Source organism: Acomys minous (assembly GCF_964271855.1).
Source record: "Acomys minous genome assembly, chromosome: 8".
NCBI classification, from domain to species: Eukaryota; Metazoa; Chordata; class Mammalia; order Rodentia; family Muridae; genus Acomys; species Acomys minous.
In genome coordinates, this window is record NC_140489.1 from 88738382 (window position 1) to 88877702 (window position 139321).

The 139321-nt window shown below is 46.6% G+C and overlaps 1 protein-coding gene, 1 long non-coding RNA gene and 1 pseudogene across 3 annotated transcripts in view; 2 read left to right on the forward strand and 1 right to left on the reverse strand.

Moving 5' to 3' along the window:
• Nucleotides 1-4761, forward strand: part of LOC311604167 — an 8159-nt gene extending 3398 nt beyond the window's left edge. Inside the window, exons 2-3 of the long non-coding RNA XR_014781385.1 lie at nucleotides 3479-3644; nucleotides 4632-4761. This is a non-coding gene — a long non-coding RNA (uncharacterized lncRNA). The remainder of the gene's footprint in view (nucleotides 1-3478; nucleotides 3645-4631) is intronic.
• A 30024-nt stretch (nucleotides 4762-34785) lies between these two features.
• Nucleotides 34786-114996, reverse strand: NOL10 (nucleolar protein 10). The gene is made up of 21 exons (XM_084792736.1): nucleotides 114810-114996; nucleotides 112212-112257; nucleotides 111123-111221; nucleotides 107192-107269; nucleotides 106217-106254; nucleotides 104708-104844; nucleotides 103650-103715; nucleotides 101452-101512; nucleotides 99549-99634; nucleotides 96906-96984; nucleotides 95510-95659; nucleotides 91723-91789; nucleotides 86325-86377; nucleotides 63203-63329; nucleotides 61452-61531; nucleotides 61169-61267; nucleotides 59757-59846; nucleotides 49817-49990; nucleotides 48988-49235; nucleotides 39668-39770; nucleotides 34786-35612 (listed from the first exon to the last, which is right to left on the reverse strand). Exons 1-21 carry the CDS (start codon nucleotides 114873-114875, stop codon nucleotides 35493-35495), a joined length of 2067 nt encoding a protein of 688 aa, XP_084648862.1. The 5' UTR covers nucleotides 114876-114996; the 3' UTR covers nucleotides 34786-35492.
• On the forward strand, nucleotides 72427-73493 carry LOC311603688 (endoribonuclease LACTB2-like; annotated as a pseudogene). The gene has a single exon. The product of its transcript is annotated as an endoribonuclease LACTB2-like (transcript).
• Nucleotides 114997-139321: the final 24325 nt, after the last annotated feature.

Below are 139321 nucleotides of genomic sequence, written 5' to 3' on the forward strand. Positions count from 1 at the left end.
GTTAACAGCACTGATGAGCTGTCCTGGCACTTCCTCCCAGGTGCCTTTCTGCCCCCAGCTACACAAGGCACAGTTTTACTCCCTCCCACCTTGCAGTTCAGTCCCCTCTTGATGTTTAACAGAGAAAGATATTTTTTGCAGGATGTCTGATTTCCAGAAGACCAAAGAGCAAATCTGGATGGATGCTCTCTAGCCTTGCAGTGGATGAGGATCACCATGTGGGCTGCCCATCACCCTCTGAGGTTCTGTGGGAGGCCACAATGGCAGGTTTCACATCAGCTTGTCACTCAGAGTCACCTTTAAACCAGTTCAGATTTCTCCCCAGTACACACATGTATCCCATTCAAAAACAGGCTGAAGTCTTGACCTCTCAATACCTTGGGAAAGGCCCTTGTTTGTAAATGAGGTCATTACAGATTTAATTAAGGTGAGCGTTTCCTGTAACATCTCAGACCCCTAATCCAGTACAATGCATGTCCTTATAATAGGAAGTAAGGAGACCCAGCACAGAGGGAGAGGCCTGGAGTAAAGGAACAGAGGTCAGAGGGACACAGCAACACACTGAAAAACAACAATCCCTACTTCTGGCATGAACTGGAAGACACAGGAGAATCCTGACACACACCGATTTCCAAGGGAATATAGCCCTGCCCACACCTTGACTTGGGACAATGTAGTCTGTCATTTAAGTCATTAGACCATGGCACTTTTCTCTGGTAGCCCCCAGAGAGCTAATACACAAATGGCCATTGTGACTCTCTTTGGGATACAGAGCTAGGGAGTGTTAGCCACCTCCCCATTCAAATCACCTATGCCCTGAATACCTCGCTAGCCTGTGCACATCACCCCCCAGGGTGTAGCCATATCTAGAGCTCCCTTGTTCCCACTGAGTTCCCTGGGCTCCCCACAGCTGACACCCTTCTTTCAAATGGAAATAGGTATTCTCTGAAGAGCGCATGGCTTTTCTGTGGTCCTTCCTTTCATGGGAGGCTGGCCTTAGGCCTCCAGTGTTTTCTGGGTTAAAGTAGACATGGGTTAAAGACCACTGGCTTTGCTGGGCCACTGGACACCCAAACCTCAAGAGGGCTGCACCAGCAAGAAAGTCTGTTACTTCCCAGGTCAAAAAACTGAAAGCCTTTGGTTATGGGTGTTCAGGAAGCGAGACAAAATGGCCATAAGGAAATAGAAGCTGTGCTGTTTTTGAGGGGAACTGGCAGAGTCTGCTGTGCTCTCTCTAAGTAACAGCAGCTTTCAGGCTGTACTCAGTCTTGCCTGACATTACTCCTGTTCACAAAGCAACGGCAGTGACCCGAGTTATTCTGTTTAGAGGGCAAGTTTCAAGAAAGAATGACTCAACATCTTGTTTAATAAATCAATCACATCTGCCAGGTCCTAGGAGGCACCAGGTGATAATTGCTATCTATATCAGTAAATAATGGCACCTGAGAATCTATTACGCTGTGTCAGGAATGAATACCAGGCATATGAACTTGTCAATCACCAGGTGGACCTCTCGCCTAGAACATGGAGAGCACACAGTGCCTCTGGCAGGCTGAAAGCTTTTAACTTCGGAAAGCCTCAGACCCTCAATGTCCCTGACTTTCTCTTTCCCTCCTGTCTCTCACCCCCACCCCATTCTACCTTGAGGAAAGCCTTAGAAACTAGAACTCACCCCTGACAGAGGTGAGTCATAAAATCCAGTACTTTCCCCTACAGACAGACATGGCGTCTAGAAATAAGACTGGAAGTGTAAAGCAGTGGCAGACCACTTGCCTAGTATTTGTGTTGGCATATAAGCGGCCTGCTTCTAGGTTGCTTAGCAACCTCTGATGTCATCACCTGCCACCACTGCCAGGGGCTCAAGATAAAAAGGACACATCTCTTTTAACTCCTTTTCCCTCTCTCTAAGGGGATCCCCTTTTCCCTTTCTCTCTCTCTCTCTCTCTCTCTCTCTCTCTCTCTCTCTCTCTCTCTCTCTCCCCCCCCCCCCCCCGCTGTCTCTCTATCTCTGTCTCTCTACTCTCATGGCCCACTCAGGCCCTAACTCCTCTCTCCTTCTTTCCTCACGCTTCTATAATTAGTCTCTCCATAACAGATCTGTTATCTCATTCTATTTATTTAATGGTACCAGTTTTATCCCCAGCACTCAGGATATGACTGACACAGCCACAGGGGCCCTGCTGTCTGCACCCTGAAATTTGTGCATGTCATTGAACCAGCTGGTTCTAACTGGATTGGGCAAGGCAGGATTCTTACCGCATCCGGAACTGCCAGCAGAGCCCCATATGTCATCTAGTAGAACACAGAAGACTCCTGGAAAAGGATATCTGGAGGGCCAGAATCACCCTGAATGGGATGACTTGGTGTTCAAGGGCACTGAGAATCAGTGGAAAAGCCACTCAAAGCTCTGTTCCTAGAACAGGCAGTTCCATTTGTAGTTAAGGATACAGGTGGGCTATAGCTCAGTCTTTGAGAAACAGATTAATCATAAACGGGAATGAGCCTAATTTGCGGGGGATTATTTTTGTTGTTGTTTTTACTCTAAGATGGCTTTCAAGCCTAAGATGGAAGCAGACTGGTTCTTTACTTCCTGCCACCCAACCTCCTTTCCTTTGGCTTAGCTGGGATGATTGAGGTGTGTGCATTAGTTACTTTTCCACTGGTAAAACACCATGACCAAGACAGCTTATACAAGGAAGGGTTAACTTGGGCTTATGGGTCCAGAGGGTTGAGAGCCCATCACTGTTACAGCAGACAGGAAGTGTGGCAGCAGGCTGGGCATGGTGGCTGGAGCCGCTTAGAGCTCACATCTTAAACCATAAGCAGAAAGCAGTATGATCACACTGGGAATTGAATAAAAACGAGGACATGACCTGTCCTGGGTTACGGTTGAGGAGAAGGATTTTACTGGAGACATGAGGGAGACTATAGCCAGAGACATCTGGAAGAGTCCAGAGCCAGAAGAGAAAATAGTAGACTAGAAATGACCAGGAGAGTGAACTGGGCCATGGGTCAGGGGTGGGGGTCGGGGAGCAGGATACATGGAGAGAGGAGGAGAAGGAAACTGAGGTGAGAGAAGGCCAAGGGGATCAAGAGAGAGGCAAGGAAACCAAGAAATGGCAGGGAAGTCCCTGGGCTGGAGAGGTTTAGGGTAAGGGGGTCAGAAGAGATGTGACCCAGGTACTGAGTGAGCCGCTGTTCTCTGTAAGGGCTTCTCTGAGACTTGACAGAAATGGCAGAACCGGCAAAGCCTGCCCCAAGTGGCATACTTCTTTTAGCAAGGCCACCCTTCTCAAGCCTCCACAAACAGCGCCACCGACTGGGGACAATGTATTCAAATGCCGTAGCTATGACAGACATTTATCATTTAAACCAGGGTAATGAGGGTTGAGCCATCTGCCTACTCCCACAGGTGAGCAGACTGCGAGCCTGCTCGTAAACTTGTTTGCCTTTTTCTTGTTGATCTGTCTCTCATCAGATGAGTGGAGGAAGAAAAGTTTGTTTTCCCTGTGAATTTGTGCCTGAAAAGAAGAAGAAGAAGAAGAAGAAGAAGAAGAAGAAGAAGAAGAAGAAGAAGAAGAAGAAGAAGAAGAAGAAGAAGGACGAAGGGCAAAACCAAAGCTATCGCCTGAAGGATAGATAAAGTGAGGATAGATAAATGGCAGAGCCAGCCTGTTTCATAGTCAGGCAGGGAGTCTCAGGGCAATGTGAGCCTAGGACAGCACAGTTGATGGTTGCCTTTACTTACAGATACTGTCTCAGTTTGCTTTCTGCTCCTGTGACAAGACCGTGACCAAAATCAATTTGGGTAGAGAGGGTTTACTTGTGTAACACATCCTAATCATTGTCTGCCATTGAAGGCAGGATTCTGGAGGCAGGAGGTAATGCAGAGACTACAGAGGAATACTGCTTATTAGCTTGCTCAGCTTTCTTTTCTTTTTAAAAATTATTTATTTATTTATTTATTTATGTATTTATTTATTTATTACATATACAGTGTTCTACCTGCATATAACTCCTGCAGGCCAGAAGAGGACACCAGATCTCATTGTAGATGGTCATGAGCCATCATGTGGTTCCTGGGAATTGAACTCAGGACCTTTGGAAAAGGAGCCAGTGCTCTTAACCTCTGTTGTTCAACTTGCTTGCTTTTCTTTCTTTCTTTCTTTTTCTCATTCTTTCTTTCTCTTCCTTCCTTCCTTCCTTCCTTCCTTCATTTCTTTCTTTCTGAGACAGGGTTTTTCTGTGTAGCCCTGGCTGTCCTGGACTTGCTTAGTAGACCAGGCTGGCCTCAAACTCACAGCGATCCACCTGCCTCTGCCTCCCTGGGATTCAGCTTGTTTTCTTACACACTCCAGGACCATCTTCACAGTGGCTAGATCTTCCCATATCAGTCATTAATTTAAAAAAAAAAGCCCCACAGACTTGCCTACAGACTAATGTGATAGAGACATTTTCTCAGTTGACTTTCCTCTTGCCAGATGACCCTAGCTTGTGATAAGCATACAAAAGATGCTAACTAGGTAACAGACAGGGTGAGATCTTAGAGCCATGCTTTGTTCTAAGAGCCTGAGATCTAAGAAGACAGTGGGTTAAGCATCCTAAATATCCGTCTTTCATCTCATCTCCAGCCAGGACATTAAATATGGAGGAGGAGAGGACCAGTTCAAGAAAGTGGTTTTCTGATGTCCACGTGTACATAACGGCACTCACCCACATCCTGTAACCCCTCAATAATAATAAATAAAATTAAACTAGCCCTTCAATACAGCACACTTCTGTGTCCTGGGAGTCATTCTAAGGGATCATAGAAACATGGGGGAGTCTGTGGCGATCTTTGCAATTAGTAAGCTACACTAAAGTGAGGTGGCCTGAGACCCCTGAACTTGTAACTGGTGTATAAACGAGGCCATCACTGTGTGGATTGTGTCCTTAGTCCTGAGGCTGGCTGACTCCAGATAGCACCTCCTCTCTGGAGACCACATCTTCTTTGTCTCCATAGCAACATTGACCTCTCTGATTGGCCTCATGCCTCTTAGCTCTTCCTATTGTGAGAAGAAACTGTGCTAACACTTTAACAGAGTCTAGCACCCCTGGCTTCCCCTGAATAATGCCTGTTACCCTCTGGTAGAGTCAAAACTCCTTGCCCTGCACACGAAGACTGTACTGAGGCCTCCCTCTGACCTTCCTCTTCCTCCAGGCCAGCCTCAGAACTCTCCCCTTGACTTCGCTCTTCCCTGGTAGCTTCCTGAACCCTGTTGATACAACATAGGTCCGAGCTCCACTTTGACCTTCAAAATTTAGCAACAAGCTTGACTTCCTCCGGGAAGTTTATCTTTGACCCCTTCCCTATGACTCAGAACCAACTTAAAGCCACTTCCCCTGCCACAGCTTCTCCAACCCCCAACTATACTTGTATCCTGTGATGGAAGTTTTGGCTGGCCCTTTGATGACTGAACCGTGGCCTCTCAAGGGCAAGGGTGCTGTCATCCAACCTTGTGATTTCACTCTGGGCACATTCATGGCGTGGATGGACCCACGCATGAGTCATCCCTTCTTAAGGATCCTGCATGATTCAGTAAGATTTACAAATGTTTATCACATGGAGTATCGCCAGTACCCTCTCAGCCGTAGATCAAGTTAACATTGCACGAAGAGGACACAGACTCCCACCCACACCCCTTGTATGATCATGTGACATTTATCATCACATGACTCCAATAAAGAGGGTTCACTGTGGAGATGTTGGACAATATTACCTAATTTTATGGAGTCTTGTTGGTTTTTGAGACAGGGTTTCTCTGTGTATCCCTGGCTGTGCTGGACTTGTTTTGTACACCAGGCTGGCCTCGAACTCGAACCAGGCTGGCCACACCCAGCTATTATTACCTAATTTTTAACTAAAATAACTGAAATAGAGAAGTGGATGGGCCTCGCTGGAGCATTCGCTCAGTGGGTAAAGGTGTCTGTTGTCAAAACTGATGATTTGAGTTCAATCCCCAAGATGTGCATGGTTGAAGGAGAGAACCAACTCCCTTCACGTTGTCTTGTAACCTCTACAAAGATGTCATGCCATGGCACCTGATGCATATGGGCATCTACACACGCACAAAACATGTAAAATATTTCTAAAGGCCAGGCGTGGTGGCACACACCTTTAATCCCAGCACTCAGGAGGCAGAGGCAGGCGGATCTCTGTGAGTTTGAGGCCAGCCTGGTCTACTAAGTGAGTCCAGGACAGCCAAGGCTACACAGAAAGACCCTGTCTCGAAAAACGGAAAAAAAACTATTTCTAAAGATAAAGTAAGATGGTGAGTGGGTACATTTAAACTGTAAAAGATGGGGTTCATGGTCCTTTCAAGTTGCCTAACACATCCATGTGCCAGGGAAGATGTTCCAGTTCTGGGGACCCCCTCTGGCCTTGCTGATGAGACATCTCTTCTGGTTGGGCTCTGGCATCCTCTATGATAGAAGGTGACAGAAATCAGAGTGCTTCCCTGAGCCCTGAGAGCCCTTCAGTGAGTGATCCCACTGCAGCTGAGGGCTGGGGGCTGGAACTGTATGCGCCATACTCTGGCGAACCCATGGCTGGCTGGAAAGTGACCTGAGAGGGCAGTCTTCCCGGGACTGAGGCCTTCAATTTCCAAAGTCTGGGGTTAACTCCAGATAGTGTCAGGCTTGGATTAAATTGCCTGACATTGGCAATTTAATTACACTGGTGTTGGAAATTGACTGGTGGTGAGCACAAACCCAACTCAGCAAAACAGGTGAGCTGAGCTGTGAATCACAGACACAGTGCAAAGTGAATCACACAGGATGTCAGTTGCCTCTATGTCAGAGTGTGGCTTCAGAGCTGCTGAGCTTGCTGAGGAGCTGCCTGCCTCTCCGCAGGGGCTGTGCCCCTGATGAAAGCTCGTGGAGCCACTTCTGTGCTTGATCCAAGACAAACCTCAGCACGGCTGCTATTTCTGGAAGGACTGCTCAACCCAGCTCTTCACAAACCTTATGCGCTTAACAGAAACTGTGGGGAAATTCATTTGGGCTGTTTTCAACTTTGTTTTGCGTTAGTAGAATATGTCTAGGAGGTGATAACAGTGGGCAAGTACTTAACATGGACTAAAGAACTGGAAGGTAAAAAGGCTCAAACACTGTTGGGAGTATTCATGGGACAGCACTGAGGTTGAGGAGATGGCTCAGTGGCTAATGTGCTTGTTGTGTGTCTTAGTTAGGGTTTCTATTGCTGTGATGAAACACTACAACCAAAAAGCAAGCTGAGGAGGAAAGGGTTTATTTGGCTAGCACTTCCATATCACAGCTCATCATCAAAAGAAGTCAGGACAGGAACTCAAACAGGGCAGGAACCTGGAGGCAGGAGCTGATGCAGATGACTTTTCTCATGGCTTGCTCAGTCCGGTTTTGTTGTTGTTGTTTGTTTGTTTTTTGTTTTTTGTTTTTTAATAGAACCCAGTGCAAGGATGGTAGCACCTACAATGGGCTGGACCCTCCCCCACCAATCAATAATTAAGAAAAGGCCCTGTAGTCCTGTCTGTAGCCAGATCTTTTTTTTTTTTCCAAGACAGGGTTTCTCTGTGTAGCCTTGACTGTCCTGGACTCGCTTTGTAGACCAGGCTGGCCTCGAACTCACAGTGATCCACCTGCCTCTGCCTCCCAAGTGCTGGGATTAAAAGGCATCTGCCCGGCTTCTGTAGCCAGATCTTATAGAGGCATTTTCTTAATTGACGTTCCCTTCTCGCAGATGATTTTAGCCTATGTCAAGTTGACATGAAATTATCTAGCACACTCAAACATGAGGCCTGAGTTCAGATCCCCAGAACCTACCCAGGAGCAAGGCACAGTCGTATGAGTCTGTAGCCTCAGTGTTGAGGGACAGCTTCTGGTAGATCCAGGAGGCTGGATGGCTCACAAGTCTACCTGAAATGACAAGCTTCAGGGTCAACGAGCAACTCTGCCTCAAAGAATGCAGTGCAGAGCAATTGAGAACAACATGCCAATATCAACAGCTAGCCTGATACGTGTCTGTGTTGGTGAGTGTTCAGACACACATATACTATACACAGTACATTAAAATTTAATTAAAAACTAACAAATAAACTACTATTGACAGCTAGGATGCAGTTCAGTTGGTAAAGTACTTGCCTACTATGCACAAAGCCCTGAGTTTGGTCCCCAGAACCAAGTAAATTGGTTATAGGAGCATATACCTGTAACCCCTAAAACCTGGGAGACTTAGGCAGAAGGATCAGAAGTTCAAGGGTTATTCTTAGCTACACAGGGAGTTTGAGGTGAACCTGGACAACCCACTGCTCAAAAAAGGGGGAACAATCATGTGATCAGTCATCCGGTGGGAACGTCTCTGTGTGCTGGGTGCTGCAATTGGAGCTGACAAGGTTTGCTTTTGTTAAGAGGCACTGAGGACAGACAGGGAGACAAAGCACTTTCCCAACTGTAACTGACCTCTCTAGGTAAAAACAACGTGTTATTGAAATACTCAGAGACATTCAAGTGACATTTGATCTGGAATTTTAAAAGGAAAAAAAAATCAGGATCCAGTTACAGAGATAGGACAGGAATTCATAGCCTTGTCCCCAGGCAGGGGAAGGGAGGCCACATAGTCCACAGGGCTGCCTCTGTGATAAAAACAGGAACTTAAAGCAGACATGGGTTTTTCCAATGCTTTGAAATGGGGGAACGAGGGAATAAAATCTTTTGTTCCAAAGATTCACATATGATCAGGGGACAAAACATTAAAAAGATCCAGTGAGTTTAAAACAAATAAACCAAAGATTAACTTTGTGGATTCATTGACCTTTCCTCTGATGTCAGTTGGTGTGGATTCTGAAAACACACACACACACACACACACATGCATGCACCCACATGAGCATGTACACACACACACACACACACACACATGAACCCATGTGAGCATGTACACACATATACATTATACACACACAAACATACACATGTACAAAAACACATGCATACACATGGGCACATTCCTGCACACACTTGTGTGCACAAATACATGGGCATGTGCGTGCGCACGCACACACATATACAGACACATGCATACACACATATGTACATATATATACACACACACACACACACACACACAGGCACACAGAGATACCCTCGGGGAAAAGCGATGGGCTCATCCTCAGAAGGCAATCATTGGGCTGAGGATACAACTCAACCCTGGGTTCAATCTCCAGCACCGTGAACATTTTAAAGTAGAGAAAAGCAACTGCTCTATTTGTACAATTAAGCATATTGGAAAATACGTTAAGAAATATTACCGCACTGTGTAAACAATTAACAATCAGTGTTCAGTAAGAAAAATTCATATCTGCACACCTAAAAAAACCTGAGACCAACAATGACAACACGTTGGGAAGCACAAATTCTCTGACTTAGAAGCTATTCCAATGAAGAGAGCAGGTGGTTTTTCAACACAGCTGTTAAAAGTATAAACACTGAAGCTAGGCACGGCGGTGCATGCCCTTTATTGTAGTTCTTGGGAGGCAGAGGCAGAGGCAGAGGCAGAGGCAGAGGCAGAGGCAGAGGCAGAGGCAGAGGCAGAGGCAGAGGCAGAGGCAGAGGCAGAGGCAGAGGCAGAGGCAGGCAAGTCTCTGTGAATTTGGGGCCAGCCTGCTCTACAGACTGAGTCCCACAACAGCCAGGGCTACATAGAGAGACTCTGTTTCCAAATATATGAGGCAGGTGGAGTTAGTCAAACCTCCCTAGCTAATTTGCAAAAATAAAAGACTGATGATAGGGATGGTGGAACGTTAACTAGTCATGTTTTTAGAGGAAAAGAAGTGATGGATTTAAGGAATTCAACCTGGTAGACAACTGAGCACTTCCCTCTTCACCTGACTGTATCTGTGGCTGGGCAATTTTTCATCTACGAAGGCCATCTCACCCAAATCTGAAATAAATCAACAACTTAGAAGCCTATCTTCAGCTCAGTAAGCAAGCTACCAAAGAGGGTATCTAAGGAAGGGACTAGCCCCTGCCGTAGTGTTCCACCACCGACAGCCACTGTTGACGACTGAGAGTGAAGGTTTTGTGCTGTTAATGAAGACACACATTAGAATGATTAAAAGGCATTAGCACTCAGACTCCACTGTCAATCTCCATGTTAGTGTAAATTTGATAAACACACATGAGAACAATAACTCTTGTGCATAGTTTGCAATAAAAAAAACACACACAAACATGGCTCCAAGACATTCTTTTCTGTTCCATAATAATCTCCATCTCACCTACTTTTGTTTTAAATTAACTAATTAATCTAGTGAGTGTGTTTAAGTGTATATATTTACACATATACCTGAAGTGTCTATGGAGGTCAGAAGAGGAAATAGGATGCTCTGGGCCTAGAGTTCCAGGTAGTTGTGACCCATCATGTGGGTGCTGGGACCCCAACCCACGTCCTGTGAAAAAGCATCAAGTGATGTTAACATCTGGGCCATCTCTCCAACACCATATCTTTTTTTTTTTTCAAAGTGATTTGACCTCTCTCCTGTTCTCCTGTGTGGGGTGGGGGGGGGTAGCTTCTCACTTCACTTTGAACTTGAGCCTGTGTTGGGCAGTCGAATGCAATGCACTAATACGTGGTATTGACATCTGGCTCTGAGATATTCAATGTCTGTGTTACTCACTAGGGGAATTTATTCTTGGATCCATCCAACCAGTTAGCAGAGGCGGGTGCTTGTCTTCCATCCATCCCTGCAATCTGAGTTTCCATGAGTAGACCATCTTGGATGGCCCAGTCTACAAATGACAGCAAGCCAAGCTGTCTCAGTCGGGATACAGCTGCTATGATGAAACACCATGACCAAAGCAGCTAGCTCAGGGAAGAAAGGGTTTATTTAGTTTCTCCTGCCACCTCACAGTTAGTCATCAAAAGCAGTAAGGACAGGAAGTCAACAAAAGGCAGAAACCTGGAGACAGGAGCAGATGCAGAGGCCACAGAGGGCTGCTTCTTACTGGCTTGCTACCAATGGCTTGCTCAGCCTGTTTTCTTATAGAACCCAGGACCATCAGCCAAGGGGTGGCACCACCCACAATGGTCTGGGTCCTCCCCCCCATCAGTCACTAGTTAAGAAAATGTTTACGTGCAGCCGGATCTTTTTTTTTTTTTTCTTTCCCATACTGGCCTAAGGCACTGACTTTCAGCCCACATATTATGAACTCCTCAAAATCCAATGCAATTTAAGTTCCATTCTTTATTTTTTTTTAAGATTTATTTATTATTTATACAGTATGTGTGCCTACATGCTAGAAGAGGGCACCAGATCTCACTATAAATGGTTGTGAACCACCATGTGGTTGCTGGGAATTGAACTCAGGACCTTTGGAAGAACACTCAGTGCTCTTAACCTCTGAGCCATCTCTCCAGCCCCTACAGCCAGATCTTACAGAGGCATTTTCTCAACTGAGAATCACCCTCTTTGATTACTCTAGCTTGTATCAAGGCAAAGTGAACCTAGCCAGGACACAAGCCAACACTATATTGTACCACAGAATTTCCCTGCTGAGCCCTACCCAGATTCCCAGCCCTGCAGAGCTGTGGCCGATGAAACAGTAGCTATTGGGAGACATTAGGCTTTGAGGTGGTTTGCTGTGCAAACTCCTTAGTACGTAGCATTTAGCCTTTCAACACAAGCATGTATGTGCCACATGAAATTTATCGCTACAGGATCTCACTGCATAGCCTAGGCTGGCCTTGAACTCGTGGTCCCTGTGTTTCAACCTCCCAAACACAAAGATCGCAGCCTCCATCACCATTCCCCCCTCTGTGTATGAGTGTGCGGTTCATAAGTACTACATGCATTCAGGCTGTTGTGCAGTCATGGTCAACATCCATATCCAGACCTTTCTCATCCTGATGTCAGACTCTATCCCTATGCAGGACCACCTCCTCATCCTCCTACTACTAGCCCAGGACAGCTGCTGCTTAACTTCCTGACTTAGGCATCTGGCCACTCTAGGACCTCAGGTGCCTGTTTGTCCTTTTGTGTCCCCTTATTTCACCTTGCCTAACGTCCTCAAAGGGAAGCCACAGGGCATGCCCCAATCTCTATCTTTTTAAAAGCTAAATTGTATTTCATTTTGTGTCCCAAATATCTCCCTCCGGGCTGTGCCACAGCTTTGTTGCTCTGGCCAGGCTGCTCCATTGTTACACGTTCCCGCTTCCCCCAGCATGCCTTGCAAATGGCTGCCTCTGAGCCTTGCTTATCCCATCTCTCCCTTCTTGAATGTTCCTCCTCACCTTCTCAAGCCCTTCCTGTGTGTTTACAGCTCAGCTCCGCCCCAGTTTCCTACAGGAAGTATTCCCCCTGCCCCCCCACCCCCCGTGACAGCTGTGTCCCTGGAGTGGCTTTCTCTGTCCACATGTACATCTGCATCCTAGCCACATGCCAGCTCCTGGGAGGGAAACCTGGCGTCACTGTTCTCGTGCCTCAGCTGAGCTCACTATAGGCTTTGTACACAGCAAATGGCTGGCAAGTAACCCTGAAGTGTGAAAGTAGGCATGGCCTCAGTCTAACCGCCTGGTCAGTTCTGAGGTGCACAGTGTACCTGCCAACCCATTCAGCCAGCCAGACCGTGGCTGCCTGGAGTACATACCGTTCAGATCAGAGGACTAAGAGGCATAAATTCAAATTCCTTCTGGGCTATTCAGTGGCCATTTGGGCAGTGGATAGAGAGCAAGAAGGAAGGATCACGCACAGTATTTAGCTGTGAGAGGCTATGTTGGCTTAGGATAACAGCTAAATTTATGTGTCAACATGACTGGACTAAGGGGGATTTGGATAGCTGATTGAATATTATTTCTGGTGTGTCTTTGAAGAGCTGTCCAGAAAAAAGGCTAGCATTTAAATTAGTAGATGGAGTAATTAAATAAGACCTACCTTCAACGGCATGGATAGGCCCCAACCAACAGAGCAGACAAGCCAAGGAAGGGTAAACTTGCTCTCTGCTCAGCTGGGGCATTCTGGGATGTCGTCCTTGGATGTTGAAGCTGCAGGTTCCCAGGTCCTTAGTCAGACCAGACTCATGGCCTTGTAGATGGTGTTGGGACCTCTTGTCCTCTCTAACCACAAGCCAGCTTTTATGATAACCCTCTTTCTGGGTGTGGCCATTGGTCTTGTTTCCCTGGGGAACCTATTTGTGAAAGTCAGATCCTCAAGATGTATAGCATTGTAGAAGGCACACTTTCTTCCCGACCCAAACCTGGACGTAGGGCCCTCACCAGGAAGTAACCCCAGAGCTCTGAGGCAGCCGGATCTCCTTATGGGAACAATTTAGTAGCTATGAGAGAAACTTAGCAAAATAATTAAGGTAGTCTCTAGTCCCGCCCTCAGAACTGTCCATACTGATTCTCCCATGCTCTGCTCAGTCTTTGTGGACTGCCAGCTTCACCCAGCTCCCAGGCTCACACACCCCTACCACTAGATCAAGTTGTGACCTTGGCTCCTGGTCACATGACAAGGAGGGCATGCTGGGAGCTGGGACAGCCATCTGATGCCTGTTTGGTTTTTCTTTCTGTCTTTCTTTCTTTCTTTTTCTTTCTTTCTTTCTTTCTTTCTTTCTTTCTTTCTTTCTTTCTTTTTTTTTTTTTTTGAGACAGGATCTCTCTTTGTAGCCTTGGCAGTCCTAGACTTGCTTTATAGACCAGGCTGGCCTCGAACTCACAGCGATCCTCCTGCCTCTGCCTCCCGAGTGCTGGGAGTAAAGGCGTGCACCACCACACCCGGCCTGATGCCTGTTTTGATGTAAACATTTTGCTCCAATGGAAAGAGCTGAAGCAACTGGAGTTACTAATGTTTTTCTTACCAGTGACATTTTGTCTGATGAACCATGTGGTTGTCAAGTTCCCTTCTCAGGGTCTAGGAGTTGGATTTTACTTGTTACTGAAATGTCTCCTTTAAATGGTTCTAAGTGGTAGGAATAAGTGAATAAACTTTTAAAAAAAATATGGACAATAGTGATGTGCATATGGGAAAAAAACTGAAACCATCCCAACTTCCCCACCAGCATCCGGAGAAGGAAGGAGGCCCAAGCAGGGGAAGATTCTGTTCTCCAGTTATTCACTCCTAGATTAGCCCCAAAGAAAAGTGACCCTATGGCCCTCATAGATGGGGACCTGTTTATTCCTGTCACTGGAACAGCCTCGCGCAAGGGCAAGTGTCACGCCGCCCCAGGCATCCTTCAGCTTTCAGTGGCTAGCAGGACCTTACGCTGCGGCCATCCCCCGTGTGGAGGCCCTCGCTCCTGGGGCTGTGCTTCTGTTTTGACCTCAGCCCTTCCTTCCAGGAAGCCTTTCTTTGCTCCCTCTAGGGCCTGACGTGTGGCCTCACTCAAATGACCCTTTGACGTGTGCAGCCAGTGCTCCATGCAGCAGCCCTCGGGGCCTTCCTATCCGGAAGATTAGATCAAGAAGTGAGGTCATTTGGGTTTAGCATGAGCAGCAGCAGGGACTGGGTCAAAAATGAGCTCTGCATCCCTCAGAGCGAGCCTGTCGGGGACTGTCTGTCACAGGCTTTTTTTTTTTTTTAAAGGAAAAAGGAAGGATTGTTGGAGATAGCAGGAAGTCAGGCGAGTCATCGTCAGTCTTCAGATTTTAAAAGCACATCTCAAACCAAACCAAAGCGCTATGTGCTACCAGGAGTGTAAGAAAATATAAGGCACTGTGTCTCCAAGGAAAACCAGTCACAGTGCTTGTGTCTGGCAGTGTCTGGGCAGAAAATTCCGAAGTAGTCAAGGAGTGTAAGAAAATATAAGGCACTGTGTCACCAAGGAAAACCAGTCACAGTGCTTATGTTTGGCAGTGTCTAGGCAGAAAATTCCGAAGTAGTGTCATCTCATGTTCAAGAGATTAGGACTGAAGCCAGGTTCCATGGCGCTCACCTTCAATCCTAGCCTAGCATTCTGCAGGCAGAGGCAGATAGATCTCTGTGAGTTTGAGGCCAGCCTGGTCTACAAAGCGATTCCAGGATAACCAAGGCTACACAGAGAAACCCTGTCTTGGGAAACCAAAAGAGAAGAGAGAGAGAGAGAGAGAAAGAGAGAGAGAGAGAGAGAGAGAGAGAGAGAGAGAGAGAGAGAGATTAGGACTGGGGTAAAATACCATACATGAAGCTTAGTTTAACTCTCAAAACAAACAAACAAAAAAACCTTAAAGCTGGGCGTGGTGGCGCACGCCTTTACTTCCAGCACTTGGGAGGCAGAGGCAGGCAGTTTGCTGTGAGTTCAAGGCCAACCTGGTCTACAAAGCAAGTCCAGGATAGCCAGGGCTACACAGAGAAACCTTGTCTCGAAAAACAAACAAACAAACAAAAACCAAAACAACAACAACAACAAAACTGGGGAAAAAAAGCAGGCCTGGTGGTGGAAGACTGTGATTGCAGCTCTTGAGAGGTGGAGGCAGGAGAGTGAGAAGTTCAAGGTCATTCTCAAATATGTAGCAAGTCCAAATGCAGCCCAGAACCACAGGAAACCTTGTCTCAAAGGGAGGAGGAGGAGGAAGGGGAGGAGGAGGAGGGAGAGGAGGAGGTAGCTATTCAGTCTGAAGTCCCCCAGTGCTGACTCCGAGTACTCCTTCAGCCGTGCTCCTTCAGTTGTGCTCCTTCAGCCGTGCTCCTTCAGCTGTGCTCCTTCAGCTCTTGTCTTCCTGTCCCAGTGTAGCTGCTGGAACTTGATCCATGACCCTGAAGCTCCTGCTACTGGGGAGGAAGAAGCCATGGGAGAGGATTTCATGGGTGTTTTGCTTGCATGTATGTCTGTGGACCACATGAGTGCACGGTGCTCACAGAAGCCAGAAGGGCCTTAGGACTCCCTAGAGCTGGAGTTTCAGATGGTTGTGAGCTGCCGTGTAGGTAGCTCACATGTGTTTCTTTGTGTAGCCCTGTCTGCCCTGGAACTAGCTGTAGACCAGGCTAGCCACCTTGTTTCTGCCTCCTGAGTGCTGGGATTACAGGCGTGCACCACCACTGTCTGGCAGGATGTTCATACTTAAGGAATACCAGCGTCCAGATATGGCATGCCTCACTTTGGCTCAGATCAATCACCTTGTACACAGTAAAATGGCTGCCCCCACTTTCTGTTTGCTCAGGATGTGTTGGGAGAATGGGTGGAGGACTGGGGCGTAAGTGTTGAGAAGTAGGACACCCATACCACAGGACACACGAGGACACACGGGTGCATGGCAGTAGCCCTGGGCAGCTGGCATGGCTGCCTGTACTGGGGTCCATCCACAGAGGTGTAATGCGGGCTAGCCTGCGGAGCTCTATCTCAATGACTCTCAGGATCTCCACCCTCAAAGGCCTTTGTCCCCAAAGCTCCCGTTCAAGGACACCTGTGTTCAGGCTCTTGACACCTGCACTGCCCTGTCTTGTTAGTTCCTCGGCTTGAACTCCTGTGTGCTCTTAACACTCCTTTGTGGTGATGAGACACAGCCTGCTTTGTGCTGGGCAGGGAGGAGCTGGGGAGTGAAGAGGGATTTCCCATTCCAGTGTCACTTTAAGTCCAGTAGCCGAGGGATGGTGACAGGTGACAAATAAACCTTTGCCGTATCTGAGGTGTGTGCATGGGTTAGACCTTGAAAAACAGACCCTTCTGCAAAGTTGAGGGACAGAAACCCATAGGGAAGGTGAGGCTGTGAACGGGCAGAGGAACGGTAGCTGGTGCCAGCTAAGCGCTCGACTGCCAGGGTCACTGCTCTTAAACAGAGTCACGGGCCATTTCTCCACAGGGAGCTCCATTCTGCAGGTCCCCTCCCTTCCCGTCCCCTCCCCTGTCTATTCTACAATCCTCAAAACCTTAGGGGCTCATAAAAGCACACACTGCCACAGGTAGTGGGGAGCCACACATCCCAAATGACAACCTTCCCTTTGTCCCACCAGACCCCAAAGCTCTCTGGTTTCTCCTGCTGCACAGGTGGGATGTGAAAACCCTAATCTCACTGCTGTGAGGTGGCCCTCGGGTTTGGAGGGTTAGGGCCTGCCAGGACTGTGGCAGGGCGGTCAGACTCTCAGGAGGGCTACACCTTCAGGTGACCCGCTCAGGCTCTGCAGGCTTTTTCCATATTTACCAGTGAACTTTCCATTAAACAGTCAAGAGTACATATTCTCAGTGCCAGATGGCCAGGATACACGTGTCTGCAGCTTTTTCCAGGGAGGGAAGCCGCTAGGCCAGGGCTCTGGCCACAGGAAGGAAACCTAACCCTCGGCATCAAGGAAGTAATAATCCCACCTCACTTTCTGGAATGTCGAATGCAGCTCATCCTCCAGACCTTGAGAGAGGCTTGGCAGGAAGCAGGCCACGGTGGTCTGCAAACCCTCTCCGCGCACTAGTAAGCACACTCCTTGGGTGCTGCTGGAGCACTCCCAGCCCTCCTCCCCTGGCTGCCTGGGGGTGGCAGATAGGAGGGGGCTTTGGATTCCGTCTCTCTAGAACATTCAGCTTCACAGGACCAGTCCTTTCAGGGACTGAGAAGGAGCCATGAATGCTGCAGGGACCTGTAAGGGTGCCGACAGAATACAAACTTGACCATGGTCCCCTTGAATTAATCCAAGTGCTGTGATTAGGGCCTCCAGATCACTGGCTGGCTCCCTGTCACTGCAGTAATGAATCACTGGCAACTGATGGCTTAGACACCAGCCCATTATGGTGCTAGGAGGCCAATGGCCCTGATGTAGCAGGGCTTGCACTTTCTCAGACCAGGAGGCAGGGTCCGCCCCAGGTCTCTCCCAGCATGAGCACTTTGCCAGCCATCTTTGACACAATGACTCACCTTAATCCCGGAATCTTACTTTGATTGCCTCTGTGAAATTGGGATGTAATATTTGAGAGAAGAATTTTTTTTTAAATCGGATTGATAAGTAAGGTTATATATTTGGAGAGTCTCGGGGACCTGAATTTAATGTGTAAAACTGCCAGGGAAGGGTAGGATGGGACCCAGTTCAGAGCCTGGTTCATAGGTGGGGATCTCATGCAGTAATCGGAATGTAGCTCTAACTCAGGCTTGGTGGCGAGCACCTTCATGCCGTTCACAGAGCTCTGCCTGTGTGCCCTGTTCTCAGGAAAACATGTGTAGGTCACAGAAACCTGAGCACGGGACTGTCATATCAGTCCACCTTCAGGGTTGTGGATTTGAGTTTCATTTAAAAGGGGGTGGGGGGGGGGTGAAGAGATTGCTCAGAAAAGTTAAGAGCATTGGCTTTTCTTCCAGAAAACCCAGCCAGCTTCAATTCCCAGCACCCACATGAAAGTTTAAAAACAACAACAACAACAGCTCCTATAACTCCAGTTCCAGGGGATCCAACACCTTCACACACACATACATACAGGCAAAGCACCAATGCACATGAAATAAAAAGAAATGATTATGTACACACACACACACACACACACACACACACACACACACACACACACACACATTCAACTTGACTCTGGCCCAGAAGGAGGCCAGAAACATGAGGCCAAGGACACTGAGAAGGTGTTCATCATGCCTTCCCTTGCCATCAGGGAGGAATCACCTAGACCCAGCTGGACAATGAAGACCCTGGTGTTGGCACGTGCACTTTGGACACGCCATAGAAGTGTCATTCTGGGAGGAACATACCTGTGTGATGACTTTTAACCCCAAAGATGATGCCACCATACCAGGCCTCCTGCATCCGCCCCTGCTGCTCGTTACCAAGCACACACTGAGGTCTTTGGAGAAGACGAGGTTGGATTCAACCGTGTGTCTGGACCAGAGTTTGCAGAGAGTGATTCTGTCAACACTGTCATTCTTGATTTGAGTAAGAAACTCACCCACTCTATAAGATGTTAACCTGGGCAGACGCAGAGCGACCCCTCTGAGAGCAGCCACTGTTGTGCCACCGGAGGCCTGCTGGAGGTACTACCAGTGAGGGGAGCCTTGTTGAGGGGACATGCTACTCCTCAGCCAGGTATTTTCGCTGATCATGCTGAAAGCCTGGAACTTCTGGGTTTCTTATTTATGACTGTGGCATGCCGAGTAACACTAACACCTAGTAACACTGAGAACTGTTAAAGGTGTACAGAGTCCCATGAAGTCAGATCACAGCATCCTCCACTTGGTATTTTGAAAAGGAATTTAACATGGAAACTTTCATTTGTCCTCTACAATCAGGGAAAAGAGGGAGAAAATGTCATATCAGCACAACTGCCCTCTGGGGGGGGGGGGCATTGATGCTACTGTGGGTTCCAAGACTTGTTTTTCTTTTTTGTAAGTGTTTTTGCATGCATGTATGTCTATGCCCCACATGCATGTATGCCTGGTGCCTGTGGAGGCGAGAGGTGGGCTCCAGATTCCTCGGAGCTGAAGCGACAGGTGGTCCTGAGCTGCCATGTGGGCACTGGGGACTGAACCCATGTCATTCACAAGAAGAGCAAGCACTCTTAATTACTGAGCCATCTTTCCAGCTCCTATTTTGTTTAAGACAGAGTCTCGCAATGTAGCTCTGGCTAGCTTGGAACTTGATATACAGACCAGGCTGGCCTTCAACTAAGGGATATGCCTATTTTTGCCTCTTGAGTAGGTGGGTGTTACCATGCCTGGATCACTGATTGTTGTTTTAAATCTTATTTTGTGCAGGTAGCAAACACAGCAGATTCTTTTTATCTTATTAATTCAATTAAATTCACTGTAAGCAGCCAGGTGTGGCACACACCAATAATCCCGGCACTTGGGAGACAGAGGCAGGCGATCTCTGTGAGTTTGAGGCCAGCCTGGCCTACAAAGTGAGACCAGGAAAGCCAGTGCTACAAAGAGAAACCCTGTCTCAAAAAACCAAAGAAAAAGTGGGAGCAGGGCTGTAGAGGTGGCTCAGAGGTTAAGAGCACTGGCTGCTCTTCCAGATGGTCCTGAATTCAATTCCCAACAACCACATGGTGCCTCACTGCCATGAGGGAGAGGGAGAGATAGTTTAAAAGTACCCTACTCCTGAGAGGTACTTGGAGGCCAGGATTCCTTTCATCCCCGGCTTCTGCCACAGAGATGCTCTCATCTTCACAGCCCAAACTGGATCAGCACACTTTTGGTCCAGATCTCAGAGGAGAAAGAGGAAGAGTGGGCAAGCCACCGCTCTTCTATCTAGGCATGTGGACTCTGTTGGTGCAAACCTGCCACACCCAGATCTATTTATTTGTGCAGCTAGTCCTTTTATGGAATGAGAGAAGTTCCAGGCAGTTAGGTGTTAGACCACACCTGACAGCATTGGTCAGAGTCAATTGTGATCAGTCTCCACCACTGGCCATGCCATCAGCCTACTTCTGGTCATAACTACTGACAGTTTGGACAGGTAACTTATGAACTTTCACTCCTAAAGAATGAGGGAGCTGTCTGCTTCTGTCTCAAGGGCTACAGGAGGGGGTACCATATGTTCCTGGGATATTCTGGGTACACCACTGTGCCAGAAGTTAACAACTTTATTTATCCTCACAACCTTAAAAATGGCCATTCAGTCCAGATGGGTGAAGGTTTATTGGGTACACGTTAATATACAAATATGCAGGTACAGACTGGGCACATCCTTTGTCAACCTGAAGCAAGGCTCCTAAGATGACAGGACCCCTCCCACCCACCCACCCCCGCCCCTCCCTTAGGCACTCATTCACTACATTGGTCTTGGTTGAGGAGGTACAGAGCAGAGGCCTTTAGTCACAGAACTGACATTTGTCTCCTCCATGAGACACTACTACTTCCCAGGGCCAGCCTGGTGCCAGCTGGTACACACCCCAGGACAGGTCTCCCTACAGGGAGAGACTCACGGGTGCTTTGTCTTGGTAGCTTTGACCCTAAAATCTGAAAGGTCAGGTAACCTCTGCACTTGCCTGAGGGAATAGGACAGGGGCAGCCTGCTGTGCCTGGAGGGAGCCCGCCAGAGGCCAGGCTGGGAGAAGGAGCATGACAGTCATAGTGACCCTTTCCCGGGAGTCTGGATAGGGTTACTGGAAAAGCCCTGCAAGCAGTTCTCTTGGGTGATGTCAGGGCTGCCTGGGTTGGACAGCCCAAGGATCTGATGGCCTTGGTGGCTATGCTGTCACTTTTGGAAATTCATTGTGGAAGCTGGGAAGAAGCAGGTTCCAGGCGGGCCCTGTTAAGCTTACCTGTCTCCAAAGGCCCTGCCTTAGTTTAAGGTACTATTGCTGTGGTAAAACACCACGTTGAGGAGGAAAGGGGTTATTTGGCTTACACTTCCATCACCATTCATCATCAAAGAAGTCAGGGCTGGAACTCATGCAGGGCAGGAACCTGGAGGCAGGAGCTGAAACAGAGGCCATGAAGGGGTGATGATTACTCTGCCTTCTTTCTCTCTCTCTCTCTTTCTTTCTTTCTTTCTTTCTTTCTTTCTTTCTTTCTTTCTTTCTTTTTAAAGACTTATTTATTTATCATATATACAGTGTTCTGCTGCATGCCAGAAGAGGACAGCAGATCTCATTATAGATGGTTGTGAATCACCATGTGGTTGCTGGGAATTGAACTCAGGACCTTTGGGCTAACAGCCAGTGCTCTTAACCATTGAGCCATCTCTTCAGCCCCCTCTGCCTACTTTCTTATAGAACCCAGGACCACCACCCCAGGCATGGCCCCACCCACAATGGGCTGGGCCCTTCCCCACCACCAATCACTAATTAAGAAAATGCCTACAGCTGGATTTTTTATTTTTATTTTATTTATTTATTTGTTTGTTTGTTTATTTATTTTTGAGACAGGGTTTCTCTGTGTAGCCATGGCTGTCCTGGACTCACTTTGTAGACCAGGCTGGCCTCGAACTCACAGAGATCCACCTGCCTCTGCCTCCCAAGTGCTGGGATTAAAGGCATGTGCCACCATGCCCGGCTTACTGCTGGATCTTATGAAGAAGGTTTTCTCAATTGAAGTTCCCTCCTTTCAGGTGACTCTAGCTTGTGCTAAGTTGACATAAAACCAGCAAGGACAGATACTGCACAGACATGGCTCACCCAAGATGGAGAAGATTTGGGGGGCCTTGCCTCTGACATTGCCCTTCTATTCCCAGGTTAGTCTTTTAGCCACTCCGTTAATTGAGAACCCCTTCTTTTCCCTGTGAGCCAGAAAGAGAGAATCAGATACACGTGGCTATGAGTAATAAGAAGTTAACTCCAGGACCCCCAAACAACCTGCTGTTCAGACTGCCCTAGACCACCACAATGATTAAACACCTGACTCCAGCCAACAAAGAAAATCTATCGCCTACAACAGCCAAAGAGGGGTCCACCCTTCAGCCTCTGGACCCCAAACTGGGGCTCTCAAGTGATACATGCACTTCCTTTATGTAGACTGCATTCTATGATTCTGTACTCACCTCTAATAAATCTGTACTTCTGCTCTGACTCTGTTCTCACCGGACTGTTTGCATGAAATTAAAAGAACATGGACACTGACCATGGCCCGCCCTCTAGTGATGCTGGGAGCAGGAAGCGCCTAAGAAGCCTTCTAGTTCACTCCCCACAAATCTGACTTCTGTTGCAGCTATAAATGCATGGCATACACAGGTACAAATTAAATACCAGAACACAAGACAGTGTCCAGAGTATATAGAAAACTTCTACAGGGGCTGGGCGGTGGCGGCGCACGCCTATAATCCCAGCACTCGGGAGACAGAGGCAGGCAGATTGCTGTGAGTTCAAGGCTAGCCTCGTCTACCAAGGGAGCTCAGGACAGCCAAGGCTACACAGAGAAACCTTGTCTTGAAAAAAAAAAACAAACCACAAAACAAAACAAAACAAAAAACAAACTTCCATAAAGCAATAACAATAATAAAAATATGAACTACTGGGCAGTGATGGTATATACATGCCATTAATCTCAGCACTGGGGAGGCAGAGACAGGCGTATCTCTGAGTTTGAGGTCAGCCTGGTCTACAAAGTGAGTTCCAGGACAGCCAGGACTACATAGAGAGACCCTGTCTCAAAAACAAAACAAAACAAACACACAAATAAAATACATACATACATACATACATACATACATACACACATACATACATACATAAGACACAACTGGAAAATGGGTAAAGGGCTTGGACAGTGGCTTCTTCTTCTGGTAGTCCCTATGACCTGGAAAGATGCTGAACAGCAACAAGGAAATGCAAATCAGAGACATGGGAGGGGTCTATGAGATGGCTCCGTGGGTAAAGGTGCCTGCTGTCAAGCCTGACAACCGGAGTTCAATCCCCAGGACCCATATGGTGAAAAAAGCAAATCAACTCCTGCAAGGCATCTTCTGACCCAGATACAGACACAGAGACATGCACACTAAATAAATCTTTTTTTACAATGATGGAGGGGGGAAAAAAACCTTGGTAACTCCTCACAAGGCTGAGCGGTGTTCACAGCTGCACAGTGCATGCTAGCCAGGAGAGAGCGAGCCGGTGTCCCCAGGAACAGAGGGACAGATGGACAGAACGCAGTGTGCGTGCATACAACAGGGTTATTAGTCAGTCACAGAAAGGAGCGGCATGCCACAGGCTACCACAGAGATCAACTTTAAACCCGACATGGTTAGTGAAATGAGCTAGACACAAAATGTCAACACTGGATGACCCCATGACACAAGGCAACTGCACAGTTAGTAGGCAGAACAAAGGTCACCAGCTGCTGGGCAGATTAGGGGTCGAGGGGCACAGGGTGCCAGCGGGGCAGATAACACAGCTATGCAGGTGGATGGTGGGGATGCCACACAGCAGTGTGGACATACTTAGTGCCACTGAACGTCATGCTTAAACATGGTTAAAGTGGGAGCTGGAGACACAGCTCTGCAGTTGAAGGAGCTTGAGTTTCAGGAGGATCCGAGTTCAGTTCTTATCACCCACCCGGGACAACTCCCCATCATGTCACTCCAGCTCCCGGGGGATCCAGCACCTTTTTCTAGTCTCCACAGGCACCTACACACATGGCACACACACATATATATATATTGACACACATGCATACACACATTACAAACTTAAAGATCTTTAAAAAAAAATGGTTAAAAGGTCATTTTGGCACCTTTGGTGGTTAATTGCCAGCCTGACAGGATCTAGAATGTAGGAGACAAACGTGTGTGTGTGTGTGTGTGTGTGTGTGTGTGTGTGAGAGAGAGAGAGAGAGAGAGAGAGTGAGAGAGAGAGAGAGAGACAGAGAGAGAGAGAGACAGAGAGACAGAGAGACAGAGAGAGAAACAGAGACAGAGAGACAGACAGAGACAGAGACAGAGAGACACAGAGAGACAGAGAGAGAGACAGAGACAGAGAGACAGAGAGAGACAGAGACAGAGAGACAGAGACAGAGACAGAGAGAGACAGAGAGAGAGAGTTTCTAAATTGATTAATTGAGGTGGGAAGACCCACTCTAAGTGCAGGAGGCACCAGTCTCCCTGGCTGGGGTCCTGGACTGAATAAGGAGAAAGAGCTGAGCATCAGCATCCACCTCTCTGCTTGGCATTGCAGATGCCGTGTGCTCAGGTGCCTCATGGCCCTGCTGCCATGCCTTCCCCACCATGGCGGACCTATACCTTCCCCACCACAGCGGACTGTACTCCCGAACCGTGAGCCGTGAGGCAAATTAAACCCTTCCTTTCTCAAGTGGCTTTTGTCAGAGATGTTGTCACCATTCACAGTGTGAAGCTGCTGAGCTAGGTGGGCCTGCTTCCTAGGCACTGAATGCAGGGGGACTGGCATGGAGTGGAGGGCCGGCCGTGCTGCCTGGCTCTCCCTGGGCCTGCAGATGTGGCTCCTTCAAACACTGGCCTTTTGCATGGAAACCACTTAAGAGTCGGGAGGGAAATTCAAGTTGAGTCATTATTGTAGGATGTGCAAAAGTGGTGCAGGCCCCCCCTCCACCCCCAAACTTGGCATCCTTGGAGGAAATGATTTTGTTTTGCAGCCTCCCCTGTCACCTAGCTGCTCATCAGGGACAACTGTGTTTCCTATCTTAAGATGTTTCCAAATGGGGCGTGCTGGTGAGCACTTCTGCAAACACATCCGGGAGGAGCCTGTCGTGCTCCAGCTCTGGGGCCCGTGGCCTCCAGGGCTTCCACAGGAAAAGGCTGCAGCTGGCAGGAAGCCTGGGGTCTCCTAGGCTGCTTTCTGGAGTTGACCTAGGCTTTAAAAAACAAGTATCAGCTATCAAGTCTCATCTTGGTAGCATTGACAGCCTATGACCATATATATAGTGGGGGAGGAGGCCCCCCACCCCTGTCCTAGACCTTAGGGGAGGGGAATAGGGTGAAAGCAGGAGGGAGGAACGGGAGGATACAAGTGATTGGATAACAACTGAGTTGTAATCTGAATAAATTAATTAAATTATAAAAAACAAAACAAACAAACAAACAAAAGGCTACCCAGTCCCTGAAGGGTGCTCACTCTACCTTCTCCCAGTGAAACCGGAACACCAGGGGGTCCTGCCTGTGTTTGGATTTCAGCCTCCCCCCTTTTCTCTTCCGGGTGCCTAAACTCACAGATCTTCTCAGGAGATTCCCCTGCAAATGCCCTCTAGCACAGAAGGCCTATAACAGGAGCACCAGTCTCCGCCCCAAACCCTGTGGAGTCTCTTCACTGCTCCACTTCCTTATCTCCTTTCTCTTTTAGTATTTCCAGGACCACAGATGTCACCTGCCTGACCAGGGCCCTGGCAGGGAAGGAAGGATGAACACCCAGATGGACACCTCATCGCTCACCTCCAACATAACCTGCTGGTACCTTTGTTTCCCTCAGTTAAACGCAAACTCAGGTATCAAACCTGCTCCTATTCCTAGAACTGCGCACGTGTGTGTGTGTGTGTGTGTGTGTGTGTGTGTGTGTGTGTGTGTGTGTGTGTGTGTGTGTGTGTGTGTTCAGCATGGTCCTTGGGGTTCTGCGGGGGAGGGCACAGCACTAGGGTTACATAGTTGGTAGCACTCAACCCAGGCAGGTTGGTGGCTTTTCAGGACACTCAGCTCCCAGGAAGAAGACATAGTCTGCTCCCGACCTTGCCCATTATTGCTGGGGTCACCTATTATCACTTGGCCAGGAGTCAAGCACACAGAGCGCATCGTTCTTCCTGGAACCTGCCAGTGCTGGGCGTGGCTAATGTGACGGGATAAGTCAAGAGAGGAGGAAAGATTTTAAAGTAATATTAAAGGAGAGCGATGGGGAATGGGCCACTCTGGGGGTGCTGCCCTGTGCTTTGAACGTGGCCCTGAGAACTCCCAGCCTGAGGGGGTGGGCTGAGGTGGGGAGGACATGCAAGCCATAGCGGCCTCCCAGTGAAGAGTCCCGGCCCCCTCTCCTTGCCTCTTCACATGGAGCTCTGCTTGGTTACATTAAAAGCAATGACTCCACTTGTGAGGTCAAGCCCTGAGGGGGGAAAATCATTATTTTTCAGAGAAATGTCTTCAGTGACTCTTCAAAGAGTGTCTTGCTCTCTCTCTTTCCCTCCATGGATGAGAAACTCACAGTACTGGGGTAATAATCTACTCCAGGCTTGAGACTCTTCACCAGCTGGTGTTGAAATAAAGGAGGCTCTCCCCACATCTGGCCTCCACAGTGAGCCCCCCACTCCCCCCCCCACACACACACTGCTTCAGCCTCTGGTTCTTACCTCTGTCAGGGAGCCCCAGGGTTCTGCACTCCCCTCAGTTAGCTCTTTCCGAAGCAGGCCTTCTCTGTGGGTCCTAGCCACACAAGGACTTTACTGCCATTGTTTCATCCAGTTCCCAAGGACTTGTCAACGGCTTTCAAATCCCAGCTCTGCCTATCACCTGCCAATTATTTTTTTTGTCCCTCGTGGAACTCAGTTTCTTGGCACAGCCGCTTCATAGAGACTGTGCCGGGCAGCATCATGCCCACTGCCCAGCCAACTGGGCCCCAGCTTATCTAGTCTGTCCCTCTTTTATTTCTTTTTTCTTTTTAAACCTGTGAATCTATGACAATTTGTGACACCTAACATCTTCCCAAGGTATAGTGGGGACCTCTAACCACAGATCTGTGTCCCTAGGAGTGCTGCAGGTGTAGACATCCTGGGGTTCCCTTCCTCCTTCCAGTGAGCACAGTAGATGTGGCCAAGTTTCACATGCATGAGCCCAAGCCCCACGGCAGTTTGCACAATCCCATAGTTGGGGGCGAGCAGCCTGCAAACCTGCTTGTGGTGAATGCTCTGCTGGTGACTGCTCTCCTTGTGGCAAGTGCTCTTCTTGTGGTGAGTGCTCCACCTGTGGTGAGTTCTCCATCTGGGATGAGTGCTCTGCCTGTGGTGAGTGCCCCATCTGTGATGAGTGCTCTTTGTGGTGAGTGTTCTGCCTGTGAGTGCTCTCTTTGAGGTTAGTACTCCACCTGTAGTGAGTGCTCCATCTGTGGTGAGTGTTCTGCCTGTAGTAAGTGCTCCACTTGTGATGAGTGTTCTGCCTGTGGGAAGTACTCCACCTGTGATGAGTGCTCTGCCTGTTGTGAGTGCTCCACTAGTGATGAGTGCTCTCCTTGTGGTGAGTGCCCTGCTTGTGGTACTCTGCTTGTGATGAGTTCTTCCTACTGGCTTGTGATTATGGCTCTAGCTTTTGAGGCTTGGGAGGAATCTGTGTTGTCCCATTAAGTTCATGTACACAGAACATTCCATAGCAACATCAGGATCCGAGTGGGAATGGACACCGGCCCTTGCTTATCTCTGATCCTGACATTCCCCATTGTCCTTAATGTCACTAATTAAGAGAGATGTTCTCTAATCTGAAATTTCATTTCTAAAAACTAGTATTGAGTTTTCCATCCAGTTCCCAAGCCTTCACTGATGCATCCAAACACTGACAGAGCGCAGGTAGCTGTTGAAGCCAGTGGGCGGGCTCCTCTAGGTCCACGTGCCTGATCCACAGACTAGTTTAGTGAGCCTCAGCAGAGAGAACCCACCATCTGAAGCTCTCCCGAGTCAGCCCAGGACCTGAGGAAAGGCGGAGAAGGGGAATAGGCAGGCAGCAGGCTAGGTGCTCTGTGGTGTGGGGACTGTCACCTCATGTTTGATTTGAGGAAGCTGATGCTCAGAGAAGGTAAATGACATCCTGAGGGTTTTGTTTTTGTTTGTTTCTTCAGCTTCAACTATTTTTAGACTTGGCCTAGAACTGATGGGGGTAGTTTGGGAGGACTCTTAGGGATGGCTTGGGAGGACTCAGGATGACTCTTAACTGCTTCCCTTGGTGGTGGCTGAAGGGTTCCCTGTCTGAGTGCTGCCCACCAAACTCACAACAGCTGCCTTTGCCTGGCTTAGTTTTCACTGACTTCCTTCCTTCCTGTTTATTTTATGCTGTATCAGAGGTCAAAGTGAGGGTTGAGCCACACCTCTGGCCTCTGACTTCCACACTCCCCTGTTGGAGGAGGTTTTTGTGCACTGTGTATTCAAACGCTCAATGCTCATTTCTGTACCCAGGGATGTGTCTGCAGTTGGACTTTGGCACTGTCATTATTATGAAGCCTCTTCTGTCTTGGTATGTTGTAAGCATTGTTCTCCATCACCTTTCTGATTGGTCAAATAAGCTGCTGAACAGCCAATAGCTGGGCAGGAGAGGATAAGGCGGGGCTTCTGACTCAGGGAGAGACCAGAGAGTCACTATAAGAGTGGCCAGGGCAAGACTAAGATGCCAAGTAACAGGCCACATGGCTGGGAAGTAGGCCAGGCCATGATTGTCAGGTTAGCTGAATTCTGCCCAGCTACAGTGTCTGAAGCTTTTAATACAACAGGCCCCCATGTCATTATCCAGAACAAGGGTGGACACAGACAAGCCATACATTTATACCCCTGAATTCCATTAATAACAACGGTGGAGGCCACAGGGCCACCTCCTCAGCTCAGCCTTCCTCCGGGTGTGCCCCACCAGCTGGGTGCGCACTGCTCCTCCCTCCACGCCAGTCTCCTACCATAGTAGCACAGTGACAATAGGGCTGCTGCCGCAGTGTTTGAGAAGTCAAAGTTGCTCTGGCCTCAGTTGACCCAGGGTAGCAGGGTCACTAATGGCAGAGATGACCCTAGAGGGCTTTGGAGGGACTTGTGGATCTTGGTTAGGGGGGTAAGAGGGGGAGGAATGGGCCTTAGACAAGGGTCTGAAGCTCCTGTGACACACAAGGGTGGTGAGCTGGCTAGCTGTTGATGCCTTGAGTGACAACTCTGAGTACAAGTTCCTGGTTCCATCCCTTGGGTAAGGAGATGAAGGCCCAGACAGGCCTTTGCCTCGGGCCAATGAGCAGGTCAGTGAGCCCAATTCCAACCTGGCCGACATCAGATCAAACAGCATGGAAACCATTCAGCTCCAGGCCTGTCATGTCACTGGGTATGGCATACGTCAGTGTGCTCGGTCTATGTCAGCTTGACTGGGCCCCACCCATTCCCTGTCTAAAATGATGATGTGCCGGTCTCACCTAACCAAGGTCTGAGTGGAAGGGAAAGGCGTGTGTGGCTGACTGCCCCCAGCTGGGACACTCACTAGCCCTTTCTGTAGGCAGAGAGGGTCCGAACCGTCAGCTCTTCGTAGGCCTGCAACCTGTGGCCAGTGGACTTGCAGTTTTCTATCATTAGCTGCCCTGGATCTCCAGCTTGCAAACTGCAGACCATGGGGAGGCGTATCACCTCTCAGAATCCCATGTAACAACTTTCTAGCAAATTCCATTTCTCACAAAATTGGGACTGTGTCTCCTCCATGCAGCCAGCAGCCACCCTGAGTCTGTGGCAGGCCGGGCGCCATGGATTTACGGATTGAACAGCGTTCGTTAGGAAGCACCAGGCGCTCGGGAGGGGTAACATAGTTCCTGCCACTCAGCAGCAACAGTGGCTGTTACATGAACAGTCCGTAAGCGGCTGAGAGACTCTGCCCACCCCACCCCCTACCCCCTAGCTGTGAGATTCCAGACCCCACTGTGACAAAAAGCAAAATGAAATTCACTCCTTACTGCAGACTTTACGGTCCTGGAAAGTCAAGTTTTTAAAGCAAACCCATTGTCATGGCAACCCTCTTAAAACAAGATGTGGCCTGGCGCAGGCGAACATGCAGGGTAATTACAATAGTGCTTTGTATTTGGATCCGCCTTTCTTCTGAGGGGTTTAATGGACCTCACTCATTAAGCTCCACAAACACTCTCTGAAGTCTTCAGGGGACAGATACTATTAAACCCATTTTACAGATGCACACACCAAGGAACGGCAGGTTAAGTGGCTGTGCCACTAACTGGCAACTTTGCTGCGAGCAAGTCTAGACCAGACCCAGGTCTCCTCTTGTTTCCTCTGTTGTCTTCACTAACAGACTCCATGCTAGCTTTGGAAAGCCCTCCATCATTAAAGGATTAGTTTCTCACAGCCTGGGATCCCTGACTCTTCCGGCTGTGCACAAACACTGATGGGGTGCAGAGGGAAAAGGAGGAGCAGGGGCCATGGTCCTGGGGCCAGAGCAATGGGGAGATCTGCAGAGGGCACACCCACCCATGAGGGGTGACATGACCTAAGACTGTGGGGCATCATTCACTGTGATGTCCCAGGGGACACAAATCTGACATCAAGCCACAGCTGTTCTGGTCTGAGTCCTCTCTTCTGTTCCAGCCACAGTGGCCGAGGCGCCATCCGACCTGAGCACCATGGCAAAGCTCACCTGAGTCTCTACTGAAGCTCGGGGATTCCCCAGACCAACGCCAGACCACTTGACATTAGAAACATGTTTTCAGAGCCGGGCGTGGTGGCGCACGCCTTTAATCCCAGCGCCTGGGAGGCAGAGGCAGGCGGATCGCTGTGAGTTGGAGAGCAGCCTAGTTTACAAAGTGAGTTCAGGACAGCCAAGGCTACACAGAGAGACCCTGTCTTGAAAAACCATCAGCCAAATCAAAACAAGAAATGTGTTTTTAAAGCCCTAAGGCTTCAGAAAGAACTGTCTACAGTTTACAAGAGGTGGAGAGGTGGAGTGGGACTTTTGGTGCATGTTTCGGGGTTTAACTCTGATTTCATTCAGCCTTACTCTGCAGAATACTCACTGTAGTGCCTGTATTTTCTTTCTTTTTTTCTTTCTTTCTTTCTTCCTTCCTTCCTTTCTTTCTTTCTGCGTGCTGGGAGTGTGTGGGAACCTGTGACTGTAAAAGCAACAGGTGCTCTCAACCACTGAGCCATCTCACCAGTTCTAAAACTATTTTTTTTCTCTTATCCAGACAGTGTTTTTCTGTGTAGCCCTGGCTGTCCTGGAACTCACCTTGTAGAGCAGACTTGCCCAGAGCTCAGGGATACGCCTGTCTCTGCCTCCAGAGGGCGGGGACCATAGCACGGCTGTGTTGCCTGTGTTCCTGTGACTCTTCAGTCTCCTTGCTGCACAAGATCAGGGCCTCTGTTTGGTCATTTGCAAGGAGCGTCAATGAATCAACTGAACAAACCATGGTTCTGCTGTTGGGTGGATGGTGAACAGGAAGGAAGGACAGCACGGAGGGTGGGGGCGGTGGTAAGTTTTACTCTGAGTACTTTGAACTTGAGGGACCAGATGACCAGGAATTTGGTAGGTGGCTCTAGAACACTGAGAAGAGATGACAGACACTATGTAAGGAGAGGAACGGGCCCTGTCTGCTGTGTGAAAGGGAACTGCAGGGGCCAGGCAGGCCCCATTAGAAAGGAAGTCTCAGAAGGAAGCAATCACTGCCCAGGCAAGTGAAGCGTGGCAAGCCTGGAGGGACACAATGGGCCCCGAGAGAGAACAGCGTCACTGGAGTAAGGGTACAGAGCAGGAGTGGGGCCCCGGGGAGGAGAGTCCAAGGTTACGTTCATTCAGCAGAACCTGGGTAGGACTGTGCGAGCAGGAACTGGAGTGAGCTGAGGAGGGCTGGACAGGGAAATGCCACCGGGTGGGTGTTCCGGCTAGCTGGACTTGAAAACTCCTCAAATCCCAAGCCTAGGATTCATCGTTCTGTCCTATATCTGAAAGAAACTTAGAGCTACTTGAAGAATATAGCTGGACTCCTTACCACCTGTCAGCTCTGAAGTCCTATTTGGGTTGGGCTGGACAAAGAATAAATTCCTCTTCCATATGGTGTGTGTGTGTGTCGTGTGCACACAGTAGGTCTTCACCTTCCCGTAACTCCCACTCCAGGATGCCATGCCTCTATAGAAGCCCACTCACTGGCCATTGCTGGGCACTTTCTCAACTGAGGGTCCCTCTTTGAGAACGACTCTAGCTCATGTCTAGTTGATAGAAAACTAGCCAGCACACCATCCATTTATAGTCACTACCCTAGGAACTGACTCCCCCCGCCCTCTCTCCCCCTCCCTCTCCCTCTGTCTCTCCCTCCCCCTCTCTCTCTCTTTCTGACCCATCCTGGACTTGCTTTGTAGACCAGGCTGGCCTCAAACTCACAGCCTCTGTCTCCCAAGTGCTGGGATTAAAGGCGTGCACCACTCCGCCTGGCTGGAAGTGACATCTCTGTTATGTTTTCTCCTTTAGCTTTGCATGCACACATGCATGCATGCAGTGCACATCTCATGGGAGTCAATTCCTTCCTTCTACCATGTGGGTTTCAGAGTCCAAACTCATCTGTTCCCTTATATTACAATTTCTCCCAAAGGTTATTTCCAATTTCCTTTCCCCCTTTCTTCCTCCAACCTTCCTGCTTAATCCTTTTAAGTGTCCTATCTCTCCTGGAAGCTCCAGTGGGAATCACTCCTCAGGCATAAAGTTTAACTTCTGACACTAAGCACAAGGTTTAATGTTCAGGTCCATCCCACTCAGCCATTGTGACAGGACAAGGCAACACAGGGGTTCCTCCATTTTGTATTCTTGCTTAAGCCACTTTAGGTTTAATGGAATTTGATCTTGCTGGAGAATCCTGGGGAAAAGAATTACCTAACTCTAACAACCTGAGGTCAAGATGCTCCAGCTAATTTATCTTGGCTACTGTTAAGCTGCTTTCTTGTGCAAACCTCCCCCTGCAGCTGCCAAGTGAGATACCAGGATGTGGTTTTGCTTAAAAAAACAAAAACCAAACAAACAAAAAAAACCCACGAAAAAAACCCCTTACGCCAAACGCTTGGTGATGCACTTGGGTCCCAAATACCGGAGTGTCATCCCAGTTGGCTGGAATAAAGACTCTCAACTGGCTACAGACTACATTTGAGTGGTCTTCTCTAGTGGGCACCTCAAACAGCTTAAGTAAATATCCATGATGTGGCAGACGTTGTTCTACAAGTTAGATACATAGCCAGCCACAAACAACACGTACTAATTAAAACATGCTCCCCAGCCCTCACTGAGCTGACATTCTGGGAACAGGAGCCAAGACTGGACAAGATGATGAACAAGCTGCATGCTGCTGGGGCACGCTGGCTTGTTCAATGTTCTCCCTCTGCTTTTGTACGTACATTTTCTATAGAAAGGTTTTACATTTATTTATTTGTGTGTGCATGTGTAGGTCATGTGTAGTTGGTTTTCTTCTTCCACTCAGGAGGTCAGCTTGGTTTTTACACTGAACCATCCCTGTGGCCCCCACGGTGAGGTTTTAAAAGTGTATTTATATGGTGTATCATTTGTAATCTTGGCATGCTGGCACTGAGGTATGATCATTTAAATAGGGCAGAATTGGCCAGACAGGGGGAGAAAGTAACCCGAGAGGACTGGGGAAGCTGAGGGGATGGCATGCGTAAAGGCTGAGGGAATGCCTGGAATGTTTTACAAAGAGGAAGGTCAGTGTGGTGACAGCAAACAGAGGGAGTCTGTGCCAGGCAAGGGTCCTTCAGGGACTCCGGATGGTACTGAATGAGAAGAGAGCCACTGGAGGATTCTGAGAAAAGGAGGAACATGATCTGGACTTAATGTTCTTCCCAGAAGCCTTTCTTATGTCTTAGTCCCTCACCCCGGGCTTGCACTTTCGGCAAGCCGCCCCGTGTCGATCACGCACCTCTGAGCATGCCTCTGAAACTACTTGAAACAAAAGATGTAGGCACTGGGTCTGGGATATCGAAGCTTTGAGAGGGATCTGGAGCAGAAGAGGACCCATCACTCCGGAACCCCAGTCCCCAGGGCCCCGGTGCCCGGCTTCGGAGCTGCACTCCTCACTCTAGCGCGTAAGTGTTCACCTAGAAGGAAAGCTGCTGGCAGGCCTGGGCGGAACAACGGCTGGTGACCAACAGTGCCGTGTCAGGGATTGAATCAGAAACGTCTTGTCTTCCACAGGCCTCTAACTTGAACATCTGTCTCTAGATAATAGTTGGGAGGTGCATGGGGTGTTCTTGAAGGAGGGGGCTAGCTGGCAGAAGTCACAGGGTGCTCAGGAAATTCCATTTCCTGGCTTGCAATGATGTGAACAGCCTCTGCACATGAGTCAGCCTCTGAAACCAAGAGCCAAGGTGAATCCACCCTTATGTTGTCCATTGTCTGTATGTGTGTGTGTTTGTGTGTACACATCTCAGGCTCAAGAGACAAGGGGCCACACTGAAAGACGAAGACAGTGTGACCACATCCACACCCTGATAGGTGGTTCGGAGGCCATGTGACTTGACAATGCTAAATTAATGTGTCCTACCTGTAGACACACAACAGGCATAGTCCTACGAGCCTCCATTTCAGTTGTATACACAGCAAACTCCAAACCATGGAAGCCGGAAAATTAAAATTTCCACAGACAGACTTCCTCAGAGAAGCCATCCAAATGAAAGCGCGCCCCCTTTTATAAGCTTTGCTCCATCTCAGTATTTCATCAGAAAATAACTATGTAATTTTGTGACAAGTTAAAACAAATAGCCAATAGCATTCATTTATTATTTATTACCATTAATTTATACTCTTGGTACAAAAATAGTTTTAAAAGTATACCAAAGAAATACAAAAGCAAGCAAGTAAACCTGCCAACACAAACTCATGGACTTAAACAGGCCAATCAGCAGACACCAGGTAAATAGGGGTGTGGCTTCTGTGTGTCTCAGGCCTGAGGGGCAGACCACACTGGGAAAAAACATTCTGGCTAGGCAGTAGTGGTGCACTCCTTTAATTCCAGCACTCAGGAGGCAGAGGCAGGAGGATCTCTGTGAGTTCAAGGCCAGCCTGATGCACATAGGAAGTCCAGAACAGCCATGGCTACACAGAAAAACCTTGTCTCAAAAGACCAAACCAACCAAACAAAACCCCAACCAACCAACCATTCCTACCACATGATAATGCCTTGTTTTCAGCAGAAGATAAACTTCATTTCATATAGACCTTCCCAATATTAGACATGACGCCTGCTTCCCCTGATCATCTCCAGGGGAGAAGACAGTATTGTAGAGGGTAACAACTTAGAAAAAGCACTCAGGACTACCCAAGCTGGATGGGGCCAGGTCAGACCACCAGCACCATGCACACACATCTATGTGGAGGTTGAATTAGCATATTCCCTCGCCTGGGTATGATGCCCTTGTGAGAATCCACGGGAGACACGCTGTTTCCTAGCCGAGTACTGGCACATCTCTCTGGTCAGTGAAAGGACCGGCCTCTTCTGGGTCTGGACCTCAGGTGGCCGGCAGACCGACGCAGCTTTTTCCTCTCCTGGCGATGCAGTTTCTCAGCCTCCTGTTGCTTCTTTTGCTGTTCAGACTAAAAGGAAATGAGGCGAGTAGAGGAAAGAAAAGAAAAGGGTTTGCTATAACTTTCAGGATGTAGCAAAGGGCTGCCAGTCACAGAGTCCTGGGACCAACACTGCACAGCACAGCATTGTGTTCTGCTGGGTAACAGCCTGGTCTGGTGGTGGCACTTGGATAAAGGACAATTTTTGCTGTCAAATGGGATGTTCTGAATCCCTGGGCAAAAGGAGAGCCATCCACACACCAGCCTGACCACAAAGTAGGAGACTCCCGGGATGCTCAAATGGGATTCATGCCTACTTCAGCTTGCACACCAGAACTTTGAGTTCATTCACACAGACTTAAAAGCAAATAAGAAATACTATATTTTGGGGCTGGAGAGATGGCTCAGCGGTTGAGGGCACTGGCTGCTCTTTCAGAGGACCCAGGTTCAATTCCTAGGACCCACATGACAGCTCACAATTGTCTGTAACTAGTTTCAGGGGCTCTGAGACCCTCACACAGACATACATATAGGCAAAGCACCAATACACATTAAATTCATTAATTAAAAAAAGAAATACTGTATTTTATCAAATCAAACATATGTATTTTATCAACTACATATCAAAATGTGTTAGAACCTACACCTGATTAAATAACTCTCTCATAGGACTGACTCCAGAGAGCTTTTGGGTGCTAGGGAGGGCAGGTGGGAGGGAGGATGGATCGAGTCTCCCAGGAAAGAACAGACTTGCTATTAGTAAGCCCTGGAAGGCTTGGCAGATGGTTCGAGGTTCACAGCTCTGAGATGCACCGGGCTGGTGGAAGGCACGGAAGGCATGGCTTCCACATGACTTTTCCATCCTCATGGGCCTGCTTGAGAGGCAGGAATGCTCCCAGACTCCCCTTGCTCCCAGTGGCATCCCCATCTCAGCAGACAGAACCCATTGACTAGAGGAGCTATGGAGTCTGGAAACACCAATGCTTGGCAGCTAGGGGGAGGCTGTTGGGTGGCTGGACACCTGCTACACTCAGAGCTTTCGTAACACACTTTGATGAAATTCACCAGTGTTTCCCTTCTGAAGAAGAAATTGTCTGAGTTTAAAGAGTCAGGGTGGGGAGGTGAGGGAAGCCAGAAAGAGCCCATCTCTGCATTCTGGGAGCTTTCTGCACAGGTTTCTAAATACTAGTCCAGGATCAGTGTCTCCTGTGCATTTGTAGAGTAAACCCTTCCAGTTCAGTATGGAAGCCTTCCAGTGCTCTACCTCAGGGGGCCCCTTCCTCACTGGGATGGAAATGTAACCACATCTTCCTGGTTCACTCCTCTGGTTACAGTCAGTATGTGTTTTTAAAAATAAAAACATTATGTCAGGCTGGTGAGGTGGCTCAATAGGTGCACACACACTCACACACACAAAATAACATAAAAAATATAACAAATGTTGTATGTCAGCTTGGCCTCTGCTCCCTAAAACTGATTAGATTTCTTGCTATGGGCCCAGAGGCATCTCCTCCTCCAGAGTACTTACTTTGGGCTAATTCTGTAAATTGTGCCATTTGCCCTGTCTTTTCCTTAGCAGAGAGAACTGCAGGGAGACTCAGGGCTGAGCCTTGGGGTGGTTCAGAGTACTGTGTTGGCTTCCTGTGTTACAGGGAGACTCCAGAACCCGGCTGGGGGCTGCATCTGCCCTGCGGACCAAACTGCACATTGTCAAGATGCTCGCGGAGTTAGCACAGCTAATTCATTCTGATGAGCTCCGTTTGTCTGGGTTTGCTCCAGCGAGTATTTGGGGGGGGGGCAGGAGGAGAAGAGGGGGAGCATATCCTGCAGCCTCTCCGCCTTGAAACTGTCTGTGTAGCCTACACTAGCTTCACACTCATGATCTTCCTGCCTCAGCCCCAAGGGCCGGGATGAGGGTTACAGGCACGCACTACTATGTCTGGCTTATAAAATGCACTTCTTTAGATACTTTGGGGAATGAAATGCTGAATCCAGATAGGCAGGATGCTAGGAGCTGTGAGGCAAGGGCTTTCTGGAGTCTACACGTGCAAGCGTGGCCCTGTGTTACTCAGCAGGACTGCAAAGAGCAGCCAGGAGCTGGGAAGAGGCCACTATTGTTTTGCAGACAAAGCTCCCCACACACAAAGGGCTGTCATTAGCTTCTCTCCCCAAGGCTGCACTGGGAGACCATGCCACTGTGTCACCCACTCATCAAGATTTACAGGGCAATTAGCTCTTTTCCAAGTCAGCTTTTCCTCCTTCTCCTTGTTCCTGCCCCACTACTCAGCGGCAGCCTACAGCCCTCACAGAGCAGGAAAGAGGACACATGCTAGCTGCTAACTCAGAAGCAACAGCTCTGGTTTGAGCATCTGTGCAGACTGCCTCCCTGGGAATTCTATTGGCACTGCAGAAAGCACCTATGGACATATTGGGCAACTCCATGATCCTGCCTCAATATGTCACATACAAAAAACAGAATAAAAAGAAACTTCTATAAACAAACACACAAACATATCTCTAGACATATTTAACACTGATATACTTAATAATAATTAAGAGCATGCCAATCAAGTAATAAAACACATAAATCAAACATTAACTGACATAGCATATTTTCCCAGAGTTTCAAAGCCTCCATTTGATTCAGCTCTGACGTCACTTCAAGCAAGTCTCAGGGTATCCTCTCATCTTTTCATTTTACCACACAGTGACATTCAACTTGGTGCTTTCTGACCTAAAAGTTCAGTGGGGTGGGGATGAGTCTTCTCAGTGCCTATAGCCGGGGCCTCGAGACCAGCATCCTCCCACTGGGCTGTCTCCCCAGGCCCGAGACAGGGTTAGCGTGAACATACTAGAGAGCACTGATGGGCTTGCTGAGTGTGGGGATGGAGTGCAGCTGTAGGGTGTTACCTAGCAAGCGCAGGGACCTGGGGGACTGATATGAAGCACAAGAAAAAGAGTGAGGGGGTGGCATGAGTGCGCATGTTCTTTTCTGTCCTGTTTTCCAACTTCACTGATGGATTTAACCGGTTTACCACCTCAAAACCAGATTACCAGCCTGGCCGGCTCAGGGCTACTGCTTGTCTTACCCTGTGCTTTGGGGGTGGGGATGGGAGAGCTATGATTGCTCTAAGGAGCGGTGCTGCACTGCAAGTGGCCGGAAGAGCCACACAGAGAGACTGAGGGTCTGTTCTGACAGATTGTGTTTCAGGGCAAGATAAACTCGCCCCTTATAGAGTATAGACAATAAGCCCCGTGAAACAGGTCATACTGTGCTCATCTTATTTCAGAAAAAAAGGCTAGCATATCAAATAGTTTAAGCTTAACAATTCTGATATATTAAAAAAAAAAAAAATTCTGGCCAGTCGTGGTGGCACACGCCTTTAATCCCAGCATTCAGAACTCTCACTGTAGACCAGGCTGGCCTCAAACTCACAGAGATCCACAGGCCTCTGCCACTGCTGGGATTAAAGGTGTGTGCCACCACACCTAGCGCGCAGTTGCTTTTGCAGTCACCCTTTTTACCTGATGACTTTGTGGAGGAGCCTGACTGGGAATGAGAAAGGAGACTACAATGTTTTACTTATTAGCTAACAGTGGGAACTTAGGCATCTTAGTCCTCCCGCAATGTGCAGAAGGCATTATCCCTACAGCTACTTTAGGAAATGGATCTTCAAGACAATGTAAAACAGATCACCACGGCTGAGAAAGCACTCTAAGAATTGGCCATATTTGGGCAAGCTGGATGGGATCACAACAAAGCTAGTCACTTCCTAGTCTTTCCAGATAAGCACTGGGTATGTTTAATCCCCCTTCCCGGTCAGGGCTCCTGTGTAGCCAGGCTGCACAATGGGCCACAGAGACCCGGAGGACCCAGGACCGCAGGTTACTAGGCAGGCTGACTCGGCATAAGGCTGCCTTGCCCCACATCTTCACTGCCCCACTCTTCCTCCGCTGTCACCCAGCAGGGGCTCTGGCTATAGAGAAGCACTGGAGTGGTGAACAGAGCCTCTTCAGTGGGAGAAGCTTGGAAAGCCAGACACACACCAATAGCTTTCCTGTGTGAACATTATGAAGCTACTTACCCTTTTGAGAGTAAATGTCAACTGCTTGCTGCCAACAGTGGTGTCCGACACACTCAAAGTCCCGTGCTTTGCTTCAAGTTTCAAACGATCTTCAAGAGTTTTGCTGTAGGAGATTTAAAAGAATGACACATTAATTAACAGGCTTTGACTTACCATTTGGAATAAGATTTAATTAGGACTGATCAAATGAGAAAAGTCTTTCATGCACATGGTAAACAGTAACACTCATCTAACAGAAGCCAGAGAGAGACAGAGACACAGAGTCAGCTGCCCTCAAACTGTCATTCTCCATAAGCACACTGTAAAAACAATGGCTGACAAAAACACTAATTAATTCAACATTTAAGGAACTGGACCTCAATGGCTGCCACTCATTTTACTGAAGCTAAAATGCAAGGAGCAGTGTTTCTAGCCTGTGGTTTTCCATGGTGGTCTGCAGAGATGGTGATTCTCAGTCACTTTATTAAACAGTGCGGTGGGTGGACATGCGGGCCTCTCGTTCGCCTTCTACAAGGCACTGACTGGGTACAAACTGAGTTCCCAGCCAGACGGCTGCTGATACTTTTGGTTTTCCTCATCAGCCTTAGTCAACCCCTATCTTCTGCATGGACAACTGAACACAAATCCGTCTATTCATACTGACAGGGAACAAAAACAATTCTCACTTTGGATAAATTCTACCTGATTTCTGCCTAGACATCTGCTGGTATCTTAAGGTTTTGACACATTTTTATTGCAGAGTTGAATCTTAATTCATGTCTTGATCAGGTTTTCCAACCAATTCTCTTCTCTTTAATACAATGGGTATCTTTGCTACTGTTGGCTGATCTGTAATTAATTTTCTTCTTTATGACTAAAAATCCTTCAAATGATCTCTAGTGTGTGTGTGTGAAAGACTTTTATTCTGTAGTACAAGCTGGCCTTGAACTCTAGGTAATCTGGCTTTGGCCTGCTTAGTTCTGGGAATGCACCACCATGTCCAACTCTCCAGGAACAATATTATACTCAAATCCCAAAGCAGCAATGATCTGTAAAACTTACCTTCGCATTACTGAAATGCTTTATCATAAATCAGCATGCCGACCCCTCCCCATTACCTCGTGGTTTTGTAGTGGGAAACTGAGGTAGACCTAGATGTGTGCAGTGCGGTTTGGGCTGCTCCGAATGGCTGCAGCTCACACCCACCCCCCTGTCGAGACCAGGAGAAGAGGGAAGCAGAAAAGAATACTACTTTGTCCTCTTCAGAACAAGTGAATGCACAGCAAAAAACCAAGCCCAAGGACAACCTCTTTCCCTTCCCCTCCTCAAGGCAACCCACTGATAGGACGGAAAGCAGAGGCAACTCTGAGATGTCCTCTCCCCTGGGATGGTCTGCGACCAAGTATGGCGGGGAACCCTTTTCCTGCAGGAGCTGCTACCCAACCAAGTTCCTCTGAGACTTAGAGGCCGATGTTTGATGTTCATACCACGAGAAATTGATCTTGCTTTATAGCTACACGTAATGTGCTAAGCACACCTTCTACACAGTCTGAGGCCTAAGTGGTTAGCATAAATGTGGCGCTCTTTTCTAGGCGATAACGTTATTAAGAAGCACTTTTAAAGCACTTTTCATCTTCAAAGTTCTTTACAGACTAACTAATTAATCCTTTCAACATCCCTGAGACAGAAGTATTTATCCTTTATAGATGGCAAAAGGGAGGCAAATGTTAAATGACTTGCCCCAGGCCGTATGCGGATCAAGTCTAAAATCAGGGTTCCAGGAAGGAGTTTGCCTTTCAGGTGGGTGTCAGCTCACGGATTTACGGACATTTCTTCAGGAGACATGTCCATCAAGTGTTCTCGGTGACAAGCTTCCACATGACAAACTGGATGAAATTAAAATCCAGTTTCATCTTTTAAAAATAACTCAAAAATGAGGCACAAGCTGACTGCAGTGCAGCAAGCCATTCACCACGGCAGAGTCCTCAGCCTGCTCACGTTTGTTCTTTTTACAGCTTTAACGGTGAGCTTCAAAGCCAACAGGAACTCTGTACAACCATGGAGCCACTGAGACAAAGTGGGCCACAGAGAACCTTAATTTGGGAAGTAAAAGACTTTCAGTCAATTGTGGGAAATTACTACTCTTTCAAGAATGCCCTGACTTCCTCCACTAGGGCACATAACTGCTTTTCTCCCAATGTTCCCCTCTCCTGTGCCTGTAAAAACTTGTTCTGTCTAGGCTGCTCCGAGAGGGAAGCTGAGTTTTAGGACGGGCCATGGCAGAAGATCAGAGGCAGCCGGGGATAGTGTGCTGCAGACTTCTACATTAAAGCAAGCTTGGCGCCCTCCCTTTGAACGTCAGCTTGCTGAGTGTGGCTGCCACGCAGCAGGTCGGTCTCTGCTGCTGGAGGGTGACTGGTCAGAGAGAAGATGAGGGACAGACACAGCTGCAGCAGCACCTAGGACAGCACACCGAGAAGCACTGTGTGTAGGCGACAGGCTGGCTTCCTTTCTTGCCCCAGGCCCTTTTTAGTTGCCCCCATGCCAGGCTTCAGGTCTGGGGTGTGGGGGGTGCTAACACATGACACTTTCTAATTTGTACAATTATTGTATTTCAGGAAGAAGAAATGTAAGCAGGACAAGATAAGGAAAACTGTATTATGATGGTGATTGCAAAAAGAAGGCACAGGATTGCGATTAGGAGCTAAAACACCCAGCTTCCCAGGGTAGAGCATAAGGGCCGCTTGTGGGAAGAACTGAACCTAACTGACTGGCAAGGACACCTTAATATAAAAAGAAAACGGGCATGAACTACAAGGGGAAAAATCAAATGAGATATTTATTAGCTGCCCCAGGAAAGGAGAATGATTTACTTCTTTGAGGTTTAAAACATACACATACTTTATAATTTCTTTAATTAGCAACATTTAATTAAAAAAAAAATCCCTCCTCAACCAGGTTTTCAACCCCCTCTGCAGGGGAGGGCAGGTCGAATAGCAGAAGGCAATGTACCTTATTGCTCCTCAGCAGAGAATCCAGTTACATGGCAAATGGAATCCTAACACAAACAGTGCTTTAGTATGTAAAAACTTAAACTTTAGGTACTCCTAAATAACTAACTTTGGGGGCTCAGTGATTAAGACTGCAGAAGACCTGAGTCCAATTCCCAGCACCCACAACAACAGTCACATCTGCCCACAACTCCTGTTCCATGTGACCTGACACCTTCTAGCTCCCACGGGTGTCTACCTGCACATACATCGTGTACATAATCTCACCCAGCACATGTACTTACACACTAAGTAAATATTTTAATAACTGATAAATCTTTGCCTTTCCTATAAAGGTTCTTAATGTTCTCAATACTGCTAGTTTGAAAGTGGTGCTTCAAAGGCTACAGGGGGATCGATCCAAGCAGCCAAAAAATGGGATGCGTTACCTCTCAGCACACTTAGCACTCAACAGCCGCTGCAGCCATGGGGCAGCGGGCACTCTGCTAAGGACAGCCTGACAGGAGCCATATCATGTACAGCTTTTGATCCATCACATACATTCTGAACAAATACCTGAGGACACTTGTAGCTGTGAGAAATGGAAAAGCGCAAACAATCTAAAGACACATGCCAAGAGGAAAGGCTACATCAGAGCCACACCCCATCCTAATGACTATTTATGCCACCACAAAGCAGACTTAGGATACTCACAAGCAAAATTTCCAAGACTAGCTGTTAAGAGAACAAGCTAAGCAATACGGCTGACATGACCTGTGAGTGCTGAAGGAGGAAGCTACAACTCACGGGAGCAAAGAAGGCTGTTGTGTGTATACAGCAGCGCCCCCGACAGTGCATTCTTTGGAGTTACAGCCTATGTTCATGTGCAGTGTGCACACAGCAGTGCCACCTGACAGTGCATTCTCTGGAGTACAGCCTGTGTTCATGTATGACTGGCATATGCCATTACACTGTTCTTAAAATATGGGACTAGCTGGGCGCAGTGGCGCACGCCTGTAATCTCAGCACACAGCGAGGCAGAGGCAGGTGGATCTCTGGGAGTTCGAGGCCAGCCTGGTCTACAAAGTGAGTCCAGGACAGAGAAACCCTGTCTCAGAAAATAAAACAAAACCCAACAACAACAAAAAATATGGGACTAACGTTAAAACTGCAGTTCTGAAGTTGTACCTTGTAGAGCATGCCTGGAATTCTAGCACTTAGGAAACTGGAAAGAAAGAAAGAAAGAAAGAAAGAAAGAAAGAAAGAAAGAAAGCTAGCTAGCTCGCTCTAAATATTCTCAGTGTGGTCAGCTCTCCTTCACTATCAGTGCAGGAAGCTGGCTGAGGGTGATAATGTGGTCACCATAACGAGACTCAGTAAGAGCTACTAAACTACCTTTGCAGAATGGCTCCTCAAAAGCAGGAACTACTTCAGAAAATCTGTGAATTCCCCAAACCTACCCCAGAGCAGCAGTTCAAAGAACAAACAAACACACAGTTGACCAGACGAGCCACCTAAGGACCACTGGGCTTCTGTGCCTCTGTGCTGCGTCCTGCAGGTCTTGGCTGCCCCACACCCACAAAGGCCCACGTCCTAGACCCCAGCTGAGGCAAGCCAGCGTGGTTCCCGTCTCCTCCCCTGTCACTGCATGCTTCTTTACTGAAGCCACCGTCAATCAGCTCCCTGCTCTCACTTCTCTACCACCCAGTTCCTGAGGTGGAGTCCTCCCTGCCTGTAACACATACCCTCTCAAGTCTAAAGCCCTTCCCCATCAAGCTGTGGGCTCTTACCCTTCCCATCGCCAGATACTGGGATTAACTGCACTGTCTAAAATATGCTTAAGATCTCCTGGGCATCAACCAGTCTGCTCTAGTCAGGTATTTGGTTTGAGAAAGAGTCCCAGAGGGCAATCCACAGCACAACCCTATTCAACCTCTGCCCCGCAGCCTCCCTGCGGGCTCTCTCTAAGATGAGCTCCATTTCCCTCCTACCTCACCCCTGTTGCTCCACTGAATTGCAACCATAGGCCTTTATACAATTAGAAGGTGCCATCTCTAAATTCTATACATCACTTTGCATATATCTTGTTTTCTAAATAGATGTACAACTTTTATCAGACTCAACAAATCAATTTCCTTAGGATTCTACTCTTACCACACATTATCCTCAGCACAATACAGCCTTTCATGACACACAAAAAGAGCTAGTGTCTCTCAATCCAACACATGCTATGAGCCCACTGGACACCAAGAAGACACAGGTTCTTAAGAGTTCATATGCTGAAACCCAGCTCCATATTGAGTGTTAGATTTGCTTCACCTCACAGAGAACATGCTAGACGCTTCAACGCTACCCTCAACTGTTCCATTCTGCTTTTGGATTAAATCAGAGGCCAGTGTTGTAGTTGGTGCCCTTCCCCCACCCCCACTCTGGCCTTTTGTGCAGTAACCTGGCTCTGAGTCTGCTAGCTCTTCTTGTCTCTCAGCTTTGGCGCTCTCTCTTCTCAGACTCTCTGACAGTCTGAGGAGTTCCTTGGGAGTCAGTCTTTCCCGTACAGGGGCCTCTTCTGCTTCCGTGATGTACTGCTACCACAATATGCAGTGTTGCTGTATAAAGTGCTTCTGCTCTTGGGGGAGCGACTGATGAGGACGGGTCTGATGGTGTTAATCTGAGTTGGACAGTTAGTCCTCCACGGCTCTCCAGGGCCTGGTGGGACCTGCCCCTGCTCCACTGAGTGCTCAGCTTTACACCTTTCAAAAAAGCCAGTTCCAACATGACTCTCACAAAGACTGTGTTGAATTTCCCCCAAATCAAGCCCTTTCTTTCTTTCCTCTCTCTTTTGCAAATCTCTGACTCAGAGGCCATCTGCTAGGACAGGAACAACACAGACAAGTGTCCTTCCTTCCTGTCCCCAGGGTCTGGGGGAGGGGGTCTTAGCTCGTCCATACAAGGCACTACTTGGAGTCTGATGAATGGATAGTGGGTGGGGAAGCTGATAAGTGAGTAAAAACCTCACAAATACAGTTAGCAACATGCAAAGCATGACATTTGTGTTGATGGACATGTGTAGTTATCTAAAACCTGCCGACTATGGACTACATTTACTTTTTGTCTTACAAAAAATAATTTTCAAGCTGGCAAGTCTGAGTGAACATTTAAACACAACACACCCCCTTTGAATGCTGTCTTTTCTGGGCTGCCTCGTGGCGATTTGCAGACTACACATAAGGAGTCACTTCAGTTCTCTGGAGGGTAATGGTTTGATACTTTATTAAGCAGTATTAAGATTTGCTTTGGCCAATGCAAGCCGACTGCAGTAGGTTAGTCCTTTAAGCAGCAGGACTTTTCAGGAGAGCACAGGCACTGTGACTTCCCCAGCTCTTTTCAGGGTGACTGCTTTACCCACTAAGAGCTGAGGTAACTCCCTTGGCCTCGGCTTATTTTCTGTTTAAAAATAAAAAGTTTACTCTATTTTATTTATTTAGTGTGCAGAGAGGGAGTATGTGCGATGGCCAAGCAATATATTAGCTAGTTCTTTCACTCCACCGCATGGGACCTGGGGCCAAACTCAGGTCATCAGCAAGCGTCTTTACCCACAGGGCACCCCGCTAGGCCAGTGATTTATTCTTCAATTAAAAAAATTGTGTGTGCAGTCTGTGTGAGTGTGTGCTGTGTGCATGGTATCTACAGAGGCCAGAAGAGGGAGTGAGACTTCCCAGAAGCCGTAGTTACACGTGGTTGTGAGCCCCCTGACGTCAGCACTGTAAACTAACTCAGGTTCCTGAGAACAGCAAGCACCTTCCTTCAACCATGGGGCCATTCCTCCTGCTCCATTAAATAAAAACATTTAAAACCTTTAAGTTTTTCTTAGATGGCATTTTACATGTATGAGTGTTTCACCTTCATATATGTATGTGTACCATGTGCAGGCCCCACCCTGCAGAGATCAGAAGACAGCATCAGGTCCCCTAAAACTGGAGTTTCAGACAGTTGTGAATCACTTTGGTGCTAGGAACTAAACCCCACCCACCTTGCAAAAACAACATGTGTTCTTTTGTGTGTGTGTCTGTGTTTCTGAGAACGTGTGTTCTTAACAAGGCTTATCTCTTCAGCCCTAAATACAAAGTTTTAACCTGTTTTTTACACTGACATCCAGCTCTTGCCTACAAGAAGAATGTTAGCAAGTTCAGTCACACTCCTGCCCCCAAATGTGCCTGATTCCTATGCACTAGAACAACCACTGCACTTTCCTCTCAGCAGTTACCAGCAAAGCGAGGTGTTCTTGGGCAGACCACGAAGGGTGCCTGGCAGCCTATCTATGCAGCGCCTGTTCTGGTCCAAGCTCTAGTTGAGAAGACATAAAGGGAAAATCTAACCAACAGTGCACTCGGCAGAAGCTTCCACACACACAGCCTACGAGCGACATCTGGACAAACCCTCCCTGCAAAGCTGTTTAGCAGTTTCTCAAAAGGCTGAGCACAGAGTGGAAATAGGACTGCAATTCCATTCACACATAGCTGAAAACATATTCCAGCCTGATGGTTAAGTAGCTTGGGCTTTCTGTAGAGTGAGGCTCCATCTCTAAAAATGACAAAACCAAACAAACAGGAGCCCCCAGACTATGACTGTGTGTGGTATCACTAGCTTCCTTATAAAACAGCTTTGATTAATTAGAAGACACATGCACTCCTAGATTCTAAATGGAAGGAGCCACTCACCATCTGCTGTCCCAAGCCTGTGCTAGACCAGCTGTTGAAGTGTGGAGATGGGAAAGGCATGTCTGAAGCCCAGAAGCAACCATGGTGCCTTCCCCACCCCACCTGTCTCCTCTTGGACTTTCTCAAAACCACCTTTTCCTGGCTACTGGAAAAGCAGAGGGATAGGAGTGGTACTGGCTCTGCCTACGTACCCTAGGCCAGTCCTCTTTGGCCTTACAGCTTCTCCCAAGAGCTTCTCCTAGCTCTTCTCTCAAAGACCATCTAGAGCATCCGACGTTAGCTTACAGAGTCTCAAAGGGAAGATGCACCACTGATACTTGACATCTGTGTAACACAGAACCATGGGAACCATGTCAGGTGGGCAGCCTGGGAGCACTAAGCATATCACATTGCTGCACAGCACCATGAGCAGCAGCATCTCCAGGACATGCTGTCTTCCGCCCCACTAAACACGAACCTCTCATTCCTCTGTTGCCCAGGCCCTGGTGGCCACCTCTCTTTCTGTCTCTCTGCATTGGACTACTGTATTGATCTTTTCATATCTCCATTCAGTTGCAAAGGGCTTAAAATTTCTAGCAAATTTTTGAGTAATTTTCCAATAATCAGGTAATTGAGATAGGGTAAATATGATCAAGCTTCTTACATACGTTTGGTATTTTTGCCAAGGTGTGTGTGTAAGGGCACATACACGTGTACATATACATGTATCAGAAGCTGGTGGCCAAAGTTCAGTACTTTCTTCAATCACTCTCCACTTTACTTAATTAGTATATTATTTTTGAGACAAGGTCTCTCTATACAGCCCTGGCTGCCCTGGAACTTACTGTGAGCCCAAGTTAGCCTTGAACTTGTAATCCTGCTGCCTCTGCTTCCTGAGTGCTGGGAGACTAAAGCTGTGTGCTGCTACCTCCTGCTTCTACTGGTTTTTGAGATATGATCTCTTACTGAACTTGGTGTTTGCAGATTTGGCTAGACTGACTGGCTAGGCTGCAGGAATCAGTCTGTTCCCAGGCAAGAACAATTGCACCCAACTCTTTTGCATGTGTGCTGGGAATCAAATTCAGGCCCTCACATTGGGATAGCAAATACTTTACCAAGTGAGGAATCCCCCAGCCCTTGATCTGGTTGTGAAAAATAACTTCTGTTAACTTATAATCCCAAGACTCAAAAGTGAGGTGGAGGCAGGAGAATGGAAAGTTTGAGGCCATCCTGGGCTTCATAACAAAAATTTCTTAAAAAAAAAAAAATCAATTAAATTTTTGTTAAGAGGCCAAAACAAAAAACCTGTTGCCTCTGATCCTGCTGCCTGAACTGCTGGGCATGTGGAGTAAGGCAGGTGCAGCCCGAATGAAACCCAGGGACAGGAGTGTGGCCTTTAGAGGTTACAAGTGTTCCAACATGCTCACATATAAAAACTTCAAAAAGCTGCTTAACAAGCAGTGAGGGTCCAGTGGCTTTACCAGTTACTGCTGGGTTGCGGGGGGTGGGGGGGTGGGGCAGGGGGTGGACACGACACTCCCCTACCTCACACTCCCACACTCTTCTCTGGTACCCACCACCCAGAGAGGACAGGTGCCATCTCGGGGCGGTGTGAGAGGAGGAGAGCAGGGCTGGACTCCACAGTGGTACTCACTTCATCAGCCTCTGCTTGGTGGCGGACTCTTTGAAGCTTCTGAACTCTTCTCCTGCTTTGATCTCGTAGAACTGAGGCTTCAGGACCGTCTGCTGGTCCTCCCTCAGCTGCTGCTGCCGCTTCACTCTGTCCTCCTGCTGCAGCAGTCTGCGCTGCTTCCTGACTTCCTCAACCCAGTCTTTTTCATCATCTGAGCTCTCTGAACTTTCTGCATCGCTGGGTTTTCCTTCCGGTTCTTCCTCTTCTTCCTGAAATTAAAAATAGCAAGGAGAGCTCTTTCCCCAGCCAAATGCAGCCCATTAGAGGGATCAGCCCATCAGACTACGTGACAGCTGCTCCATCACACAGCAGAAGAAATGCCTTTAATTAACAAGATATACTCCAGGCTGAATGTCAAGCAATTAGTATGCAACTAATTACCTCTCATGTACAATCAAAGGCTTTGTAATTCACAGAAAAGTGTATGTTAAAGAAGCAGTAAACATACAATATCTGTCTTTGTGAAATGTCATGTTTTCCCTCTTTGAGGTTCTACACTTTATATAGAATATAGTTATGTGCACACACAATCACAACTGCACATATGACATGAGAGTAGAAGTGCAACTGCCTAGTGGAACAAACAGAGGGGAAGGAGTGAGGGGAAGGAGTGAGGGGAAGGAGTGAGGGGAAGGAGTGAGGGGAAGGAGTGAGGAAGAGAGCTGGAGGTATGAGGGAACCTGCTCAGGGTAAACTTGTGTCAACACAGGGACAAGCCTGGTACAGAACAAAAGGGCTTTAAAACAGGCAAAAAAGAAGAGGCGCCCAGCTAAGCCAAGGGCTCGCTTACATTTTTGGAAAGTTCCTGCTGCTCCAAGAGTCTCAGCTGCTTCTTCCTCTTCTCACTAATCCTCGAGACGAGTGGGTTGAGAAGCCTGAACTCTTCACTCTCCTCGTCCACCTGGAAGTCGGGGTTCTCAAACATAACTTTAAATCGATCGTCTGTGAGGATATTAGGGAGGCTCTGTGGGAGAGAAGGGACCAGTTTAAGTCAGTATCTGAATAAATAATCTCATCAGAAGATGGTTTTTCAAGGCTTACTCCGTAAGGTATAGACTAACATTATAAAATGTCCCAAATTTCTTTAGAACTGGTTTCTTGAACTTTCTAATTGATTCTAGGTTTTACTTCTCACAAACAAAACAAATTCTATTGACATATGCAACAGCTGATTGATAATTCTTCACCATTAAACACAATGACCTAAGAATGAAACTTTTGAGCTAATGTTATACTTGCTATATAGAAAAGAATTTTCTTTAACTGATGTTTTTAGTGCAAAACAAACACAATTCAATTAAAAAATACATAACATTTTAGGATATGGCTTTTGTTTGTTTGTTTGTGTGTTGAGTCAGGGTTTCTCTGGGTCGCCATGGCTATCCTTAAACTCACTCCATGGACCAGGCTGGCCTTGAACTCAGAGATCTGCCTGCTTCTACCTCCCAAGTGCTAGGATTAAAGGTGTGCGCCACCACTGCCAGGCTAAGATATGGCTTTTAAGTACAGCTACCATATTAAACTAAAATAAGAAAGCCTTCCAACACAGGGGAAGGAGTTTAAGCTGTCAGCTGGCATAGTGGTGTAGCTGACATGGTGGTGTAGCTGGCATGGTGGTGTAGCTGGCATGGTGGTGTAGCTGGCATGGTGGTGTAGCTGACATGGTGGTGTAGCTGGCATGGTGGTGTAGCTGACATGGTGGTGTAGCTGACATGGTGGTGTAGCTGGCATGGTGGTGTAGCTGGCATGGGGGTGTAGCTGACATGGTGGTGTAGCTGGCATGGGGGTGTAGCTGGCATGGGGGTGTAGCTGACATGGTGGTGTAGCTGACATGGTGGTGTAGCTGGCATGGTGGTGTAGCTGACATGGTGGTGTAGCTGACATGGTGGTGTAGCTGACATGGTGGTGTAGCTGGCATGGTGGTGTAGCTGGCATGGGGGTGTAGCTGACATGGTGGTGTAGCTGGCATGGGGGTGTAGCTGGCATGGTGGTGTAGCTGACATGGTGGTGTAGCTGGCATGGTGGTGTAGCTGGCATGGTGGTGTAGCTGGCATGGTGGTGTAGCTGGCATGGTGGTGTAGCTGACATGGTGGTGTAGCTGGCATGGTGGTGTAGCTGGCATGGTGGTGTAGCTGGCATGGTGGTGTAGCTGACATGGTGGTGTAGCTGGCATGGTGGTGTAGCTGGCATGGTGGTGTAGCTGACATGGTGGTGTAGCTGGCATGGTGGTGTAGCTGGCATGGGGGTGTAGCTGGCATGGGGGTGTAGCTGGCATGGTGGTGTAGCTGGCATGGGGGTGTAGCTGACATGGTGGTGTAGCTGGCATGGGGGTGTAGCTGGCATGGTGGTGTAGCTGGCATGGTGGTGTAGCTGGCATGGTGGTGTAGCTGGCATGGGGGTGTAGCTGGCATGGGGGTGTAGCTGGCATGGGGGTGTAGCTGGCATGGTGGTGTAGCTGGCATGGTGGTGTAGCTGGCATGGGGGTGTAGCTGGCATGGGGGTGTAGCTGGCATGGGGGTGTAGCTGGCATGGTGGTGTAGCTGGCATGGTGGTGTAGCTGGCATGGGGGTGTAGCTGGCATGGGGGTGTAGCTGACATGGGGGTGTAGCTGACATGGTGGTGTAGCTGACATGGTGGTGTAGCTGGCATGGTGGTGTAGCTGGCATGGGGGTGTAGCTGGCATGGGGGTGTAGCTGGCATGGGGGTGTAGCTGGCATGGTGGTGTAGCTGGCATGGTGGTGTAGCTGACATGGGGGTGTAGCTGGCATGGGGGTGTAGCTGGCATGGGGGTGTAGCTGGCATGGTGGTGTAGCTGGCATGGTGGTGTAGCTGGCATGGTGGTGTAGCTGGCATGGTGGTGTAGCTGACATGGGGGTGTAGCTGGCATGGTGGTGTAGCTGGCATGGGGGTGTAGCTGGCATGGGGGTGTAGCTGGCATGGGGGTGTAGCTGGCATGGGGGTGTAGCTGGCATGGGGGTGTAGCTGGCATGGGGGTGTAGCTGGCATGGGGGTGTAGCTGGCATGGGGGTGTAGCTGGCATGGGGGTGTAGCTGGCATGGGGGTGTAGCTGGCATGGGGGTGTAGCTGGCATGGGGGTATAGCTGGCATGGGGGTGTAGCTAGCAGTAGCAGTTTCTTGACTCCAACTAAGGAACTATGGAACTCCCAACTATGGAAGTTGGGACATGTCCACACGTTACAAAAATAACTCCATTAGTTTTCGCCCTTGGACCATGGATTATTCTCAAAGGACGCAGTACAGCTATACATAATAAAGCTTTGGCTATTCAGGATAATTGCCATAGTTCAGAACTGACATTAAATTCCTTTTTATTAACTGGGTGGTGGGCTTACACCTTAAATCCCAGCACTTGGGGGGCAGAGGCAGGCAGATCTCTGTGAGTTTGAGGCCAGCCTGTTCTAGTAAGCAAGTTCCAGGACAGCCAGGACTATACACAGAGAAACCCGTCTTGGGGGGGGGAGGAAGCAAAAAATTAAAATAAAAATTCCTTTTTATTTGCAGTGTTTTAAGTAGCACACTTCCTCACATGTATAATAAACACAACTGCTCACAGATAATGGTTGTCTCACACACAGGGCCTGGAAGCCAGTGGAAATCAGCTACCCAGGAAAGAGTCTAAGCCAGAGTGACAGCCTGGAACGGAGCTGGGAAGGGCCAGCTTGTTTGTGACAGCTCTCACTCACCAAGCAGACTTTATTTCACTGGCTGGTGCCCCTCCTCTGAACTAAATTTTGAATGCCACACCTTTCTGGCAGAGCTGTATAAAAACATGGCAAATCACAAGACATGGGGGAGTATGCCCTGCTTCCTACATGTATGAAGCTCTAAACAGATAATCCCTTAAGTAAAATCCCAACAGATACCAAGTTGAAAAAGTCTTCCTTGAGGAAATATCGTTTCTAAAATAGACCAAGGATAGAAAAGATTAAGTTTCGGGCCCCAACTGAAGAAGGAAGAAAAAACTGCAATGTGTTTGTTACATGAAAACATGTTCAAAAAAGCATGCTCAGAACGTATAAAGGGCATTCAGAGTGTATGAAGAAAGTTCCGGGGAATGAAGCATGTTCACGTGTGTGGAGGCTGTTCAGGCGTTGTAGGATGTGTGAAGGTATTCAGAGGGGAAAAGTAACCCAACAGAAGTCCAAGATGGTATCCTGGGGGCACGACCTGGAGGAGGAGACTGGAAGTCAAGCAGGTTTCAACACACAGAAATCTGAGGAGAGCACTGGATGACTGAGTGGTTAAGAGCGCTTGCTACTCTAGCGGAGGCTGTAGGTTCTGTTCCCAGCACCCACACTAGCCAGCTCACAGCTCTCTGTGACTGCAGTTCCAGAGGGTCTCTATGGGTGCGTGCATGCAAATGGTGAATATATAGATACACTCAAGCCCATACTCACAAACACGGTGTAACATTTTTTTAATTAAAAAAAAAAAAAGAATTATGAAGAGAGCATTTCAACTGACTGAGGAGTAATGAATCATCTGACAAGAACAAACCAGCAATTTGGAAAACATTCCTTAAAAAAAAATAAAAATAAACACAAACCAAGCCAGACTCTGAACACTCTCACTATGCCATGACTGCTTTTCTGAAGACCTGGGGGAGCCACTATTCAGAGAAAGGGCAGGAGAGAGGAAGACGTGGTGAGAAACCCAGGGTGCTTTAAGGACTTTGGTGCAGCAGGCAAGGTGAACTGAGCGCTAAGAGGTGGCAGCGACGTGGCACATGGCTAAGGAACAGACTAGAGCCATTAGAAGATTCAGAGGCACCCTAGGAAATGCTGGAGAGAGGCAGGGCCCGGATGAGGGTGACAGAAGTCAAAGGGTGGGACTGACACCAAGGCAGGGAACAGTCACCATGAAACCCATTTCTACAGAGGTGAAAGAAGCAGTGGCTGGATGAGATGAGAGCGCTGAGGACTGAACGTGGGGCTGGAAATGCTCTGAGCTGTTAGCTGAGTGGGCAGGCCTCTGCGAATGATGGGTTTGGGGCCATCATTACGGCATCAGGACAAAAGGTGTGGCTAGAGCAAAGAGCAAGAAATGATGTTCACTTAAGACTAAGTATGACACAGACGGCATCCACATTCTGACCAACACCATTAGGAGTCTTGGGAGCAGTAACTCACACAAGGACCCAGGACATGGGAGGGGCCACTAGGTAAATTTTGGAGTCACTTGGAAATGTGGGAAAGGTGATATTGGCAACCTACCAATATTTTAAGTCAAAAGCTATATGCCTACTTTTAGGTTAAAAAACAAAGAAGGAAAGCATTCTAATACCTTGCTGTACTTAGCAAAATTATTATATTTAAAATGAAACTGTTAAATAAAATATGTTGGTATTTTAAAAGTTTTTTCCCCCATAATTTACAACAAATAAATTATTCTGCCTAAAGACAAGCGTGCTTTAGATGAATGATTATAAAGTAAAAACTCCTTTGACCCATCTGTAAAGGTATTTCCCCTAGGGATTTTTGCTTGTCTAATTGCTTATTTTCACAGCTGTCTTAAAAGAAAAAAAGAATAAGACAGTGATGTTCTTGAAGTAGTTTACAAGAGTCTGGCTGGTGATCTGTCTTATAAACACACACATACACATGCTCAACACTTGCTTTAGCGTTTGGAAAACACGTGAATGTGGTGTTCAGCCCACCTCAAAGAATCACATTTACAGATCCAAGCAGACATTTTATTATTATCTTGTCCCAATATAGAAACACACAAATATCTGCTACTTAACACCCTGGCTCTCTAGCCCCACCTCTAGCCCAAAGAAAGTGTATGTGGGGGGGGGCAGCCTAGTGTGGGGGGGAAGCCTAGTGTGGGTGGGCAGCACGGTGAGAGGGAGGTAACAAGGAGAGGAAATGAAGGCTGGCACTCCAGGTGGAGGTGCTCCCCCAGCCTCGGGTGACAATCCTCAGGAGCTGATGCTAGGGGCTCACCTTCCAGCAGGATTACCTAGCTATAGACCTGAAGGTTGCTGATGTGAGTACTCCCCAAAATCCCTCAGCTAGTCCCCTCCTCTGAAATTTCTTATAGCTTTCTAGTCCCCCACCCCAATTATGAACAAATAACTAAGACTGTGGCAAAAATAATTTTCCCCCCAAGAGAATCCCCACCACCACCACTAAACACTAAGTTTCCAGGTTGAGTGGCTCAGCAAGCAGCCAGTAATCCATCTGGGCCAGACTGCAGCCTGGACGTGCACCTAGTATGGCATGGTGGCCACGAGAGCTTTGCCAGGATATTATTGCCTGTTCTATTTCAGGAATAACCCTCTCATCACTGCCTGGGGAGGGCCTAGGCCAATGGAGTGTGAAGCTGCTTCAAGAACTTGTGTCTCAGTGCCTCAGCGGGCACTGACTGTAAAGTATTCAGGTAGAACCGACATTCCTTCAGAAACCCAGGGTCCTTCCAATACTTTGTCCAAATAAAGGACGTGTACATGAAACTGTTCAGGGAGAGCCTAGGATTTGAAGGTGATCAGTCCAAAAAGACTTAGAAGTGTGCTCTTCAGGATTAATGTACAAACAAATATATCTGACCTACACAGACTCTTGCTGCCAGGTCCAGACTTGTGGTACAGAAGAAGGGGCTGGCTGATTGGTGATGCTGACACAGAACTTAAAAGGATTCCTAACACCAGGGGAAATCGAAGTCATGTAAGGTGACTTGGCTACAAATAGCATTTACATAGTTTCAACACTGTAAACACCAATATCGACTTAACCAAAATTACTATCTGGCATCAGTGGGAAGATAAAGTCCAGAAGAAAAGTCAGCAGCACAGGCAACAGAAGGAAAGAGGTTATTTTTATGCCAAAATAACCAGCTAAAGAGGTGGAGTATCCCCACGCAAGTGCAAGCAAGGTAAGATCAAGGAAGACGAGGTGTGCTGTCTACCCTGCCGGCAGGCACTGCAGAAACATCTAGCTTTAAGTGTTGATATCACTGTAATTAAAAAGAACACAAAAATTGTAATTGGCAATAAAAACCACTTTAGATGATAAAATTATGTCCACACATAATCATATATTTTGTTCCAAGAGTGATGAGATACTACTTTAATATAAAGCCTTAGTGGAATTTACTGATTCCTGAGGCTAACACGCCTCTTTTGTGATTTTCTAGCCCCGGCACATGTGCAGCCTCTCTCACACAGAAGCTAGGAACAACACCGACTATAGCAACATAGGGAAACTGAGCAAAAAGGGCTGGCATGTACAACAGGACACTGTAGGGAAAATGGTTCTAGCCACTTGGATTGTTGAATGTCAAATGGGGCATTTCTCAGCTGCTTGTGCATATGGGAGCGCATTTGTGTTTGTTGAAAGGCAACTGTAATTAACACCAAGTTCTAAGTTCCAGTAGCCCCTAGACAGCACTCCCTGATGGTCTGCATGGTAGACTACACAGTAGGTCACTTCCCATTGTGGGTTCAATATCAACTGTAGGGTAAAGAGCTTCTCAGACTCCATGACGTCATCAGTGGGAGCAGTAGCTGGGGAGCAGCGTTCACTGTCTGCTCCATTAGGCTCCAGTAGCAGCCAAGGCAGGGCTCACTTTCGATCAAGAGACAGCAGTGGCGCTCTGAGGGGTTCTGAAGAGCCCACTCACAGGTGAAACTGATGGTCTGCGATAGTTTGGAACTCTTTCAAGTGGTCTTTACTGATGGGGGAAGGGGTTGGTTTCTTTCCTTAATTTGTGAGCCAATTTGGTTTGAAGATAAAGCCACTAGATGTCAAAGTACACAACTTTGTCTAAAGGAGACCATGTATCATCTGTATTTCATGAATAAGACTGAACTTTGGCAACAGGGCCTGACTTAGACTAAGTCAACAAAAAGCAAATTAGGGCCCATTTTACTAAGAGAGCTTCCTAGAAGAATCTAGTGACCCAGTGACGTGGCTATAGAGCCAGGAAGAAGACCCTGCAGTTGACAGAAGAATGCAGCATTTCTAAGCCGCATGCATGCCCAGTGCATGAGCACATACACAAAGACCCTGTCCCCAACCCCCCTACACACAGTCTCTCAAAGGGGATAGTCAACTTCAGCATCTTCACCATCACAGCCTTGTGAGATGCTTCTGCTGTATACCATGATGCTCAAAACAGCAACACTGGATTTAGTTCACGTACCCTATGACACTGTTGTGTTGAGAACGCTGAGCATGAAGCACACCTGAAACACATATATCTACAGTTTAAATTAGCTCCACTCATTTCCTCTAGGAGCTTCAGGCTGAGAAGGTACAATAATCACTTCCACGAGGCTTGTAAAATGACACTGTGGAGCTGAAGTCACAGCTAACTAACCATCCTCAGGCTAACAGGACCAATGTGAATGCTCTGAGGGGAAGGCCAGCAGAGCAGAAAGCCACATATTTCCACACTGTAGACCCCTCACACACTGGTGTGCATCAGGAAGGGACACAGCTACAGCACAAAAATGTCAATTTAAATTAGTAAGTTCAAGGCATTGTTCAGAGTTTGCTTATCAACCATGCAATGGAAACGCAAACATAAAACCATCGATGTATTTTACTTTAAAAGGACTTTTGAATATTTACGCAATTTACTTAGAGGATGTAATAGGCCAGGATGAAAGCCTTCTGGGAGAGGCTAAGAAAGAGAAGGCAACAAAATGGAGCAATGAGTCTGAGCTCCTACAGAAGTCACAGTATTAAGACAGTCCTGACCTGTCCTCACACATTACAGGTAAAGTGAAGCTGAGGGAAGCCATTTAACCTCACAACCAGCACACAAGGCAGCCTCAAATCAGAGCCTGGGTTCTGAGGAAGGTAGAGAAATCACAGAGCACAGTGGGACTCGTACAACTGTAGCTTGCATTTACCCATCCGCTTGGAGAACAGAAAGAAAGAATAAGCTATCAGGCAAGGAACTTCCTGGGAATCCCCAAAGCTTGACCCAAGGCCACAAGGCCAGGCCATTGCTCCAGGGCCTGCATGCCCTCTCTTAGTGGGCAGGGTTGTGAGAGTTCTCTGCCTGTCTGCCTCAGGAGACGAGGGAACAGGACTGGGAGGGACCTCTGAGTCTTCACTAAATCTGGAAAAAATAAGGCACATCTCTCCACCTTAGGACAATACTAGCTAGGACTGTGCTAACTTTATTATTTTATGGCTGGTCTCTGTCTACTGTCACCTCAGAAAAGGCAAGCAGGTAGCAGTTACATTTCAGCAAATACCCTCCCATAATGCCATGTGAAAAATAAAAAGCAGCTCGTTGTGGTGGTGCATGCCTTTAATCTCATCATTTGGGAGGCAGAGGCAGGCGGATCTCTGAATTCAATGCCAGCCTGGTCTACAAAGTAAGTCCAGGACAGCCAGGGCTGTTACACAGAAAAACCCTGTCTTGAAAAAAACAAACAAAAAAAACCCCAACTAAACAACAAAAAAATCTTGACCCAGAAAATTCTACAAAATCATGCAAATCAAGAGATTCAAATTTTCAGGCCAGGTGGTAGTGGCACATGCCTTTAATTCCAGTACTCAGGAGGCAGAGGCAGGCAGATCTCTGTGAGTTCGAGGCCAGCCTGGTCTAAAAAGAGAGTCCAGGATAGCCAAGACTACACAGAGAAATCCTGTCTCGAAAAACAAAACAACAAAAAAAGAGATTCAAATTTTCATGTTGGTTTTCAGAAGACCTGTGAAACTGCCCAAGCCATCAAGGATGTGAGTACTTGAAAAGCCACCAAGTATCTGAAAGATGTCACTTTAAGAAAGCAATTCATACTGTTCCACAACATAATAGTGGAGTTATAAGGGGTGCCGGGGCCACAGCAGGGCTGGACAGAGTCAGTGGTATAAAGAGTGCTTAGTTCAGAGAGTAATGCTGACCGCAGTGGTTTTGATGTAGATTCTCTAGTCTCTGACCACACCAAGGGCTAACAGAGACGCATCACTGAGGGCTAACAGAGATACACCACTGAGGTTCCAAAGCTCACAGTGGATTAACCCAAACATCAGTCATGTGTCCCCCCCAACAGCCCCCTCCCCAAAGCAGATGATTCTGACCAACAGGAGCAAACTGTACCTGAGCACAATTCAGGAAACAAGTTCAGCATAAGGCTTAAGTGAATTATAACATGGAATATGTAGCCATTTAAAATACAGAGAATTTATGGTAATAACACGGGAAACTACCATTGTTGTCTTTTAGAACCAGGGTAATGTTTCAACATATACATGGTGATCTCGCTAGTATAGTGTATAACTTTAAGAGGATTGCCATAGGGGGGAAATCAGTCAATACCAGTGCTTTCTCTGTATAGAAGATTATAGGAGGGTGGCTTTCAGCTTCACTGTTTTGTTTTGTTTTGTTTTGTTTTCTATTTTCCAAACTTCCTGTACTGAGCACATTTTATCTCAAAAGCAAAGGGTGGGGGAACCTCAATAATAAAAAGATATACACTACTACCCATGAAATACAAAGCAACTGCTGGGTGTGGTGGCGCACGCCTTTAATCCCAGCACTCGGGAGGCAGAGGCAGGTGGATCTCTGTAAGTTCAAGGCCAGCCTGGTCTACAAAGCAAGTTCAGGACAGCCAAGGCTACACAGAAAAACCCTGTCTTGAAAAAAAGAAAAAAAAGAAAGAAAGGAAGGAAGGAAGGAAGGAAGGAAGAAAGAAAGAAAGAAAAGAAGGCAAAGCAACTTATTGATACGTTCTCTGCCTTAGCACATCTTACCTTAACTTTCTTTTTCAGTGTAGACTTTTGTTTCTCCTCTTCCTCTTCAATTAACTTAAGTGCCAGTTCTTTGTTAACTTTTGGCAGTTTCTGGTAAAGAGATGGTAACAAGACGCACTGAGGTAAAAACATTTAACATTAAAGACTAGCAGCTCTGGGGCAGCATAAGTTTATCATCCCTGGGAGGAAAGAATGACAGGAACAGCGGCAGGTGGGCAAATGGCACAAAGCCGCAGGCATGCCAGTTGCTAGAAGCTGCTCTCTCCAGGCCTCTTCCCAGCTCCCTGGGAGGGAGCCTCAGAGAGAGGCCTGGAGCCCTTGGAACTGCAGCCGCCTGGGCCTCCCTCTGCAGCAGCTGGAGCCTCTGAAATGCAGCTGTATGCTCACTACAGTGCTCCCTGCTCCCGAAAGGGTGAGTCCCTAGAGGACGATAGGTGGGAGCTTAAGGGCTTCAGAAAGGAGGTGGCTACCTTCTGTCTTCTTCACATCACGCTCCACTTACTGTACTAAGTAAAATACAACTCTGGCAGGTGCACAGCCTCCTCTTGCTAAAACACACACACACTCACTAGCTCTGCTGCTATCAATTCTGAATAAACTGTGGAAAATGGAACAAGTATTGAGGTAATCTCAGCAACGTCACTAGCTTTTTTGTTACACACATTTTAAACCAATGCTCAGTTATAAATATTTTATCACTCAGTGATTGGACTTAATGGACGGGATGCCAGAGAGCCAGGAAGGCGGGATCAGGCAGACAGGAAGCTCCTCCCTGTCTACTGGTTGGAACCACCTCATAGCAGTTCTTTACCATGGGAACAGCAGGTGGCTCTGGCAGCAGTGGTGGACACCAGTCTGCAGTTTACAGCACACCCATGACCATCCTCAAATCACAAGAGCACCAGCCCGCAGCCCCTTAGGACCACTATGGTCCTCCTCAGCCCACACCTCTCTTGCCGCCTGGATCTAAGTTACCGCCTCTCTTCTCCCCACCGAGGTGTTTCTGTCCTTTGGGTGCTCTAATGTCTGGCGGACACTAAGTCCTCTCTACCAACACAACTGGTGCTGTTGGTTTCCTGACTGTCTCCTGAGCATCCTGGGATGCAGAGAACCCGAGAACCAACCTCAATTGGAGGAGATGGGGAGAAGCGGATTTCCAACATCTGTCAAACTGAAACCTCTGGAAACCGCCCTCAGATGTTCTCTGTGCAGCCCACAGCAGCCGCTGTAGATCGCCGCCTGGTGTGGGTTCGTCCTTTGATTAAGATCAAGTACATATTCCACAAACACTTGCCCACTCGCCTTCATGTCAAAGCACACCAATCCGAGCATGAGGGCAGACTTCTTCAGAATAACACACAAAATGAAGACTATTTTCCTCTGGTAAACTCAAGGCTGAGTAGAATCTTTACCTTTAGCTGGACTCTCTGTGCGCGTGTTTCTTCTATCTTCTGTCGAATTTTATCTTTCCTATATTCTTCATAAGCAAACGGATTGACCATCAATTTCACCTTTTCAGAACAAAAGAAGGAAAAAAAGAGAATTCATATTTAGTAGCATGTATATACCGTGACTACTGTACCAAAGAAAGCAGATCCCTCACAATGCAGCAGTGTGCTTTCTGAAGGCAAAGGTAAGGCAGAAGCAGCTATGGATGGCCCACCATCACCCGAGATACCTATAGCCTGGACTTACCTTGTGGTAGAGTCTGATATCCATGAAGAACCCATGCATGTATGCTCGTAGGAAAGGTGATCCAATGAGATGCGTGAGCCCTGGCAAGGGTAGTCAGAAAAGGGTAGGTCTTTATGAAGTCTTCATTAAAATGTAGGTTTCCTTCCTTTTTAACCTTTATTTTTATGTCTATACGTGTTTTGCCTGCGTGTACGTCTGTGCACCGCGTGCATGCCGTGCCCACGGAGACCAGCAGAGGGTAGTTACAGAAGGTTGTGAGCCGAAACAGTGAGTGCTGGGGATTGGACTGGGAAGAGCAGCCAGTGCTCTTAAGCATGAAGCCATCTCTGCAGTCTTTAAAGTTTTTCTTAAACAACAATTTAATTATGACACTGTTTCCCTTTAGAACTGTTAACCATAAATATTTGGAGAGAGAGAAAAACATGGATGTTAGGAGACAATTCATTTTCAAAGGAAACCATGTGTGGTGCATGAAACCCAGCTTTGGTGGACTATCAAGTCACAGCCTTCCTTTTCTTCCTTAGTGGTGCTGAAGACTGAACCAAGAAGGGCAGCTGGCAAGCTCTCTAGCACCGACACACTCCTCCTGCCGCCTTTTACTTCTTATTATGAGATAAGGCCTCATTAAGCATCCCAGGCAGGCTTTGAACATTCAGTCTTCCTGCCTCAGCCTTTCGAGTGAATGAGCCTACTGGCCACTGTTCTGAGGGACACATGACTCTGACTTCCACAGTTAGACTGAAAATTAGACTGGGGGGGAAAAAACCACACAGCAGTTTAAAGAGGTTTGCATTTTGGATCAACAAAAAGTGGCAAAATTAAACTTAGGGTGCTTTTTTATTGTAAATACAAGAGTTAATCAGAAAATACTGCGGCTTCCACTGGGGTAGTGTGGTTACAAGGACGCACTTGGCAGTGGAGTCTCAACGGAGAAAACTCAACTAGAATGGCATATAAGGCACACAACTTATCCGTGTGTCTAGATGCACTTAACACCTAAACGCTCCTCAGAGTGCGTGCTCTGATGATTACCCAAGTATAAACATTTCTGTTATTGTTGTCACATGGAGGGGCTTGCTCTGTAGTGATGGGTCTCACTACAGGTCTAAAAGCCACAAGTGTGCCAGTCACAGACTGCAAAGTCTAGGCACCTTGATCCAAAATAAAGCTCTTTTCAAACTGATGAAGCCAGGTGTTTGCGACAATGATGGAAAGCTGTGTCCTTAATTTAAAAATCTAGGCTCAAAACCCTGAAAGATTTGAGGGTCAGGTCAGTGCTCAAAAGTTCTGACCTTTGGAGCCCTTCAGATTTCCGGGTGGAATGTTCTGCCTGCACTAAGGATCCTTTCTATTGGAAGGTTTGAATCCTAAGTTATGAATAAGTCTAAGCATCCATGAACCATCTGCTTACAGTCTGAGATTTTCAAAGTTTACATTTACATTTCTCTCAAACCCACACCACTCACACATCCCTAAGAAACACTGCACCCTTGGGACAGGCGGTCAGTGTGCTAAAGGGAGTCTCTTGCCTCTCCCAGTTAAGGCACAAGCTTTAGCCGGTCAACACTTACTTAAGCTTTTCTGAGCAGAGATTCTAAATTAGATTGTTTTGAGCATTTTGATATCTGATTTAGTAGAAATAGGATATTTGGGAAAAAAATCAGATAAAAACGACTCAGTCAATTCTAATGTCCAAAACTCATAAAAATGAAAAAATACAACAATTTCATAAACATTTTATCACATTTTACCTAAATTTTCAAGGTCCTTCTTGGTGACGAACTTGTAGTCATCGTACACTGTGCTCTCTGGGTTCTCTTCCAGTTCTTCCGTCAGGTTGTCCAGGAAGGAACACCACCTGGGAGCAGGACCCAGGACCTGGGGAGACACAGGCCAACCACAATTCACCTTACATCAGGGCACTTCGTCACAGTTGCAAGTATTTGTTTCAACCAGAAGAAAGGCAGCTACGGTCTGTGTAAACATGGCAGGGAACGTAATGGAAAAGGAATAAACAAGCAGAGGAATTTGGGCTTGAAGGGGGAAACATGCCAAAGATAGCACGCTGTTACGTTAGAGCCACCAATAGGCGAGCAACTCAGACACTCATAATAGCTTTGTCCATTTACCTGCCGTGTCCTTTATTCAGAATAGTGCTACAATTCTACAACATATATTTACTATGAGGATTTTAAAGAGGCTTGTCAACTCCAACAAGCAAAAGTAAGAAAATTACCTCCTTTCAAGATTTCTCACAATTATTGATAATTCCATTCTCCGTTGTGTGGCCCATTTACTTAGGAATGAAGTGCTTAGCCCACACAAGCATGAGGATCTCAGTCTGATCCTCAGAACCCATGTAAAAAAAAAAAAAGATGGGGACCCTCTACCCCCTCCTTCTCTCTCTCTCTCTCATCCCTCTTATTCTTCCTTTCTCTTCTTTTCATTCTTCCTCCATCTCTGTCTCTCTCGGGTACCCCTCTCCTGTCCCCCCCCCCCCCCGTGCTTATTTAATAAACTCCTCTACAACATAAAAAAAAGATGGATGGGATTAAGGATCTATATCTGAGGTTGACCTCTGGCCTTTACACATACGGGCACACACATGTGTATTCACACCCTCCCATACACAAACATACACAAAACTAAAGTGCAGACATACTTAATAACAATGCATTATATGCCCTAAAACTACTGACAGCATAAAAAATTTTAAATAGTCTCACTAAAAACCAAGTATGGTTCTAGTCAGTCTTTAATAAACAGTATAGAATGTACACAGAATAGTATTATATATAATACACCATACATTTTTTAGTTATCAATTAAAATTAACATATTTTTCCCACACAGACTCCTTCAGACCCAAAGCCTGACCCAGTGAAAGTCTAGAGGACTGCACAGAGCTTACAGCAAGTTAATACAACAAACCCTGCTCCTCCCTACAGTGCTGTGAATGCCAGGCAGCTTTTTGTTAACAGTACCTTTCCCGTACCATGTCACACCCACTGAGGTCAGTGCTTATTTCAAGGGAAATTTGCTCATTCCCTGAGGATACCACAGACAAGAGAACCTGGGGTCAGCACAACGGAACTTCCAATGATAGCTTACCTGTGTACTTCAGCAGTAATTACACAGGGGAGGCAGGGAAACAAAGTCATAATGGAAGTTACGCAGTTGAGTTTAACTTTTTTTTTTGAGAAGTAAGGAAGACAGCAAAGGAAAATAGCCCTGTTAGCATCTTCTTCAATTAAAGGGGGGAAAGTGGGGAAGGAGGACGGCAGTGTATTACTGAAGAGGCTACGGGGCTATGGACATGAAAACAGGTCTTAATGAGCATAGAGGAACTTTATAGACCAGTTTCCCAATACTACAATTTATTCTACTTTTAATGATTAGTGAAATGGTTTGACTACAAACATAAATAAACTTTGAAGCAATGTACTCCATGAAGGACCTTCTTAAAGAAAAGGCTGGATTTTAGGTAATTGTGGGGTGGCAGCTTGAAATCAACAGACACCTATACTCAACATTGCAGTATATAAAGCACTTTTGGGCATGATCCCTCTGAAGTTTAAACTCCACCCCAGACCTTTGGGGCTTTGTGATGGGACTAGAGAGTGCTTATTACTCCTGCAGAGGACCTGGGTTCAATTCCAGCCTGACGGTTCACAACTGCGTGTAACTCCACTTCTGGGGGGCCCAACTCTCTTCTTCTATCTCCTCAGGCTCCTGCATGAACATAGTATACATAAACTCATGCAGGCACACACATATACATATTTTCAAACAGTTTTCTTAAAAGCTAACATAAGTGCTGTGTAAATAATTATACCAGATTGCTTAGGGCAAAGTAACCCCCAAAACTCCAATTCAGAAAACCTAAAATCCAAGTGTTGTGTAATAGTTTCCTCCGAGTTAAAAACATTCCATCCTGCAAGGACGCTCTACAACTCAAAAGGGTTCAGGAAGTTCCTGAAACTGACCAGATTCTCTATGTCTTCCCTGACAGAGTAAGTAATAGAAGCAGAGAGTTGGGGGATGGAGAGATGACTCAGTGGTTAAGAGTACTGACTGCTCTTCCAGAGGTCTTGAGTTCAATTCCCAGCAACCACATGGTAGCTCACAACCATCTATAATGTGATTGTATGCCCTCTTCTGGCCTGATGGTGTATAAGCAGGCAGAGCGCTGTATACATAATAAATTAAAAAAAAAAAAAGAAAAGGAGGAGGAGGAGGAGGAAGATGAAGAAGAAGAGGAGTCCCTCTTAGCTGCAAAGACAACTCTCAGATGAGCTGCAAAGAAAATTAAGACCAGACCAGCTGCCTGGAAGAGGTTTAGACCAACTGAGGCACCTTGGAAAGACAGTGTTGGGGGATGGTCTGATGTATTTTGATGCTAATTAATAAAAAGCCATCTCACTTGGGCAGGGCAGAGGAGATAGAGGTGTGGCTAAGGTACCAGGACACACACACACACACACACACACACACACACACACACACACACAGAGAGAGAGAGAGAGAGAGAGAGAGAGAGAGAGAGAGAGAGAGAGAAATCCTGTGAAGAAGAGACTAGAGGAGAGAGACTCTGAGAAGAAAGGAAGGCCGCCATGGGTTAGATGGAGGAGAAGCACATGGCCAGTGTGGATGGAGATTCGGCCCAGATGAAGAACATTAACATGTATTTGGGATTATGGATGGGAGGTAGCTTGATAGAAATTATTAGAAACAGATGGCATGAGATTGAGGCAGGGATCCCAAGCCTGTCTTGTTATGGGAAGTAGTTTAGAGAATTAATGTCTGTCCTGCCCCAGGTTAACTAAGCCTATTTTAAAATATAACAAGTGTCAGTGTCTTAACTGATTGCTAGCCGGGTGTACTGATAATATAAATAATTAAAAACAATAATACAGATAATTTAAAACCAATAAGACAGTCTTTAACTGTTAAACACATGCAGGCTGTGTAGGATGCTTTGGGTTCCCAGCTTTGTGAGTTGTGACCCGTGCCTGGGTGGGCTTTGGTGATGCAACTGTCTTTGGAGTCATTTCTGTTCCTGTAGGTAACCCCAATAAAACTCATGGTTCATCAAGTTGGACTTTGGTGGTATTCGCATTCTGGTCTGTTGCGGGTTGCCTATCTGGTGAAAAGACGTGTGTTTCATCTCCCCAGGAAAAACACCACATCTGTCTATCTTCAGTATCTTCAATCCGTAGCTCACTAACAGCAGGAGAGGGAACCGCAGGTGAGGCCAGGTGGAGTCCTTGAAGGACCATGAAAAGAATGGATTTTGTGTTCTGCCTTAAGGAAGGTGGTAGGAATAACAAAGTGTCAGAGCAGATACAAATCTAGTTTTCCATAGCCTTCTTTTAAAAGATTATCATTGCATACATTTATTAGTGTGTATGTGTAGAGGGGAGCAGGTAGAGGTCAGAGGACACCAGCAGGGAATGGCCCTCTTCCTCACCACGTGTGAGCATCCCCGGGATCAAACAGAGGTCATGCGGTTGCCTGCTGAGCCACCTTACAGGGCCCCAGGCTTCTTTCACACTGTCTTGTGACTATCCTTCTGATTACTTACCTGGATTCTTGTGGAACTGTTTTAATTTGTCTCTCAGGAGACTGGTGCACTTAGGATAAGTGATCTCTGCAGTCAGATCCATGGAGACTGCATACTTATGGTAAGTGATCTCTGCAGTCAGATCCATGGAGACTGCATACTTAGGATAAGTGATCTCTACAGTCAGATTCATGGCCACTAAATTTTACAGGAGGGAATATTTCCATCAAAACCAAAAATAAACCTAGTGGTGACTTCCTTTTCAGAGTGGCCTCACAGCCACCGTAGGAAGCGGAGCTTACTAAAGGTATTAACAACATGCTTCTCCACACCAGCACTTTGCTCACAGGCCTACTAGTTAAGTTGCAAAAACCAGCGTCTATATCTGCAATGCTTACAGCGACTGTACACTAACATGTCAAAGACCCTCACTGCCTTCCAAGGCATGTTACATGTCAGCTAATCTTTAAAGACACACGAATTTACTAAGTTTGGTTTTGACAACCTGAGGAAAACTTTTTTAAAAAAACAACTGACAGTCTGTCATATTCTCTGAGCTAGGAGCTGTAACTCACTTAACACATTCCAGATCCTAAGGATAAGATGGCATGACGGGTAAAGGTGCCTGCTGCCCAGCCTGGCAGCCTGAGTGAAATCCTTGGGACCTACTTGGTGGAAAAGTTGTCCTCTGACCTCCACATGTAAGGAGCCACCTACATATATAATGCACAAATAAATAAGTGCAATGAAAAAACAAGAAAGAATTATATTTGTTGACTATCAGCAACACCAAGGTGGACCACAGAATAATCTTATCACTTTGCATTCACATGAGTTACTTTGATTGTTTTCAGGACATTCTAAAAACAGAAGTATAAATTCTGGGATTAGAGCAATAAACCACCACCATTCCTAGTCCCTTGAACGCCATAGGCCAAGCATGCGCTGATGTGCCTTCACCGCAGCGTCCCCTCTAGTGACCTCTCCAGCACATGTGATCACTCTAAGGGGCTGAAGCCAAACAGCAAGCTGCTAGTGTCACTGTGAAGCCAAGTATCAGAAACAACTGGGGCCAGGCTTTACAGCACAACACAGAATTTTAGGGATCTTAAAAATTAAAGATAGAGTAAACATTCCATAGGTTATGGAGGAGTCTGGGTTAGTGGCCCATTATTAAACCCACTAAGACCATCTATAGCCGAAGCACATATTCATACCACTGATTTGGGACAAAATAAACACAAGAGCCTCGTTCATGTCAATCCAGTCCAGCTTGAGTCCTAAGGAGTCAGGTCAGTTATAAAAGTGGAAAAGTAGCTTTTCTTTTTTTTAATATAAAAATTACAGAGATGATAGCACTGTACAGTAGAAATATACATATTAATATATATCAAATTTAGCTAAGCTTTAATATATTATGGGCCACTATTTTGATTATTAATAATTTTTATGCTTGTACAGCATGCATCTTTAGGGGAGAGAAGATATTTTTGTAAATTAAGACGTTTAAATCTAAGACAAATTCAAAAGAAAACTTCCTTCTACAACTTACTCCATGCTGGCTACAAGACCCGCCAGCACCAGCATGTATTTTCCAATTCTGACAGCTGAGGCTTAATAATGAGCGATTTGAGGCTGGGTGAGCCACAGGGAGGAGCTGTCTTTGAGCATATAATTGCATCTGCAGCATAATGAGCTGCCTGATTGCACACCCAAGTTTACATGCATTAGCCTGAGTAACTATGAGTCACTCAAAGACGCACTGCTCTGTTGTAGCCTCTGTCCCCTGTTCCTAAAACTCAGATTGGTATCACTACAATTTAATCTCAGTGCTTAAGACATATTTGATTTTTAGGGGGACATAATTTGAGCCCAGGCTGGTCTCAACTTACTACATTCAGGATGACCTTGAACTCCTAATCATCCTGCCTCTGCCTGTCAAGTGCTGGGATCATAGCATGCGCTACCACGCAGCAAGCTTTACTTCTGAAAAGGAGAAAAACTATCTTCCGTGATTTCATTTTTAGTTTTAGACACTGAAATAATAAGGAAAACAAGGCTAAGTAAAACAAACCTTGTTCATGATGCTTCCTCCCTGTCAGCTGGTCAAGGAGCAGTTAGTCTACACAAGGCTCAGAAAGTAAAAATGAGTGTTAGACAGCATTTCTGCATTTAAGATCCAGGGGAGACTGGACACCCCAAGGAAACAGTTAAGTATACAATAAAAACTAGTATTAAGGCCTATAAGCAGCTTTCAGTTATTAAAAGCAGCTCCCACCCCCAAGCCTTGTTAAGATGACAGTAAACAGATATAAAAAGGACTTAACCGTGAGGGACATAGGAGGGTACAGTGTCGCAGGAAAGCACACCTGGTGAGCAAGTGCACATACAGAGGTGGCCAGTGGTGAGAAGGGCACATCTGGGAAGACAGGAGGAAGGATGGCCCGAGGAAGGGGGTGACAGGGCTAGGCTCCCACCACCGCTAAGGAGCCCAGAGGGTCTCGGCTGGATAGGGACATCTTCTGCCGTCCATTCTTGTTTAAGAATGAGGCGGTGGAGTGCTGCCTACAGATCGTGTAAGCGTGAGGCGAGGGCTGCACGTGGGGATCCTGTGTGAGAGAGAGCGAGGCAGGAACTCTCGGAGGAGAGATTTAAGCTGTGCTACATGGCTTTGGGGCCACAGGGAACAAAGGTACAAGTGACTCAAGCTGCAGGGCTGAAATGACAACTGGTCTGGCTGTCAGACCCTGGGCTCCCCTTTCCTAGTCCCTTGGAGGGCAGAGGCCAGGAGCACACTGCTGGGCTTGTACTGCGGGAAGAACCCAGGGAACAGGCTCTTCAGAAAGCCAAAGGTTCTGGGGGTCCCGAGGCATTGGCATCGCGAAGGGTCAACAGGAAAACTCCCAGGGGACAAGACAAGGGGCGCAGGGGTTTCCAGGCAGCAGCCACCACCTCACTCTCACACCGATCTCTAGGCAGCGCTCCACTGCCTCATTCCTAAACAAGAACGAACTGCAGAAGATGCCCTTATCTAACCGAGACCATCAAGCACAACTGCCTTCCACGGCAGGGAAAGTGAGCAACGCTCAGCAGAAACCCTGCCGTCCAGGAGCCTGATTCCCATTAAGAGCATCATGGAAGAAAAGGCTGTGCTGTGAACAGGCACTGTGGGGAAAGCGGGTGGGAAACGTGCTGAAGAAGAGGAGGTAGGCAGGCCACCCCTTACTGACGTGACTGCACAGAGAGGCAGACAGGGAGAAACTGCAGAGCACAGCTGTCAACTGCAAAGGCTGTGTGGTCAGGACCGCCTGACTTGAGGTCAGCAAAAAGAGCTGCCTGGTCTAGCGGAAAGGGATCTTCTTGCAGGCCGCTCACTTCTCTTTTACCGAGGGAAAGAGAAGCCACCAGAGGGCTCTGGCCCAGGACTGACTTGATCGGACTTGCATGTACAAGGTCACTCTGCTCGAGGCTGGAGGACTTGCTGGTTCCAAGCATTTAAAGAAATCTCTGTTCAATCATTAACTGATGATTAAGCAAGGCAAACAGAGACTTCTGTGGCTCCGTAAAACAAAGAAGTCAAACGTTCTAGTTAGTCCAGAGGCCCTACCGAGCAAACAGGCTCTGGATGGGGTGGGGGTGGGGACTGAGTTCCATAATCTCCATGTTATCTTTAAAGTCTCCAGTTTTCAACATCATCAACAACAACACAATGACAAGACACAAGGGTGAGGGGACCCATGGGGTGAGGGGCACACGGGGGTGACACACACCCTGTATGCGCTAGAGATGGGAGACTAGAGCCTGCCTTTAGAAACAGCTTCCTGTGTAAAGTCATAAAGATACTCAGCCACTGATAAAGGAAGGGCGAGTGCTATGCACACAGAATCAACTAAATCTATTACTCAGAAGAAGGGGGAAAATGAGCATGGAGTAGCTAACACACGCCACAGCACAGACGGACCCTGACAACGGGTTCAAAACCCGCACCATCTATTACGTCATTCCATTTACATGAAATGTTCAGAAACCGCTCTACAGTGATAGAAAGGAGATGGCTGGCTGGCTGGTGGGATGTGGGAGGGGAGATGAGAGGCAAACGGGAGCTTCCTTTTGGTGTGAAACACCCCACAGTTAGACAGTGGTGACAACTGCATGATTCTGACTATATGAGACGCCACTGCATTATACCCTTTAAAGGGCAAACACTAGAGTTCTTGACGACGTTGTTTTTTTGAAAACCTAGAAGCCTCTCCTCCACCATCCCTGTCTTTCAGATGGAGACATTGTCTAGGGGCTCGTGCAAGCTCGGCTGTCTAGGTTCCCTGTCCTGAAACATGCTCCTTCTAAATGACACTACGCAGACTGCGCCTCATAATTAGATCCAGCTGACACTTCCGGCAGGAGTCTCAGGACGCACACCAAGAGCACCACTGAAATGCTTTCTACATTAGGTGTTCAGCTTTGTAGAACTCATATTTGCATCATTCTTTATATCATTTCATTTGTTTTCAAGTTTTGATTATTAAATGGAGTTGGGGGCAACAAGTTGGTTCTGAGGGCCAACTTCCAGGAGTCATTCCTGGCAAAGCTGAGCCACAGGGGAGGCCAGAGAGATCCAAGGACTTGCAAGGCCCCACCCCATACTCGAGAAGACTGCCTAGAGAGTAGTTTCCTAGCTGAGCAGACAAAAGGACACAAAACCGGGCCATCCCTTTACCTTTTTGCTTTTTACATTGCTTGAAGGCTCAGATTTTGTCAAGGAAGCTGTTAGCAAACATTCACTGCAGGCAGGTCTACTGCAGTGTTAGGAGCCAAACAGCATTAGAACACAGGAACCCGTGAACACCAACGCTTCTGCCACACTAGCAAGTGGGGAAGCAGAATGACACTCAAGTGAACCCTGGAATTTATGTGAAGAGGCACCTTATTCAAAAACAGGAAGCCAGGTGCGGTGGAGCACGCCTGCAATCCCAGCACTCCGAGAGCAGAAGCAGGCGGATCCTGGTGAGTTAGAGGCCAACCTGGTCTACAAAGCTACTCCAAGACAGCCAGGGCTACAAAGAAAAGCCCTGTCTCAAAAAACCAAAACCAAAACCAACAACAACAACAACAATACCCACCCATAAAATGCCTTCATCAAACCATCTGTCTCAGGTATTTAAAGTTAGACGTATTTAGGGCCAGGCATGATGGCACAGGCCTTTAGTCCCAGTATCCATGAGGCAGAGGCAGGCAGAACTCTTTGAGTTTAGGGCCAGCCTGGTGTACATAGTGAGTTCTAAAACATCTAAGAGACAAATAGAGACTCTGTCTCAAAAAACAAAATGAGAGAGATGGAGAGAGAGATTCAAACCTAACTCATGAGGTAAAAATGAAAAGCAACGTGACCGCCGCCTTGCCCACGGGGCCGGGGGGACAGCTGTAAGCAGAGTGACAGCGAGCTGGGCGCCACGGTCACCCAGGGTAAAGATGGCTGTGACTCTGCAGCGCATGGAGCAGCTGTCCAGTCGGGTGGTGCACGTGTTGGGCTGTAACCCGGGTCCCATGACCCTGCAAGGCACCAACATGTACCTGGTGGGGACCGGCAGCAGGAGGATCCTCATTGACACCGGAGCACCGTCAGTTCCAGAGTGCAGCAGCTGTTTAAAGCAAGCGTTGGTGGAATTCAGCACAACCATCCAGGAGATTCTGGTGACTCACTGGCATCATGACCATTCCGGAGGCATAGTAGATATTTGTAAAAACATCGGCGGTGACACTACCTACAGCATTAAGAAACTTCGACGGAATCCTCAGAGAGAAGAAACTATAGCAAACGGAGCACAGCAGTATGTTTATATAGAAAACGGACAGCTGATTAAGACAGAGGGAGCCACTCTCAAAGTTTTATACACTCCTGGCCACACTGATGATCACATGGCTTTACTCCTGGAAGAGGAAAACGCCATCTTTTCTGGGGATTGCATCCTAGGAGAAGGGACAACGGTCTCTGAAGACCGCTCTGATTATATGAAGTCACTAAAAGACTTACTAAAAATCAAAGCTGACATTATACATCCAGGACATGGCCCAGTAATCTATAATGCTGAAGCTAAAATTCTGGAATATATTTCTCACAGAAATAACCGAGAAGAGCAAATTATTACGTTATTCCGTGATAACTTTGAGAAATCATTTACAGTAACTGAACTTGTGAAAGCGATTTACAAGAATTTCCAGAGAATTTACTTAAGATGGCAGAGCATAAAATCTTACTTCATTTGAAAAAAACAGAGAAAGATGGCAAAACATTTTACATCACAAGTCCTGACAAGAAATGGAAAGCTGTCCTCTAGTTTCCGATCAGAAGCTCTGTCTGGTTTTACTTTTAGAGACTGAAACATGTCATATACCCAGGAGTATGCTATCCTACCAAATAACTATAAACGGAACAATTAAAAGCCAATGGCCCAATTCACAGTGGACGATGAACTTTTCTCCAAAGAAGATACCTAAGTGAAAAGATGTTACGGATCTCTAAGCAACACAAATACAAATCAAACCACAGGAAATGTCTTCCTATCCATTTGGATAGCTGCTGTTTCCTAAAAATAGATGAGAACAGCTGCTGACGTATAAAGAAAGTGGAATAAAAAAAAATACATTATATCTCTATCTGCTTTACGTTAGAAAACTATGAATGGCATACAGTTTTTTAAAGTTTTTAATTAAATAAGTGTGTGTGTGTGTGTGGCGGTTGCACACATGAGTGTACTGTTCTGGAAGCCAGAATGAAGCTCCTGGAGCTGGACTTACAGGTAGTCGTGAGCTGCCCTACATGGGTGCTGGGGACCATACTCAGGTTCTCCGGAAGAACAGTACGGCCTTTAATTGTCAAGCCATCTCTCCAGCCCCACAAATGAATATTAAACAGCATAAAAACTCCTCAGCTTTCATTTCCCTTCAATGTTGATTGAGAAGCCAAACAAGGAGGAGGAGGGGAATGTTAACCAGGCCTCGTTCAGTGTGGGCTGAATGAGAAGAACAGATCTTTTAAAGGGCTCCCATCCGCTCTTTCCAGAGGAGTTGGGCCTTGCTCCTCGGCTACAGACCACAGTTTGATGTTTATCACCATACTGCACTTGATTCCAGAGCATTTCCTAGAGTTCACACCAGAGCCTGCAGCAACAAGATGCTGAGCGCTGTCCTCTGCTCCAAGCCTTTTCTTCTTACATTCTCCTTACTGTTCCAATCCAACCTCACAAGGCCCTGGACATGAGAGGCACCAGGCCAACTTTACCCCTGGAGAAGGAACGGCGTTATCTCTTTGATCATGCACCTGGAAGTGAGCACTCCCCACCATCTCACTTTGCCAAGAATCACAGATGGTTTAGCATGTTGTCCTTGGTTGTCAGCACACCAGTTGCTTCCTTTCTACCTGACTTCCTTGCCAACAAAGGATACGCTAATAAGTTTTCAGCACATTCTCTGGGCTTTCCGAATCAGCTCTTAAGTTTATGTAAAACCAAGGGTGCTATAATATACAAAACACCCAGGGAAGGAAACTTCACAAAAACAAAGGAAGAATAAAACTATTAAACATTCTAGGGTACTTTCTCAAAATTGTACATTTTAACAGTGCTATCCTAGGAGGGTCAAAAACTCTTGTCACCTTAGTGGTTGCTCATTTACCTCCAGGGGGACATGCTTGGGGACCAGGAGATCCTGAAGAAGACATTTTAAACCCAGCAAAAGACTTATGTCCTTCAAATAAAGCCAAAGGAGAAATGGGGGTGGAGGAACAAACCAACCAACCAAACCACAAAAACCCACCAATCTGGATTCAATCAGATAAAACGTGGCCAATGTCTAAAGCACTAGAGAGACTTTAATGTGCACATTTCCCCCTGAGGTTAATTGAGACTGCCTCACCTGACCGTATGAAGGATCTGACGATGTTTGTGCGGGCTGTGAAAAGGAAGAGTGTGTGTCCTAATAATCTTTTTTTAGTGATGTGTCAAGATAGATTCCAGGCACCAAGGAAAGCCTAACCATCATCATGGCTGTAAAGAGGCTCCATATAAAAACAAACAAGCAAACAACCTCAGCCTTATCTGAGACTAAGAATAAAAAGGAGAAGAAGAGGAGGAAGAGAAAAAAGGAGGGTGGTGGGAAGGGCAGTGGGAGAGAGAAAGGGCGAGGAGGGAGATTTTGGGCAGGGAAGAAACTATGCAATTTGGTGGGAGGCAGTTGTTCAGGGGGAAGCAAAGGTTTAGCCCTGGGGTGCTTAGCAACCAAGGCAAAAGTAGATATGTAATAAGGAAGAGGACCAGGGGACCAATGGGAGGAAGCACACCAATAGACCCAGAAGGAGAAACTCATTTTTGAAGCAGAACTGAAGCAGGCGATCACAGACCTACCTGCCAGGGCCTCTCAGGATGTATAGCACCCTTTAAGAAAGGTTTACAGAAACTTCATCTGACCTCATCTGTCATTTATGAAGACGGAAGTTAAGGAGTCTAAGTTGTGTGGCTTAATGGTTGAGCCTGATTCTGGGATGTTTATGGCTGTACTGTGCAAGACTCCAACATGGCCACTGCTAGTCACACATGAGCTACCTAAGGAAAAATGAAAATGAAAACAAAATTTAGCTAGGTGTGGTGGTGCACACCTATAACTCCAGCACTCAGGGAGGCAGAGGCAGGTGGATCTCTGTGAGTTTGAGGCCAGCCTGGTCTACAAAGCAAGTCTAGGGCAGCCAAGGCTACACAAAGAAACCCTGTCTCAAAACCAAACAAACAAAAAAGTTCAGTTCTTTAGGCATCCTGGTCACATCCCAGGTAACCCTGGGTATAGTAAGTACCAGGAAATCATGAATTCATACAGTATGAGCCAGGACACCCCAAGTACAGAAGGACCATGGCAGACCCCAAAGGCGCCATCAGCATAGGCACAGTGTGCTCATGCGTGCGTGCGTGCGTGTGTACTGAGAAGACCCACACCCTAAGCACTGGCAGCCCGCCCACAGTGAGACTGAGTAGTAAGCTGAGCACCAGCAGTCCCCTCTCCTCCCTGACTATGGTCACAATGTGAGTAGCTTTGTTGTCACAGCAATAGGTAAATAAGGAACAAACTGTTGCACATCTGCACAATAGGCTTTGACATAACAGATAGAAATAAGCTGGTAAGACACAAGGAGGCATGTGGGAAACCTAAAAGCAAAGTACTACAGGAAAATCAATCTGAAATGACTATGTAGTAGATGGAAATGTGTATTCTAGAAAAAAAGGCAAAACTGTAAGACAATCAAGAGGTCAGGAGCTACTGGGCCTGCAAGGCTGAGAGAGGGAGGAAGAGGTGAAGCACACAAGGTTTTCATAGGACTCCATCATTGTAGACAACGGTACAGTACCTCTGTGAAAATCCACCAATGCACAACACTGGGAGTGGCCAACTAATGCAAGCTGTGGACTCAGGCTAATGATGGTGAGTCAGCATGGCTTCAGCACATGCAAGAGACGTGCCACTCTGCTACAGAAGACTGATAGGAAGGCAGGCATAAGAGCGATGTCCTTCTCACTGTCCTGCTGTGAGCTGGAAACCGGTCCAGCACCCGATGACCAGATGAATGAGGCACGTGGTCACGGACAGACATGCAAGACAGAGGGACAAGCATACTACCCTTTCCTTCAGTGGTCATCTTTTCATCCCAACCAACAGTCCCTAAGACAGCAGCAACATAGTAAGCTGGCTGTGACGGTGTGCACCTCTAGTCATGGCTACTTAGGCTGAGACAGGATTGCTCCAGAGCTGGAGTTTAAAGTCGGCTTAGGCAACACAACTGAGACCCTATCTCAAAACAAAGAAAGCCAGGTGGGCAGGGAGTTCAAGGCCAGTCAGCCTACACAGCAAGATTCTGCCTTTTAAAATTTAAGTAAGTAAAGAAATAAAAATTACACAATGAAAATGAAAAAAAAAAGCAAAGCCACACAAAGCTGCTCTTCATGGGGGATGATTCCTAGGAAAGGGGCCCAAAGTCAGACTTGCTGGGGCTGGGACCACTGAGGGAAGGACAGACAATACCAACCCCCCAGTTCTCTTATTTTGCTCTGTATATGCCCAAATTTCTCTGGCCCTCTGCCTTCGATTTTTAAGAAAAGAAAATACAGCTACTGGGCATGTTAATAAAAGATACCGCCATCTGACTCCAGTTTAACACTCTCAGGTGAATCCAACTGCAGTGCAAACACAGCTCCTCGGTGACCTCACTCACAGGAAACTGGCATGCAAGGCTTACTTCCAAAGAACGACAGCCTGGAGAGCCCTAAGATGGAGAAAAGGACCGAGCTTGTGGGCAAGGCCTTGGGTGGTCATCAGATTCAAACCAGTGTCAGACAGGAAGTCATTCGTTTCAAGAATGACCTGCCAGGCATGCACCCACTTGAGCAAAACCAGGAATCACTGATACAGTAACATAATAGAACATATGCCATGTGTATAGCAAAGATTTCCATGCCTAAGTTACATATTTTTAACCCAGTCAGAACTGAAATTAATGTTTGCAAATGTGGCAGGATGCTTAGAAAATTGCTTCCTGATTTTCACACATTAATGCCTTAGGTATGTCTGCTATTTTTGTGACCCAATAATCGTGATGGGAAGTGGAGAGGGCTTCCTCTGCTAAGAAAAATGTCACAGATACAGTTACTGCCCGAGTGTTTAGATTAGACTAGGAAGCTCCCACTTCCTCCTTGTAAAGTTGGAAACAGCACACACTGCCGTCTTAACACTGTGTGTTTCCTCTCACTTCATAAACATAAATGAGCAACAGTATCCTTTCTGATTTTCTTGGAGATTAAAATCAAGCAGATGTCTCGTTTTTATTTACTACACAGCAAGACACCTGCAAATTACCTATCTCTAAACCACTGACAAATCTGAACTCACAGGACAGTGAAGCATGCTGCCTTCTCTTTGCTTGGGCAGCTCTGACGTGTGTCTGTCCTTCTAATGGTCTTGTCCCACACACTCAGTGATGGGCAATCTCTTTAGTCCAGCTGGCTGGTTCTCCTCACCTCAACATGCTGCCTTTAAGAGCTCACTTTTTCTTACGTCTTAAAAACATGCTTTCTGCGATGGGTTGTACCTAGTAATTCCTGAACCTCTTTCTGAGTTTCGGCAATCCACAGCTACCAGAAATGCCTCTCAACGAATGTGAAGAGTCGCAGGAGAACTGCCTCACGGTCGCGTCTTCTCGTGCATCCCGCGTCATGGATATGGAAGCCTCTAGGGTTCTTGCTCTTCAATGGCTGACCAAAGCCTTCTGCTGTTTTTCACTGATGTGGCTGCTAAGGTCTTCCTGGCCCATTCTGAACGTTCTAACTGCACCTGATAAATCTTCCCCCTTTTGTATTCTAGTCATTATGTTTAATGTTTCTTAACTTTAATTTCATTGGTTTAAACTCTTACACAGGTATCAGGTTTTAAAGTCAAGTGGATATAATCAAATGGAACATAAAAATTAACTTAAAATGTCATGGGTAATGTGGCACCATATGCCTGTAATCCCAATACTTAGAAGGTGAAGGCAGGAAGACCTGGAGCTGGGCTGCACGGTAAGACTCTATCTCACGGGGCTGGAGAGTTGGCTCAGTGGTTAAGAGCACCGGCTGCTCTTCCAAAGGTCCCGGGTTCAATTCCCAGCACCCACTTGGCAGCTCACAACTGTCTGTAACTCCACGATCTGACACCCTCACACCAATGCACATAAATTAAAAAAAAAAAAAAAGACTCTGTCTCACTAAGAAAAGCAAGCTGGGTCTAGTAAGGCAGACCTATTGTTCCTGCCACTTGGCTGCCTAAGACTAAGAATCTTGAGACTAAGCCCAGCCTGACTGCAGAGTAAATTCATAGCTAGCCTGGAATCTTGGTAGGAATTTATGTCAAGATAAAATACGAAAAGGGCTGGGGCTACAGTTTAGCAATGACAGGCTTCTTACCATGTGTCAGAGCCCAGGGTCCATCCCCAGGACTACAGTCAAATCAAACCTTAAAACCCTCTGGAGCATTCCCTCTGCAGACGACTTATGCCCAGAGCCCCGCTATCTGAAATGCCCAGAGGCCCTCTCAGTGTGATGTCACTTGGTGTGCTGCTCATCCCAAGCACAGAGAGCATCAGAAATAGCTGCATGGCTGTCTTGCCCCAGCTCCCAATATCAGCGCATCACTAGCCACGGTCCCAGACGCAGAAGGGAAGGGAACTGGGAAGCGGAGCTGAATACTCTCGGCTGAGAAAGTTCTCCAAGTTCAAGGTTCATCCAAGACAGGTGCCCAGGAAGCAGCAAAAGACAAGCCTGACTGAAAATGCTCAAAGGCTGAGCACATGCTCTGGCTCCCCACTCTCACCCTGAGCAGGAAACAGCTTGGGAAGGAAAGCGAGTCAGCGGCAAGGCCGAGCCTCATTCAGCTCCACCTAACTAACATCTGAGCTCCTTCCCCTGCGTGATCCAGATGAAGGGAAGAAGGCCAGAGCCAGGCCAGCTAACAAATCTGACCTTGAACAAATAACCTGCCTGATGTCTCAGCTAGAAATCAAGGTGCTGGCTTGGTCGACCCCAGAGATCCCTTCCTGCTCTCTGTTCTGGGCTTCAAACGCTTCCTCCTCCCTTCAAAGCACACTTGACACGCCTGGAGTGGGGAGGGCACCTCGGCAGCTACTTGTCTGGCTTGTGTTTTGTCTTGTGTAGCCTCTGCTTGCTGGCAGGAACCCCGGGGGATAGGCTTTCTTTTTGCCTATGGCACTACTTCCCCAAACCGAAGGAATATGTTGCTACTAGTCCTATAAAACTGCGATTTCTAACAAAATTACTTCTGTTACCGAGTCCAACAGTCCTGATTCAATAAGCCTTCTTATAGGAAAATGTCATCAATCATTTCCAAGATTTACGTGCATACTAATACAGTAACAAGAACTGAGCACATACTACTGTGCCAACAGATAGCTCATCCGGGGAGCCTGCACTGCTGGCAGAGAGCTGAAGCCACTCCACAGGGCCCATCAGGCAGACTGAACCCCGGATCTTAGGAAGGCGCCTGAACAGAACCTCCAGCAGCTCCAGTGAAGAGCACAGGTCCACAGAGAAGAAAAGCAGAGCCTATGTCAGGCTTTCACATGCGGCCACTGTGCCCTGCACACAAAGCAATTTTTGCAGAAATTTCAATAAACACACAGCAAAAGGAACATAACCTTGGCTTTCATGGTCTCCTTTCGTGGTTTTCTAGGAAAAGGGTTGAGCCCATCTGTTCTGCAAACAGAACCACCATGAAATCTTTGGAACAAAGTTCTAGGTGTAGAAATCTGTCAGCACTCCCAAACACAGGTGCTACATCACATTGCACTGCTGTGTGCTGCCGATCCATCAGAATGTGTCTCCAGAGCACGGAGCTGAGGTTGCAGACTGCAACATCAGGCTCCACTTCTGAATTTCAATACAGCAGCAGGGAAAAACAACAACAACAACAACAACAACAACAACAACAAAAAACACCTACTGCAAACTGCCAGTCTGGTCTAAAGACAGTTACAGCACTGTGGACTATCGTTGTCAAAATTCACAACCACTGTCTAGAGCTCCCAACATCTGGCGGTCAGACTTCTCACACTAGTTTTCAACACAGAAGGATCTAGGGTGAGACAAAACTGCTTTGGGTGCTGGGGAAAAGTAACAACTTCCCTTCAAGCCATGTTTTAGGTGGGGGTGTGGTCCGCAGAGAAGCAGAGAAGCACAGTGGGGTGTGAGGGCTCCCCAGGCCATACAGTCTGTGTCACAGCTACTCAGCTGTGCCATCAGGGAGAGTGTGCTGCTTTCTGATAAAGCCTTGCTTGGTCCCTGGTCTACAGTACAGCCTTCAAGATTATCTGATTCTGATGTCATGAGATCCATTTTACAACTGACACAGGTAGCTAGAAGCAAGGCAAAACGACTGCCAAAAGCTGTCTGGTGGTCAGTTAGCCACCCCCCACCTCCCCCCCCACCTCCCACCCCCCCACCTCCCCCACCTCCCCCCCCCCATCCCCACCCCAGAATAGCTTCCTCCGTGTCCCCGCACATCTCCACTCAATGTAACTTTATTCCCTGTGAACTTCTACTTTTCTAGGCTTCTTTTAGGATCTGGTTATGAAATATGCCTGGTTCCCTTGCTTAATTAATAGGTTGTTAAAGTTTCCAAATGCTTTTTTTTTTTTGTACTATGTCTATGCAAGAGTCAACTTCACAGATTCTTGAAAAGTTAGCAGGATAACTTTTTTGGAGGTCTCTCAGAGATGCCCCACAGACAGACAAAGGAAAACGTCCCCTAAAGCAGCTTGCTCAGGCTAGTCCAGGCTCAGGTCTTAAAAATGTGAGAGCAGATATATCGCTTTAAAAATATATGTATACTATCTATGAGAGGGATATGCATTAATATTCATATATGAAAGACAGAGACAAGGCTCTGCTGCTGAGAACCCTGTCTCCTCTGTGTGCCAAGTCAGTTTTGCTCAGGCTCAAATACCACTTCTTACCAGACATGGAAGCACTAGTGCAGGTTAGACAACAGTCCCTGGGTTTGGTTTTTTTTTTTTTTTTTCAAAGAATTGTGTGCTTTCTAACTATTAGTGATTATACGTGTGGGTGTATACGTGCACGTGCATATAAAGGTCAGAGGGCAATGCCAGGTATGCACTCGTTGCTTTCCACATTGCTTCTTGAGTCTCTCACTGGACCTGGAACTTGAGTTTCTGGCTGGACCGGCTGGCCAACAAATTCTTGGAATCTGCCTGTCTCTGCAGCCCAGCACTGGGATTACACGTGCGCACCACTGCACCTGGCATGCATACGAATGCTAAAGATCTGAATTCTGGTCCTCACACTTGCACAGAAAGCATTTGCCAACTGAACCATCTCCCTAGCGCCTTCGTGCTTTTAACTCTGCCTTATTTGTAGGGACTATGATTTCAAAATACCTTCCGAATTTCAAATTAAATAGTAAATGTTAAAATATTTAATCAGTATATTTTGCTGGTTTATGATAAGCAAACAAAAACACAGAAAATATACCTAGTTTTTTTCCCCCTAAAAATAAACTGTTTTGAAATAAAGTAACTGCCAGGATTGAAAAGTAGGTTAAATGGCATTTCATATAATCTTTATAGCAGCTTAAATTTATGTTTCAAACAAAATTAAAAACATGTAGCTTTAACTGAGTTATTTTTGTTTTCTAAATCAAACAGCTTTAAAAACAAGTAATGATATATTTTCCTTTGATATGCATGCACATCCATTATGGAACATGCAGGCAGCTCGGGACCCAGGGGTTCCTGGCTGTGGAGCCCAGGGACTTCAATGCCAGCAACTATAGGAGCTTGCTGTACATAGGCTTGGAGGTCAGGGACGTTTCCGCTAGAGAATCAACCCCTGGGCCAGGTTCTGAGGTGGCTGTCTCCCACACTTGGGTGGATTCCTTCAGGAGTCCGCAGCTGTCAAAGGTGCGTGTACAACTAAGCTGGGACTGAGTCACAGCTGTTCTTGTCCTTGGTTTCTGGAATTAACTGATAAATTAGATGCTGAAGCAAGTGAGGAAACAAACACAACAAACCTCTCTTGATAGAGAACACTGGAAGGCCTGGGAAAGTGGGGTGAGGATGAGGGAAAACCCACTCGGTCTCAGAGGACTAGCGTGTGCGTGCGTGCGTGCGTGCGTGCGTGCGTGCGTGCGTGTGTTGGGGGTGGGGCATGTGCTAAAGTCAGGAACTGAGCTAGTCTCCAGAGGGTTCAGGAAAGATGCTATCAGCTGTTAGGGCAAAAGGAACAAGCTGAGAGAACACCATGCTGCCTTCTCCACAGCACAGCCTGCAGGGATGTGTGGGATGGCCAAACTGATTTATAAGATGTTCATACAAATCACAGGTCAGACCTCCAAAACTTGGCACAAGCCATGTATTAAACACACAGTTCTCTAGTTCCACAGGCCTCAAACGAGCCTCTGAGCCAAATGCAGCTCCTTAAGTTTGATACTAATCTCCTGGTAAATGGCAGGCTCTCAGCCCCGGGGCTCGCTCTGTGCTTTGAAGGAGCAGTGAGAAGAGCAGGTGCCAAGTGAAGACAAATGGCGCTGCCGAATATGACTTGGTGCAAGAGCGGCGGGGCAGGCAGGGGCGTCAGGAAGGAGAGCAGAGGGCAAGCCGCAGCTCAGCACGGGGTCTAGCGAGCCCTCTGCGCACACTGGTCCCATGTGTGCCGGCACCTGGGAGAGGAGGGCTTTGGACGCACTTCACACCCACCTGTCAAGTCTCAACTACCAAGCTGAAGCTCAGGGCCTTGTGAATCAAGAGGGCAGCTTCTCACCGTCCAGCCACTCAGCCCTCTTGCTCTGCTCTGGCTGCTCAAGTCCCCAATCCTTGGAACAAAAACAGATCACCCACCGTCGTCCTGGGTGCAGTTTGGGGGCAAAGTGCTTAAGGCCAGGAAAGAACCAAAGAATTACACGTGAATAAGGGGTCTCCTCAATGCTAAATTAGCCTGCACATGAGAGGCAATAAAATACACTGGAGAGCCAGGTGCAGTGGCACGTGCCTTTAATCCCAGCACTCAGGGAGGCAGGGGCAGGCGGCAAAGGCAAGATGGGGGTGGAGGTGGGGGTGGGGGTTTCCAGGCCAGCCTTGACTACATAGCAGATTCCTGGCCAACCTAGGCTTCTTCACGAGACCCAGTCACAAGCAAAACCCACACAAGCAAAACCAAAAAGCGAAAAGGTAAAAACCGCATACTTAGCAATATAACAAAAAGACAATGTTTTCAAATATTAGTAGCAGCTATGATACTATGGGGGCAGAATATGTTGATTTTTCTCCTCATAATTTGTAAAACAATGAGACTAAGAAGGTGGATACATCTGGGCATGGTGGTGCACGCCTGTAATCCCAGCACCTGGCGGGCTGCGGCAGGCAGAGCTCTGTAAGTTTGAGGCCAGCTTGGTCTATAGAGTGAGTTCTAGGACAGCCAGAGCTACTCAAAGAAACCTGTCTTGAAAAACCAAAACCAAAACCAAAACAAAAAATGAAAGAAAAGAAAAAAAGAACATGGATGATACATTACTTGTATAATTAAAACATTTGTGCCATTTCTGCAAAAGGTTTCTGTAAAAAACATCAAAAGGAAAGTATTTTTAATATTCACCCATCTCTTCCTGGATGGGAATGACATCAGCATGCACATATTTGCCCTGGCAGAACCTACCCTTGTTTCTTTCCCTTTCCTCCCACCCAGCATCTAAACTCATTACCAAGTCTGTCTCCCAACTCACAGTGGCCTCCTCTACACCTCTCGGTACCCAGGCTCTTGGCGGCTACTGTGTGCTGTGCTCCAGCCTGCACTTTGGAGCTCCGTTCCATGTTGCGCTGATGCGTGGCTGCTCAAGATAAACACAGGAGGAGGAAGAAGCCACCCTTGACAGGAGGTGGGGGGGGGGGGGGCGGGCTGCATTCCTCTCCTCACCTAACAGTGTTCCCTAAAGGCTCAGGGAAGGTGGGACAGAGAAAAGAGTTTTTATGGTCCACCACATCTCTACAGGCAGACATGGATTCCAAGCCAGATTTGCTCCTTATTCAAACTGTCCTAGGAAAGTCCCGATGCTGAAAAGGACAGGCCAGCACTGCCTTTCCTTGTGGGGACTGCCACAGCCTGTTCTGGTTGCTTCCCACTTAGATGCTATCTCATACTCTTTGTAGCAGCCAAACAACCTTTCCCAAGGCCAGCTGCTCAAGGTGGGCCAGACTCCCTGTGCACCTCTCACGTGTTTGTGTGTGTGTGTATATGTACGTACGTACACACACACGTACACACACACACACACACACACACACACACACACACACACACACACACACACACACACGGACCCTTCCGATCTGGCACTTGCTCTGTCTCATGAGACTCTCTTTCTCCCTGAGCTCTCCAGGCACTCTCCTGTTGCTGAGATGCTACTTCCATTCTGAGGCTCACCCCCCCACCCCCCCACCCCCCAATCTAGCCCACAGGATCAAGCTCCAGTCTCTCCCTGAAGTCACTCTGGGCAGTTCACTGAGTTCCCCACAGGCAGCTAGACCATGCTGGGGGAAGGGTCTCTCCTCTCAGGCGCTCTCAAAGAGTCCTGCTCATGATGCAGACCCGAAACTGCCTTTCTTCCTGTTTTAACCCTGAGGATGGAACAACGGTGATGGCCTGTGTACTGTGCTGCTGCAGGCATCCAGCATGGTGCCTGTCACAAGACTGATGCCACCAACAAATGCCTATTAAGCGACGGGAAGATGGGTGAGCCGGCATCTGTGAGGCTAAGGGAAAGGAGCACATGACAATGCAGGAAAACAGCAGCTTCCTGTTTGAACAGCCTTCGCTTTATTACTACTCAGAACAAACACTACAGAGTGCTGCAGCATTAACTACCTAAGACAATAGGTGGAGGTTGGTGAAAACCGGTCCCCACACAGCTGAGCTACTCCAAGGGGACTTCCATGACAGGAGGCCGAGAGCATTGGGAGTCCACAGCTCTCAAGTCCTTTCATCCAGCAACACTCATTTCTCCCCCCAGATCTGAGAAGAACAGCCAATGCCAGCTCTACACGAAGGCGGCCTTCCTGACTGAGAGAACATATCTGTTTCTCTCCTTTTATAGACTAAAAGGTAAAGCATGGAGGCTCCCGGTGTGGAAGAACAGTTCATAGACTAGAAACTATACGTCATCACTGATAGTCCCAATGATGCGGCTTCTCTCACTGTAGCTTATTTCTAAAAGAAACAATCTACAACGAGGTAAGTAGAAGAACGCTAGTCCAGCAGTCCTCAACCTGAGGGTCATGACCCCGCTGGGGTTAAAAGACCCTTTCAGATACCCTTCACAGCAGATGGCTACATCATGATTCACCACAGCAGCAAAGTTACAGTTAGGAAGTAGCGACGGTGTTGGTCACCACAACATGAGGAACTGTATGAAACGGCCGCAGCACTGGGAGGGTTGAGAGCCACAACTCTAGACTTGTAACTTTGATTCAGACCTCTGCTTAGCCAATAACTGAAAGTTCTAGATTCTGAAATACTTCTAGCCAAACAAACAGCAAAGCTTATCTCAAGACTACTAGTGTTTCAAGCCTACGCTACACAGTACAAAACAACTGGCCTGCAGAATGCTGAGACACTATTCTACCCGGCTGCAGTGCAGCCAAGTCACACAGAGCCCAAAAGCTGTCAGCACAACCAGTTCAAACAGACTCTGTGCCTGTTCCCACTGGCTCTTACCGGAATGTAGTAGATGCCCATCTTGGGGGACTCATTGGCAGTAAGAAGCATCCCTAGAAATAAACACAATGAGCAAGTTAGACACGACGCAAGAAGTACCCTTTTCTACCCGCTTTACATTCTGAACTGCTTGAATTGCCAGTAGCGGCAAGCTGCCTCCAGTCGGTCCTGCACTTCTAGACAAACGCCCCCAGTCACAGGAACTGCTGACTCCCTGCCTGTGAACTACCAGGCTTTGTGAGCCAAGGCCATGCGCAGACTCCAAGAGGCACTCAGTTCTACACAAGGTCTGGGAGGTTTCCAGCTTCGTGCATAAGCTGTACAGTTGAGAATAATGACGGACAGAAAGGCTCCCTTCCTAGAGTCAGGAGTCAAGGAAGCCAAAGGTCCCAGCATCAGAGTTTCTGTGTTAAACTTAGTAGCAGGCTGCAAACCAAAATGATTACAGGCGCGTTATACACAACTACCCCATAAAGACCCACATGTCCGCGCTGAAGAGATGGCGTGGTGGCTAGAAGCACTTGTTGCCCCTGCAGAGGTGCCAGGGCTCGGTTCCCAGAACCTACATGATCGTTCACAATGGTCTGTAACTCCAGATGCCCCCTTCTGACCACTGCAGTCACCCGGCGTGCATGCTGTGTACATACATACACGCAGGCAAAGCATATGTCACTAAACAGCCCCTAGAGAGCCACTAACATTTTAGGGAATTTTAAAGCAATGACTCACTAGAGGTGTTAATTTGGTCTCTGTGGCATCACATTTGAAGACAGCAAAACCAGGCTGGAGGGCAGCTCTGTCATTCAACAGAGGCATCCCCAGAAGCCAGCAACCCAGATGTCCACAACTTACTGGCACCCAGCTACTCTGTATCGAGTATTAGATGGTTCCGTTGCCAGCAAGCACCCCCATGTTCCTGAAGCACCTCTGAGGTGGCAAGATGTTCAACAGCCAAGGCTCTCAAGACTACACGTGACATGAGCCGACATCTACCCCCTTTACAAGGTCATGCGTGATCCTTTATAAGCTCCTGTATGACCTCAGTGAGCATGGCACCCTTTCCAATAAACATCATCAGAACCCATAGCATGTGGTTCTCAAGGAGGTAAAATGAAAAGGCTTCTGACATTATCAAACAAACCAGTAAGTAGTCTAAATACCACCCAACACAAGGAATCCACCAACGTAGTTGCCTTCCTCACCTGCCTTCTGTTTCTAATGTAATGGCAAACCAAACAGCGAAGGTGATTCCAAGAGCAGCACGAGGGCCACTTCAAACCTAGGGCTAGGGAGCTAACGCAGCCATTCTCTCTAGTGAGCAGCAGCGGTTCTTTTGAGGAGACTAGCACTAAGGACAGTGTTTTCACTCAATTCTCAAAATGCTGCACTTATTGCTCCCAAGAGAAACAAAACTGTTTAGAGAAAGAAAAGACCGCAACATCTGGAGTCAGAGACACTCTCCTCCAATGTGAGTGGCGACAGAGATCTGGTGAGACAGCACCCTCCCGGGGCATGAGCCCACATCATCTGGGTATACTTCAGGGAAAGGTTCACCACAGCTCAAAACACAAAACCAGAAACAGTGCGGATCAGCAGCCTACGCAGGGTGAGCTCCCTGGGCCCTCTGCAGCCTGCTGCCAGGCTGGGAGATACAGGTACAGAGAATGAAAGGGACTTAGAAGCCTGTAGGCAGCTCAACACAGCGGTGTCAAGAAAGGACAAAACAAAACCACCAGGCAGTGTTATCCCAGTGTGTGATCGCTTAGCTAGCTATTCATCTTTACTGTAATGTACAAAAGAATCAATCTGCAAAGGGTTGGAAGGTTAGAAGCAAAGGAAAAAAGACAGGCAGGCAGGCAGGAGGCTGGCCAGCCACGTTTGAAAAGCACCACATTGAAACATGCAGCTTCAGCGGCACTCGGAACGACTCAGGGCAGACATTCTGGGAAGAGGGTGGCAGGGACACATCTGTCTGATCTTATGCTTCTCACTGACAGGTGGACAGTAAGTTTACTTCGTGAGCTCTGTGAGCACATGTCCCGCAGTTGTTCTCTAAGCCGTCCTCTGTTGGAGGACGCTGGGAGACTAGAGGTATAGCATTTCCCAAAGTCTAGGCTGTCTCTTGCAGCTCTATGTGGTGAGTGAGGAAGCGACCTTCTTCTTCCTCCCAGTGGCTCTGAACCTCTGATCCTGCTTTTACAGGCTGTCATCATGCCATGCACACTAGGTCCCAGAGCTGTGCTGCCTCTGACAATGCCCTGGCCTGTGTGCAAGGGCTGCTCCATGTATGGGAGCTGTGGAACAGGCCACCTGAGTAGCCAGATAAGGGCCAGGAAATGAGCCAGGAGGGCAAAACCATTTCTCAATGCTCTAAGCTGCCTTGCAAAGAGAAAATCATTACTAAACAAGTGCCATGATTATGCCTGAATTACTCCAAAAGTAAGTGTGTGATAAAGGAGGAGGTTTCGCTTCTCTACCCTCTGACTAAGCACACTGTGAGTCAAACAGCACCGAGTGGAAGGAAGAGCGGATATGGTAAACCCAGTGCAGAGCAGAGCAGAGCCTCTGAGCACAGCGAGGAGCCTAAGCCAACCAGCGAGGCCAGCTCCCGACTGTGAAACAATTACTGGCCTGGTTGCCTTACACCTAACTGCTTCTTGGAAGTTGACAGAAAAAGCCACACACGGTAAAAGATTCCTGAACACACTGAACCAACCTATCCTCCTCCCCACATGCATGGTCTGCTGAAGTGAGATCTGACACAGAGGCTGCAGGATGACTTTGGTTTGTCTGAAATTCTGTCCCCTCACCAAAAAAATCCCCCAAAACCCAAAACACAAGGTTTCTCTGTGTAGCCATGGCTGTCCTAGAACTAGGTTTGTAGACAAGGCTGGCCTCAAACTCACAAGATCTGCCTGCCTCTGCCTTCCCAAGTGCTTCTCTCCCACGTGCCTTGCCTGTGCCTCGCACACCCAGCTTGTCCACGGTCTTTAACCTAAACACACTTCATCAAGCTGAAGACCTCACTGAACTTCATCAGGCTGGGGGACTCACTTTAAAACTCCAGCAATCCTTCAGTGCTGTGTTAGGTCCAGCACTGGATAGAAAACAAGCTAAATGGCACCAGGAGGAGCAAGAGACAGACACTCTACCAGAAGACTGGCCTGACTTCATAAAGGTTAGAAAAAAGCCACGACAAAAGAGGAAAGCACGGTGTGTGTGTGTGGGGGTATCCTCTGCCACCCTTTCGGACTGTTCCTCCCTCCCCTGCCCAGTATTTTTCCTCCCCCTTCCGCCATCGTCTATGTCAGTAGCCTCACAGGGCTTCCTGTGTAGCCCAGAATCCACATAAGGCCATTTCAATACCTCAGCGTTTTCCCCTTCAAGAGCCCCTCAACACTGCAGAAGTGACCACACACCCATCGCACGAGACCCTGCAACTCTGACAAAGAAACCAAACGGCACCCGCTTCTCCTCCCTAGTAGCATGTACCTAGAGTCCACTTCAGAAGGTTCTAACCAAGGCTTCGCCATACACCAGTCAGGAGCTAACCCCAGGAATTACCCAACTCTTATGAAAGAAAAACAGGGAGCCGGCTTTGCTGTCACCAGCCCATAATCCCAGGCTGAGGCAGAAGGATCATGGCTTTGAAGCCAGGTTGGGCCACTGGGAAGCTGCTGGAATAGAGGTAGACTCTTTCTCAACAAAACAGAAGTAAACAACAGATAAATAAGCCCAAAAGCCAGAGAGCTACTGCTGTATCCAATCCTGTGCAGCTTCTCTATTCGCTCTTCTCCGCATCGCTCTAAGTGGAATGGCTCCTGCTATTTCCGGTCTCACATGCCCCCTTCAGTGATCAGACCCACTCTTACTTCTTCAGTGATCAACCTGTACTTAAGAGCATTCTCTCAACACACCTGCTTACCTAGTGACACATGTGCTATGGTGCACCAGGTGCTGGCCTGTGCATCAGTTATGCTATGGTGCAGCAGGTGGCTCCAGGTGCTGGCCTGTGCATCAGTTATGCTATGGTGCACCAGGTGCTGGCCTGTGCATCAGTTATGCTATGGTGCACCAGGTGCTGGCCTGTGCATCAGTTATGCTACGGTGCAGCAGGTGGCTCCAGGTGCTGGCCTGTGCATCAGTTACGCTACGGTGCACCAGGTAGCTCCAGGTGCTGGCCTGTGCATCAGTTATGCTACGGTGCAGCAGGTGGCTCCAGGTGCTGGCCTGTGCATCAGTTATGCTATGGTGTGCCAGGTGCTGGCCTGTGCATCAGTTATGCTACGGTGCAGCAGGTGGCTCCAGGTGCTGGCCTGTGCATCAGTTATGCTACGGTGCAGCAGGTGGCTCCAGGTGCTGGCCTGTGCATCAGTTATGCTATGGTGCAGCAGGTGGCTCCAGGTGCTGGCCTGTGCATCAGTTATGCTATGGTGCACCAGGTGGCTCCAGGTGCTGGCCCAATGCAAACAATCACTACCCATCCCTATCACTGCCTAATACTTAAATGTCAGAAACACACATGTGCTTACTGCCTCAACTCAGAACACTACTTCCCAGACATTGAAGTTCTAGACCAGCCCACTCATTATCTGTGTGGGCCCTCTGGTGCCAGATGGAACCCAGCCACTCAGGTGACCACCTACACCCACCTGTCCTTTCACTTCAGCTCTCCCACAACCTCTTGTTAGTCTTCTTGGTAAATCACCTCACCCACAAAGGTGAATGGTTCTGAGACCATTCAATGACTACCCTCTACATTTAGACCCCGGAAGCCTCCTGTGCCTTTGCCCAACTTCTGGCTCATGCTGTGCCCCCCTTCCCCCCGCCCCCCCCCCCCCCACACACTGGAACAGCATTGTCTACATGTGTGCACTGGGACATTTCGGCTTTGCAGTCTATCCCGTCATCAGAAGTGTGTGTGTGTGTGTGTGTGTGTGTGTGTGTGTGTGTTTGTCTGTCCTCAGGGGACACAGCTTGAGAGTTGGAGGGTTTTTGCAATTCTTCTTTCAGACTCTGTTTGGGATTGGCCCTGAATGTGCTACTGAATTTGGAAACCTGTTATGTAATTTGCTGGAAAGTACCTGATACAGACTATCCCCAATCCTTTATTACCAGGTGACTCCAAATCCCTAACCTCAATTTCCACACAGCATTACTAATCACATAAAAGAATACACCAAAATAGCACTTGACCTGCCGCCTACCTGCATTTGTTACTAGTTCTACTAATAGCTAGGCGGGCGGGCTGAGCCCTGAGTCATGAAGAGTGCCCCTTTCTGAATCATCCACACTACTTCCTGTCCTTTCTTCTTCCCAGTAAATGAAAAACTCAGGAATTGTCCTGACCAAGTCAAATGTTATCTGATGAAGTAAATGCAGGGCCGTGGGCACCTACCTGAGTTGGGATAGAGGCAAACATCATTAAGGTCATGTTCTGGCTCCAATGAAGTAAATATTTTCCCCTAAAACAGCAAGCAAAAAATGAATTACTAAAACCATCAAAGATAGCTTTTTAACAATGGCACATACAGAAAATAAAATAGAGACACAATCGACTGAGTGCCACATAAAAGGAATAAGGCTAATGGGAAGAATGTATATTCAAAAATATTATTTGTCTTATCAACATATCAAATATTCTCACTTTAGAAATCAAGAAACTGGGTGGGGAGTTGACCTGTTCAGAACAAAACAGAAGACCCAAAGCCTTAGCGGAGCCAGTGCACAGTAGAAGACGACAGTTGAAGGCAACTGCAGGAGCGCCACAAAAAACCCAAAGACAACAAAGTACAACGCGGAACCCTGTGAGTCCAGAGTACCAGTTAGTATACCATGAAGGCTACAACATTCTACTTTAAATGTGGGGAGATGTCTACTATACTATGGAAAACTAAAAAGAAAAAAAAGGCCCCAAAGGAGGCAGGCATGAAGAAAGGAAAGGAGAGAAACAAGGAAAGCAGGCCATGCAGAGCCAGGTGCTCTGTTAGTCAAGAGGAAGCATTTAGTCTTAAGAAACAAAAAGTGGCAAAATAAAATTGATTGCTATAATTACAGTGTGATTCCTCAAGTGGTGGTGCTGACAAGTCCTGCCAGCTCTTGCCGCCATAAGTCATTATCGGAAGACTAACACCAGGATATGGTGCTCCCAGGGCAGAGGGGGAGGAGCTGAAGCCCAGGCAGGATGCTTATTTTACGGTTCATGAAAACCAGTAGCCAAGTTCTCTTTCAACACCCACAGGGAAACTCACCCAGCCCCCTCCCACTCAAGTGGGGAGGAGAGGGCGAGGAAAGGAGGAAGAGAACAAGAACGAGGACGGTGTGGACCAACAGGGACAAAAGGCGCCAGAGTCACAGAAAATTGCAACCCAGGAAACACAGCAATAAGGGATCTGGAAGAACATATCCAAACTGAATTAGTCACGTGCTTAGAAAGGATGGGAGCCAGGTCAAGGCAGCACCTTCTTTACAGTGGCTTGGGAGTTTTCAGAAAGAAGGTCAGTGTGGTGGCACACAACTACAACCCCAGCATTTCGGAAGTGGGCGTAGGATGGTGAGTTTGAGGCCAGCCTGAGCTACATAGCGAGTTCCAGGTAAACCTTATTTACATAGTGAAACTATCTCTAAATAAATAAAATGTATGTACTTCTACAGTGAAAAGTAATCAGTAAGACTCTTTATTGCTATTATTTTGATCCAGGGTCTCACTGCACAGTCCAAGTTGGCCTCAAACTCTTGGTCCTCCTGCCTCAGCCAGCCTCTTAACTGTGGAAGTTGTAGATGAGCACACCCTGCCCGCATAAATAGCATCTTCCCATCAATTAGTTAGGGTTGCCAGAAAAATCACTGGCCTAAGATATGCCAAGTCCTCCAGGAACCCTCCAAACTCTAAGCTTAAGGGGCAGAAAGTGTAACTGATGCCTTGCAAACGTCAGGGTGATGTTTCCAAGAATTCAGAAATGCTATGAGCTGGTCCTCTGCCCTTAAGTTAAACAGTCACTGGAACAAACAAATCTCAAGGAGACCTGTGCACACCAAGACAGAGCCAGAGGGATAGAGGAAGGTCACCACTTCTGGAGAAAAAAAATTGCAAGACTTAGAAATAAAACCTTGAGAACTTATTTTTATTTTATGTGTTAGAGTGTTAGCTTGAATGTATGGCTATGCAACATGTGCGCCAGTACCTGGAGAGGTCAGAAGAGGGTGTCTGATCCTCTGGGAGTGGAGTTACAGAAAGTTGTGAGCTGCCATGTGGCAATTGAACTTGGGTCCTCTGGAAGACCAGTCAGTGCTCTTAACCACTAAGCTCCAGCCCCCAAATGCAAAATTTGAAAAACCTCAAGTACTGGCTAGAAAAGCCAGAGCGGCAGGTAACTGGACTATGCCTGAACTGCCCATGTCCCTACACCAAGCACAGTAGGTGCCTGTGGAAACCAGCACCCATTGCAGGTAGTGAGTGCCAGGGGCGTGGGCCTTCTGCTCAGCATCATCTCAGGATTGGTTTTAAGTTAACTTTTTAGTCTACAGAATTTGTGTATATACTGAAAAGAAAATTATTCAGGGTCTATAGGGCTGGAGAGACGGTTCAGCAGGTAAGAACACTTCCTGCTCTTGCAAAGGACCTGAGTTCAGTTCCCAGTGCCCTGGCTACGCACGTACCTGGAATTCTTGCTCCAAGGAGGCCACCTGAACAATGTGGCAGGCACATGAATAAAACTTTAATTTTGTTTTCATTTTTAAAAAAGAGAATAAGAAAGAAGTAATTGCTGTGCTGAAGTCCTTTTACTGATGTAATGGAGTTACTACCTAGTGCCCTCACAATGGTTTTGAGGCTGAGCCTCACTCTAGCCCAGGCTGGCCTTGAATTTGAATTGATCTTCCTACGTCACCTCCTACGTACTGACAACATGAGCCATGACACCCAGCAAATGCTTAGGTTTTAAAATGAAAAAATGAGCCGAGGCATGGTGGAACTCAGGTAGAATCATGCACTCTGGAGGCCAAACAGAAGGGTCAGGGGTTAAAGGGCACCCACAGTAAATCTGATGCCATCCTAAGCTATATAAGACCCTGTGTAGGGGAAAAACCTTAAATGAAATGAAAAGCTTAAGGCAGATTAAATTCAGCAATACAGAACTGTGTTACTTTAAAAATAACATTTGGAATAGAGAGGAAACATCAAACTATTCTTAAGAAAACACTATTTGAAAAAACAAACAAACCAACCTAGCTGGCCCCTGAAGCACAGGCACGTCATACCATCAGCTGGGGAGCCTGAGGCAAGGGGATCATAAGTTGAAGGTCTGCCTGGGCTACAAGTGAGTTCAAGGATAACCTGGGCAACTTACAGAAACCCTCTCTTGAAATTCTTGCAAAGGTACTGACCATCTCTAGACCCTACTTGTCTGAGATGGGGACAGGTGATGAACCTGGGACATGCAGAGACACTAGCATGGAAAGACGATCAGCAGCTCCAAGAACTCTGCTGGGGTCGTGAGTGAAGTCACAAGGTCTCAGAATGGAGCCAGCAAGATGGCTCAGCAGATGAAAGCATTTGCTGCGCCACCCTGAGGACTTGAATTCAATCCCTGGAACCCACGTAGAAGAAGAACCAACACCCAAGTTGTCCTCTGACCTCCTGGAGCACACAGTCATGCTCCCAGACAGTAATACAGTAAAATAAAGACGGTGTGTGTGTAGTGTGTGTGTGTGTGTAGTGTGTGTAGGGGTGTGTCTGAGAGGCTCTACAGGGGCACATCCTCTTTCACAGTGATTTTTCTCTCCATCAAACACACGTCTAGTAAAATGAGTGCTAGAGACCTGGCAAGAAGGCTCAGGTACAGGCCCTTGCCACCAAGCCTGATGACTTGAGTTCGATCCCCCAAGTTATCCTCCGACCTCCTCATGCACAAGTGCACATATATAAAAAAGTTAAAGAAACAAAAAGCATGCCAGCCAGGGATAGCCAATCAGGACACTCCATAATTGGAGACAGGTTCATGTCAGCTTTGCCCAAACACAGATGTGCCCTGACCTGACCTGACGTGACTGGCCTGCTGGTTCCCATGGTTATTCAGCAGCCACTTCTCAGGGTCCCAAGGAAGCCCTCAAAACCCAACGAAAAGAGGAGAAGCTCTGGGAACAGGCAAGGAAAACAGGAAGCAATATCAACAGAAAGTACGTACGGAATCCTTGTTCCACATTTTGACAATTCTGGAGTCTGCAGACAAAACCAAATCTAGAGAATCCTGGAAATGAACCGACTTAATGGGCAGCCCGTACTGGTGGTCCTTAACTAGCAGCGGCTTATCCGAGCGGAGATCATACAACAGCACCTAAGGGAGAACACAGGTAATTCTAGTCCCACAGGCAATTTCAAAACAAGACATCTAACACTCAGAATAACGGGAGCAGGGAAGGAAGCTCAGCTAACAGAGTGCTGACCTAGCAAGCCCAAAGCCCAAAGTTCATTCCCCAGCACGACAGAAAACAGGCGCTGTGGTACAGGCTGGTAGTCTCAGCACTTAGGATATGGAGGCAAAAAAAAAAAATCAAAAAGTCAAGGTCATTCTTGGCTACATATCAAGTTTGAAGCCAACCTGGGCTACAGAAGACCCTGGTATGAAAGAAAGAAAGAAAGAAAGAAAGAAAGAAAGAAAGAAAGAAAGAAAGAAAGAAAGAAAGAAAGAAAGAAAGAAAGAGAAAGAAAGAAAATACAGGCACAGTGGCATCTGTCTGTAATCCCAGCACTCAGGAGGCAGAGGCAGGTGGCCAATGTGAGTTCAAGGCCAACCTGGTCTACAAAGTGAATCCAGGACAGCCAGCGCTACACAGAGAAACCCTGTCTTAGGGGGAAAAAGTTTCACAACATTCTACGAATACAACAAACATTTACCCAGAGCCTAACCCTAAAGTCAGCTCTTGGACCAGTTTCACGACTTCTAACCTAGAAGTAGTTTTTAGGTACAATAATTTGACAATTGCTGATCTTACTAAGAAAGGAACAGGTGTTCATAATAGTGTTTCACTTAATTAGCAAATCTGTGGCCTAGGACACAGCAGATGCTCCTGCAACAAGCGACCTTGAGCTGGTGTGGTGGCACACATCTTTAATAACAGCACTTGGGAGGCAGAAACAAGCACATCTCTGTGAGTTCAAGACCAGCCTCTTCTACAGAGAGCTCCAGGCCAGCTAGGTTGTATATTGAGACCCAGTCTCAAAAGAAGCGAAGACTCCATGCAGGCACAAATCTTGGAAATATCTAGCGACAGTAATTCTTGCTTACAGGAATTCCCAGGGCCTCCAGTGTGCACTTAAATCCACAGCGACTCTCCTGAGAGTGGAAGGTCAGTGGACCCCAGGACCCTGCTCCACACCCTGCTCACCCAAAACCCTATCAAGAACGCCTACGGACTACCCTGCTTTAACTCCAACTCTGAAGGACTACACCAACCTTCTGAGGTACTAGAAGGATCTGGAGCCCCCTCTCCACTCTGGCCAAAATGAACAGCCTCACTCGCTGTCCCAAGTATGCACCTTCCAATAGACAACCCAAACACTGGCTTACATGTGACGCTCACCTGCCCTGTGGACGTTCCAACTGCCATGTTCAAGGCGCCATTAAACTTCAATGCAGAGATGGTGGGTAAGCTGTTGATCCTGAAAGGTACACGTTTGTCCTCTGTGACTATGTGACCAAACCTGTCACTAAGTTACAGGCTCATCATTTATCTTCACTTCAAATCTAACAAGGAAACTCTTATTACCAGCTATTTGTTTATAGTCTAACTGCACCCAACTTTCATAGTTAAAAAAAAAGACACTTCATATACAAATGCAGGCCGTAAAACCTACCTTTATCTTCTATTCTATTCAGACAATGGAAGATTGTTTTCAGAAACATCTCCTGTGTGTGTGTGTGTGCGTTTTAAGCACATGCCACGGGTCACCTCAGTTATCCTCCTCAACTGTAACCCATGTGCGCTTTGGAATAGGACAGTCACTGACTCTGGAGCTTGCTGGCTGGGGTGATGCATGCCGATAGACTCAGAAGGCTGAGGTGGGGCTATCCTGTGAGATCACATCCCACAGAGAGAAGTGGACAACAGCTCTGCTTCCAGTCCCCATGGGCTACATGCTGCTGGCCACCAGGCCAGGCCTGCGCCTGGAGCATTAGCAAGCCTCTCCTGCCACCTACAGCTTCAGCCTGGAGCTGCACAGAGTGGTGGCTACAAAGGAGGCTGCTGCTCCCCTAAGCCTCCATCACCTACCCTTCAAAATGAGCTTTAGAATAACTTCTCATACAAAAATGTTTTCCTACTCCTCCAAGGCTTACTACATTTTTCGGACCGTAAGACGCACTCCTCTCCCCCGCAAAAGTGTGTGTGTGTATGTGTGTATGTATGTGTGTGTGTGTGTGTGTGTGTGTAGGGGGGGATTAGGGTACATCTTATGGTCCAATTGCTATTTTTACTGTTTTTCTTGTTTTACTGCCCTAAAAACTGGGTGTGTCTTATGTTCAGGTGTGTGGTGCACTTTTATCACGTTCTTCAGACAGGTAAATGAATCCTTCAGTAACCGTACAGTTTATGTTCTGAGAACTTTGGTCTACTGTCTCCTCCTACTGGGGTGTTGCTAATAAATACCAAATCCACTGAGTTGTGCACATATATTTGCTAACCAGCTTACATGACTCTCTTATTAATTAGTTCTTCCTGGTTTCCAGGTGAGTCTGCTGACTTCCTCCGGCAGACAGTCAATCACTCAGAGAAGAACAACAGCCTCTTCTATCCAGTATTTGTATCTTCTCCACTTTTTAGAATTTACTAGGTAACACAAATGACAGGCTACAAGGTTTGTAGGAAAACCATAAAGTTAAACATAAAAAATAAAATACTCAGGTCCTTTGGAAGAGCAGACAGTACTCTTAACCACTGAGCTATCTCTCCAGCCTCCCCTGCATGCTGATAGGTTAGAACAATATGGAAACTGAAGAGCTGCCTCTGATGGAAAGGCACAAGCTGCTCTGAGGGCAACTACAATTTGGTCCCAGTACCCACACTGGGTTGCTCACAACTCCAGCTCCAGTTGTAGGAATGCAGTGCCCTCCTCTGGCCTTTTTAGGTGTCTGCACTCATGCACATGCATGCACCTAATCTTAAAAAACAAAACCAAAAGGCCTTACTATGCATTCTTGCATTAGTTTAGCACATACAGTAAATTTTATATATTAGACGTGTCTTTCTAGTTCTGTTGCTCTTGGTTGGTTTCACACTGGATTGGCTGTTACTGTGGTAATGAGGCTAGAACCTGCAGCCTTGCATACTCCACAGGCACTCTCCCACTGAGCTGCATCAACTAACTGAGCCATTCTTAACTTTTTTATTTTTTTAGATCAAAGACAGTCCATATAAACATCTTTTCAAAGGAATTATGAATTCCCACCTTAAAGGAAATCATACAAAACTTTGCAATAAAGGGTCCTTAGTGTCACCAGGCACTTCACCCTCCCACGTGACACATCAATGGATGGTGTGTAGAGTCTCTCTGAAGTACACGTGGATGTACTGGGGAAGGGGAAGGCATCCTGCACTGACTGGGGCAGAAAAGCCCGGGGCAAGGGTCTGCCTGAGCTGTGGTCCGCCTACACATCTCACAGCTGGTACCTGGGCAGTGCTACCTACCAGCCTGTGCCAGCCCACACTGGTGAGTGGACAACACACAAGGATGCTTTCTTAATTCAAGCTGCTACCTGTGTTACACATTTTCTCTCTTCAAGTATGCACTACTGTCTACATGTTTTAACTCTAGGGATTAGACCGACAAGGACAGGACAAAAATCCATCACTCCTTGTTTCCTTCACCATAACATGCGAAGTGCATTTTCTTGCCTGCTAACTGAAGCAGTGGGTCCTACCCAACCACTGACCCTGCCATACACTTGACCAGTCCCACAGCAGCTAGAGAAAAGTGCCATACTGTGTGGCACCGGCTAGAGGGAGCTTCCTTGGCCTAAATTTGCCACACTGTGCAGCATCGGATACCGGGCGCCTCCCTGGCCTGCCTGTGGCTTTATAGGAAGGGATTCTTACTGACAACCACAGATGCCAGTCTGAGATGTGAGTTGGAAAGTGTTGCATCCTCTAGCAGGTCGCTTCGTACTGACAGGTGGACTTAAATTAGAAGGCTGATTGACAGTTACACGCAAGCTGATGGCTACTCACTCTGAGTCCGCTGTGACACTACTTAATGCACAGTCTAACACTCCGACTCTGCTCCTTACTCTTGGATCCCAGCATTCCACTCGGCCCTGAGCAAAGGAAAAAGAGACTGGTTTTAAGTAAAAGCTGCTAGTAGAAAACTTTTAAACATCTACCAAAAATAATAATTATTACTACTTATTTCATGTAGAATCAAATCTAAGCTTTCATCTATAGTCTTGGCATTGTGGTGTTTCGCCACGAGGTGATTTACTTTCATAATTAAGAAAAGAAATTACTAATGAAAAAGTCCCAACGATACACACAACCCTTGAATTACCTCCTAACGAAGGAAGGAGTAATAAAGACATTTATATTTTATGAAAAAGGTCTTTATGGTTTTGCCTGTCTGTTTGTGTGAATAGGACCTCACTCTGTCATCCAGGCTAGCCTTCCTGGACTCAACTGAGCCTCCCTTATCAGCCTCCTGAGTAGCTAAAACATAGAATAAGTCTTTGCTTTAACCTGTATTACTTTTTTACTTTTTGGGCTGTTTGTCTGTCTGTAGACAGAGTTTTTCCAGGTAGCGCTCGCTGTCCTGGAACTCTCTCTGTAGACCAGGCTGGTCTCAAACTCAGAGACCTGCCTGCCTCTGCCTCCCAAGTTGTGATTAAAGAGGTGCGCCACCACACCTAGCTTATTTTATTTTTATTTTTGTATTTTGAGACAAGGATTTTTGTAGCTAACATCAGCCTGTACTCAGTGTGTAGCCAAGGCTAGCCTCCAGCTTCTGATTCTCCAACATCCACCACAAGTGCTGGGGCACTGTATACCTTTCTCAGTCCTTGTTTTTAAGAATTACACTTTAAAGCCGGGTAGTGGTGGTGCACACCTGTACTCTCAGCACTCAGGAGGCAGAGGCAGGGGGAGTGCTGTGAGTTCGAGGCCAGCCTGGTCTACAAAACGAGTCCAAGACAGCCACGGCTAAACAGAGAAACTCTGTCTGGGGGGAGGGGATCCCACTTTAAATATTTAGGCATGAAATGCTATAATGTTCATGATTTATTTTCAAATGTCTCAAAAAATTTTTAAATATATCAACATTTTATTTTTTAAAGGGAATATGTAGAATGTAATTATGGAACATGTTTTCAATATTTTAGAAAGTATCTTTTTTTTTTTTTTTTTTTGAGACAAGGTCTCTCTGTGTTAGCCTTGGCTGTCCTGGAGTCACTTTGTAGACCAGGCTGGCCTCGAACTCACAGCGATCCGCCTGCCTCTGCCTCCCAAGTGCTGGGATTACAGGTGTGCGCCACCACGCCCGGCCCCGAAAGTATCATTTTTTTAAACTAAATTTTAAGCTGAGGATTGATTAATTAATTAATTGTCTTGATTGATTATCTGATTGGCTCACTGATTTAGACACTGCTAGGCAGGTCTCTATGTGTAATTACATATATATTTATGTCTGTGTCTAGGTATAAGTCTGTGGGTGCATATGCCCAAAGAGGCCAGAAAATGGTTTCAGGCTCTCAAAAGCTCACATCACGGGCAGTTGTGAGCTGCCCTTCCTGGGTGGTGGAAACCAATCTCAGGTCCTCTAAAGAGCAATACAAATGTGTAACTGCTGAGCCATCTCTCTAGGCCCCAGGAAATCATTTTTGAAATGAAAAATAAAACTGCAGGCCTGGCAAAGGCAACTTGCTGCCAAGCCTGACAACCTGAGTTCAATTCCCAAACTGATACAGTAGAAGGACTCAACTTCAGTAAGCTGTCTTCTTATCGCTACATAAGCACTGTGACACGCACACGCGTGCACATACACACACACTAAATAAATGTAAAAAGAAAAAAGACATTTTAAAGAAAAAATGAAACTGTAAACAAACAAAGCACATTTCGAAAATGAAGTGAATCGCGTGCTAACCTCTATTGTTCCTGTGGCGAACAATCCATGTACTGTATTTATGTCACAAACATTGTTCTCCCTAAATAGTAAAGCAAACAAAGGAAAAAAGTGTTAGGGAGCACCTAGTCCAGGGGAAGGGGCACTCAATGAACACTCTAAGTCTGCAGCCCACCCAAATCCTGTGGACAGACAGCACGCAGACTCTCACTCACAAGTGAAACGCCATGGAAGCACAGGTGAGCTAAAGGCTTGCCTCACGGTCACCAGAGCCCCGGGCACTCAGGGTGACACCACCTAAGGATGCCAGACAAGAGAGGCCATCCTTCTGAAATCCGACTCCACACGAGAAGAAAGCCCTTCCATCTTCTTCCAAAGGCAGCATTCTTAAGAACACAGGCCATCACTATGGCAATCTCAAGACTTGGACGTACAAACAAAGCCTCATTTTCTTATTCACTGAAGTAAATTTTGACCTACCTCAACGGGTTACTGTGAGGATTAAATTAAAGAACAAAATACTCCACAGTGTCCAGAGTATAAAGGATATGTAATAAACAGCAGAGGCTCTAAACAAGGAACTAAGCAGCTGAAGAGCAGGTGATTGTTTATTATGCAATAGTGTATTATGAAGTTACATGTTTCTAAACATAAAAATATTTTAAGCCAGGACAGAACAAAACCATCTTGCCAGCTCAGGATTTTTACCATTCCATGTTCTCCTTTCAGAATCCTCTCACAGAGATAAGGTGAAGTTAGTAAGCTCTGTCTGTACAGATGGGCAGCCGTCCAGCTTCCCTGCCTGCCTAGCTGCAGGGCCCCGGACAAGCCACCTATCACTGTGCAGCCGCCCTGTGTGAATCCTGAGAGAGCACAGGCCCTGGCACTGTTGGCTGATACAGAAAAGGCTGCACAACACTCGGCACATGCACGTACATCTTTGCACACTTGCTAGTTATCATTATGAGGAAGGAGGTGCTGGGGTCATTCCTGAAATTTTCTTTTTGAATAAAAGTGGAGCTGAGTGTGGTGGCACATGCCTGTCTTCTCAGCACTTTAGAGACAGAGACAGGAGGACTGTCATAAGGGAAGACAAGTCTATAGAAAATGCCAGGTCAGACAGGGGTACATAGGAACATTGTCTCAAAAGAAACAAATGTAAAATACATGCAAAAGAGCAAGCATAAATCAATAAAATTACATGAAAGCTTTTTTTAAAAGGAAAGGCAGCTTAGATTGTGTAAAAGGAAAAAACAAAAGTAACTAAAATGTCTGCTAATAAAGACATCAAAAATAAAATTTAAAATGTTTCCTCAAATTGAGTGTGGCAGTACACACCTTTAATCCTAGCCCTTAGGAGGTAGACTCACGTCTCTTGGATTTTAAGACCAGCCTAGCCTACGTGGTGAGTTACATAGGACAGCCAGGTCTACAAAAAAAGAGGCCCTGTCTCATGAAAAGGAATTCACAGGAAAAAAAAATTTCATAAAACAAAATCATGGATGAAAACTTTGCTCAAAGTAAAAATGATAAACTGAGAAAAGTCAGTTAGAAGTTTCATTGTTGTTTTAAGACAGGGTCTTTCTATATAATCCTGGGTCCATATAGGCCTGACTGACCCGAAGCTTGCTATGTAGACCAGGTTGGTCTTAAACTCAGAGAGCCACCCAATTCTGTCTCATGAGTGCTGGTATTAAATTACAAGTCTTTTTTATAAGAATTTAAACTTTAAGAAATCACTGGGCCAGGTGGTGGTGGCACATGCCTTTAATTCTAGTACTCAGGAGAAAGAGGCAGGCAGGTCTCTGAGTTCAAGGCCAGCCTGGTCTACAGAGTGAGTTCCAGGACAGCCAGGGATTCATTAACAAATCCTGTCTCAACTCCTGCCTCCCCACCCACTCCCCCCAAAAAAAAGAAAGAAAAGAAGACATCAGGTCTTTTGAGCAAATTTTTTGTTTAAAAACAAAAACCAAATCCCCTGATTCACCTGACTCCTTCATTTATTTATTTGCTGAGGATCAAACCTAGGGCCTTGTGTACACTAAGTACACAAGATAGACCGATGGTATTAGGGAAAAAAACCTGAACAGCACTGTCAGTTCTGATCAAGAACACAGTTAGTGATGTTCTTTTAAATGACAGCCCAGGATGCTGGGTCATTTGACAGCCTTGGGCTCCATCTCCTGGCAGAAGCGAGGCAGTAGGACTGGAATACTCACGCAGCGTCCGTTTGCAGAGGATTCAGGTACCGCCCTTGTTCTAAGTTTAATCTATAAACTTCTGAGCTGCAGTGACAAAGAGAATTTGGTAAGCCACGGGCATTTTCCTGTGAGGAAGGTAAACTTCAGAGGCACGTGAATAGCTCTCACTCACGAGCGTCACTTCTCTTTGAAAAGTTGATAAAAAAAAAAACTTTACTCTAAATATATACACTTTGTTCACAATTAACCACAATCTTGGTAGTTAGGAGCTGAGACTCTTGCTCCCAGCATCCCCTCAGATTGCACACAAGCATCTGTGACGCCAGCTCCCGTGGCCCTCCCTCCACAGTCCGCCGCTCCGCCTGGTCATCTTAACTCAGGTTCTATGCCTGCAGAGAAAGAACTGTCCCCGTTGGTCACATCTGCAGCCCCCTAAATAGGTTTTAACAACTACATATGACACTAGTGACAAAATGGCCCACAGAGACATTCACCACTGATAGTGAAGGAGCTTGAAGCAGACACTATAAACTTGGGAGGCAGAGAAACCTGAGGAACTGAAAGGAAAATAAGCAGCAGTAGCTCTAAACTGCAGCAACCATGCTACCCCGTGAGGCCTGCGTGGGTTCTGGCTTAAACACTTGACATGTGAATATTTTAAAGTCAGAAAAGATTGAATAAGCAAAATAGCAGGTGCTAAAACATTACAATAGCTGGGCGGTGGTGATGCATGCCTTTACTCCCAGCACTTGGGAGGCGGAGGCAGGCAGATCTCCGAGTTTGAGGCCAGCCTGGTCTACAGAGTGAGTTCCAGGACAGCCAGGGCCACACAGAGAAGCCCTGTCTGGAAAAGCCAAAACCAACCAAACAGAAAAACATAATAATACCACTTACCAGAAATTACGTCTCAGAGCATAGCCTAATCCCTTTTTCTAAGATTGACTGATCCCCCTTTCACAGTAATGACACATCACTTTCTTGACTAAGAGCACCGGAACAGATAACGTCTATAAGCGATCTAAGAGAAGCTCTGTGGGAGGTGGGAAGGAGAAAGCAAAAAGTAATCTGATCAGTACCTTGCACCTACGAAGTACAAGTCACAGGATGGGTAGTGGTAAGAGAAGTCTCGGCCGAACTTGGGAATTCTGGTTTTGTAATAAAAACCTGATTGTGAGTGAAATTCAATATATCTGTCGTTATGTAAGAAGACGATCTGAAAAGGAAACAATCAAAGTTAGTTTGCTTAGCTTTCATCATCACTACCCAGGCAAGAAACACTCCTCTCTCCCCCTGCTCACTCTCTGTATTAACATGCAGATGCGTGTACACATGTGCGCATTTAGCATAGGACAAAGATGTGTGGAAAGTCTGCATAGTATTCAAATGCAAATCTATCAGTGCTAGAAAAGAATAAAATCACCATCAAAGTCCTAGGTAAACAGCTGGTACAGCTGAAAGGATAACTGTGCCTCACAGCTAGAGGATAAGAGGGGACTTTCTTCCAAGATGGCACTTGACATAAAATGTTACTGTTTGTTTTGTTTTGTTGAACTGGTTTTAACTGGTAAATATCTAAAGGGCACTATGGTACTTTCCATCATTTCCATTTTAAATTGAGTTAAGTCTTCCCTAATATAATTTAAAACTACTGAAAATGACCATAAGAAGTCAAGATACACCAATGGTATTAGGAAAAAAAAAGAAAAAGGAAAAACGCCTACTCAGTTGTGCTCAGCCCTGCACCACAGCACAGCACAACCTCTTGCTGAGTTACAAGAACAGAGCAAACTGATGGCCTCCTTATCTTGTAGAAATAAGGAGATGAAGGCAGCCTGGCAAACATGCCTAGGCTAACAGCAACAAGCAGAACCCCAGATCAAGATCGTAAGATACCTAGCAAAGGGTGACTGTTACCAAATCCTTACAATAAAGGCAAAGCCCCATGATGCTCAGAACCAACTGGACATTAGGTTGGACCAAAGGTTCTCTCCTAATGTTGTTTTAAAAGATACCACACATCAGACATGTACCTGGCTAAAAATACCAGTAAATAGGCCTGCCTTTCACTGCTACTTACTATCCAATAATTGTTAATTTAATACTGGGAATATCATAAAAATATTTATTAGAAAAATAAGTTCTGCTGGGTGTGGTGGTGTATGCCTGTAACCCCAGCACTCAGGGAGCCAGAGGCAGGCGGAACTCTGTGAGTTTAAGGCCAGCCTGGTCTACAAATCAAGTACAGGATAGCCAAGGCTACACAGAAAAACTCTGCGGTGGGGGAGGGTAGGAAGAAAGAAAAAATAAGTTCCAGGGCTACAGTGATGGTTCAGCAGTTAAGAGCACTTGCTGCTTTTTCAGAGGACCTGGGTTCAGATCCCAGCACTCATGTGGCAGCTCAAAATCACCTGAAGATATGGTGCCCTGTTCTGGCCTCAAGGGCAACTGCACACATATGGCGTTCACTCATATAGACATACACACACATATAAATAAAAGTAAAAAGTAAACATATTTTTAAAAATTAAGTTCTTCTCACTCAATTCTTGAGTGCAGCAAGTACAAGCCAATGCTACAAAACGTACCTTCGAATAGTCATCTGATAAAATCTCAAAGGTGACAACTGAAAAATAATAGATCAAAACATAGTTACCCATCATTGTTCTAACAAGACCACAAACTTTATGTGAGGATTCTAATTGGTTTTAACTGGTGAGTAATTTTACACAAATGCTGTTTGCCCCACCTCTACATACAGCGAGAAGAAAATTCCCACTAATACTACTAAATGCAAAGTTAAGTATTACTTTCATCTAGATTTTTTTAAAGAACCAGAATAAATTTACAATGATTCCTAAAAAAGTTTTGCCACTGTTTTGCTGAGATGTTCTTAATAAGTTTTAAGGCTTTCAAATATAAACTAATGAGCAACCTTTAAAATGCTGCTTTTAAAAAGGGCACCAGGTTGGGTGTTCATGTGGTGGTGTACACTTTTACTCCCAGCACATGGGAGGCAGAGGAAAGATCTCTGGGAGCTTGAGGCTGGCCTGGTCTACTCAATGAGTTCTGAACCCGCCATGGCTGCAGAGAGAAACCCATCTCAAACAAAAATAAAGAAAAAGGCAACAGTAACTCTTTGCCTATACAAAGCTTACCTCTACAAAAAATAGGGTAAAACAGCTGTTATTAATGGCAAACCAGGTGTCTGTGTTCTCTAGAAGCAAGGGTGAGACCAGGGTGATATACTGTAATCCTACAGAACACTGTATCCAAATAACTTCTTTCCCTTTGATCCTAAGCACTAGGCTAACTGATAAAAGCTAAACTTTGCCATTTAAACTTGCCTTAAAGATAAAAGGCTAGCTGGCTGGCCCACTGAGAGCAGCCCTGTGCAGAGCTAAGAGGCTGGCCAGTGTGGGCTGCAGCCCGAAACACAGCACCATATTTAACTGCTTTATCTACAGCAAGCGAAACCTACTATACAACCCACTCCCATTTTAAACAGCAGCGTGATGGATAAACGTAAAAAGCTACGTGTGAACTCAGGGTTGACCTCTTACCTTCTGAATCCAAGCATCTTTCAAACTTCAAGGATAACTGATAGGTGTCATAACACCGGACTCGAGGCTTGTATGTTCCTATTTAAAAAAAAAAAAAAATCAGTACCATGTAAAACTGAAGGCTACACTTTAAATAGTCACACCCTACACAGCGTCTGCATGTCCTTTCTGTTCTGAGGTAAGATAGTTATTCCCAAATCAAAGAAAGGGCTTTAACAACAGCCCCACACAAACATCCCAGAGGGAACAACAAAGGAAAAACAAGCACGCCGTAATGAATGAAATATAAATACTTAAGAAGACTCACGGTAATTCAGTAGAAAAAGACAAACAATCAGTTTGCCAAGATGAAAAAGATGCTTAATATTTGTGTTGGTGAAGGGTTAAAAAAAAAAGATGCTTAATATCTCTGTTGGGGAAAATTACTCATGCCGGGTACGCCAGTGCACGCCTGTAATTCCAGCACTTGGGAGGCAGAGGCAGGTGGACCTCTGTGGGTTTGATGCAGCCTGGTCTACAAAGTGAGTCCAGGACAGTTAAGGCTACACAGAGAAACTTTGTCTTGGAAAAAAAAAATTAATCATATACAAAAAAACAGATACAACTTCCTTGATAATTAATCTCCAATACCTATAAGGTATGTGACGGAAATTCACCTTGAAACTGTATTTCAACTTACACAAGTTGTGGACTTCAGAAACCCAGCCCCGAGCATGCCAGGGACAGGAAGAATGTCCACTACGACTTCTGTCATACATGGCCAAAGATGCAAAGCAAGCAGGCTCCACTGGTCGAGCAATGCTTAAGTAAACAGTGGTAACCCACACCAGGAAACGCCAAGCACATAAAGATGAGCCATCGAGATGGGGCTCTAGTAACAGGCGCCCAAAGTGGGCTGCACAGTTGCTTCTCTCCTTCCACCACCGTTCCTGCCGCGACACCTCAGCAGCCCCCCAGGTGATGAAATAACTGAGTTCAGAGACCGGAGGTGAGGGCTGCAGCCCAGTGTAGATGCTCCCAATGCTGGAAAGCTAAGGCTGCCACATGGGAGTGGTAGGTAGAGCCCGCACGGGCACAGGGGCTACCTCTAAAGTTTACTTTGGGGTGCCCACAGCTTACGTCACGCTCTTCTATAAAGTTTGCATTCCGCATAAATGTACCACACTTGCAATGAGGAAAAAAAAACAAAGATCAATTTTTAAAATACAACACTTTGGGAGGTTGGGCGGGCATGGAGTGAGGAGAAAATCCTGTTTTGTAGCATGAATCAAAAACCTAGGATTTCAGTCAAGCATGGTGGCACACACCTTTAATCCCAGGACTCAGGAGACAGAGACAGATGAATCGCTGGGAGTTTGAGGCCAGCCTGGTCAACAAAGAGAGTTCTAGGATAGCTAGGGCTGTTACACAGAGAAACCCTGTCTCACAAAAAACAAAAAAATCTACGATTTCAGTTAAAAAAGAAAAAAAATTTTTTTTTCAAGACAGGGTCTCTTTGTGTGTAGCCCTGGCTGTCCTGGATTCACTTTGTAGACCAGGGTGGCCTCAAACTCACAGAGATCTGCCTCCCCCTGCCTCCAAATGCTGAGATTAAAGGCCTGTGCCACCATAGCCAGCTGAAAAGAGAAAATTTCAAAAAGCAAAGAAACGTATCTAGCATGGTGATGCATGCCTATAATCCTACTAGCTCACAGGCTGAGGCAGAAGGATCATGAGCTCAGTCAGGCCAGAGAAGACATCTTGCCCCTAAAGCTACAGAACAGCAGGTCCTCCAAAGGAGAACAGCGTGCAGACTAGGAGCCCACGGTTGGATGATGACATGTGTGCCATGGGCCTTAGGAAAAACTATTAAGATGTGCAGGGCCTTTGCTCCAGCTGAATTTGAGCATACTTTTAAACTTTTATACTTCTGTATTATCTACAAGATTTGCTTGCACTATCTTGACTCTTAGGATAAAGAAATGTGGATAAAATCAGCGCCTCTGTTTCTGCCTCCATCAGTATGTACCAATAAGGTCTAACAAGGACACTAAGGACAGATTTGCAGCTGAGGCATTGCTCAGCCACTAGAGCACTCATGAAGCACTTGCGAAGCACAGGGTTTGGTACCCAGCACTGAACGGAAGGAGAGGAGCAGGTCTGAATCCGGCCTGCCTCTAGACTGAATGCCTCCGAGAGAAACCAAGAGGCTGCTTAGCTCTGCGACAGAGCCACAGTTCACACACACCCTCAACTGGTTCCCTTGGGTAGCCGGTTCCCCCTTCTAGACTACATCACCAATGACACATTTTATCCGACTTGGTTTTCAGCCACAGTGACAAAGATAGACGCAGTGGCAGAAGCCAGAGATGAAAGGACTAGCTCTATTGAACTAAGCAGACAAGACAGCAAGGGGCTCCCTAATTCCACTTCCTCTACAAGTTCCAAGGAAAGGGCCAGAGAGGACTCTGTACCCAACCACACTGTCCTGTGACAGCCACCAGCTGTATATAGGCATTTAAGTTAAAGCTATTAAACCAAAACTTCAGTTCTGAGATATCAATGTTCACACATTCTTGATTAAATAAAAACAAAACAAAACAAAACAAAACAAAACAAAAACAGTCTTTTTAAGGTGAAAGTAAAAGCCAGCTGCTGGCGGTGGTGGTGCACGCCTTTAATCCCAGCACTTGGGAGGCAGAGGCAGGCAGATCTTTGAGTTCAAGGCCAGCCTGGTCTACACAGTGAGTTCCAAGACAGCCAGGGCTACACAGAAAAGCCCTGTTAGGAAGGGGAAAGGGGTGGGGGAGGGAGTAAAACCCAAGGATTCTAAGTAGGAAAGCAATTAATCTTGTCAGGAGTAGAAAATGATTTCATAAAAGAAAGTGTAATTTAACATTAATCTCTCTTGCACATCTTTAATCTCACACTTGGGAGGCAAAGGCAAGTGGGTCTCTGAGTTTGAGGCCAGCCTGGTCTACACAGGCAGTTCTAGGGAAGCCAGGGCTGTATAGTGAGAACCTGTCTTCAAAACAAACAAACAAACAAACAAACAAACAACAACAAAGCCCTGGAGCAGGGACACATCATTTAGTATCTGTGGATCTAGAAGACCTGAATTAAAGGTCTGAGTTCCTTCTGGCCCTCCACACTTGTGTCCAAACATCTCAGATCTTCTCAACCCACTTTCCCAGTTTCTCAAAATAAAACCAGAGGCTAAAGAGCTGGAGAAACAGCTCAGTTAAGAGACTGGCTGCAAAATAAATAAATAAACAAACAAACAAACAAACAAACAGACTGGCTGCTCTTCCAAAAGATCAGGGTTTGGTTCCCAGCACCCACATGACAGCTTACAACCGTATGTAACTCCAGTTCCCGGGCACCAACGCCCTCTTTTGGTTTCAGGGCATAAGGCATATACACACTACATTTACATGATAAAGGCAAAAAAATTCATACATGAAAAATAAATATAATAAATCTTAAACCCCCCCACAGGCTTAGAGATATGAACACTGTCAGTACTGAGACAACATCATTCAGCACAGGGACCGGCTGGGCATGTATGACGCCATTAAAACAAAGTGGAGCTAAACCTGGTATGGAAGCCCAGGCCTGTAACCTCAGCACCTGGAAGTGGAGGCAGGAAGACTGAGAGGCCAGTCTAGGATACACAGTGAGCCCAGAAATTTAAAAAATAAAATAAAAACAAAAAAGCTGCTATCTGTGACCTACTCTGAAAACTCATTTTAAAAAATGTAATGTGGGGTAAACTATTGACTGCAGAACCTAAGTTGCAGACAAAGAGGTGCTCACCTAATCCTTCTGAGTATTTCTATATGTCTAAGAATGTTGATAATGAAACCCCAGGGTTAACACAGAGGGCAACCTTCCCTACCAGAGCACTCGCTGTTAGGGAACACGTGCAAATCGTAGCCACAAAGATGCTTACCAGTTGCTAAAATATACTGTCCATCTTTTGACACCTTGATAGTGGTACATACAGTAGGCATTTCAAAGTCCTGAATAAGTTCAATTCTCCTGCGAACATCTACAAAGAAGAGAAGGGGGGGAAACTAATTCAGTATGGTCACCGGGGAGGGGGCGGGGGGGGGGGGGGGGGGCGCCAGAACACACAGGAGGAGCAGAGCTGCTGCAGGGAGCAGTATACAACCCAAAGGCTCCCGGCCCACCCAGCTTCCTTCTTAGCTCCCACCTGTGACAGTTCGGATCTCAAACGGCCCCCAGAGGCCTAAGTGCCTGAAGGTCTAGCTCCTGGGCAGGGGGAGCAGTGAGGTCTTAGGCCGCTGTGGTCATGCCCTCTAAGGAGACTGCAGGACAACTGTTTGCTCCTGGATGCTGAACAGTGAGCAGGCCTTCTACCATGTGCTGTCGCACCACAGGTCCCAAAGCAACAAAACCAGTTGCACACAGACAGAAATCTCCATGACCATGAGGCAAAACAGACCTTTCCTCCTTTAATCTTGTCTATCTCAGGCACCCTGGTACAGTAATGGAAAGCTTTCTAAAAAGCTTTTACATTTAGAAAGAAAGAGCATCTTCTTTAACTGAAAAGAAGAAGTCCACAATAATAATCAGACGGAAAGACAGGCCTGGTTTACTGCCTGCTACCAAAGCAGTGGGCTTCTCAGCTTTGGGCTCCACCCTGAAGTGTGTGTGTGTGTGTGTGTGTGTGTGTGTGTGTGTGTGTGTGTGTGTGTGTGTTTGTTTTCCGAGCCATGCTAAAGCCCTCCCAAGGGAGTTGGGGGCCAGCTGGGACAAGCATGCTGATGTCCATGCCATCCGTGCCGTGTCACAAGTACTGATGTCTGTGTCTCTGACCCAGGAGCCTTGCTGCCACCCAGGAAACAGGGAAAGGCTAATGTGTTAGCTTGAAAGGGAGAGGAGACTAACTTCTACACCAAAGGGAGACAGCAACCCCAACATCATCAGAGAGAAGGGACACAGAGCTTATTTCTCTGGAAAGCCAGAGGACTGTCACACGGACAGGTGACACTGCTGGAGCACCGTGAATACTCACCCACATCCTTCTTCTGCAGTGCTCGCTTCTTCCTGTCAGAAAGCCACTATGAGAAAAACAAACAATGAGCTTTAAGACACACCTAAATTGCTTCCTGCTTGTAAAATAATGTTCATTTTGGAAAATGCAAGGAAATCATAAAATGGAGAGTGGGGCTATTCTATATCTTAACTCCATGATAACGTATTTTCTGGATTTTTGTTTTGCTTTGTTTTTGAGACAGGATTTCTCTGTGTAGCCTTGGCTGTCCTGAAACTCTCTCTGAAGACCAGACTGGCCTTAAATTCACAAAGATTTGCCTGCCTCTGCCTTCTGAGTGCTGGGATTAAAGGTGTGCACAACCACCACCTGGCTGTTTTCTAGACTTTAAAAAAATATCTTTACATACACTAAACAATTTTTTGAACAGCTGTTTTACAAAGCATTAAACGTAAAACTAATCCATCCAAGCTAAGCAAATGCAAAAGTTCAAAGTGATGGGTTTTAATTTCTATGTGGGGTGAGCGCCCCCAATGTGTGTGTGTGTGCCTGCTCCTGTATGCTGAGACAGAGTCACACTATGTAGCTCTGTAGCTCAGACTGAACACAAGCTCACAGTCTCCCAAGCACTGGGGCTATACATGTGTCCCGTTTGCCAACTAAAATTAATTTCTCACAAAGAACAGGAATAGATACATGACTGGCTTAATAGCCGGCCCTGGATAAGAATGGGGTTTTTCCGGGCAGTGGTGGTGCACATCTGTAAGCCCAGAACTCGGGAGGCAGAGGCAGGTGGATCACTGTGAGTTCGAGGCCAGCCTGGTCTACAAAGCGAGTCCAGGACAGCCAAGGCTACAAAGAGAGACCCTGTCCTGGAAAAAACAAACAAAAAAGAAGTGGGCTTTTTAAAAAAATTAATTTATTCAGATTACATCTCAATTGTTATCCCATCCCTTGTATCCTACCTATTCCTCTCCCCTAGGTCTATGAATGAGGGGGGCCTCCTCCCCCTCTATATGATCATAGGCGATCCAGTCTCTTCTTGATAGCCTGTTATCCTTCCTCTGAGTGCCACTGGGCCTCCTCATCAGGGGATGTGGTCAAATATGGGGCACCAGAGTTCGTGTGAGAGTCACTCCCCGCTCTCTACTTAACTGTGGAGAATGTCCTGTACATTGACTAGATCTGAGTAGGGGTTTGATGTTTACTGCCCGTATTGTCCTTGGTTGGTGCAGTAGTTTGAGCAGAACCCCTGGGCCCAGATCCGCCCGTCATAATGTTAGAAGTGGATTGTTTTTGTTGTTGTTGTTGTTGTTGTTGTTGTTGTTTTTACCAGAACAGTCAATGAAAGGAGCTTTTGGTCTACAGGCAACAGTTGAATGAGCAACAATGAAGCCCTTGTCAGTTATAGTGATGCTGAGTGGATGGGCCCCTACTGGGGTAATTTTGCTTCACAGAGGGCTTATGGGGATTCTTGAAGATTTAATCTGTCATCACAACTGGTAGGTGTTAATTCTGGTATCTGGTGGGTATGGGCCAGGGATGTTGGCAACCACCTACAAAACAACCCCAGCAACAAGGAACTGTCTAGCTCAAAATGTCAGTAAATTCCTGGTTAAAACTCCAAAGAAAAGCCAGGTGTGGTGACTCACGCCTTTAATCCTAGCACTCGGAGGCAGAGGCAGGCGGATCGCTGTGAGTCCAAGACCAACCTGGCCTACAAAGCAAGTCCCGGACAGCCAAGGCTAACACAGAGAAACTCTGTCTCAAAAAACAAACAAACAAACAAACAAACAAAAACCAAAACAAACCTTCAAAGAAATGAAAAATAAATAAGAAGTGCCATTTCTAAAAAAACCAATGTACTACTCTTACTGGACATAGCGGAATACTCCTTAGAAGTTTCTAGTCACACAGCAGATTCACCTCTCAAGACCCTACATATACACGGAGGCAGTCCGCATTTGGAACAGGATGACACTCTAGGGGGAGGGGACAGTTTGCCTCCCGTTTGTAGTGAGTGAGCTGCCTTGCAGCTGTCGCTAGTCTCTGTGACTGTATTGCTCTGACTGTATTTCTGGCAGTGATGTTTCAATTAAAGGACGTGAGAGCAGTTTCTAGACAACATGTCTAACACATAAACCTAACGCAGCCAGAACAAAGGCGTTGTCTTAAGGCTTCTATGCTATTATAAAATACCATGACCAAAAGCAACTTGGGGAAGAAAGTTCACTTCAGCTATACTTCTACATCACGGTCCATCACTGAGGAAAGGAAGGGGCCGAAACTCCAACAGGGCAGGAACCTGGCGACAGGAACGGATGCAGCGGCCATGGAGCACTCAACCAGCTTGCGTTCTTATAGACTCCAGGACCACCAGCCCAGGGATGGCACCACCCATCATGGGCTGGGCCCTCCCAGCAATCACTAATTAAGAAAATGCCCTACAGCTGGATCTTATGGAAGCATTTTCTCAGTTTAGGTGTCCTCCTTTCGGGTAACTCTAGGTTGTGTCACGTTGACATAAAACCAGATAGCACAGTCAGCCAATGGTAAATTTTAAAAATATCTATCATTAGGGCAATGAGGAGAGGCGGCGGCGAGGGGACAAGGACTCACCTCAGGGAGAGACTTGCCGCAGCTGAGACTGTAAATCTTCACCTCGTTGAGACTGGAGACCTGCATCGCAGCGCGGAGCTGCCGGGATCCGGCACGCAGTCACTGATCGCCAGTCACCCAAGTACGACTCCGGTATCCAAAGGCTAGGCGAACCAGCACAGCATGCGGGAACTGGCGCGCACTGATGACACACTTCCGGCGCCGGAAATGCGCCCTCCCTCAGACTCGGCGAGTGATGAGGCGCCGGAGGCGAACGGAGCCTGTGCCGAGAAACGTGCACCACTTCTGGGGTCGGAAAAAAGCTAAAATGAAAGTGAGAAGAAAAATCATACGAGAAAGCATGAGGTGGGGAAGCGAGTTTGAACCTGATATCGTTTGAGACAAGTATGTGACAGTTATAACCACTTAGCATTTTTAGAAACTGTAACTGCTCTTGCAGGACAGTTTGCATCGTTGTCCACGTGTGAGGACAGTAGAGAGGGCCTTCTTCCGTCTTTCTCTGTATCCTCCTGCCTCCACACACATTATGAAAAGAGGAATCTGGGAAAGAGAAAGGTTAAGTAATGCTTTCTCCAGTCCTGTCAAACCACCACCAAATCCTGGCTGCGCCCGAGAATCTTCGGTAGAAGAGGTTGTCACTTAAGCTGTCATCCTCAAGGTCCCTCAGGTCTACCTCTCGACAAGGGTTGCGTACTTACGTCTTCATCTGTGCGTGGACCGTGGCTCACTAGACCCTGTTGGCTTTGAGAGGACTTGTACTCTTCGCGCCTGCGTTTTCTTTCTGGGCAAAGCAGACCTGCTGCAGCACCTTTCTGTGCTGCTTCTGCGTCCAAGTAGCGTACGCACGTGTGCTGGATTCCCAGTTCTTAAAATGGTGCCTTGAAGCCAGCCTTGGTGGCGCACACCTGTAATCCCAGCACTCAGGGAGACAGGGGCAGTCGGATCTCTGGGAGTTCAAGGCCAGCCTAGTCTACAAAGTCCAGGACAGCCAAGGCTACACAGAGAAACCCCTCTCTTAAAAACAACAACAACAAAACAAACAAAAAACCATGGTGCCATGTAGTCGGCCCTTTGTCTATCACGCTCAGACCATCCCGTGCTTCAGTTGCAGGTCCCTGTCAACACCTTCGAAACTTGAGGTTTGAACAGCTGCGTCAACTCCTTGCTGGGACAATCGATCTTTCCTCTGGGAGCACCCATAGGTGTACCGAGAATTCTTGACTTAGCTGGGTGAAATGAGGTTAACTGCATAGTCAAGTTAGTCAACTAGAGGACCTTTGGAAGTTGGGACGGAGTGCCCTCTGATGCTCACATTCTTCCAGATTAGACAGGGGAAATTGCCAGTTCCCAAGCCTGGCATAGAGGCTCCCACCTAAAATGCCAGTATCTGAAAGGCTGAGACTGGAGACTTACCAAGAGGTCAAGGCCAGCCTGGGTTACAGTCTCGACAAAATAAATGAATGATTTTCAAAGGGTTGGAATCCCAAAACTCAGCATGTAGTGCCTCAACTCAATCAAAGGTCACTTTACATCTTCAAAACTAGGAATTTCTCTGGCCCCTGGTTGTAGTCTACCTCTTCCCAGCACCATGACTTCTCACATCTGTAGCCAGCATCCTTACCTCAGTGCCCCACCATGCTCTTTCTGTTCGTTGACTACTGTCTTAATAGGCTCCTAGGCTACATCTGTAGAATAGCCCCTTTCTGCCTCTGGTCCCCATATTCAGGATCTAAGCCTTGACATTTTCAAGTCTGTGGTATTAAAAAAAAGGAAGAATGGAAAAGGCAGGGCGTGGTGATGTGTGCATACAGTCTCAGCACTTCAGAGCAGAAGGAAAGAGGCTGGGAGGTTGGAGGTAGTACCTATGTAGTGAGTCCAAGGCCATCCTGGGCAGATGGCTCAGTAGGTAAAAGTGCTTACCACCATGCCTGACACCCTGAGTCCTTGGGACCCACATGACAGAAAGTAAAAGAAGAGGCTCCTGCCAACTGTTCTCTGACCTCCATATGCCCTCAGTGGCATGGTGATATCCATACATAATAAATACATATATAAACATTTTAAAAGAAAAATTGAAGCAGGAGTATTGGAAGATTTATTGATGTTATCTATTTCTGACTTTGTAGTTAAAGGCCCTAGGCCATTTTATTTCAGTTCAGTTCTGTTTCCTGTGTCCTCTAGGTGTATGAGCATTTTGTATCATTCTATATTTGAATCTCTGCTGTGCTGGAATTTAGAGTACCTCCCATACCCTTATGCCCAAGTTCCACTGGTTTCTCAAGACTCACATGTTAAATATTTAGCTCATTTTCCTGTGCCTCTCTGTACTGTATAAATGCCATTAACAATAGAGTTTTTTCCCCCCTGACTGGCCCATTTTTATGAGCAAAATGTGCAATTATTTAAAATGTCCTGCAAGTTCAGTAGTATTGAGCTAATGTAATGCTGTGTTTTGTTTCTAAATTTGGCTCTTTTTTTCTTCAGGCACTATAGTTCCCTTAAGACAGCAGTCCATTTGAACTTAATGAAACTCATTTTATTTTATTTTTTTTTTATTATTTTAAATTGTGTGTCCTGTAGCACACATTATTTGTTTGGTTGGTTTTGATTTTTTCCAGACAGGGTTTCTCTGTGTGGTCTTGGCTGTCCTGGACTCACTTTGTAGATCAGGCTGACCTCAAACTCACAGTGATCCACCTGCCCCTGGCTCCCTGGGTGCTGAGATTGTAGGCGTGCACCGCCATGCCCGGCTTGTGGCACACACCTTTAGTCCCAGCACTTGGGAGACAGAAGCAGGCAGATCTCTGAGTTCAAGGCCAGCCTGATGTACAAAGCCAGGTCAGGAAAGCCAAGGCTACACAGAGAAACCCTATCTCAAAACAACAAAAAAGAAAGAAAGAAAGAAGAAAAACCAAAATCAAACAAACAAATCACAAATCACATTCATAAGGACGCCACCCTCAACTCCATGATCCCCTACAATGGTTTCAATGTGAACTGTCACACTCCCTAAAAGTGTTGATGTGTTAAACACTGATCCCCAGCTGATGGTGACATTGAGAAGTAATTGAATCCTAACAGCTCCAGCTTGCTAGCTAGCTAAATAGACTCTTAAGAGTTGGGACCTGGGCTCAAAGGTAATAGCCCTTGTACCAAGCCTGGTGGGCGGGGGCCGGGGGGCGTCTAAGATTGAGCCTCAGAACCCATGTTGTGAGGGAAAGAAATGATTCCTGCACATTGCTCTCTGGCCTCCAGACACATGCACACACACACACACACAAAATAAAAAATAAATACAATGTGAAGAATTTTGTTTTTAGGTTGGAGCAAGTAGGGCCCTGGGGACATGCCTATGAAGGCTCTCTCTCTCCCTCTGCTTCCTCTATCTTCTTTTTCTCTGATTTTCTATCTCACTCTTCCTCGCAACTTGAGGTATTCATACTCCTGGCTGCATGTTCCTGCCACCGTGGTGCTCTGTCTCACCACAGCCCTGAAGCCCATGGAGCCTGCCAGCCATGGACCAGCACCTCTGAGAACAAGCCAGTATAAACCAGTCCTCTTTTTAAGTTGCTTTCTTGGGTATTTTGTCACAGCTGCAGAAAGCTGACTGGCAACCCCCCAAGTCCCCTCCCCCTAATGCCATCCCCTTGAGGAGTAGGACTTCAACATACGAATTTGGGGGAAGAGGCACACACATAAAAAGAAGGGGGGAGAGTCATGCTGACCCAGAGTCCTCCAGTGTTGTGAGCGCTTCAGCCTTTGTTGATACTACACAGCTGCATGATGATGATTTTTTTTTATCACTCCAAACACATCCACTCTGTCTCCAGCAAGAACAGCACAATTGAGAGTGAGCAACTGCACGCAAGAGAACACAAGCTTTGCTTCAAAGTGAGCCAAGGCTGCACACTCACAGGCCAAGGGTCTGACCTACTTCACTCTGCAGCCTTCTGCTGAGGAAGTAGCTGGGTTCAGAGTGGCTGCTCCAGTGCTTGCAGCATCTTGTCTAGCAAGGCACCGGGACCCTGGGTAGCAGTGAACTTGGCTGGAAGGCTGCGATACTCTTGAGGCTAAGAACACAAGCTTCTGAGCCAGACTGTTTCAGTGCTGGCTCTGATGTGTGCTGCCGCATAATGAGAGTTAACCCCCTGCCTCTGGTTCCTCCTTTGAAAAAACAAGGCTTATAACAAATAGTGCCTACTGCAGCTGGGTGTTGTGAAAGTCAATGTGTTTACGCCACGTATCACTGATTCCAGAGTGTCACTCAGACCAGGTTGACCTGGAACTCAGATATCCACCTGTCCCTACCTCCTAAATACTGGGATTAAAAGTGTGTGCCACCACACCAGGCTTGAGCTGTTTAATTGCAGAATCCTTTGACTAAGGGCCAGAGAAGTAGCTCACAGGACAAAGGTGTTTGCTGCTGAGCCTAACAACCTAAGTTTGATCCCCGGCTGGGAGGAATAAGCTGTGTCTTCTGACCCCCCACATACTGTCTCCAGATTCCTTAATAACTTAAAATGTTTTAGCATGTATTTTAAAAGAATCCTTTAACTAAAGATTGTTGGATATTCACTGTGAACAAACATAAGCTAATTGTTATATCTGTGGGCTACAATCTGGCCACAAGACAGCTGTGCGTGATGCTTTCCCAACCTCTCTCTTTATGATGAAATTGATGACTGACATTGGGACCACATTTGAATTCATTCCCTTAAAACTTGCACACTGCCTGTTCTGCACAGTCTAGAAAATGACCTATAATAGCCATACTTAGTTTATTAACACAAAGCAAGCAAAAATAAAACAACAAGTGGCAAGTAGCAGGCAGAAGCAGCAGGTAAATGAGAAAACATCAAATTGAGTGTTCAAACCACCTGGCATAGATGACTGGACCGGTCCATTTGTGAGAACAAGGTGTCACAGTATCAAAGGAACCCCACAGTGTTTGCACACTTACAAACATCCAACAGAAATCAACCAGGGAGGGTAAGGCGATGGTCAGCTGGATAGAACTGGCCGTGGATGAGCTCTGGGCCTCTTTTTCCCACTGCAGCTGAGATAAACAACAATAACATCTGTTAGAAATACCTGCCCCTTAGCTGTTCTCAACCATACAGACTCTTTAAATATTTTATTATGTTTAGTTGTGGTTGTGACTGTGTATAGGTATGAACATGTGAATGCTGGTGAAGGCTAGAGGTGCTGAATCTTGCAGGGCTGGAGGTACAGGCAGCTGTAAGCTCCCAGTGTGAGTGCTAGGAACCCAAGTCCTCTGCAAGAGCAATTTGTGTTCTTAATCCCTGAGCCCTCTCTCCAGCCTGATGTAATGTTTTTAATTCTCTTAAGTACTTGTTTTTTGTTTTCCTTCTACCCCATTACAGGGTCAGGCGATCAGCCTGACCCAGGACAGGGAGTTCTGGAGGAGAAAAAGGAGAGTTTCCTTGCTCCCAGAGTCAGTTTCCAACAAGTGTAAACATTGTTGGGATTTAGCAGTGTAATGCACATAGCATTGGTACATCGTCACCATTTAACTCTGGTGGTCAGATCTGAGTAACAGGACCATCGTCCTGTGAATGTTTAACTTAACAAGTCTAGTCATAGTGAAGAGGTATGACAAAAGACACTTGTCTGGAGACACAATTCATTTCATGGATGGCTTAGTAAGGCAGAAATGATAACACTATACATGGCTTAACATTCACCCATCATTATGACTATAAAGAGAGATGATAGCTAGTGATCATTAAAAGACTTATTTAAGATAACGAATAAAGATATATCAAGACTGTGGACTGGAGAGACAGCTCAGCAGTGAAGAGCACTAGTGGCACAATCATGAGGACCAGGCCTTCCATCTCAGCACCTGCACAACAAACCAGGTGTCCTATAAACACCTGTAATTGCTTCCAAGGATCCAGTGCCTTCTGATCTCTTCGTGCTCACAGACCCACCCACCTGTACAAGCACATACACATGCATTCACACAGATACATATCTAAATAGATGGAGATAAACTGAGAGAAGATGTATTGAGACTCGGGAAAAGTTATTTACAAAATACATATCTAACAAAAGTCTAGTGTTTGGGAACTGTGAGGAGCCTCTAGCTGGGCATGGTGGCACACCTCTGTTATCCCAGGCCTGGGGAGGCTAAGACAAGAAGATTCTGAGTCCATGGCTAACTAAGATCACCCAGGAAGGCTGGAGAGATGACTCAATGCTGAAGAGTGCTTGCTCTTGGTATCACAATTGAAACTCCACTTCCAGGGGATCTGCTGCCCTCTTCTGGCCACAAAGGACAACTGATCTCAGACACACATTTCTTCCATACAAAAATTAAAAATGAAATTAAGGGGCTGGAAAGGTGGCTTAGTGGCTAAGCACACTGATTGTTCTTCTAGAGATCCTGAGTTCAACTCCCAGCAACCACATGATGGCTCACAGCTATCTATACTAGGATCTGATGCCCTCGTCTGTCATGTAGGCATACATGCAAATAGAGGCCTCATATACATATATAAATTTTAAAATCTTTAAAAAATAAAATTAAGCTGGGTATGGAGGAGTATGCCTTTAATCTCACCTCTCGGGAGGCAGAGGCAGACAGATCTCTGTGTTCAAAACCAGCCTTGTCTACAGAGTGAGTTCCAGGGCAGCCAAGACTACACTAAGAAACCCTGTCTCAAAGTGGGAGAAATGAATGAATGAATAAATAAATAAAATTTAAATTTAAAAAAGACCAGCCTTGATGACATAGACCCTCATAACCCTGATGGCTCAGGAGGCTGGAGCAAGAGAATTGCACGTTTGAGGCCAGTCTGATACATAAGTAGAAGGGCAGCCTGGATAACTTAAGGAGATACTACCTCAATATTTCTTTAAAAAAATTAAAAATGGCTGTAATTGGTAATAGAATACTTGCCTAGTGCGCAAGATCTTGGGCTAAATCTCTTAAGACTGTAAAGAAAATAAATATAACCTGTAAAATCAAAACCAAACAGAACTCTTGGTACTCAATAAAGATAAAACAATCTAATAAAATATGTTAGAATTTTTATGACCAATAAAAACATGCCAGTGTCAGCTACATGAGTTGTCATCAGGAAAGTAGGAACCAAACAACAACATGTACATAATATATCTGGTTGTCTAAAATAGAAAAGTCTGGTCCAGTGAGAGGGCTCCGTGGGAAAAGGCATTGTTGCCAGGACCAACCGCCTGGGTTCAATCCCTAGAACCACACGAAAGCAGAAAGAGAACTGACTCCACAAATTTGCCCTCTAACTTCACATAACAGTGGCATGTGTACCCCACCTCACACATGCATAATACATGTAGTAGTAATAACATTAAGTTAATTTATTTTTCATTGATTTACTTATTACTTTTCATCCTGATTGTAGTCCCCTCCCTCCTCTCCTCCCAGTCCCATCCTCACACTTCCCTCCCCCAGTTCCCCTCTCCCCTTCTCTTCAGAGAAGCACTCCCCCCACCCCACCTTCACACACCCTGTGGGTACCAACCTGCCCTGGCATATCAAGTCACAGTAGGACTAAGACCATCCTCTCCACCAAGGCCATACAGGGCAACCCAGCTAGGGGAAAGGGATCCAAAAGCAGGCAACAGAGTCAGACAGGCCCTGCTCCAGTTGTTAGGGATCATCCACATGATGACCAAGCTGCACATCTGCTACACATGTGTAGGGGCCTAGGTACAGCCCACACATGCTCTTTGGTTGGTGGTTCAGTCTCTGTGAGCCCCCATGGGCCCAGGTTAGTTTATTCTGTTAGGTCTTCTTGATCCCTCTGGCTCCCTCAAGCCTTCCGCCCCTGCTGTTCCACAAGACTCCCCTAGCTCTGCCTATTGTTTGGCTGTGGGTCTTTGCGTCTGTTTCCATCAACTGTTGCGTGAAGCTTCTCAGAAGACAGTTATGCTAGGCGCCTGTCTGCAACATAGCAGAGTATCATTCATAGTGTCAGAGGCTGGCTGTCTCCCATGGGGTGGGTCTCAAGTTGGGCCAGCCATTGGTAATAACATTAAATATTTGTAATTACAGGAAGATCCTGTTGTGTTGTTTGTTGTAATGCTAGGGATAAAGCCCAGGGTTTTGGCCTGGCATGATAGCTGATGTCTATAATATCAGCACAGGAAACTGAGGCAGGAGAATTGGGAATTCAAGGTCATCTTCTTGTGTATAACGCTTTAAAGGCTAGCCTGGATTACCTGAGACCCAGTCTCAAACAAAACAGGGCTGGAGAGGAGAGATGGCTCAGTGGTTACGAGCACTTGCTGCTCTTGTAAAGGACCAGGTTAGGTTCTCAGCACCCACAGAGAAGCTTACAATTGTCCTTTAATTCCAGTTCCGGGGTCTTCAGCACCTTCTTTCAGCCACCCTAGGCACCAGGCATGCAGTATGCATAAGTGCATGTAGGCAGAATACACACAAACACACGCACGCATGCACACATGCACGGGCACCAGTTAAAAAAAAACAAAACCAGCTACGTGGCGGTGGCACATGCCTTTAATCCCAGTACTTGGGAGGCAGAGGCCAGCCTGGTCTATACAGCAGATTCCAGCACAGCCAGGGCTACACAGAGAAACCCTGTCTTGAAACAGACAACAAAACCCCACAGTTGCAGGAGGCCACTGTTCTGTTGTTGTTGCCATGATGAGATCAAACCCAGGGCCTCAGTGTGGCACGATGACTCAGGCCTGCGATCTCAGTACTTAGTAAACAGGAGGCAGGAAGGTCAGGAGTCCCAGAAACTGTTATGTTCAAACCAGAAATGCCCTCCCTGATAGGCTCGTGGTTTGAGCATAGTCCCTAGCTTGTAGCGTTAGTTTTGAAGCCTTTAGGGTGTGTGGGCTGGCATGTGAGGGCCACTGCAGCCTGGGCTTTGAAAGTTCTCCTTGCCTCTGACTGAGACCTGCTTCTGGTTCTAGTCAGCTCTTTAAGCTTCCTGGTCCTCAACCAGAAATATACCTTGTGCGCTGGAGAGGTGGCTGCGTGGTTAAGAACACTTGCTGCTCTTGGGGAGGGCCAAGTTTGGCTCCCAGCATCCACAAGATGGCCCATAACTGTTTGTGACTCCAGTCCCAGGTGATACAATGCCCTCTTCTGGTCTTCTCAAGCACTGCACACATGTGCTTCACAGATACCAATGCAAGCAAAACATCCAAAGATACTAAAAAATAAAAATAATTGTAAAAAAAGGTAAGAAGCCTCCACCACAGACTCCCACTACCACCCAGGCATACCACCATGCCTTCTGCACTGTAATAGACTAAATATCTGAAATCATGAGCCCTCCTCTATCCTTTTTAAAGTTCCTTTCAACTTTTTTCTTATGTATATGATAACCACTGAACTACATCCCTTAGTTCTGCCTTTTGATGGCAGCCATGCATCTACTTACTTCCTCTCCCATTAAGAGCTCAGTCCTGAGATCAGGACCTATGTGGCCAACAAACTGTGTTCCCACAGTCTCAGTGCTGACCCAAAGCAAGTGTGCAGCATGTATTTGCTGAATGCATGAATGGCCAAAGGAAAGGGACAGCTAGGGGAATGCCCTGTGCCGAGAATGGGGCCACTTGATCCAGCAGTGTGGCCCATTCTAGCTTGGCTGAGATGCAGGAGAGCTCTATAAACGAGAGGCCCTTACAGAACCAAGGCGGGGTGCCTAGCAGAGGAGGTGGATGCGTGGAATCCATGTACTGAGGGTGGTTCAGCCAGCCAAGGCTCAGGCCCAGCTGGAAGGGACAAGCAGGTGACAGAATCCAGAGCAGCGTGTGCGGGATAAGGGGAGGTGCAGAGGGTGGGAGGAGCATCAGCTTGTGCTGAGAGAGTGGGATACTGGAATTCAAGATTTCAAAGGTGGAGCAGTTTCAGCTGATGATGAAGCACAGGGTGTGGCCACAGGAGTGGGCAGCTGAAAGGACAGGAGGGAAAGCTTCTTGGAGAATGCAGCTCAGAGGCAGAGGGGCCAGGTGTTGTCTGTGGGAGCACACGGCCTCCCTTTCTTGGGCTGGAGAGAAATAACTGACCAGCGCCAGATACCGGAGTCTACAACGAACAGGGAGAGTGACTGGTTGAAAACATTTCCTTCTTTCACTAACCATTTCTTCATTCAGAAAACGTTTACTAACTCCAGCCCACAGTGAGCCAGGCAGCCATGGATCTATTCTGTGTAAATTCCCCCAAACACCTGAATTCAAAGATACACACTGGCTTTCTTTCATTCATCCCTTCCTAGCAGGAATGGAGTGGGTAAGATGATGGCAGGGTTCTTGGCAAGCAGGGCCTTCTTCTGTGCAGGCGTGGATGGAATCATGGTAGTCTGGTTATGAAGTGAGGGGCGCCAGGATGTGCTGTGCCCACGAGGCTTCAGGCAAGGACCTCACCAGAAAACAGAGGCGGGGAGAAGGTAGAGTCGAGTCTGCCTACCTTGGAAGTGTAGCACCCTGGAAAGAATAAAGGTGAGGAAAGCAGAGTGGGGAAAAGGTGGGGATGGCTGGATAGGGGTCTAGAGAACAAAACACCCCCAAACGCTCTCCATACCTTTGGAGCTGAAGACACAGGGCTTATGGACAGGCCCAGCCTGAGCCCGAACACGTTTTATTCCCACGGGAGAACTCTCCCTGTTTCACTGACATCGCAGTAGTCTGTTCTGTATGTTGGTGTGCTTCAAACAGCCACCTGCCCACACCCCAGCAGAGGCTCCTTCCCTTCTTTCCTCCCTCCCCCACCCTCTCTCATTCTCCCTTTCTCTCACACTTGTAATCAAACCCAGAATTTCATGTGTGCCAGGTAACAGCATTCTGCCACTGAGCTATATCCTTTGCTTTCTTTAAAAAAAAAAAAAAAAAAAGAATTAGGGATGTGGTTGTTTGGTTTGGTTTGGTTTGGTTTTTTTGAGACAGGGTTTCTCTGTGTAACTTTGGTTGTCTTGGACTCACTTTGTAGACCAGGCTGGCCTCAAACTCATAGCGATTCGCCTGCCTCTGCCTCCCGAGTGCTGGGATTAAAGGCGTGCGCCACCACGCCCGGCTGATTGTTGTTATTTTGTGGGATTTTTGTTTATTCATTTTGAGACAAGGTTTTCCTGTGCAGCTCTAGTTGGCCTTGAACTTCCTACCTCAGCCTCCTGGATGTTGGAATTACAGTTATATGTAGGTTTTTATAACATCTTCATCCAAAGTTTGCTGTTATCCTAGTTCCCCTTTGCTGAAAGGGTACCCCTGAAAAATGATGGTGTTCTAAAGGGAGAGAAGCTGCAGTCCACAGCACCCATACACCAGGGTGCCACTCTACTAAGGAATTAACAGAGAGGAGAGGTTCTTCAGCTTAGAAAGATGCTCATGGGTGATTCCAGCAATTCTAAAAGGGGTCTTGGAAACTCCTTTAAGGAACTAGTGAGAGAGCAAGAGAGATAGTTCTGTCCATAAGTGCTTATTCTGCAGCCCGAGCCTGTAACCCCAGCACAGGTAAGGCAAAGACAGGATTCTGAGACTCCGTGGCCAGTCAGGATAGCTGCATTGGCCAGCTCCACATTTCACGAGAGGCTGTCTGCGGGATAAGGTAGAGAGCAATCAAGGAGGGCACCTAGCATTGACTCATGATCGCCACACAAATAAGTCCACATGCGCAGGCCACTGTGAGCATACAGAGAGAGGGCGGGCGGGGTTGCAAGGAAGAATCTTATCCAGAACCTTAAGGAGCTGCCTGAGCTCCCAAGGTGCTGGTGTGGGGCGTGTGGCCTTCCCCTTAGTGCAATAGAAGGAAAGGATGACAGGACCTGCTGCCTCCTCCCCACCCATGGTTCTTGGCCTCTGTCCATAGATTCCTCCCACTGGACTTTGGCCAAGTGGATGTCTCCTTGCATCGGGCCAGGTGGAACAACCCACAGTGTGTGCCTTTCTGGAGTGCCTGCTCTATGTGGGATGCTGTGCCAATACCAAGGCATAGGGACACTTCAGAAATAGGATTGGGAGGAGCTGTGTGGCCATCAGTGCTGGCTGCAGGGAGGGGACTAGAAAGTGAACAGGATGGTCGCAGTGGCCAGGCTCAGCTACTTCAGCCACCTTCATGATGGCTGGCTGCTCTCTAGAAATGTTGGCTACCGTTTGGAGAATATAACATTCTTTTTTTCATATTAAAAGCTTTTATTTTAATTTACTATACATCTTTAAATTTTAGAGCACTACTGGGTAGATATAGCATCCCCTGTCTATCTGATTTCATCTTCAGTTACCATTTCCGGGATCTTTCCAAAAGTCCATTCTGGCTCTTGTGGATGGACAACCATGGGACATGTATAAGCCTTTACCAAGTCCTGTGAGATTAAGTTTCTTACTTTCAAAGCCCCTGATCCAAGAGAAGTGAATAAGGCTTATTGGTGTTCTTGTGCCATGATGATGAGCTGTGTAATAGAAAGGGCATTCAAAGATGAATATGTGGTCAGCCTGGTCAGAGCACCAGAAGTTTCTGTGATTGCTGGAGCCTTCTGCTATGATATTGCTTTGGATAGGAGGCTGGGTGAGTGGACACCAACAAAAGAGAACCTGCTTTCTTTCACAAAAGATGTCCAAGCTTTAATGTATAGGGACCTTCCCTTTGAAACCCTGGAAGTTGAAGCAAAAGTGGCATTAGAAATATTTCAACATAGTAAGTACAAAGTGGACTTCATAGAAGAGAAAGCATCTCAGAGTCCTGAGAGACTAGTCAAGTTACACAGAATTGGTGACTTCATTGATGTGAGTGAATATAACATTCTTGACCTCTGCAGTTAGAAATTGCAGTTTGTTCCCAGAATCGTTGTTCCAGCAACACTTGTCAGTGTCTTAGTTAGGGTTCCTCTTACTGCAATGAAACAGCACGGCCAGAAACAAGTTGAGGAGGAAAAGGCTTTATTTGGCTTATACTTCCACATCATAGTGCATCAAACAGGGCAGGAACATAAAGTCAGGGGCTGATACAGAGGCTATGGAGGGGTGCTGCTTACTGGCTTACTCCCAATTGCTTGCTCAACCTGCTTTCTTATAGAACCCAGGACCACAAGTTCAGGGATGGCATCACCCAGAATGGGCTGTTCCCTCCCCCATCAATCCCTAATTAAGAAAATGCCCTACAACTGGATCTTATGGAGGCATTTTCTCAATTGAGATTCCCTCCTTTCAGATGACTCTAGCTTGTGTCAAGTTGGTATAAAACCAGCCAGCACAGTCAGCCGATGGTTCATTAGGGCAATGAGTAATATGGAACTGTTAAGTAATTAATTTTTATTTATTAGATAATTAAATATTACAATGTTCAGCAAAATTGGGACAAGAATTTATTCATTAAGGAAACATATACTGCTTTCTAGCTTTGTGCCAGGCATGGTAATAACCTAACTAGGCAAGCTAGAGACCAGTGATGAGAGATCGGTGGCCACGTGGTTCTGATTGCACTCAACACTACCTTATTTCCTAGAGACAGGGTCTCTCACTGAACCTGGAGCTAAATTAGCAAGCCTCAAGCAATTCTCCTGTGCACCCCCAGCATCGGGGTTACACATGTGCAGCCATACTTAGCTTTCTACATGGGTACCAGAATTTGAACTCAGGTCCTCATGCTTATGTCACCACCAATAAAATGTTATCGTTTGTTTTTAGGTTGTTTTTCAAGACAGAGTTTTTCTGTGTAGCCCTAGTTGTCCTGGACTCACTTTTGTAGGCCAGGCTGGCCTTGAACACAGTGAGCCACCTGCCTCTGCCTTCCAAGTGCTGGGATTAAAGGCGCCACCATGCCCAGCTAAAATTTTATCTTTTGTGCTGGAGAGATGGCTCAGAGTTTAAGAGCACTGGCTATTCTTTCAAAGGTCCTGAGTTCAATTCCCAGCAACCACATGGTGGCTTTCAACCATCTATAATGAGATCTGGTGCCCTCTTCTGATGTGCTGGCTCACATGCAGGCCAAATACTGTGTAAGTAATAAACAAACCCTTAAAAAAATTAAAAAAGAAAAAAAAAAAAAGAAAATGCCTCAATCAGACTGGCTATAAGCAACTCTGTAGGGCATTTCCTAAAAAGAATAATCTTTCTTCCTCCACACTTCTGTTGTTTGTGCATGATGTCGTATTGAAACTTTCCTAATTCAAAGTCGCAAATATTTATTTCTATACCTTTTGGAAGAGCTTTATTATCATATTCTGACAATTCATCTTATGATTATGGTGACAGGCTGGGGAGCATCTACAGTGGTTCAGTTTTTCTAGAGAGTTGACAAAGTCCTCTAGTGAGGATGGAGATGGGGAAGAGGCTTGTCATACACGAGGAGAGGAGAGGCCTTGGGAGGGTACAAACAATGGATCAGAGAAATTCTGTGACACTTGTTTATGAACTGTATCAAAGGCCGGACTCAATCCACAATCCAACGCTGAAAAGGAGCTGTGTTAGTACAGAGGTATGGTTGCCCTAGCCACAGGCAGCTCACCTGATAGCACCGTGTGACAAGCAGATGGGCCGGTTTCTCCAGAGCTGGCTATTTGCCCATGAAATACATCACAAAGCAAAGCAAGTTAGGATAGCGTGCTTGGGAAGACCTAGAGATGGAGGCACGAGAGGGGTGACTGTCTAAGGCAGGATGGACGTGGGTCCTGCGGGGTCTGAGATAACTGTTGATGGAAATAGTAGTGTCTGTGGCTTCCTGTGTTGGCCTCAAGGTGGAGAGGGGAGCCAGGGGCAGGTAAGGGTGCTTGGTCTGCACACATGAGGGTGTAAGCTTGAGTCCCGGCTATGTATACTGGTAACCGTAGTGGTGTAGAGATAGGCAGATCTCAAGCACCCCTGGGCCAGCCAGCCTAACTGACACAGTGACATCTTGGTTCAGTGAGAGACTATATTAAGGCCATGGAGAGTGACAGAGGAAGGCATCCAATGTCTTGCTGTGGCTTCTGGATGCGTATGCAACACTCACATGTATCTTATACATAAATCATGCACACACAGCACACACACACACACACACACACACACACACACACACACACACATGAAAAGTAAATAAAGACAAAGCTGTAAGTTGGAGAGAAAATGGGTACTTCCATAGCTCTACTTGCTGAGAGTGTATAGATGCACATATTTAGCTGTAACATGAATGCTCCAGTAGCTCACTCCTGGCTTTCCACACACCATTGCCCACAAAAATGGTGCTTGATAACCTCACCCACTTTGTCTTCCTGTCTTCCTTTCTTTATTTTCTCCCTTCCTTTCTTTTTTCTTGCTTTTTAAAAATTTTTACTGTTTGATACTTTTGAGACATGGTTTGGTTTTTTCTCCCTCTGAACTCAAGCCGGGGACCTCCGGTCTTCATTGTGGTCCTCCAATGTCTAGCTAACCTTCCAAGTGATGGCCATTAAAGATAGTTGAAGGGGCTGAATTTTTAGTGACAAGCAGGCATTGTGTTCACACTAGTGAAGATTCAGGGGCTTCCAGAAGAAAAGAAGAAAGAAAGAAAGAAAGATGGGAATGAGAAACAAAAGGAGGAAATGAAAGAAGGATGGAGCTCCTTAAGGTAGCGTATGCTAAAAGCATTGCCTTTGTTCATTCTGAGTATGAATGGCTCAATAGGGAAAAGTCAGGGACAGCTTATTTCTTACTTCTGCGTTCTGTGACCAAAGTATCAACAGAAACAACTTAGTGGGAGTCATGGACCTTATTTTGATTTATTTGATTTATAGTTTCAGAGGTAGAGCAGAGATGCCTACATCCCAGGGTGCTTTTCAAGATACTCAGGTTGACCATGGGACCAACCACCACTGGATGAGTTTGACATTCAAATGTAGCACTTTATAGCATTCCACTGTGATCCTCCCCAACGCCATGTATCAGTTTCATAATGCACATTGTGTTCAGTAAATCTCTAAGAATCCCATAATGATCTGGGTGTGGTGGCACATGCCTATAATCCCAGCACACCAGGAGGCAGAGGCAGGCAGATCTCTGTAAGTTCGAGGCCAACCTGGTCTACAAAGTGAGTCCAGGACAGCCAAGGCCGAGAAACCCTGTCTCAAAAGACCAAAACCAAACCAAAACAACAACAGAAGAATCCCATAATTGTTACAGCTTCAACATCAATCAAAAGCCCAAGTCTGGGGCTGTTTCAGCAAAGAAAGGCACTTGCCACCAAGCCTGACGACTGGAGTTTGAATAAAACAGACCCAACTAAGTGAAATCCAAAGTCTTCTCTGAGATGCAAGGCAATATTGGCTTTAAGCCTCTAAACCAAGAGGCAAAAAATTTGCATACTCCCAATATACAATAGGGGAGCATAAACGTTCCCGTCCAAAACAAGAGGAATGGAGACATAGAAAGGAATGCTTTGATTAAAGAAAGACCAAAACTTTGAAAAACAAATGTTAAATCCTGTAGCTCCATGTCTGGCCATACAGTGTCCTCATGTGACTTCTGGGTCCAGCCACTCATGGTGCATACACCCCACCTTTCATGCAGGAGCCACGCATGCCATGTGGCTTTCTTGGCCAGTTGTCCACCTGGCATCCATTTCAGCTAAGACTTCACATTCACAGCTTTACGTGTCTGCCTCGGGACTGTGTGTAGGATCCTGACCCTGTCACATGCTGCCTGGCCGCCAAGCCTTTCTTTGAAATGCTGGTAGAAGGCTCCATGACCTCATAACTCATGAATTTTGCATGTTTGCAAAACAAGCATTATCTTCATGATACAATAGTCTGCCAGGCTTCTGTTGGACCTTGACTGGCATTGCCTCTAAGTGTCTGAATGGCTAAACCTTGAAAAAAGCAGGGATCACCGGATCTTTTGGCTCAAAATCTTTTCTCTTTGATACCTATGAGCCTGCTATTGATGGGGTCTAATGTGGCAATGCTTGATGTGTCCTCAAGGTGTCTTTTCTATGCATTGTTTGTTTGTTTTTTTTAAGGCCCTAATTTTCTTTTTCACAACTATGTCCTCCTTGTCTATAGTTTTATCCTTTTTTGATCAAACTGCTAGTTTTAAAAATATGTATTTGTTTAGTTTGAGTGTATGTGTGCATGGTGTAAATGTCTCACTGCGCATGTTTGGGGGTCAGAGGCCATGTGGAAATCAATTCTCTCCTTGCATTATGTTGCCCTGAGGATTACTCATGTTAGTGGGTTTGACAGCAAGCACCTTTACCTAGTGAGCCATCCTCCCAGCCTCAAACTGCCGTTTTTAAATATCTTTTTGTTCTTGAGCTGGAGAGATACTTCAGTAAAGCACCACCCACATCTAGTAGCTCACAACTGCCTGTAACTCCAGCTCCAGGCGATCAGATGCCGTCTTCTGGCTTCTGGGAGCAACAAAACCACTCTATAAGCAAAGATGAAATTTAACTAATGACTCCCCGTTTCCACCTCCCGAGTGCTGAAGTTATAGTCATACTCACACCATACCCCCATTTCATATAGTACTAGAGACTGAACTCCAAGTTTCCCCCATGGTTAGCTGAGCTACATTCCTAGTGGCTTTACATTAAAATTCAGCCTTACAAAGCCTCCAGACACAGATTAAATGTAACTAAAATTTTTGCCAGAATGTAACCTGAGTGGCGTCTAGCCTCTTCCTAGTGGAGCAATCATTTCCATATGAGCCTTCATGTGCACTGCCTTTACTGTCTGTGTTTCTATTTTCTGAGTTATCTACCACTTACATGCTTCTAGCTTTTGCATTTAAGGACTACTTTAGCCCACATTTCTTAGCATTTCTAAGTTCCCCCCTTCAAACCAGGTCCAAAGGCTCTGGAACCACATAAAAGGTTTAGTAACACCAAACGCCCTGGCTACTGATGTTCTTTATTATCTGTTTTTGCATATCAGTCACTAAAGTACTGAGAACACTGTAAATGCAGGAGTAGTTGTTTGTTTTGGTTAATAATTTCAGAAGTTTTGGTCTATCATGGTAGGGAAGGCATGACAACAGAAGCACTCACACCACAGGGAAGCATGACAGCAGAAGCACTCACACCACAGGGAAGCATGACAGCAGAAGCACTCACACTACAGGGAAGCATGACAGCAGAAGCACTCACACCACAGGGAAGGCATGACAGCAGAAGCACTCACACCACAGGGAAGGCATGACAGCAGAAGCACTCACACCACAGGGAAGCATGACAGCAGAAGCACTCACACCACAGGGAAGCATGACAGCAGAAGCACTCACACCACAGGGAAGGCATGACAGCAGAAGCACTCACACCACAGGGAAGGCATGACAGCAGAAGCACTCACACCACAGGGAAGCATGACAGCAGAAGCACTCACACCACAGGGAAGGCATGACAGCAGAAGCACTCACACCACAGGGAAGGCATGACAGCAGAAGCACTCACACCACAGGGAAGGCATGACAGCAGAAGCACTCACACCACAGGGAAGGCATGACAGCAGAAGCACTCACACCACAGGGAAACATGACAGCAGAAGCACTCACACCACAGGGAAGGCATGACAGCAGAAGCACTCATACCACAGGGAAGGCATGACAGCAGAAGCACTCACACCACAGGGAAGCATGACAGCAGAAGCACTCACACCACAGGGAAGCATGACAGCAGAAGCACTCACACCACAGGGAAGCATGACAGCAGAAGCACTCACACCACAGGGAAGGCATGACAGCAGAAGCACTCACACCACAGGGAAGCATGACAGCAGAAGCACTCACACTAAGGCAGCCAGTTAGGAAAGAAAGGAAAACACAGAAAGGTCCCTGAGTAAGATTATCTCCCATGGTCATGTCCAGCAGGGACCGCCATCCTCCAACTAGGCTCTACTTCCTAACTTTCATTCTGTTTTTTGAATTATGACTCCATGCAGGATTAATCCATTCCTTAGGTCTACTTGTCTGTAGAAATTTCACCATAGACATACTTAGTAGTGCAATTCACTAATGTCCCAGGCATGCTAAAGCCAGTGAAGCTGACAGTTTAGAATAAAAATCAGGGGCTGGAGAGATGGCTCAGGGTTAAAACCACGTACTGCTCAAATGTGGGTGTAGAGGCACTTGCCTTTAATTCCATCACTTGGGAAGCAGAAACAGGTAGATCTCTCTGTGTTCAAGGCCATCCTGGTCTATATAGTGAATTCCAGGATAGCTGGAGCTCCATAAAGATGCTGTTGCAAAATCAAAAGCAAACAAAAAACAAAACACCAAAAGCATGCTCTTGTAAACGTCCTGAGTTCAGTTCCTAGCACCAATATTGGTTGTCTTTTATCTACCCAACATAGCAGCTCCAGGGGGATCTGAAACCCTCTTCCAGCCTCCACATGTATCTTTATTCATGTGCACATATTCATACCCAGACATATTTGTATAACCATTTTAGAACCCACTGCAAAAGTGCACCAAAGTCAAGAGAATTAGTGAGTGTGTGGAGGAGCTGGCACATAACTGCTGACAGAGAGCAAGTAACTAATTCTTCAGACAGGGCCAGAGAGGGTTTTGTTTTGTTTGGGTTTTTTGTTAGTTTGTTTGTTTGGTGGTTGATTTTTCAAGGTGGGGTTTCTCTGTGTAGCCCTGGCTGTTCTGGAACTCACTTCACTCTGTAGACCAGGCAGGCCTTGAACCCAGAGATCCTCCTGCCTCTGCCTGCTGAGTCCTGGGATTAAAGTGGTGGTGTGCGCCACCACCGCCTGGCATATTTTGGCTCTTGTAGAACAGGGACTAGGAGGTAGAAGGATGAAATACCGGTCCTGGGCACTATGGATCAGAGAGAGCCCTTAATCTCCCTGAGCCGGTTTCCTCATCTGTGAAATGAGGATCACGGCAGTTCTTGAATATTTATACCTCATTTTTATGCAGGTATTGCTTCCTACCTGGTGTTCAACGTTCATCCCTTCGAGAGCTGGGGCTGCTCACTCACTGTTCTGTTCCCATGACTGCTCTGCTCTGTTGTAGTCTGCAAGCTGAGTTACTTCTGTGTGCCTCACATACGAGGGAGGAAACATGTCAAATGGAGATCTGAGGACAGAGTCCATTGATATTTGGGAAAAGAAATCACAAGACTCTCCAGGCCTTATTTTCTCCAATGAAAAGTGACACTAGGGATATGGCTCAGTAGTGGAGTGATGCCCAGCAAATGGTGTCCCTGAGTTCAGTCCCCAGTACTAGAGGAAAAGATGAAGTGAATGGTGGCACTCGGCTTTAATTCTAGCACATGGGAGGCAGAGGCAGAAGAGGATTTCTGTGACTTTGAGGCATCCTGGTGTACATAGTGAGTTCAAAGCCAGCTGGGGCTACATAATGAGACCTTGTTTCAAAAGAACAAAGTGAAACAACAAATGACAGCAATATATGGTGGTTTTCCTAAAACCAAGAGGGGTTTTGGCTGAAAGAGAAAACAGACCAAAGTTGAGTCCTTGTAATTTTTCAGTTATAACCACAGTGTGTCACACGAAGCACGTAAAACGCTGCTGAGTTTATAAGAATTAGAAGAGTGATCAGCGTGGGGTGTGTGCTCTCTTACAGTCCCCACGCTAGGCGGAACATGTGGGTGTGACCAAACTCCTGCTTTGAGTGGGAAATCTGCACTGTAGCATGGATAAGCAGGTTATCCAACTGTCTGATTACAAAGCCTGAGCTGCTTACCTGATCTACCCTTGTGGCGCAGCCCCACTCATTTCTCCCACCAAAAAGCGGACAAGAAAAACTTCCTAGAAAAAAATCCACGAGCCCTCCAAGACACAGTTCTGTCTCTGTGTGTTGTAAAGTACATCCTCAGATCTCAGATACTGTCTGTATGAGGAAATAAAGAAGTCCCCAAGCTTGTCATCTGGGAGTGGCCAGAGAACAACAGACTAAATAGACCAGCCTTGTCCTTCTGGTTCCCAAACCTGAAGGGACTGTTCGATCTTGCCGAGACTGTAACTGGCTCATGCATGATCCTTGCCAACGTTTCAGGAATACCTCACCGAGGCAGGCTGCAGGTGATCAAGGTGGCTGACTCTGGTTAGCGCAGTGAAAAGCCCTGGGAAATGTAGGAAGCCACACATTTCCACAGGCCTGTCTGTGCTCTCCATTGTTTGCATCCTGGGGAGTGTTTTAAAAGCAGTGACCATGAACTCCAAGTCTTCTAGGGATGTGTGGGGAAGGGGAGAGAAAAGGGGCCACTGCAGGCATAGAAGAGAAACCCTTTGCTTGTAGAGTGGGAAGGCTATACTTCAACCTCTTTGTGCACCGAGGAAACAAGACCCACAGCGCTCAGCTGGCTTCTTATTTCTCTGTTAAAGTGATAGGGAAACTAATGGATTCAGACATGTTTACCGTTGAGAACCAGGAGTCCAAGCCTCTTGGGTAAGATTCACCCCACCACCACCATTATAAGCTCTGTGACAAGTCAAAGCCTCAAGACACACACACACACACACACACACACACACACACACACACACACACACACACACCAATATAAATTCTATGACAACATGTCTTTATTTGGCCTTGAAGTCTGATTAGATTCTTACCTGTGATAAGTGCTGATGACACTGATTATCCTTTACTGATAAAGATAATCATAAGGATATGATCGTATGTATCATATTACATATGCTAATTGTTTAAGCCTTAAAAAGGAATCAACAAGGCTCATGCAGTAGCTCAGTCTGTGAACTGCTTGTCTTGCAAGCCTGAGGACATGAGCTTAGTTCCAAGAACATATATTTCAAAAAGAAAAAAGCCTGCTGTGGTGGCACACTTTTGTAATCTTAGCACTGGGCAGGTGGAGATGGAAGGATCCTGAAGGGCCCTGACCAAGGAGCCCAGCTGAATCCATGATGTGTCTGTCTCAAAAACCAAAGTGGATGGCACCTGAAGATGGCATCAAAAGTTGATCTCTAGCCTCTGTGAATACCTGCATGTTCATGAGAACATCCCTTCTGTACATAGAGAGTCAGGGAGAGAGAAGGGAGGAGGGAGAGAGCAATCAATAGCAGGACTTTAGGTACAACATACAAACCCAGTCAACAAAAATATCTACATCTGCATATATAAATATGTATTAAAACTATCAGAATTTACATGTTAACAGTGATGATTCTCAGATCACGGGATTACAGAGTATTTTTCGCTTCTTTATATTTTTTCTGTTTTTTAACATTTTTGTTTCAGTCTTTAGAGATAGGATCATGTTGTGTAGCCCAGGCCTACCTGCAATTTGCTATCCTGTTTCCTAAATCTTGGTAGTAATGATATTACAGACAGGTACCACCCTGACCAATTCTCAAATTCTTTTTAATAAGCCCTGATATGTCTCTGTAAAAGAAGAAAGGTTACATGAAAAAAGTCAAGGTACCCTTGCAAGCAGCAGGCATCTCCATTGTAAACATAGAACAATATATTGACAATAGGAGCTAGAGAGATGGACTCCTCTTCCATAAGACCCAGGTTTGATTCCCAGCACCACACAATGCTTAAATACCATCTGTAATACCCTACCTCAAGGGCATCGCATGTAAGTGGTGCAGACATGCAAGAAAATGTCCATACACATAAAACAAAAGCAAATCTCTCTCTCTCTCTCTCTCTCTCTCTCTCTCTCTCTCTCTCTCTCTCTCAAAGAAATTGACAATAAAAGGCTAGAGGAAGTTGAGATTTTGAGTAGAAAGATGTGGAAGAAGAAATGGAGCTCAGTAGTTCTTTATTGGTTTCATCTTCAGATTTTCCAGTTATTTGTCTTTAAAATGTATTTATTCATGTGGATGTGTGTGGTGTATCTAAGATAGGGCCTGACTTTGAAGTCCAGGCTGACCTGGACCTCAAACTCTTCCTATCTCAGCCTCCCAAGCACAATGTGCACCACTTTGACCAGTATGACTTACTTACTCACAGACTGATTTATTTTGAAGTGCTGAGAATTAAAACCAGAGCCTCAGACATACCATGAGAGTGTTCTGCCATTGCACAATACCCCAGCATGTCTTGACTCTTAAATCACAAAACAAACTTGAGGAAATCTAATTTATTGGAAGAATGGTGCCATAAGCAAAATCAAAGACACTCTAAACACTGCAATACAGTTCTGGGGAAGCCAAGTCAGTGGCTTTGAACAATAGAGAAGAGAAAAATGTTGACTGTGAGAGATTACATGGGTTCAAGTGGTATCACAGTCCTGTAGGCGTGCTGGCCAGTGTGAAGACACTCTTCAGATCACCAGCCCAAGTTCCATTTGCAGTTCTTCCACTAACTGAGCATTCACCAACCTCCTTTAGGTTTCCCTCCCCTTGGCTGTCAGTATGATCTGGTCCCAGGTCTATCATATTGATTTCCCTGACCTGGGAAAAAAATGGAATTATTCAAAGTCCAAGATTGAGACCACCACAACCAATGCTCAACCAGGCCACTCCTTTCCTGGAATAGGCCCTCAGCCTCCTTATGCACACGGTGTTTCCTCATCTCTTGGTTTCAGGTGTCCTCCCTTGGGACATGTTGCAAGGGCTGACTAATGCACAGAAGTGTCTCAACTCAGTGATGTGCAGCACAGGTGCTGGGAGCTCCAGAGCCACAAAGCATGGCAGTGGGATCACCTTGACCTCAAACCTTAAGTGTCCTGGAGCTGGGCTTCCCACCCACCATGTGTCACAGCAAGTCTCAGACATATCAAGTTCTTCCCCCAAGGATGGGAAAACCTTCACACAAATGGGTTAATATAGCTAGTGTGATAGAGCAGAGAGAAGAAGGCAGGTGCCTTAACAGCCCCTTCCCATCATCAGTCCCAGAAGCTCTAGAAGTCATTGCCTGCAGAAAAGGACAAGCTGAGCTTCCTTTTTTTAGGCCTTAGAAAGTGAATTCTTGGGGGGTGGGGGTGGGGGTGGGGGTGGGGGTGTCTTTATTTTTGCCTTATTTGTTTGTTTGTTTTGAGACAAGGTCTTGCTATATATGCCTGCCTGGTCTGCAGCTTGTATGTTGATCAGGCTGGCCTCAAACTCACAGAGGTCTGCTTGCCTTTGCCTCTCAGTGGTGGGATTAAAGTTGCATGCCACCATGTCTGGCTCTTGTCTTGTTTTTAACATTCATGGGTTACTTCCTGGGGTTTCCTCCTTTTTAGTTTCATGTTGTTTGTTTGGTTGGTTTTTCCAGACAGGGTTTCTGTGTAGCCCTGACTGTCCTGGAACTCACAATGTAAACCAGGCTGGCCTTGAACTCAAAGATCTTCCTGTCTCTGCCTTCCAAGGGCTTAATTTAAAGGCTGGCAGTTTCAAGCGGTGAAGCAGAGGCAGGTGGACTGCTGTGAGTTCAAGGCCAGCCGGTCAACAAAGCGAGTACAGGACAGCCAAGGCTAACACGGTAGGCAGGCCCTGTCTCAAAAAAACAAAAAACAAAACAAAACAACAACAACAAAATCTGGCAGTTTCAAATATTTTTGTTGATCTGTGTATCTATCTATCTATCTATCTATGTATCTATCTATCTAGCGTGTGCGTGTGCCTGTGCGTGCGCGCGTGTGTGTGTGTGTGTGTGTGTGTGTGTTA

Bases quoted from the DNA above. Each gene is read 5' to 3' on its own strand.
- NOL10 (XM_084792736.1), bottom strand. From the start codon at position 114,875: ATGCAGGTCTCCAGTCTCAACGAGGTGAAGATTTACAGTCTCAGCTGC. The intron at 91,790-95,509 runs GTACGTACTTTC...TTGCTGTTTTAG, and splicing joins AAATGTGGAACAAGGATTCC to GGGAAAATATTTACTTCATT. The intron at 39,771-48,987 runs GTGAGTACCACT...AATCTCCTACAG, and splicing joins ACCAAGCAGAGGCTGATGAA to CAAAACTCTTGAAGATCGTT.